This window comes from Scyliorhinus torazame, chromosome 13 (assembly GCF_047496885.1).
Source record: "Scyliorhinus torazame isolate Kashiwa2021f chromosome 13, sScyTor2.1, whole genome shotgun sequence".
Classification (NCBI taxonomy): Eukaryota; Metazoa; Chordata; class Chondrichthyes; order Carcharhiniformes; family Scyliorhinidae; genus Scyliorhinus; species Scyliorhinus torazame.
The window spans coordinates 209,140,422-209,258,007 of NC_092719.1; the positions used below are offsets into that span (position 1 = coordinate 209,140,422).

Below are 117,586 nucleotides of genomic sequence, written 5' to 3' on the forward strand. Positions count from 1 at the left end.
ATATTCATCACTTAATTCACCAAAACAGATTCTCAAACTTTGCTGAAGGTCACGGTACCAACCAGGGCAGACAAAGTGGCTTTTGTGCCATTTTTATATTCCTGCAGCAGCTCTGCGCCACTTTCCCGAGGGCAATTAGGGATGGGCAATCGATGCTGGCCTTGGCAATGACACCCACCTCTCATCAATGAATTAAAGCATAATAAACAGCCCACTCGCCAGCAGCAGTCATCGAGCTAATTCCCCATTTATGTAAGTGGCAACAGACCACTTGATATCGCCACAAAATTGTTCTACTTCAGTGGATAATAACATTTCCCCTGATGAAGGAGCTGCGCTCCGAAAACTAGTGATTCCAAATAAACCTGTTGGATTTTAACCTGGTGTGGTAAGGCTTCTTACTGTAACATTTTCCCAGACAAATACCACAGCTAGCCCCTATAGGGAAAGGGGGGAGGTCACCGTCAGGGGTTAGAGATTTCACTGTCATGATGGTATTTCTGTGGTCAGAATATTTGAAGTGCATTTAGGGATAGGTTCCTAGGCATTGAAGCTGCGAGGTTTTCCAGCGAATCCGAGTGATCCTCTGGAGATATTTCATGGTAACTTATGGTTCACTATTTAGGTCCAGACACTGGAGAATTGAACGGAAGGAAAGCTTCTGCTAATGGAGCTGCTTCGTCCTCCAAGGTCAATAAAGCATAAATGGAAGCGTGGGAAATGTTCAAAAAATGCCCACATGGACTACTCTCTCTCTAAACTTTGGGAGTCACTGCGTCCCGACAGCATAACACAAAGGGGTTAAACACATTTCATTTCCACGCTATCTGCTGGCCCAGGAGTAAGCAGCTCCAACACTGATCCGCATTATGTTCCCCTTCTACAAGGCCGCAGGGCTGGATTATTACAAACTAATCTTCTTGTTGTTCAGAATGCTACCCAGAGATCCTGTGTGCTAATAACATTTACTGGTGTGTGTGTGCGCTTGTGCAAGGCACAAATCTGCGATGAACTTTGCGCTGCATTTGACGCCCCCTCCCTCGATGCTTCAATAAAAGTCTAGCATTGGCACTGCGGAATCCTGGCAGTGCCCATTCTCCTTGGCTCCAATATTGTGCTGCCAATTAAGGAGGGTAGATTTAGCAAATTAAATGTCAAGCAACCCGGAATCTAAATGGAAGCAACGTTAGGAGACTAAGGATTTTTTTTTTTAAAATTGCAATTGGCAGATTTTCGATTCTCTAGCGGCGCTTATTATTATTTCTCCAGGACTGTGTGTGTGTGCTCCAATACAGATGGTCCCTTTAAATACTCAGCATGCCCATCGGGCTGCCAGTCATGGACAATCCAATTGCAAAAGGCAGGAGGCAGGACACACACACACACACACATCACAACAATCAGCAACACATCTCCGAATGTAGACAGAACACTGCACCTCTCACTTCTTTTCAACTTGTAGGTGGACGGGTTTGCAAAACGAAAAAGGAAAGATTGGGATTGAGTATTTTCTGTAGTGCACGGTTCTGTGATTAGGATACAAGATGACAGAGAACAAAAACACACACACACAAAAACCCTGATGATGCAAAGGAGGTCGGATCATACTCTTTGCGGCCAAAGCGCCTCCTCACCTTTCCACGCGATTTGGTGGACCTGGAATAATCTCCTGTAGCAGCTCCAACACTGATCCGCATTATCCCCCCCCCTCCTGCTCTCATACATACACACACACACTGCTGGATTATTATAAACTCACTAATGTGTATTGGTTGGAAATGCCACAAGGGGTTGTATGTGCTCCAAGCCACAGACACAACTCAACAGCTCTGATTAAGGGACCCGGCCATCAATTCTATTCTATTCTAAAAAGCAGCCATGAGGGGCAGCTGTTTGGCGCAAAGATACTAAAAACGTTCACCCTCGGTGAACCCTTGGGGGGGCCCTGGTTGTTCCACCGCCCCTCCCCTCCCCAAATTCACCCGCAGAACACTCAAGTTATTTAGATAGGGAAAGGCGGCAAGAACAAGATAATGAGGATAAAACATGTCTTTGGCTCTCAAACACCTCTCTTCGAAGGTCAATAAGAGCAGTACTCAAGATTATCTAGTAACATTATCAAAGGGATGGTGCAGAACACAATAAAGACAAGGTAAGCAGTCACTGGCTGCTTGAAGGGGGAATGCAAGCAGATTCAATAACTTTCCAAAGGGAATTGGATACATAATTGAAAATATAAATTTAGAGCTTTCATAGGAAACCTAGTGCAGCGAGGCGCCATTTGACCCCTCGAGTCTGCACCGGGCCTCTGAAAGAACACCCTACCTAGGGTCACGCCCTCATCTCAATAACCCCACCTACCCGGCACATCCTTGGAAATTAAGGGGAACTAAAGAGCAATTAGCATGCCAATCCACCTAACCTTTGGACAGAGAGCCACATCTTTGGTCTGTGGGAGGAAACCGGAGCACCCAGGGAAAACCCACGCAGACACAGGGAGAACGTGCAAACTATATATACACACACACACACACAGTTACCCAAGGCCGGAATTGAACCCGGTTCCCTGGTGCTGAGACAGCAGTGCTAACCACTGTGCCACCCCCTAAAAGGAGGGAGTGGGACTAATTGGATATCTCTACCAACGAGCCAACCTAAGCACAATGGGTGAACGGTATCCTTCTCTGATTCTCTACTCAATTTGGGCCAACACTCCCCTGCAGCTCAGCATTACAGCTTGGGCCAGTATTGAGTATGCCAGGACAAAGAACGGGGAACGTTTATTTGAACGTTTCTCTGACAACTTCACCTTGGAGAAATCATTTGCGCAAATTGGTGTCCAATTAGTGGGCAGCACAGAAAACAAAACATTTTAATGTTTTTGGATCACCCATGTTATCTTTAATAGGTCATTAAATCTAAATACTTGGCTTTGGAAGGTAGAGTCAAAAATACTGTTAATTCCCACAGTAACCAACATTCAAATGTCGATCAACTTGCAGTAGGGTTGCCAATAGATTGCATTGGAGCTTCCAGGAATTAAAGATTAATCTTGGGGACACCGCTGCAAGCAAGCAAACCAAAGAGAAAAAATCATTAGGGCCTTAAAAAAGCGGAAGGCTTCCTTTTTCAATTTCTTGGAACACTCACATTTATTAGTTATAATAAAGAATGGAGAAAAGGCAATTTCACAGTTAAGAATCATCCCATCAGGTAGTGAAAAGTCCATTTCGCTTCTAATAGTAGTGGTGGCGGTGGTGGTATAAGGGGCGGATGATCGTCTCAGGTAATCAATGGTGGAGGCTGGGTGATCGGAGATAGGAGGTCATGCGATGAAACCTTCAGGAAATCCTCCAACCTGCGCCGGCAACTGTAACTTAGTCAGACACTTCCTGATCTTATTACAGTTTTTATTGAAACAGTTTCCTCTACTCCAGCACATAACCTGAAATCAAAATGGAAACAGGAAGCAGAAGGGCTGAGCTTTAATCTGCATAGCTATCAAATTTACTCAACGTGAGCTGAGCCATTTGGGTAACTTAAGGGACAAGAGGGCAGGCAACAGCTACAAGGTAATAATAATTCAATCAAGTTGCTTCAATAACATTGCAAACCTGGAGCGGGCACATTAACAAGCTCAAGATTAAATCATTGCCAAAAACCTCCAACTGGTTATACTGCAGAATAGCAAACTTGGTTATATTGCTTTGGTTAAAAAGTGGGGTCCCTTGCCACTGAGGAAATGAGTACAAGGAAAGAAAAAACACAGGTCTGACCCCCCAGCTACTGCGCTGCCAATCTCCAAGCTCAAAGAATTAAAATCAGAGGGATAATAGTCAACACCAAGTAGCAGCTACTTCAATCCTCGACGACACTGGTGCCAGTCTCGCTGATTAAAAATGTGGGCTAAAGACGCGCAGATTAGGTGGATTGGCCATGATAAAGATTACCCCTCGTGTTCAAACAGGTGAGGTTATGGGGATAGGGCGGGGACGTGGGCCTAGGTGGGATGCTCTTTCAGAGGGTTGGTGCAGACTCAATGGGCTTGATGGCCCCCTTCTGCATTGTTGGGGTTCTATGATTATGGGTGATATGTGACAGCTCAGCCACCAGTAACCAGGAGCTAGCTGACCTTCTCAGGGCCCAAGGACAAAGAACCATAGGAGGAACGCAAATCAAAAAGAATAAAAAGACAGAACAAATTCAGCTCAGCTCAGATGCAGAGCGTTGCCACTCGAGATGGAAGGAAAGGGAGTCTGGTAAGGTTTCAGACAATGGCAAGCAAGTGGAATTAAATAACTTTTATATCAGTAATGAACGATACAGTGGTTCTATTGCTGCAGAAAGCACAAATAGTTGAAAACATTACAGAAGTTACATAACCTTTCAGCTGCAACATCTGGGAAATAAAAAAAGATTCACATCATAAATACCCCCAAAAAAACAAAATGTTTTCACTCTTACCATTGTGGGTCAGAGTGCTGAGTGCACTCGAGGTAGCATGACAAATTTGAAATGTATAAAAATGTATTTATTATATATCCTAAAACACAACTGGGGCCCCATCTCACCAGCAGAAAGTACATCAAATAAATCATTATAAGTGGGTGGGGACAAAAGCTCAAATCACTATTTATTTATCTTTTATTTAAAAAAAAAAGTATAAACTATTAAAAAAATTGTTTTTGCAGATTGGATCATGGGGTTTTACAACAAACAGGAGGATAGTGGGGAGGGGGGAGGGCACACAAGTCAGGTACTTCATGAACCTTTTAAACATTCATGAACCTCACTGCCTTGCAATGCAGTGCAAGACAGCTGTTAGTCTATTCATAGTAGAGGTAGTAACAATGGGTACTTCTTTTAACTATTGCTTTCCTGTCTCACCCATGCGTTCTCCAGGGGGCATTAGGAAGCACCCTACACTACAGAAAACAGGCACCTCATGCAGACAGATCACCTCCTTCAAATCGCTGTCACCACCACCCCCGCTTTTTAAAAAAAATGCTCCCAGACAAAGCTGGCAAATAATGCGCATTAACACAAGTACCGGAAAACCAAATAATTCCCAAATGACTTCTTTCTAAGCAATCTGCATTTCCCAGTTTTCACCTAAGCCCCTCGGTGCCAGTACGCACTATAATTAGGTTGTGCCACGAATGCCCCAAATAGTTTTGTTCGAGTGAAAATACACATAAAAGTCTGTGGGAAGCTGAGCCTTCTGCAATCCTTCCAGTCTCTATGAAAGTATTTGTAAAAGCTCTGGCTTCTTAAAAGGTTTAAAGAATCTCCGTTTTCAATGTTAGCGCATATTATTTCCTCTCTTTTTTTTTTTTAAAAAAGAAAAAAGAAATGCATCTCTTTTTTTTCTAAAAATAAGTCTAACACTATTGCAGCTCATGAATGGAATCATCCTTGAGCACTGCTGACTATTCCAGCAAAAAAAAATGAAAGAAAACCAAAGGAACGGCAGATGAAAAGAAACAAGGAACTAAAACAATATTTTGTCTTCTTCCCCAGCCAATGCCTTTTTCATTGCGGCAAATCATCCACAGGGCTCCTTTAGTCTGATGTGTCATGAAAATCCTTAAGCAGTGTTCTACGCCTCTGTTCTGCTATATGCATCTGATTCTCTAGATCCTGAAATGCAAAGCAGAGGAAAAGTGGTCACAGTACAGCCAAGCTCCTCCAAACAGATGCACAAGACTAAAATAAAATGTATGCTGGACTTCTTCCCCCGGATTCTGTTATTTAAATAGAACAGAGTAACAAGGAGTTTAGAATTACATGCCTCTTTCGCATCCTTGAGATCACCCGAAACATTGCTTTTGAAATATAGTCTGTTCTATTGGCAAAAGCATAAAGACACATCAAGGTCTGACAAATAGTAAATGAGGTTCAGTGACCAATTGTCTCTTTTGGTGGCACTTGTTGAGGCACAATTGTTGGCCAGAATACTGGGATGACTCTCGCCGCCGCCTTGGAATTTACGGCCAGGCTGATCAAGCCCCAAGGTGGACCTTTCTGATGCTGGAGTGTGCTACTGATAAAGCAAATGAGGATAGGGCAAGGACAAGAGACTAGTTAACCTCCCTGTGGCTCAAGCTGCAGCATTGGCACGATGGGCTGACAGGCCGATTATCTGAAATGTTCATGTTTTACTGAAACTCAGTAAAACATCCACAATGCAATATTGTTGAGTTCAATGAAAGTTAAGGATTTGGGGTTATATCCACATATTGCTTATTTCAATTCTTCACTCTTATTATTTCAATACTTCATCAACATCTGATTATTCTATCGGAAAGATATGGTCAAACCTTATCACTGTGACAATTTTGGGGTTGGGTGGAAGCACTATACTAACACTGCTGGAACAGAATAATTACAATAATAATCTTTATTAATGTCACAAGTAGGCTTACATTAACACTGCAATGAAGTTGCTGTGAAAATCTCCAAGTCGCCACACTACGGTGCCTGTTCAGGTACACTGAGGGAGAATTCAGAATGTCCAATTCACCTAACAAGCTAGTCTTTCGGGACTTGTGGGAGGAAACCGGAGCAAACCCACGGCGGGGGAATTGGAGAAAGGGGTGGTGTCGCCGATTTATGGGGTTATTCTGGGAGAATATACGCGATCACTGGATGGGATTAAGGTAAAGTGGGAGGAAGAGTTAGGGAAGGCATGGAGGAGGTGTTGTGGTGTGAGGTCCTCCAGAGGGTGAATGTAGAACCCTTCATGCACGAGGTTGGGGCTGATACAGCTGAAGGTGGTGTATAGAGCACCCCTCACAAGGGCGAGGATGAGCTTCTCCGCCCTGTGCCTCGGCGTAGCGGGGGAGGGAACCTGCTGGAGTTCCTAACGCTCGAGAAAGAAAAGTTTGAGCTGAGGGGGGAGGATGGAAGGGTTTTGCAACTCATGGGCCTTGTTCATCATGCTTTTTCATGAACTGGATGACATTGAACATTAGGTGGGGTTGGGGGTTCGGAATGTATAAATTAATGATGATTCTTTTCCATTGGTGTTTTGTATTGAAAATGTTGGGAGCTGTTTGAGGGTGGGTGGGATGCGGGGATTGTTGGCTGGGGGATTGCCATTGTATTTGTTGTTATTGTTAATTATCTGTTGTTGTAAATATGATAAATGTGAAAAAGGAGAATAAAAATATTTAAAAGGGAGTCGAGTGAAATATTTAATTGCAAGGATGCGAAATGCAATAAATCGCTGACCTGCTCTTCTCTCACCCCATGTTCAAAGAGCTAACCGTTATCCATGGCCACCAATTCTAGGATTTATTTCAGATACATTATTATTCTGCTTTTCCTGTCGGGAAGGTCTAGAACCGGGGATCAAAGTCACAGGGTAAGGGGCAGCCATGTAGGGCTGAGAAGAAACCTCTGTACTCAAGAGAGTAGTGAAACTTTGGAATTCGTCACCACAAGAGTTCTGTCAATGCCCAGTCATCGAGTATGTTCACAGCTGGAATTGACCGACTACAGGACACTGAGGGAATCATGGAATATGGGGCTAGGTCAGGAAAGCGGAGTTGCATGAAACATAACCAGAAAATGCTGGGAAAACTCAGCAGATCAGGCAGCATGTGGCGAGAGAAACGAGAGTTAACGCCTTGAGTCGTATGACTGTTCTTCAGCGCATTGCATGGCCTGTTTCTGTGCTGTAGATTGTAGTTGAGTAGATGATCAGCTATGATCTTACTGAGTGGTGGAGAAGGCTTGAGGGGCCACTCCTACTCACTTATGAAAGTCAGTAGTTCTGTATAATGTACACTTGGCACAAAACATCTGATTTTTCTGGGGGTTGTGGGGAGAAAAGTGTAGATTATAGTCCCACGATTTACAGGTTTAGCAAATACAATTGCATACACTACATTTAAAAACAGTTGGTTAGAACAGCCTTTGCACATTACATTTTCTTATTACATTCAAGTACATATTTGGAAATGTTCGAAGTGCCTTTCCCTCGTCTATGAGTTACCAGAGAAACCACATCTCAGCTTACCTTCATTAACACTGCATTTTTCAAATATAAATTATTTGCACCAGCCCTGTTCAACCCACTTATTTCAAACCACACCAATTTCCAGCACAGATCTCACACATGGCCGTCGATTAATTTTGCATCTTTCCCCTAATTTATTCTCACGATTAAACGTTGAATAACTATTGTTTTTCTCTACAAACACAGGTCTCAACAGCTATTAGATGGACAAATCCGCCTCAGGGCACTGCTTACCCCTCGGTCATAACTGTCTGCTCGTTCCACCTTCCAGGACAGGTTCTCAATCTCTGCTTCCAGCTGGGCTTGTTGGTACTCAAACTGAAATGGACAATGTTTGAAGTCAGTAAGGATACAAGGCACGCAGCACAGAAAACCAATGCACTTTGGAAGGAGGAATTTCGGCTTAGACTATTTTCTAAATGGGCAAATGCTTAGGAAATTAGAAGCACAAAGGGACTTGGGAGTCCTTGTTCACAATTCTCTTAAGGTTAACATGCAGGTTCAGTCGGAAGGCAAATGCAATGTTAGCATTCATGTCGAGAGGGCTAGAATACAACAGCAGGGATGTACTTCTGAGGCTATACAAGGCTCTGGTCAGACCCCATTTGGAGTATTTGGAGCAGTTTTGGGTGCCGTATCGAAGGAAGGATTTGCAGGCCTTGGAGAGGGCCAGAGGAGGTTCAGAAGAATGATCCCTGGAATGAAGAACTTGGGCGTATGAGGAACAGTTGAGGACTCTGGGTCTGTATCACTGGAGTTTAGAAGGATGAGGGGGAGATCTTATTGAAACTTACAGGATACCGCGAGAGCTGGATGGAATGGACATGGGAGAGGACGTTTCCACTTGTAGGAAAAACAAGAACCCAAGGACACTATCTCAGACTAAAGGGACGATCCTTTAAAACAGAGATGAGGAGGAATTTCTTCAGCCAGAGGGTGGTGAATCTGTGCAACTCTTTGCCGCAGAAGGCTGCGGAGGCCAAATCACAGAGTATCTTTAAGACAGAGATAGTTTGGTTCTTGATTAATAAGGGGATCAGGAGTTATGGGGAGAAGGCAGAAGAATGAGGATGAGAAAAATATCAGCCATGATTCAATGGCGGAGCAGATCCGATGGGCCGAGTGACTTAATGCTGCTCCAATGTCTTATGGTTTTAAAGCCAATTGCTTTCCTGGACTTGCAGCTTTTATTGAATCACAGATGGCGGTAATTCAGCCTACTGCCCCTGTACTGGGTCTTTGAAAGCACTTAGTCCCATAACCACACTTTTTCTCTGTAACCCTGAAGGAGGCCACTTGACCCATCGTCTCTGCACCAGCTCTCCGAATGAGCAACTCACCCAGTGCCATTTCCCCACCTTCTCCCCGTAACCCTGCACATTCTTCCTTTTCAGATAACAGTTCCATTCCCTTTTAAATGCTTCGATTGAACCTGCCTGCACCACACCAGGCAGTGCATTTCCAGACCATAAGCAGTCACTGTGTGAAATCATTTTTCCTCATATCATAGAATTTACAGTGCAGAAGGAGGCCCATCGAGCCTGCACCGGCTCTTGGAAAGAGCACCCTACCCAAGGTCAACACCTCCACCCTATCCCCATAACCCAGTAACCCCACCCAACACTAATGCTATCACTTATGCTTCTTTTACTAACTGCTTTAAAATGTGCCTCAATCCTTTCACGAGTGGGAACAATTTCTCTCTTATCCATTGAGACAGTTTTTGGAATTGCATCCAAAACTGCAAAGTGTCTGTGCTCCACACCGAATTGCTAAATTACATTTTGAACAGAGAAGGCAGCACAATTCACAATGTGTCTGTGCAAAGCTCTTACCAGTTTCTTCCTAGGCCCAGATTCCATATAGTATGCATATGGATATGTGTACTGCAAAGTGTAACGACACTACAGGAAGGAAAAACAAAAAGAATTACTGTAGAAGGTACATATTAAAAGGCTATTTTAATTTGATCTTAAAGAAAAAAACAATTCAAGTTGTTTTTGGTGGGAGGGAATGGAGAAAAAGAGAGAGATAAATTACTTCTTTTCCTCACAGTACCAGTGGTGTGGCATGATGGGTGAAAGGCCTCTTTGCTGTAAAATGCCACGATTCTAAGTTAAATTAATATCTCCGGAGAATGCCTACAAGTGAATTATTGTGTGTGTCAATGAAGCCCAGTCTAATTAATTTCCTTTCTGACGGGCAGCACGGTGGCGCAGTGGTTAGCACTGCTGCCTACAGCGCTGAGGACCCGGGTTCAATCCTGGCCCCGGGTCACTGTCTGTGTGGGGTTTGCCCATTCTCCCTGTGTCTGCGTGGGTTTATCCCCCACAACCCAAAGATGTGCAAGTTAGGTGGATTGACCACACTAAATTGGAAAAAAAATAACTTGCTGGAAGTGAATAGCACGTTTTGCCAGCAAGGTCAACCAAGAGTCCATGGTTGTAAGTACTGGAAGACAAAATGTACTCTAGATATAATTCAGTGAAGGTCAAGCCCAGTTAAAGCATATTCAGTCTCTGACACAACGTTTAGCCTGTGTCTATTTTAAAGTCAATATCCTCACTGAGCCCCCACTGCTCTGCATCAATGAATGACAGACATGGATTTAATGCAGCATTTTTATATAAGCTGCGCCCCTGATGGGAGGAGATACCAGACACTCTCGACACAGTGACGGCAGACTGGAAGGAGAGTCAACCCCAAGGCTCCCGGTTACACACCTCGTAGGGGCTACTTCAAAGAGGCTCTGGAAATGAAAAAAAAAGAAGCTCACCCAGTCAGAAAACGCATGCAAGGACAGAGGGAGAGTAACTTTGGAAAGAAAGCTTATTCTCAACAGAACATTTCTGCCATTCTTGCACAGCAGAACAACTTCCAGGAGGAGGAATTATATTTTTACAAGGACATATAAAAGTCATCTAAAATAGGTATAGTTAGTTGCACATCCAAATTTGGCACTTTTGAAAAAATAATGGAAAAGAAAGAAATCACAAGTCTAACCAGTTTCTGCTAGGTTTCCCTGATCTTGGGGCAGTTGAGTCAATCCATTATGAAATTGCTCCAACAACCTTAAATAACCATGAACTGATTTCAGTCTCTACACAGAGCTGACCACCAGATGCCCATCAACAACAATTAGATCCGTGGCCTTAAAGGGGCATGGGTTACAGGCCGCTTTGGCGAAGTAGCAGTATAATCAATCCCCTAGTTAAATGGCATAACGTTCCTGCCCTTCTGATCCACCATGGTAAATCCATCAGCGAACTCAAATTCATTTTGCTGACTGAACGACCAGTCAAATATGTTGGAAACCAGTGTGGAAGAGATCTAACTGGTCACATTTTATTCTCACCACTAGAGGGGTGGGTTGGCTTGGGGTGGGGGGAGGGGGATGGGGGCCGTGAGGTTGCTGCCAGCTGGAAATCTTGTTGATGTGCTCATTAAAAATAAACCTTCTGAGCAGCATCAGCCAATGAACAAAGTCAAAACTGCCAAGTCACAGAGGTTTCAAAAGGTTGAGGATGACGAGCAAACCACAATTACATCAGCATTCCCAAAACAGATGGCATACAATGACTTCCTCGCCTTCATCCACCTCCTAAGACAAGAGTGTAGGGTAGCACTGGTTGCAATTCTTTTAAACACTGGTACAGAGCAATGTCCTAAAAAAAAAAAACTTTCCCGCCAACATTAACAAAACACTTAATTTTGTCGCACAGCCCAGGTTCACTGAAGTGCTTCATTTTCCCTCTCCCACCCACTGAGCTCCCCGTCTCCTCCCCTGGAGTCAGTGACTCGAGACAGTACTTATCAGCAAGCTGTTTAGCCACGAGTACTCCAGCCAAACTTAATCCTGTCCACGCCCAAAGCCCACACATACTTTCCATTCGGGGTTACTGGAAGTGAGCAGGAGCTGTCTGTTATTAACTCTGCGCAGTGAAGAAAAGTCCGAACCAACCAACCACAGCAATAAGCAATGATATATCTAGCAAGAACCCTTTCATATCGAGCAAGCCTTCAGCTTTCGCCATACTTAAAACACCACCATACAGCACAGTAACTTCGAAACCAAACTAGTGGCATCTATTGGTAGGAATTGTGTCCCCTTCCACCGCTTAATTTTACAGTAATGAACAGTCAAGAAATCATAACGACAGGGGCAGCACGGTGGCACAGTGGTTAGCACTGCTGCCTCACGGCGCCGAGATCCCAGGTTTGATCCCGGCTCTGGGTCACTGTCCGTGTGGAGTTTGCACATTCTCTCCGTGTTTGCGTGGGTTTCACCCCCACAACCCAAAGATGTGCAGGGTAGGTGGATTGGCCATAATAAATTGCCCCTTAATTGGAAAAAATTAATTGGGTACTCTCAGAACGACGAATCCAAATATATCTGCAACCATCTAAAAGATAGTTATGGCTATGTAATACCATGTAAGTAGCAGAGTAGTATATTCACAAATTACATGGTATAATGCCCTATCCTTGTAAGACAGGATATGCTCAGACCCACTGAGAGCAGTGCCATTACAAATATGACTCAACGCAGATCTCTGTGGAAGGATGAGCTAAATGAGCAAAACAGCCTCGGCATCTGCACTTATTTTTGCAATCCATTCCCAGCAGGCCAAGACCCAACTGCAATTAGAAGTGCCTTTGTTCATACCTTGGGTCTAAACTGCAATCCAGCCAAAAATACAGGGTTAGGGTCTCCTTAGCTACTTTCCTTGAGGTCATAATCTAATTTCATAGTTATTTGCTGTTAATTCTGTGGTCACCAGCTGCCTGCACACAGGAACTTCCAGCAGAGGTCACAAGATAACCAATCGGATCCTTGGGCAAGGTCAATTCAGAATATGCTAGGAATAAAATCTGGGATAACCGTGCTCGTGTCTGATCAAGCACAGACTAAGCAGTGCATTAACCCACTGGACAACGAAATAAAGGAGTGCAACAACTTTCATTTATGCAGCACCTTCAATGTAATCAACATTCCCACGGCGCATCAAAGAGTGTTATCAAATAAAATTTGACACCGAGCTAACCAAAGCTTAGTCAAAGATGTAGGTTTTAAGGAACACTCTACAGGAGGAGAGGGCAGTAAACAGGAGGAATTCCAGAGCTTAGTTGGATGCACCACCACCAATGGTAGAGAGATGAAATTCAGAGATGTGCATGAGGCTAGAATTGGAGGGCAGGCAGACATTTGAGGATTGTAGCGCTGAAGGGTTAAAGCCTCTCTAATTCTTATTTGCTTGGGTGATTTCAACAGCAGACAGCATAGTTTGAGATTGAAATTGCAGGGATCAACGGCAGCGCATTGAAGCCAGCGCAGCAACCTCTAACTCAGGATTGATTTGTAATTTCATGGGCGCTGAGGAGATCCATTTTGTATTATGGCCATCTCAGAACTAGTCTGCACATCCTCATTTTACTAACCTGTGGACACATGACTCAGTGAGTACTAAATACCTTGGCAAGGAGCTTGGCAGCATTCTGTAAATACTGCCAATCAATCCACGTTCCCAGATTGTTCATAACTCGTTCCTGGATTTTCTCTTGAATCCTCTGGTATGTCTGTGCTTCGAGCTGCAAGCTCTTGTTGTGGTTTTCCCACTACAAGGATAAAAGAGAAAGAAAAAAAGGAAGGTAAAACTCATTTATACCTCTTAAAACCCCAACCTCCGCAACTAAGAGAGAAACTCCCAGTAAAATGCCAGGAGCCCAGAACGTCATCACTGAGTTACTACTCCTGCCTTCCAGAGCAACACAGGCAAAAATGAGGAAATTCAGCACTCAACACCACCTCATCTTCAGGACTGAGATTCAAATGGCTGCCTCTTCAATCACCAGCACACATGCTTTATAATGACAAAAAGCAGAAGTGAGCAGGCGAGAGTGAGCACAGAAACAAATGGGTCAGACGTGACCGCAAGGTTCCCCAAGTGAAACAGCCAACACTCAACCCGAGACGACATGAATCAACGGCCATCAGCGGCTGCTGGCACCCTTGGGACCTTAGCCAGTAAGTTCAGGCCAGGGGTGGGTAAAACCGCTACAGTTTCTAACATCCATTCAGCCAATACAACGCTTACCCTTTCAAAGTAGAATAAGTATTTCTTTAAGGCTTCCCTAGCCTGTGCCTGCTGGCTCTGATTCACAATATCGGGATTCTCCTTGTACCGACTGCACTCATAGTACTCGCTGCCATGGGTTTTCCAATCCCCCAGGCACATCCAGCAGAAATCTGAAAAGATATGAACACAATTTTAAAATGGAGAGCTTGGTGTGGTAAATTTCAATAACACACAAGTGGCTAGCCCTGAATTTTATTTTCCCTCCTGTAAAGGAAAAATAAGTTTACATTTTTAGCATCATATTCTCACACTGGAAAACAAGCTAGCAGGGGTGTGACTGGTTTACATGACCTAGCGCTAGAAAGAGTGCAACGATCAGTACGTTGATAAGAAAGAGATGAAGGCGGAGGGTTTGACGTGGTGATGGACAGAGGGAACAAGGGGAAATGGAATAAAAATTTAGGTGAGGTAAAGAAGCATTTTGAAGTTGGCTGTTGCATTTCGAAAGGGAACATACACAATTGAAAGATTACAAATAGATGAGACAGAATAGTGTAAGTTCACTTTTAAAACAGTAACCATCGAGTTGACAAAAAAAGGGGGGAGGTTGATCAATTCTGGGAAACGGGAACTTCTATAGAACTGTAGGAAACAATAGAAGGTAAGAAAAAAGGGGAAAAACAAAATTGGGAAAACATTGGTGTGCGCGCAAGAATTTGCATGTGTGCTCACACACATGCATGGTGACCGGCAAGGTCTCAAATAAGACAGTGGGGGGGGGGGGGGGGGGGGGGGGCTTGAGCTCGAGTTCATTTTAAGCCAAGGTCGTTTTAGAAGTTAAGTGTATAAAGGTATTCTTGTGTTTCAAGTGTAAATCTTAGCTCTGCAAACTCAATACACTGACCGTCAACCTTTTCCCACACTGTACGTCAATATTTCAGTCTAAGTCCACATTTAAAATAGAAACTGCCAACGTCCCATCACCGTAACAGGGTGGAATCACAGGGCGACTAATTTACATTGGCAGCCTAGATTATAAATGCGGAGAACCACTTTAACAGTGGAACTGAATTACATAAACCCAGCCTAATTATCTAACCTCTACATCATCTGAAGAGACTATACTTGCTCTTGATTTCCTGTGTAAAGGAGGGATACACAAAAGTATTTCCATTTACTTTTTTAAAAATGTGAACACCCATTTCATTGTGGAGCCATGAACCTCCAATCAACCCATTCAGTATCCATATACTTGTATTCATAAACTAAGTCACTTTGAGACAGTTCCTTGCGTGACAAGTGCTACATCAACGCAACTTGATTTTGTAACCCCAAGAACATGACTCACACCAATTCAGAGTGGCACAGTATAAATAATGGTGGATTTCACTATAGCAGCTCTGGGTCCATCCCTTGACCTGCGCTTTTTTTTAATGATTAACTCTTTGAAACTTTGAACTAACCACATTATACTTTTTCACCGTATCTATAAAATGATGTAGTGCAAGATTGTGTGAGCTCGCTGTGATGAATGTAGGAATTTCAGATATATATAGTATTATACATATTTGGTGCAGTAAGCGTTAAACGCCTGGGTTAGTGTGTGTATGACTGCTGCAGTGATGTTTTTAAAAAAAATATTGGTTTAAAAGACCAGCAGACACCTTGGCTGCTGAGGTGCAATTAAAGGATCGTCAAAATGAAATTGTCATTCATTCCAACCATGTATATTGTTTACCTGAGGAAGGGCAAATGGAATTAGATAATTAGAGACATTGTGTTTAGCTTTAGTAAGATCATGTAGTAAATTGTAAGCTGACGCAGTTAGGTGTTGAGTTTGGGTGTTCGGTTTTGATCTGTCTGTGTATAGGCTAAACAGTTTCTCTCAGCAGCTTTATTAAAAAGAGTTTTGCATGTGAACAGAACAGCAGTTTCTGAAAATAGGTAGGTTAAACAGTAGTTTGACACAGGCAAGAATCTGCAAGCTGGTTTCCTGAAGAATCTCTCTCAAGTTGTTTTATCCAAGACATCGCTTTACAGCAAGTATTCCTGGGTTGGCTAACTGTGGATTTTGACCTGAGATGCATTTTGCTTGAGTGGAGTTAAAAGATAGCAGTTAGGAGGATTTATTCCATTGTTAAGCATTGTTTAACAGTTAATTGTAAGCTATTTTCTTTATGATGTTGAAATTAGTAACACTGTGTTAGTAATAAAGTTTGTTTTAATATACCATATCCCTATTTGTGTGTGGAATCACTCCTGGTGCGAAGTATCCTTTCCTCTCAGTATTACAAATTAAAATATTGGGGTTTCTGTCCAGTATCCTAGCAATTGTTAGCATATTGTCCGGGATCATTATATGGTCTAAATTTTAGATCTTATTTTAGTAGGGCTTAAGTTGCCTGTTTAACTTGACCATTTTAGAAGCTTTTACAAACACATGTATTCTACAAATAGGCTAACAAATCAACGGTAGCACGGTGATTAGCACTGTTGCTTCACAGCTACAGGTTCCCAAGTTCAATTCCCGACTTGGGCCACTGGCTGTGCGGAGTCTGCATGTTCTCCGTGTCTGCGTGGGTTTCTTCCGGGTGCTCCGGTTTCCTCCCACAGTCCAAAGATGTGCAGGTTAGGTGGATTGGCCATGCGAAGTTTCCCCGAGTGTTAAAAAGGTTGGGTGGGGTAAGGTGCTCTTTCCAAGGGCCGGTGCAGCCTCGATTGGCCGAATGGCCTTCTTCTGCACTGTAAATTCTATGAAAAACCCACAATTGTGTACTAAAACTTTATCTCAAAGAAGCAATTTTGTGATCTGAAAACCTGCTACCAAACTGTGCAACTTAGACAAATTGAATGAAGTTAGCCCATACAACACTATTATTTTTTTAAATCAATTTAGAGTACCCAATTATTTTTCTTTCACCACTGTGCCACCATGCCGCCCTCTTTACAACATCAGCAAGAAGGATTGAGGATATCTTCCACATCTTCTGGACTGGCCATCCATTTCAAGTTGTGAAGTCTGCAAGAACCTTTTGTTCTTTTACTTAATTTTCTTAGGGCATTGTGGTTTTATTTGATCCTTTATTCAATAAACTAGTGTATTATTTGTTCATTCAGTATTTGAGTCTGTGTGTGATGGTTAAATCTCTGTCGAACTACAAGTTTAAAAGGGTTAATTTGTGATTTGGCAATCTGCATGCAACTAAATTAAATCAGTCTAAATTTATCAAAATGCCCTTTTTTAAATGTACAAATGTTGAAACACAAAGTGTATCGAGGGAACATACACTGCAGCAATAGTAAATGCAATAAAGTACGACTGTATCACGTCCTTTGGTACATGCTCAGGAATGAATGCTGGTCAGGATGCCGGAATCTACCTCGTCTTCAACTAATGCCATGCAATCTTTTACATCTGCCAGATTACGGTCTCATTAGAAAAATGGCAATTCCAATAATTGCACCAGGCCATCCATTCATAAAAAATATATTTTTCTCATGAAAAAAGAATGTTGTAGGTATTAAGAAGCAGGTTTCGGTTTCTGACTTCCCAAAGCACTTTGAAGCATTTCAAAAACACCTCAGTTCATCATCCAAGAAAAAGCATTGAACAACAAAGAACAAGAACAAAGAAATGTACAGCACAGGAACAGGCCCTTCGGCCCTCCAAGCCCGTGCCGACCATGCTGCCCGAGATTGACCTGGGGGTGTATTGTTTCTAGATATGCACTCCCAGGACAGAGTGTGTAAAATTTAACCTTCAATATCATCTTCAGCTTTCTCTACTCACCATGTTTGCATTTTGAGCATTGCTGAAACAGAGGAACAGAAATAGATGATCAGTGATAAGCCAGGACCTTCAAAACATTGGAAGATGAATGCTATGAAAACGTAGTGAATTATGCATCATTATCTCACCATGTGATTGCACCCTCCATTTTTCTCAATGCAAATATTGCACTTAGGACACTGCAAGGTTAAAAAGATAAGCAATTAGATTAATAATCGCTGTAGAAAATAGGCTGGACAGTTTTACCATCAACACAATAATTTCAGAATCTTTATTATTGTCACAAGTAGACTGACATTAACACTGCAATGAAGTAACTGTGAAAATCCCCTAGTTGCCACATTCCGGCGCCTGTTCGGGTACACCGAGGGAGAATTCAGAAATGTCCAATTCACCTAATAGCACATCTTTCGGGACTTGAGGAAATGGGAGCACCCGGAGGAAACCCACGCAGACACGGGGAGAACGTGCAGACACGGCACAGACAGTGACTCAAGCCGGGAATCGAACCTGGGACCCTGGCGCTGTGAAGCCACAGTGCTAACCATTGTGCTGCCGTGCTGCCCGCCAATACCTTTCCAGCTTCGGACGCATGATTTGCGGGGCTTATAACAGTGTTAAACAGCAGCACTCTTACTTTGGTTTTCCAGTTGTTGATTAGTCTGATAATTTGAACTTGAGGCAGGTTTGATGATCAGGTTTGATAGTGCCAAGAGATTGGACTAACATTAGACACTAGTCGCCACTAACCCACATATTTCAGCTTATTTCAGGTACCTCCTTATCATTTGTTGCATTTCATCAGTAGCTAATCTGTTGTGGTTAAATTTATGACTACATTTACTGCAGCTTGACATGAACCAAAAAACTATTACTGTAATAGGTTTCCAATGGAAATAGCATACAATGATTTGTTACAAATATATTTTTTCTGAATTTCTGCCCATCTCTTCCTGCAGTGCACCTTCTGGGACAGACACCCATTTTGAAGAGGGGCAAGGGAGTTCACCCTGGCGTCTTGGCTAGTGTTTATCCCTCAACCAATGTAACTAAAACAGATTATCTGGACCTTGTTTCATTGTTGCTTGTGGAAGCTTGCTGTGCAAAATTGGTTGCCATGTTTCCTACAATGATTATACTTGAAGAAGTACTTCATTGACTGTAAAGTTCTTTGGGGCTATGCCAAGGTGATGAGAAAAGTGCTATAACAATATGCATTAAAACACTTTATCTGTGCAAGCTTGGTATGTCGCTATACAAAACCTCACATGAGGAAAGGAGAAGAAAGTGAATAGAAATTAAGAAGCATTTTGGTGGAAACTGGAACAAAAAAATCCTATCAGTGAGTGTGAGAGAGAGTGTGAGTGTGTGAGAGAGTGCGAGAGTGCGAGAGTGAGTATGAGAGTGAGAGACTGTGAGTGTGAGAGTGAGAATGAGTGTGAGTCAGTGAAACACACACATCCTACCCTCCTCAAAATAGCAGCAATGATAGGCATCAATAAAAGTTCTCATTAAATGCATTTGCATCTGTGAGAATAGATTGCAACCAACCTCAAACTTGATTAAGTTGAGCCCACTGAAATTATGGAATATCAAAACCTCCATTAGCAGAAAACAAGCAGCAATTTTGCTAATGGAGTGAGATACCAGTCACATGATTATCTGTTAGGGTATCTTAAAAAACACCTGGACAGAATATGGTGGCATGGCACCTTTTGTCTAGGACTAAGACCAAGTGAATTACATAACGGAGACAAATGTTAATAAAATTGCTGCACATAGGTCGTCCCGATTCAAAAAAATTATTGTCCAATGAAATCTCTCCCCCACCACTTTACAAGGTATGGAGATGCCGGTGTTGGACTGGGGTGGCACACTAAGAAGTCTTACAACACCAGGTTAAAGTCCAACAGGTTTATTTGGAGTCACTTGTTCTCTGGATGTGGGAGACATATTTATTACCCCGAGAATGTGGTAATGGGCCTTCTTTCATAGCGACTGTTGCACAACTGAGTCACAAGTTGCAAAACCACTCTAGAGGGCATTAAGACGCCAGCACATGGTGGGGAATTAGAGTCATGCTAGATCACAGAGGTCAACGGGTTCCTTTCGCTGATGAATATCAGTGAATGAGATCAGCTTTTTTAAAAAAACAATTACTTCCTTTGTTGACCAGTTTAAGTGAAATCAATTTCAATAACTTGTCACGGTACAAGTTATGGTGGTGCGGTGATTATGTTTCTGGGTCAGTAATCCAGATGCCTGGGCTAATAATTCAGGTAATTTAGAAATCTGGAAATAAAAAGCTGGTATCCACAAAGGTGATAGTGAAGCGTTTGTGTTGTAATGACCTACACATGAGCTCACAAAAATGAAGTAACTCTTCCCTGCTCTCTGACCAAGAAAGCCACTCAGTTGTATCAAACCATGGTCCGATGGGGGAGACCATCCCCTTCCCCTTGGCAGAGCAACAATGAATAATTACCAGTCTTGCCTGTGATGCCAAATCCCAAGAATGAATAAAATAAAAATCTCTGCGTCTTTAGACCTGTACCACAGCCAATACATGGGTGCACTATATTGATACCTCCTTACATCTTTCGTATGTGCACTAATGTAATTTGCCGTCTCGGAGTCGTCAGCACATTTGGTGAGCCACTTTTTAATAGTCGTACAGTCAGTAGGAGCGTGGTACATCTGGCGACACTTGAAGCTGCAAGACAAGAAATGTTGCTTAGGATTCAAGTAATAGCATTGCTCCCAGGTTAAATTTGGATAGCAACCACCAACAAAATGGAGACATTTTCAATATTGTCCTTTTCAGGGGCTATGGTTCAAGTCCCACTCCAGAAATCGAGGATATTAGTCATGCTGAGACATCAGTGCAGTCCAAATAGACTGTTTCACTGTTGGGGTGGTGTCTTTCAAATGTAATGTTTAGTCAAGGTCCCACGTGCTTGGCCTGAAAGGGGAAAGATCCTTTTCCATGAGTCAAACCAGAACACCATTTTGAAGACCTCTGCCCGATTCTCAATCTTAGAAGAAAAGGAAGATTTAAGAATTGAGTAAAGATAGCCATTCATCGACTTCAAGAAGACTTAGGCTGTCAGCGGGGGAATCGAACCTGGGACCCTGGCGCTGTGAAGCCACAGTGCTGACCACTTGTGCTACCGTGCTGCCCTGACCATGGTGGTTGGGGTTTGTTACTGGGGTGGGGTATTGGTTATATTATTTTATTACTGTTGAAACCGGATGTTTAAAATTGTTAAAATTATAAATGCCTCAATATTTTCTTTAAAAAATTGAGCAAAAATTAAAAATAAGATTTAGACACAATAAAGTGAAGAATGGAATTGATAAGAGTGCATCTGTTTGAAGGGAGGTTTTGATATACAAATTTGCTTAACAAGTGCTTATCCCCATGACTGGGTGGTGGTGTGGGGGGAACGTGGTGTACAGAAATAGGTGTTAGAACTGAAGAGGCGGAGACTTCCGGGTGCGGCGATGACCAGCTAAGTCGCACGTTTCGGCAGCTCCCGGTGGAACGGACTTTTGGGCTCTTGATGGGAGCCCCAACGGCAATTTTAACGGCTAAAAACACCGTGCGGTAAACCAGAAGGGTGTTCCCCCTGGACACGGATGGAAAAAGGAGAGGAAAGTGGCCGGATTGCAGCGGATCCTTTGGAACAACGGCAAGGAAGGCAAGCAGAAACCAAGATGGCGTCGGAAGGTGGCAGTTTCATATGGGGCCCTGAACAACAAGAGTTCTTGAAACGCTGCGTGGAGGAGATAAAAAAGGAAATGAAGAAAGAGTTGTTGGCCCCGATATTACAGGCGATTGAAGGGCTGAAAGAGGAACAAAAGACCCAGGAGCAGGAGCTTCGGGTCGTGAAGGCGAAAGCAGCAGAGAATGAGAACGATATACAGGGCCTGGTGGTGAAGTCGGAGATACAGGAGGCACACCAGAAACGATCTGTGGAGAGGTTGGAGGCACTGGAAAACAACGCAAGGAGGAACAACTTGAGGATTCTTGGCCTTCCTGAAGGTGTGGAAGGGGCGGACGTCGGGGCATATGTGAGCACGATGCTGCACTCGTTAATGGGAGCGGAGGCCCCGGCGGGTCCGTTGGAGGTGGAGGGAGCATACCGAGTTATGGTGCGAGGATCGAGAGCAGGAGAAACTCCCAGAGCCATAGTGGTGAGATTCCTCCGTTTTAAGGATAGAGAAATGGTCCTTAGATGGGCGAAGAAAACTCGGTGCAGTAAATGGGAGAACGCGGTGATCCGCGTTTATCAAGATTGGAGTGCGGAGGTGGCGAGAAGGAGGGCGAGCTTTAATCGGGCCAAAGCGGTACTTCACAAAAAGAAGATAAAATTTGGAATGCTGCAACCGGCAAGACTGTGGGTCACATATCAAGGGAGGCACCACTACTTTGAGACGGCGGATGAAGCGTGGACTTTTATTGTAGAAGAAAAATTGGAATGAGTGGATTATGAAAATGAACGTTTGGACAAAGTGGTGGGGCGAATGGGGGGGGGGGGCGAAGAGGGGTTTTATGTTTTAATCCTGCGGTATGATAACTTTTCTTTCTCCCACAGGTGGTGATGGGGGGAGGTGGGGAGGGAGAGGAGATGAGGCGTTGGCCATGGGAGGCGGGGCCAAGGGAGAAGCGCGGGCTTGGTTCCCGCGCTATGATAATTATGGCGGGAATAGAGAAGCAGGAAGGAGGGGGCGTCGCACGGTGCGAGCCGTGATCACGGGGGGAAGCCGAGGTCTGCCAGAGTTTGCTGACCTCTGGGAGCAACATGGGGGGAGTAATTACGCTAGCGGGGGGGGGGGGGGGGGGGATTACTGGGTTGCTGCTGCTGGGGAAAGGGGGGAGTGGGTACGGGAAAGGATGGGCGGGGGGGCACCGTCTGGGAGAGATACAGCTGTGTGGGAACTGGGTGAGAAGCTGGAAAAAGATGATGGCTAACCGGCAAGGGGGGGGGGGGGGGAAGCCCCCCAACTCGGCTGATCACGTGGAACGTGAGGGGGCTTAACGGGCCGATAAAGAGGGCACGAGTACTCGCACACCTTAAGAAACTTAAAGCAGATGTGGTTATGTTACAGGAAACGCACCTGAAACTGATAGACCAGGTTAGGCTGCGCAAAGGATGGGTGGGGCAGGTGTTCCATTCGGGGCTGGATGCGAAAAACAGGGGGGTGGCTATATTAGTGGGGAAGCGGGTAATGTTTGAGGCAAAGACTATAGTGGCGGATAACGGGGGCAGATACGTGATGGTGAGTGGCAAATTACAGGGAGAGATGGTGGTTTTGATAAACGTGTATGCCCCGAACTGGGACGATGCCAACTTTATGAGGCGAATGCTAGGACGCATCACGGACCTAGAGACGGGAAAGCTGATAATGGGGGGAGACTTTAACACGGTGTTGGAACCAAGGCTTGATAGGTCGAAGTCCAGGACTAGTAGGAGGCCGGCAGCAGCCAAGGTGCTTAAGGATTTTATGGAGCAGATGGGAGGGGTGGACCCGTGGAGATTCAGTAGACCGAGGAGTAAGGAGTTCTCGTTTTTCTCCTATGTCCATAAAGTCTATTCACGCATAGACTTTTTTGTGTTGGGGAGGGCATTGATCCCGAGGGTGAGGGGAACGGAATATACGGCTATAGCCATTTCGGATCATGCCCCACACTGGGTAGACTTGGAGAAAGGGGAGGAAACAAGAGGGCGCCCACCCTGGAGAATGGACATGGGACTAATGGCAGATGAGGGGGTGCGCCTAAGGGTGAGGGGATGCATTGAAAAGTACTTGGAACTCAATGACAATGGGGAGGTTCAGGTGGGAGTGGTCTGGGAGGCGTTGAAGGCGGTGGTGAGGGGGGAGCTGATATCAATAAGGACACATAAAGGGAAGCAGGAGAGTAAGGAACGGGAGCGGTTGCTGCAAGAACTTTTGAGGGTGGACAGACAATATGCGGAAGCACCGGAGGAGGGACTGTACAGGGAAAGGCAAAGGCTGCATGTGGAATTTGACTTGCTGACTACAGGCACTGCAGAGGCACAATGGAGGAAGGCGCAGGGTGTACAGTATGAATATGGAGAGAAGGCGAGCAGATTGCTGGCACACCAATTGAGGAAAAGGGGAGCAGCGAGGGAAATAGGGGGGGGTAAGGGACGAGGAAGGAGAGACGGAGCGGGGAGCGGAGAGAGTGAATGAAGTGTTCAAGACATTTTATAAAAAATTGTATGAAGCTCAACCCCCGGATGGGAGGGAGAGAATGATGGAGTTTTTGGATCGGCTGGAAATTCCCAAGGTGGAAGAGCAGGAAAGGGTGGGACTGGGAGCACAGATCACGGTAGAAGAAGTGGTGAAAGGAATTAGGAACATGCAGACGGGAAAGGCCCTGGGACCGGACGGATTCCCAGTTGAATTTTACAGAAAATATTTGGACTTGCTCGCCCCGCTACTGACGAGGACCTTTAACGAGGCAAAGGAAAGGGGACAACTGCCCCCGACTATGTCAGAAGCAACGATATCGCTTCTCTTAAAGAAGGAAAAGGATCCGCTACAATGCGGGTCCTACAGACCAATTTCCCTCCTAAATGTGGATGCCAAGGTCCTGGCCAAGGTAATGGCAATGAGAATAGAGGAATGTGTCCCGGGGGTGGTTCATGAGGACCAAACTGGGTTTGTGAAGGGGAGACAGCTGAACACGAATATACGGAGGCTGTTAGGGGTAATGATGATGGCCCCACCGGAGGGTGAAACGGAGATAGTAGTGGCGATGGATGCCGAGAAATCATTTGATAGAGTGGAATGGGATTTTCTGTGGGAGGTGTTGAGGAGATTTGGTTTTGGAGAGGGGTATGTTAGATGGGTGCAGCTGTTGTATAGGGCCCCAGTGGCGAGTGTGGTCACGAATGGATGGGGATCGGCATATTTTCGGCTCCATAGAGGGACAAGGCAGGGATGTCCTTTGTCCCCATTACTGTTTGCACTGGCGATTGAGCCCCTGGCGATAGTGCGGAGAGGTTCCCAGAGATGGAGGGGAATACGTAGGGGAGGAGAACACCGGGTATCTTTATATGCGGATGATCTGCTACTATATGTGGCGGATCCAGCGGAGGGGATGCCAGAAATAATGCGGATACTTGGGGAGTTTGGGGATTTTTCAGGGTATAAATTGAACATGGGGAAGAGTGAGCTGTTTGTGGTGCATCCAGGGGAGCAGAGTAGAGAAATAGAAGACCTACCGTTGAGGAAGGTAACAAGAGACTTTCGTTACCTGGGGATCCAGATAGCTAAGAATTGGGGCACATTGCACAGGCTAAATTTGACGCGGTTGGTGGAACAGATGGAGGAAGATTTCAAGAGATGGGATATGGTAGCATTGTCAATGGCAGGGAGGGTGCAGGCGGTTAAGATGGTGGTCCTCCCGAGATTCCTCTTTGTGTTTCAGTGCCTCCCGGTGGTGATCACAAAGGCTTTTTTCAAAAGGATAGAAAAGTATCATGGGTTTTGTTTGGGCCGGGAAGACTCCGAGAGTGAGGAAGGGATTCTTACAGCGTAGTAGGGATAGGGGGGGGCTGGCACTACCGAGCCTAAGTGAGTATTATTGGGCCGCTAATATTTCAATGGTGAGTAAGTGGATGGGAGAGGAGGAAGGAGCGGCGTGGAAGAGATTAGAGAGGGCGTCCTGTAGGGGGACCAGCTTGCAGGCTATGGTGACAGCCCCATTGCCGTTCTCACCAAGGAACTATACCACGAGTCAGGTGGTGGTAGCTACACTGAAGATTTGGGGACAGTGGAGACGACATAGGGGAAAGACCGGAGCATTGGGGGGGTCCCCGATAAGAAACAACCATAGGTTTGCCCCGGGGGGAATGGATGGGGGATATGGAATGTGGCAAAGAGCAGGAATAACGCAATTGAAAGATCTATTTGTGGATGGGAAGTTCGCGAGTCTGGGAGCGCTGACCGAGAAATATGGGTTGCCCCAAGGGAATGCATTCAGGTACATGCAATTGAGGGCTTTTGGGAGGCAACAGGTGAGGGAATTCCCGCAGCTCCCGACACAAGAGGTGCAGGACAGAGTCATCTCAAAGAAATGGGTGGGGGATGGTAAGGTGTCGGATATATATAGGGAAATGAGGGACGAAGGGGAGACTATGGTGGACGAACTAAAAGGGAAATGGGAAGAAGAGCTTGGGGAGGAGATCGAGGAGGGGCTGTGGGCAGATGCCCTAAACAGGGTAAACTCGTCGTCCTCGTACGCCAGGCTAAGCCTGATTCAGTTTAAGGTATTACACAGGGCACATATGACTGGAACACGGCTCAGTAAATTTTTTGGGGTGGAGGATAGGTGTGCGAGGTGCTCGAGAAGCCCAGCGAATCATACCCATATGTTTTACCCATACCCATACCCGGTCATGCCCGGCACTACAGGGGTTTTGGATGGGGGTGACAAAGGTGCTTTCGAAAGTAGTAGGAGTCCGGGTCGAACCAAGCTGGGGGTTGGCTATATTTGGGGTTGCACAAGAGCCGGGAGTGCAGGAGGCGAGAGAGGCCGATGTTTTGGCCTTTGCGTCCCTAGTAGCCCGGCGCAGGATATTGCTAATGTGGAAAGAAGCCAAGCCCCCGGGGGTGGAGACCTGGATAAATGATATGGCGGGGTTCATAAAGTTAGAGCGGATTAAGTTCGTCCTAAGGGGGTCGGCTCAAGGGTTCACCAGGCGGTGGCAACCGTTCGTCGAATATCTTGCGGAAAGATAGATGGGGGAAAAAGAAGGCAGCAGCAGCAGCCCAGGACTTGGGGGGGGGGGGGGGGGGGGGGGGGGGGGAGTGGCCTGAGACAAGGCAGTTGCCAATTAGGGCTAGTTTTTATTTTTGTTATTTAATATTTATTTATTTGTTGTTGTTTTTTTTTTTTTTTTTTGTTCTTGTTTAAATAAAAAAGGTCATTATTATCTGTATTGTTATAATGTTGTGTAAAGGATACACAATGTACTGTGTTGGTTGACCAAAAATTTTCAATAAAATATTTATTTAAAAAAAAAAGAACTGAAGAGGCAAGTTCAAATTGGAGAGAGAAGAATACAATTTACACCTACATGCTAAAAGCCTGGTCCAAGGGGCTATCAATATCACCAAAGGGAAAAAAACAAAATACCGGGAGCAGGGTTAACTGGAGACCGGGGTGGGGGTTGGGGGTGATTCTTGTCAACAGCGCATGCCCGCTGTGGCCTTCCTGTAAGCGAGAGGTCCATTCAAAGGGAAACCCCGTTGACAAAGGCACAACCAGGCGATCCCGCTTCCAGCCAACGGCAGACCGCCTCTGCTGCCACAAAACATATGGCAGCTTGCGTGGAAAATCACGGCCACTCTATGGGATACTGTTTTGGAACGAGGGACAATTCTCAGAGTTCAGGAACATAGATAAACAGGAACATGATTAACTTCATGAGATAACATGTGTGTGTAGCCATTATTGCAGTTAAGGTTATTGTTGTCTTGTATCGTAGTCTTTCTTTAGTGTGCTTATTTTAAGTTAATAAATATTCTTTTATGATTAATCACAACGAGACTGGACTTTTCCTCACTGGTTTGCATATCTTTCCTTGCATTATACCAAATTGAAAGTATACCACACCAAGAACCAGTGTTCCAAGTTACCCTTCTGGGGATTTTTAAACACTTAATGCATTTAACATCGACGAGGTTCACAACACAACATTCTTCTATCAACTCACAGCACTAAAATGTATAACTCGTTATTTTCAGGTATGTGAAGTTGCACTGTCCATCAGCAGCAAGTGTCCTTACAATAATTGTACAGAAGGATTTAAATTGTGATACATCAAGCCACTACATCGAAACAACTTCTTAACTCTGCCCAATACTTTCTCCAACGAATTGAAACAGTGCACTTCCAAGATTTTGATTCGAATATAACCCATTCCAGCTAACCAAAAGAATGTTCCTGATGTTGTGTTTGAACCTAGGAATTGCTACACTACGAGGAACAATACTTCACTCCTGTTATCCAACTAACTTATTTCCCTTAAACAGAATGCAGATATTACATTGTATTTACAGCACAGAAACATTCAGCCCTGCCAAATTTTATGGATGACAGGAGCCTCCTCCTATTAACCTCCGTCCTCTAGCAGCATCAGCACATCCTTCTGCTTCTTTCTTCCTAGCGTGCTGACCTAACTCCCCCATAAATGCATGCGTTATCCATCTCAATTGCTGCTCGTGTTAGTGAGGCCCACAATCTGGGTGAAAAGGTTTATCCTGAATTTCATCTCTGGTTTATTCGTGACTATCTAGTACTTAAGGTCCCTAGTTCTAGTCTCACCTGCAAGGCGATATATATTCTTCACGTCTCCCCTATCAAACCCTTTCATTGATTCAAGTCTCCCCTCAATCTTCTGGAAACAACCACAACCTTAATGGAGGTATAAAACTGACCAAAGACAACTTATTCAGAGCACCGAATAGTTTGCAGAATTCATGAAGGTAAGCTACAGCTCCATATGTGGAGTTTTAAAAAAATATTCATACATCGGTATCACACAAGGATCAAAAATAAATACACAGGAGGAACTTTGAATAGTGATGGGTATTCTCTTCTTTTTTTTAAAAACGCATTTTATTCAAACTTGTATCAAAGTAGGTTACAGCAAATAAACACTCCGGGAAACATTCTTCCCAACAATCAACTATACAGTTTCTACAGATTTTTCTTTTTCACCCCCCACCCCCCTTCCCATCACCCACCCCCCCACCAACGAACAGCTCCTCAAACACGGTCACAAACATCCCCCACCTTTTCTCAAACTCCCCTGCTGAGCCCCTTAACTCATACTTTATCTTCTCTAACCGCAGGAAGTCATACAGGTCACCCAACCATGCTGCTACCCCCGGTGGCGATGCCGACCGCCACTCCAGCAAAATTCGTTGCCGTGCAATCAGAGAGGCGAAGGCCAAGACATCGGCCTTCCTCCTCTCCATGAGCTCGGGCTTCTCGGAAACCCCAAATATCGCCACCAAAGGGTCCGGGTCCACTCCCTCCTCCACTATCCTGGCTAAGACTGCGAACATTCCCGCCCAGAATTTTCCCAATTTTTCACAACCCCAAAACATGTGCTAAACTGGGGCTGTTTAGCACAGGGCTAAATCGCTGGCTTTGAAAACAGACCAAGGCAGGCCAGCAGCATGGTTCAATTCCCGTAACAGCCTCCCAGAACAGACGCCGGAATGTGGCGACTAGGGGCTTTTCACAGTAACTTCATTGAAGCCTACTTGTGACAATAAGTGATTTTCATTTTTTTTTTCATTTCATTCATGTGCGCATGATTCGTTGGCCCCCACCCACACCTCTCACACTCATCTGCTACGCCCTGAAAGAACCCACTCATTCTCGCCCAAGTCATATGCACCCTGTGCACCACCTTAAACTGTATCAGGCTCATCCTTGCACAAGAGGAGGTCCCGTATACCCTTCGCAGTGCCTCACTCCATACTCCCCAATTGATCTCCATTCCAAACTCCACTTCCCATTTCTCCTTGATCTTCACCACCCACCCACCTCCCTGCTCCCCCAGCCACTTATATATATTCCCAATTCTTCCCTCCCCTTCCATATCCGGAAGCAGCAGTCGCTTCAGCAGGGTGTATCCCGGCAATCTAGGGAACCCCTTCCAGACCTTTTGTGCAAAGTTCCTAACCTGCAGATACCTGAACTCACTACCCCTCGGCAGCTTGACCCTCTCCCTTAGCTCGTCCAGACTGCAAACCCTTCCTCCAAATACAAATCCCTCACCTTGACCAGCCCCACTTCCCTCCACCTCCTGTATACACTATCCACCGCCCCCCCCCCCCCCCGCCCCCCCGGCTCAAACCCATGATTCTGTCACAGTGGCGTCAGCACCGACATCCCTTCCACCCTAAAATGCCTCCACAGCCGATTCCATATCTTCACCGTGGATTGTACCACTGGGCTCCCTGAATACCTACTCGGAGCAATTGGCAATGCTGCCGTCACCATAGCCCTCAAACTAGACCCCTTACAAGATTCCTCCTCCATCCTAACCCACTCTACCCCTTCTCCTTTCCACCACCGCCGCACCTTGTCCACATTCGCCGCCCAATAATAATGAAGCAAGTTTGGCAACGCCAAACCCCCTGCTGCCTCTGTAGCGGGGTGATGGGTATTCTCATGTGAAATTAATTATTGCCAAGCACATTCAAAGGATTGAGTGCATTATATTTGTTTTACCACTTATTCAAACATCGCAAAGTGATTCACATTTGGTAAACAACTTTTGAAGTACATTGATTTATCGGGACAAGTGCAAAATACTTTTTCTACATAGTTCCAACAAACAGCAATAAATTGAATGCATTTTGACACTATTGGTTTGGGGTGGAAATATTACCAGAAACACCTGGAAAATTCTCGACTACTCTTTAAATCATGCATTGAGACTTTCAACATCAACCCACACGTGAAGCAGGCAACAGGGCCTTGGTTTCATGTTTATCGGGGACATCAATCTTTGTTCAAGGGTTAAATTTCAACATCAGACACTTACCAGAAGACCTCATTACAGCGGCTGCACTGCACACGCCGAGCCTTGGGTTCCTGCACCTGAATCACCATGGGACAGTCAGCACCGGGACACAGCTGCAATTGATAGTGGCTCTAGTTTAAGAACAACCAAAGCAACAGTTAGCAAAGAGAAAGATATGCCTTTTGAATTTCACAACAGCATCTTGCATTTTTAACACAGGAAAGTGACCCAGGACACTTCTCATGAATGTAATCGGCGCAAGTGGTGTCGCTTTGATAAATCAGATCCAAACCAGATCTAGCGGAGTTCACTGAAGGGAAGAAAGGAGCAACTTATATTAATGCAGCACCTCAGCACATCTTTCAAACATCTCAAAGGGCTTTCTATGCAATTTGTAACCTTCAAGTTCAGTGACTTCCTGTAGAGGGAAATGCAGCAATCATTTTGTAATGAACAATTGCCAAAGAAACAAATTTAACATAGATGTTGGCAGAACTCCATGACGTGCGATAAATCCTTAACCTTTACTTAGCTATGGCAATGGCATCCAAGAGAAAAGCATGAACCAGGCCATCTTACCTATCTCTTGCAAACACAAAACCTCCAGAAGTCAAACCTCAAGGAGCACAACATTGCTCACCAGTCAGATGCAGAAGGAAGACATTCTGATCATGCACGGTTTCCCATTGTACACCACTGACAGCCCTCTCCAAACTGAAAAACATTTGTGCAGCCATTCTAAATAGCCAACCATAGCAGCATAATTTGCATTTTTTAAAACACCTACAATGTGTCTTGCAGGAAAGTTTAATATTGAAAATCATTTACAATTAGTTTGCAGTTCAGTTATGGGCATTAATCAAATAATCGAAGTACATCAACCCAATATGGTTTAATGCTGAATTCTGTGACACTCGCTCATCACATGACTTGGTCTTAGCACCACACTCAAAATTGACAAAGGAGAAGAAAAACATGTGGTCCTTAAGCCAGTGATGTAGTAATAATAATAATAATAATAATAATAATAATAATAATAATAATAATAATAATAATAATAATAATAATAATAATCGCTTGTCACAAGTAGGCTTCAATTAAGTTACTGTGAAAAGCCCCTAGTCGCCACATTCCAGCGCCTGTTCGGGGAGGCCGGTACGGGAATTGAACCCACGCTGCTGCCTTGTTCTGCATTACAAGCCAGCTGTTTAGCCCACCGTGCTAAACCAGCCCCTCATCAAGCAAGGCATCAGGGTGCCACAATTGCTGGTGTGGAACCATCCAGCTACCTCACAATTAAAATTATCAGCTGTGTTCTCAAAATACAAAGACCCACTGTGCAAAGAAAACCCAAGTGTTCAAACATTCAGCCTAAATTAGTGCAGTTTAATTTGCGATGTTTAGGAATAGTCGCTTTCTTTTACAGTACGCAGCCATTTTTAAATTTGTAGGTTTAGAATTAAATTCCGTAATTATCTTTTGCAACTCTAGTTCTATCAAATTTTAATATGTGTTAGTTGAATGTGTTGTTATATTTAGCACACCAGTCATTTTCTTTTTTTTTGTTATTTAGAGTACCCAATTCATTTTTTCCAATTAAGGGGCAATTTAGTGTGGCCAATCCACCTGCCCTGCACATCTTTGGGTTGTGGGGGTGAAACCCACGCAGACACGGGGAGAATGTGCAAACTCCACACGGACAGTGACACAGAGCTTGGAGGGCCGAAGGGCCTGTTCTTGTGCTGACCTATAGATCACCTGGGTCAATAAATCTATATGCCCAAATATCGCACATTGTTTTATCTCAAATAAAGAACAAAGAAAAGTACAGCACAAGAACAGGCCCTTCGGCCCTCCAAGCCTGCGCCGAACACGTTGCCCGTCTCCAACTAAAATCTCCTACACTTCCGGGGTCCGTATCCCTCTATTCCCATCCTCTTCACGCATTTGTCAAGATGCCCCTTAAACGTCACTATTGTACCTGCTTCCACCAGCTCCTCCGGCAGCGAGTTCCAGGCACCCACTACCCTCTGTGTAAAAAAACTTGCATCTCCTATAAACCTTGCCCCTCGCACCTCAAAGCTATGCCCCCTAGTAATTGACCCCTCTACCCTGGGAAAAAGTCTCTGACTATCCACTCTGTCTATGCCCCTCATAATTTTGTAGACCTCTATCAGGTCGCCCCTCAACCTTCTTCGTTCCAATGAGAACAAACCAAGTTTATTCAACCGCTCCTCATAGCTAATGCCCTCCATACCAGGCAACATCCTGGTAAATCTCTTCTGCACCCTCTCTAAAGCCTCCACGTCCTTCTGGTAGTGTGGCGACCAGAATTGAACACTATACTCCAAGTGTGGCCTAACTAAGGTTCTATACAGCTGCAACATGACATGCCAATTCTTATACTCAATGCCCCGGCCAATGAAGGCAAGCATGCCGTATGCCTTCTTGACTACCTTCTCCACCTGTGTTGCCCCTTTCAGTGACCTGTGGGCCTGTACTCCTAGATCTCTCTGACGGGCAATACTCTTGAGGGTTTACCATTCACTGTATATTCCCAACCTGTATTAGACGTTCCAAAATGCATTACCTCACATTTGTCCGAATTAAACTCCATCAGCCATCTCGCCGCCCAAGTCGCCAAACGATCTAAAACCTGCTGTATCCTCTGACAGTCCTCATTGCTATCCACAATTCCACCAACTTTTGTGTAGGCCGCAAACTTACTAATCAGACCAGTTACATTTTCCTCCAAATCATTTATATATACTACGAACAGCAAAGGTCCCAGCACTGATCCCTGCGGAACACCACTAGTCACAGCCCTCCAATCAGAAAAGCACTCTTCCATTGCTACTCTCTGCCTTCTATGACCTAGCCAGTTCTATATCCACCTTGCCAGCTCACCCCTGATCCCGTGTGACTTCACCTTTTGTACTAGTCTACCATGAGGGACCTTGTCAAAGGCCTTACTGAAGTCCATATAGACAACATCCACTGCCCTACCTGCATCAATCATCTTATGATTCCGCAGTAAGCTGTGATATTCTCCCTAACCAGTAGCACAACTCCTCCGCCCCTTTTACCTCCCCCTCTATCCCGCCTTAAAAACATCTAAATCCTGGAATGTTTAGCTGCCAATTCTGTCCCTCCCTCAACCAGGTCTCTGTAATGGCAATATCATAGTTCCAAGTACTAATCCAAGCTCTAAGTTCATCTGCCTTACCTGTTATACTTCTTGCATTAAAACATGTGCACTTCAGGCCACCAGTCCCGCTGTTTTCAGCAACATCTCCCTGCCTGCTCTTCCTCAGAGCCATAGTGGCCCTATTTCCTAGTTCTCCCACAACTTTTTCACCTTCTGACCTATGCTCCGGTGCCCACCCCCCTGCCATGTGACACTAGCAAACCTCGCGGCCAGGATATTTATGCCTCTCCAGTTTAGATGCAACCCGTCCTTCTTATACAGGTCACACCTCCCCCGGAAGAGCTCCCACTGGTCCGGATAACTGGAACCCACCATCCTACACCAGCTGTTTAGCCACGTGTTTAGCTGCTCTACCTTCCTATTTCTAGCCTCACTGGCACGTGGCACAGGGCGTAATCCCGAGATTACAACCCTTGAGGTCCTGTCTTTTAACCTTCTGCCTAGCTCCCTGAACCCCTGCTGTAGGACCTCATCCCCCTTGCTGCCTATGTCGTTAGTACCAATATGTACCACGACCTCAGTCTGTTTGCCTTCCCCTTCAGGATGCCCACTACCCGTTCAGAGACATCCTGAACTGTGGCACCAGGGAGGCAACATACCATCCTGAAGTCTCTTTCACATCCACAGAAGTGCCTATCTGTGCCACTGACTACAGAGTCCCCTATGACCATTGCTCTTCTGCGCTTTGACCCTCCCTGCTGAACATCAGAGCCAGCCATGCTGCCACTGCTCTGGCTGCTGCTGTTTTCCCCTGATAGGCTATTCCCCCCCGACAGTATCCAAAGGGGTATATCCGTTCGAGAGGGGGACAACCACAGGGGATTCCTGCACTGACTGCCTGCCCCTTCTGGTGGTCACCTATTTCTCTGCCTGCACCTTGGGTGAGACCACATTTATATAACTGCTATCTATGACGCTTTCCGCCACCTGCATGCGCCTAAGTGTATCCAACTGCTGCTCCAACCGAACCATGCGGTCTGTGAGGAGCCCCAGTTGGGTGCACGTTCTGCAGATGAAGCCATCCGGGACGCTGGAAGCCTCCCGGACCTGCCACATCTCACAATCAGAGCATTGCACCCCTCTAATTGACATTGCATTAGTTAATTAGTAAATTAAATTTAAAATTTTAAGTTACTGTTCACTATGTTTCCAAGCACTAGATTTCTACTATAAATGTAAAAGCTAAATACTGTACTCTCCGATCTCTGGCTTAGATACCCCTCTAAATTATGATTACGTAATTAATTATGTTTAATTAGTTTAACAATGTTTAATTTTTAAATTGTGTGTAGATTCCTATCAGCCAATCAGGTCACAGCTTTCCTGTAACGTCACTTTTCATCTTTTCCCCCTCCCCCAGTCGGATCACTCAGAATAGCAGAATATCTGTCACTTACCTGTTCCCAAGCTGCTCCCCGGCTCTCCATCACTTATCTGTTCCCAAGCTGCTCCCCGGCTCTCCATCACTTATCTGTTCCCAAGCTGCTCCCCGGCTCTCTATCACTTATCTGTTCCCAAGCTGCTCCCCGGCTCTCTATCACTTAACTGTTCCCAAGCTGCTCCCCGGCTCTCCATCACTTATCTGTTCCCAAGCTGCTCCCCGGCTCTCTATCACTTAACTGTTCCCAAGCTGCTCCCCGGCTCTCTCTCTCTTGCTCCCGAAAATGAAGGCTCCTGGAACCTGGGGGTAAGACTTTAAAGCACCTACCTTCCCAGGGTGCTCCCTGGTTTTCTCTCTGCTTCCCGGAATGCACTCTGGATCTATCCCTGCTGATTACCAGTTACAAAGCCAAACGAAGGAAACAGAACAAAAAGGGAACCAGCACCTCCTCCTACTCCGCGCCGAATTACCACACTGCCCAAATTACCAAGTTCCAATTCCCACTCTGGCTGTGTCTCCTTCACCTGCGCAAAGCTTACTGAGTGCGCTTTCTGTCTGTCTTTTATACAGAACCCAGCTAAACAAGATGAGTCACATTATTTAAGCTTCAAACAGAAGAATACAATGTACACCCTTGTGCCACTAAACAGGCCTCAGGTGACTGGCAGATAACTGCCTCTCAGCAATTAGGGTGGGGCAGCTTCAGCCAATCAGACACTGAGCTAGACACTGACCTTTTAACGGAAAAACTGAAAAACAGTTTTGAAGATTTGAATTCACCACTTACCTCTTCAATTACCACACTGCCCAAATTACCAAGTTCCAATTCCCACTCTGGCTGTGTCTCACTCAATCAGGCTGGGTCTCCTTCACCTGCGCAAAGCTTTCTCCTTCACCTGCGCAAAGCTTCAAAAGCCGACATAAAAACCATTTTCACTTATATTTTATATTTACATGATATAACCCAGTAATCATCTTTATAAGCAACTTTACCACTCTATCCGTTACTTCAAAAGTAAAGTAATTAATTCCAAGTAACCATAGAGGAAGTAACACCAATGACCTGTACAAAACAGAGTCGGATCTGATTTAATGCCAATTAAATGAAGTTGGAAATGATGAGCTCAAGATAGCGATCATGAACAGCACAGTTCCCCATCTTATATACAAATGGGCAAGGAATACGTCATAAAATATTATTTTATCTTGGCAAGAAGCAGTAAGCATCCTTTAATGAGGGGGATAATCCCATCAGTAATTTGCACCTTAGGGGGCGAGTTGGGGGGCAGTGGGAAATTACATCAAGTAGATGACCATACCCCTCACGAAACCAATCAGAAATTGATCACACACCCACAGATTGGTCACATTTCTCAAGTCAATTAGGAAATAGCCTCACCTCATTTATACCACTCAGAATGTGATACCATTGGTCACGCTGTGGGTTGTGGAAAGAGTTAACACGCAGCGGTTTTCACTCAGCAAATTGCACGGCAAGAGTCTGCTGTCCACAGGGAAGCAGAAGTTACGGTAAAGGAAGAGACCTTGTGTCAAACCGGGCCCAAGGCTGAACTGGAAAGGCTGAACCTATTGCCTTTATGGGTAAAGTCTCAGATGAACATACCCAAAATTGAAGTTCAAATAATACCTAGAATTCAGGTAACACATCTCAAATGTTTTTCACAGGAGTATTGACTAACAAAACAATACACCAAATCAAATAGGTAGATTGGAAACAGTTCAAAATTCAAAAGGCGGACCAAGGAATTGATTAAGAAGGGAAAAATACAATATGAAAGAAAGCGAGGGGGGGGGGGGGGAAACATGAAAACTGACTGTAAACATTTCTATATGGATGTAAAGAGAAAAAGATTGAAAAAAAACTAATGTAGGCCCCTTACAGTCAGAAACGGGGGAATTTAAAACGGGGAGAAAGAAATGGCCGAGGAACTAAATTCGTACTTTGCTTCTGTCTTCACAGAGGAAGACATGAAAAATGTACCGGAAGTTCTGAGAAACACAAGTTTCAGTGAGGAGCTGAAGGAAATCAGTATTAGTAGAGAAATAGTTTGGGGCAAATTAATGAGATTGAAGGCGGATAAACTTATGATTGGCAGGCAGTGACTAACACAGGGATCTGTGTTAGGACCCCAACTGTTCATATTATATATTAGTGATTTGGACAAGGGAACTAAATGCATTATCTCCAAATTTGCAGCTGATATAAAGTTGGGTGGGAGGGTGAGCTGTAAGGAGAATGCAGAGATGCTTCATCAGGATGTGGACAGGCTGAGTAAGTGGGCATATGCATGGCAGATGCAGTATAATATGGGTAAATGTGAGGTTATCCGCTTCGGTAGCAAAAATAGGAAAGCAGATCATTTAAATGAGTGTAAATTGAGAGAGGTGGATACTCATCGAGACATTCATGTCCTCGTGCTTCAGTCGCTGAAAGTAAGTGCGTAGGTACAGAAGGCAGTAAAGAAGGCAAATGGTATGTTGGCCTTCATAGCAAGAGGATTTGAGAATAGGAATAGGGATTTTTTTTTTTTTTTTTAAAACGCATTTTATTCAAACTTGTATCAAAGTAGGTTACAGCAAATAAACACCCCGGGAAACATTCTTCCCAACAATCAACTATACAGTTTGCACAGATTTTTCTCCTTTTTCACCCTCCCCCTGCCCATCACCCCCCCCCACCCCCGCGCAACGAACAGCTCCTCAAACATGGTCACAAACATCCCCCACCTTTTCTCAAACTCCCCTGCTGAGCCTCTTAACTCATACTTTATCTTCTCTAACCGCAGGAAGTCATACAGATCACCCAACCATGCTGCTACCCCCAGTGGCGACGCCGACCGCCACTCCAGCAAAATTCGTCGCCATGCAATGAGAGGCAAAGGCCACGACATCGGCCTTCCTCCTCTCCATGAGCTCCGGCTTCTCTGAAACCCCAAATATCGCCACCAAAGGGTCCGGGTCCACTCCCTCCTCCACAATCCTGGCTAAGACCGCGAACACTCAGGGATAGGGATGTTTTACTGCAATTGTGTAGGACATTGGTGAGGCTACATCTGGAGTATTTTGTGCAGTTTTGGTCTCCTTATCTGAGGAAGGATGTTCTTGCTATGGAGGGAGTGCAGCGAAGGATTACCAGCCTGGTTCCTGGGATGCCGGGACTGCCATATGAGGTGTTACCAAGTCAGTTAGGATTATATTCATTGGAGTTTAGAAGAGTGAGAGGGGATCTCATAGAAACTGATCAAATTCTAACAGGATTTGACAGGGTAGATTCAGAAACAATGTTCCCGATGGTGGGGAGTCCAGAACTAGGGGTCATAGTTTGAGGATATGTAAACCTTTTAGGACAGAGGCAAGGAGAAGTTTCTTCACCCAGAGGATGGTGAATCTATGGAATTCATTACTACAGAAAGTTGTTGAGGCCAAAACATTGTATTATTTCAAGAAGGAATTCGATATAGTTCTTGGGGCTTGTCACATGAGAGTACCTTTAAGAAATGGATGTTTAAGCAATGTACCTTTAAGGAATGGAGCTGATCATATTACTGAAGTGATGTCAGAGGTTTTGGGAGGGGGGGGGGCTGAGCTCACTTCTGCTTTCAGTTTGAGAGAGCAGCTTGGGCGAGTCTGTGTGTTTTGCAGAGAGCATCTGAAAAGTGCCTGGCTGGTTTGCTGAGAGCTGCTTGAAAGCAGAAAGCCAGTTTGAGAGAGCAGCTTGGGTGTGTCTGTGTGTTTCCAGTGAGCTGCAAGAAGAAAACACAGAACTGGTCTGTTGATGTCTGCAAATCCAAAGACTGTAAGTATATTGAATGTAACCTCATGTCTGTTGTTAAAGGGGAAGTCTTTTGGGTGTTTGAAGGAACATTTTGAGGGATTATTTAGAGTTGCATTATTTTTGGGGTTATCTTTGAAGTAAGGGGTGTTGAGGGATCCAATGTTTATTTAAAAGGTTAAGTTGAGTTCACGGAATAAACATTGCTTTGCGTTAAAAACCACGTGTCCATAATTGTAATACCACACCTGGGGAACAAGCCGTGTGTTTCAAAAGCTAACAATTCATTAAAGGGGGAGGTTGGTTGAACTCCATGATACATTTTGGGATTCTGAAAACACCTCGCCCATAACAGGGCTAAAGGAATCAAGGGATATGGGGGAAGGCAGGATCAAGGTATTGAACTTGATGATCAACTATTTTTAAAAATAAATTTAGAGCACCCAATTATTATTTTTTCCAATTAAGGGGCAATTTAGTGTGGCCAATCCACCTAACCTGCACATCTTTGGGTTGTGGGGGTGAAACCCACGCAGACACGGGGAGAATGCGCAAACTCCACATGGACAGTGGCCCAGGGCCGGGATTCAAACCCGGGTCCTCAGCGACGCAGTCCCAGTGCTAACCACTGTGTCAGGTGCCGCCCTTCGAACTTGATGATCAATCATGATCATAATGAATGGCGGGGTAAGCTCGAAGGGCCGAATGACCTTCTCCTGGTTCTATTTTCGATGTATGTGATGTGCTCCCTTCTTAAACTGCTGCAGTCCGTGTGCTGCAGATACACCCATTGTGCTGTTAGGAAGGGAGCTCCAGGATTTTGACCCGGTGACGATGAAGGAACAGAGAGATAGTTCCACGTCAGGATGGTGTGTGGCTCAAGAGGGGAACTTACAGGTGGGCAAGCTCCCATGCAGTTGCTTCCCATGTCCTTCTAGGTGGTAGAGGTCATGGGTTTGGTAGGTGCTGTTGAAGGAACCTGCTGAGTTGCTGCAGTGCATCTTGTACATGGCACACTGTTTCATCGTACGTCACTGGTGGAAGAGGTGAATGTTGAAGGTGGTGGAGGGGTTGCCAATCAAGCGGACTGCTTTATCCTGGATGACTTCAAGCTCAATTATTGTTGGAGCTGTATTCATCCGGCAAATGGACAGTATTCCATCACACTCCTGGCTTCTGCCTTGTAGACGGAGGACAGGCTTTGGAGAATCAGGAATGTGAGTTACTCTCTGCAGAAGTCCAAACCTCTAACCTGCTGTTGCATCGACCATATTTAGAAGACTGGTCAGTTTCTGATCAATGTTAACTCTCATTTGGTAATGGAGGATACAGCAATGGTAATGTCACAATGTCATGGTGAGATGGTCACATTCTCTGATGATGGGAGTTAGCCGCTGCTGAAACTTGGGTGGTGCAAATATTACTTGCCACTTATCAACCAAGCTGAAATATTGTCCAGATCTTGTCACATATGGAAACTGGCTGACTCGCGAATGGTGCTGAATATTGTGCAATGAATAGCAAACATCACCCCTTTCAACCTTATGATGAACAGCTGAAGATGGTTGGGCCGAGGACACTACCCTGAGGAACTCTTGCAGCGATGTCCTGGAGCGGAGATGATTCAATATTCAATCAATAAAGGAAAATGTGGAATTAGAAGTCTAACAATGATCGTGAAATCATTGCCGATTAGAACATAAACCCGCCTGGTTCACCAATTCCCTACAGGGAAGGAAATCGACCATCCATCCCTGGACTCCAGATCCACAGCAATGCAGTTGACACTCTGAAATGGCATCCCAAGCGACTCAATTGTATCAAACCACTAGAAGGACTTACAGGAATGAAACTAGGCAGACTAACAGGCATCGATAACAGCAAACTGCTTACTAACATCTGGAGCTTGGGCCAAAATTGGCTGAGCTGGCCCGAAGACTAGTCAAGCAAGAGTCTGACAGTCAGACTGACTGAATCACAACAATGCCCCAGACACCAGCAACACCATCCCTGGGTATGTCCTGTAGAATAGCCAGGAGGGAGTTGCCCTGTGAGTCCTCACCATCGACTCTGGACTCCATGGACAAGGATTACCAGGTACCCCACGCTCCTCCTCAGCTGATGAATCGGTATCCCTCTATGTTGAACACTGGTTAGGGGAGGTAGAGGGTTGCAAGGCAACAGACTGTACTCTGGGTGGCAGACTTCAATGTCCATCAACAAGAGTGACTCAGTAGCACCACTAGAGACTGCGGTGACCAAGTCCCAAAGAACAGATCTGATAAACTGGGTCTACGACAAGTGGCGAGGGTACCAACAAGGGGAAAAAAAACATACTTGACCTCATTCTCACCAATTTGCCTGACACAGATGCATCTGCCCACGTCAACAGCATTAGGAGTGACAAAGTGCCATCTTCGCATTGAGGATACCCACCATCATGTTCTGTGGCACCACCGCCATGCTAAATGGGATAGATTCAGAACAGATCTAGCAATTCAAGACTGCGCCTCCATGAGGCGTTGTGGGCCATCAGCAGCAGCAGAATTGTTCCCAACCATAATCAGTAACCTTATAGTCCGGCATTTCCCTCGTTTTACCACTACCACCAAGCCAGAAGCACCAGATATAACGAAAAAGGTGTCAACCCGATGAAGCTACAACAGGGGACATACTTGTGTGCCAAACAGTGTAAGTAGCAAGTGAATAGACAAAGCTAAGCATTCCCACAACCAACGGATCAGATTCACGTTCTGCAGTCCTGTCACATTCAGTCGTGAACGGTGGTGGCAATTAAACAACTCACTGGAGGAGGTGGCTCCATAAATATTCCCATCCTCAATGATGGGGTAGCCCAGCTCATCGGTGCAATACAGATGAAGCATTTGCAATAATCTTCCGCCGGAAGTGTTGAATGGATGATCCATCTCAGCCTCCTCTGGAGGTCTCCAGTATCAGAGATGTCAGTCTTCAGCCAATTCAATTCACTCCACATGATATAAAGAAACGGCTGAAGGCACTGGATACTGCAAAGGCTATGGGCCCTGACAATATTCCGGCAATAGCACTGAAGACTTGAGCTCCAGAATTTGCCAGGCACCTGACCAAGCTGATCCAATACAGCTACAACATTGGCATCTATCCGGTAATGTGGAAATTGCCCAGGTATGTCCTGTACATAAAAAATAGGAGAAATTTCCAAGTCAGGGTGGTGCGCGCCTTGGGGCGAACGTCCAGGTAGTGGTGTTCCCATGCATCTGCTGCCCTTGTCCTTCTCGAGGGTATGGGTTTGGAAGGTACTCTCTTTTACAAAGTTAATTAATAAAGCATAACGTCTGCCTAGTCGTCACGTCGAGAGGCTGCCAGTGATTGAAAACTGATCTGTGGTTAGCACTGCAGCCTCACGGCGTCGAGAAACCCGGATTCAATCCCAGCCCCGGGTCACTGTCCGTGTAGTTTGCACATTCTCCCCTGCGTGGGTCTCACCCCCACAACCCAAAAGATGTGTAGGTGACCAGGCCAACTAATTGGGGGGAAAAGAATTGGGTACTCTAAATTTATTCTTAAGAAATAAAAATCTGTGGGAGATGATTGGCTGCTGTTAATCAACACAAACCACTGTAAACTGCTAGGCAAAGGTGGTTATCCACTGAAAAGTACACTGACTAAAAAAACATCTGCATTAACAATTGGAACAACAAAAGCTGAAATCAATGAGTGCGACAGCTAACTAACTGGCAGCCAAACTGTTGCTGCCGAGTCAGGAAAAGTTGCAGAACTAAGAGGGAGTGTTAAACTGTACTAAGCAAGCTTCAGGACTTGAGGTCTTTGGGAACACGACAGATTGCTAACTGCCTCAAGCCGATATTTTTTCCCTCTACTACTTCTCAAGTGTTTATGCTATCAACTGTACTTCTTAAATTCGTACCTATTAGTTTACTGACTGAGAAAATGCAGAAAGCAAATTAAACTGGTGAAGTGCCAGCAATTTTCTGGTTCTTCATCAAGAGTTTTGAAACCCTGTTTGAGTTTCCTCTGATGTCAGAGACTATTGTCCAGTGGACAATGCAAAAGTAGCACTCATAACCAAAAGATTTTTAACACCCAGTCCTGAATCATGCAATTCCTTCTTCATGCTAATTTAAGGTTTGTACATCTTAAGTCTTCCATGAGTCAGTTAACTAATACCCTATTACTCATAAGCCATTAACAATACAATTCAGTGAACACATATTTAGTCATTTAAAACCGGAAAAAAACATCTGCTCTTTTATGGGTATTATAAAGGTTGAAATCTTCAAAGTGTTGTTAACACAAAACTGGCCAACAACTGAAAAAAATCAGTGCAGCCAACTCTTACTAATGCTACCACAATCAAATTCTTCCCGCAGTGATGTTGCTATTTTATCTCACACCATTCTAATAAATCTTGTCATAAAGCTGGATATAATCACCACCTCTCAGTTAGCTAACAATTGTTAAATTAGAATGAATATTGCTTTCAAGAGCTGAGTGAAATGAAATGAAAATCGCTTGTCACAAGTAGGCTTCAAATGAAGTTACTGTGAAAAGCCCCTAGTTGCCACATTCCTGCGCCTGTTCGGGGAGGCTGGTACGGGAATTGAACCGTGCTGCTGGCCTGCATTGGTCTGCTTTAAAAGCCAGCTCTTTAGCTCTGTGCTAAACCAGCCCCCATGGGCAACATTGCATAAGTGATTCTTCTAACTATCAAAGCATATAGCAAAAGAGGAGGGAGGGGGCATTGAAACAGAGGAAGATGCACACGAGAGGGTAGTAGAATCCTCTTCGGATTGTTTTGAGAGTCAGCAACGGCATGGTGTCTGCACAACCCCTTTTAGGCTGCTGATCCGTGTCAAAATTACTTGGTCCTTTTTTATTGTATTCCATAGAGCCTGTATTTCAGAAAAAACATTGGGAGGAATTGAAGGCTATAATGAAGCGGCAGTTCTCACAATATGGGCCTGAGATCATCTGCAATTCGCCTCCATCGTGTACCTAGTCCGACACGGCGTTGCAGCTTCATCCATCTGGGAGCAATGAAGTTGTCACTGGACTGGTAATACAGAGATCCAGGATAACGCTCTGGGGTCCCGGGTTCGAATCCCACCATGAAAGATGGCAAAATTTGAATTCAATAAAAATCTTGAATTAAAAGTCTAATGATGACCATGAAACCATTGCAGATTGTCCCAAAAGAACCCCATCTAGTTCACTAATGTCCTTCAGGGGAGGAAATCTGCCATCCTTATCCAGTCTGGCCTACATGTGGCTCCAGACCCACAGCAGTGGTTGACGCTTAAACCCCACCCCAGTGTGATTTTCATTAATGACTTGGATGAAGGAGTTGAAGGGTGGGTCAGTAAATTTGCAGACGATACGAAGATTGGTGGAGTTGTGGATAGTAAGGAGGGCTGTTGTCGGCTGCAAAGAGACATAGATAGGATGCAGAGCTGGGCTGAGAAGTGGCAGATGGAGTTTAACCCTGAAAAGTGTGAGGTTGTCCATTTTGGAAGGACAAATATGAATGCGGAATACAGGGTTAACGGTAGAGTTCTTGGCAATGTGGAGGAGCAGAGAGATCTTGGGGTCTATGTTCATACATCTTTGAAAGTTGCCACTCAAGTGGATAGAGCTGTGAAGAAGGCCTATGGTGTGCTCGCGTTCATTAACAGAGGGATTGAATTTAAGAGCCGTGAGGTGATGATGCAGCTGTACAAAACTTTGGTAAGGCCACATTTGGAGTACTGTGTACAGTTTTGGTCGCCTCATTTTAGGAAGGATGTGGAAGCTTTGGAAAAGGTGCAAAGAAGATTTACCAGGATGTTGCCTGGAATGGAGAGTAGGTCTTACGAGGAAAGGCTGAGGGTGCTAGGCCTTTTCTCATTGGAACGGAGAAGGATGAGGGGCGACTTGATAGAGGTTTATAAGATGATCAGGGGAATAGATAGAGTAGACAGTCAGAGACTTTTTCCCCGGGTGGAACAAACCATTACAAGGGGACATAAATTTAAGGTGAAAGGTGGAAGATATAGGAGGGATATCAGAGGTAGGTTCTTTACCCAGAGAGTAGTGGCGGCATGGAATGCACTGCCTGTGGAAGTAGTTGAGTCGGAAACATTAGGGACCTTCAAGCAGCTATTGGATAGGTACATGGATTACGGTAAAATTATATAGTGTAGATTTATTTATTCTCAAGGGCAGCACGTAACATTGTGGATAGCACAATTGCTTCACAGCTCCAGGGTCCCAGGTTCGATTCCGGCTTGGGTCACTGTCTGTGCGGAGTCTGCACGTCCTCCCCGTGTCTGCGTGGGTTTCCTCCGGGTGCTCCGGTTTCCTCCCACAGTCCAAAGATGTGCGAGTTGGGTGAATTGGCCAATGATAAATTGCCCTTAATGTCCAAATTGCCCTTGGTGTTGGGTGGAGGTGTCGAGTTTGGGTGGGGTGCTCTTTCCAGGAGCCGGTGCAGGCTCAAGGGGCCGAATGGCCTCCTTCTGCACTGTAAATTCAATGATAATCTATGATTAATCTAGGACAAAGGTTCGGCACAACATCGTGGGCCGAAGGGCCTGTTCTGTGCTGTATTTTCTATGTTCTATGTTCACACCGAAATGGCCTAGCAAGCCATTCGTCCGAGGGCAATTAGAGATGGCCCAGCCAGCGACGCCCACAACCTAAGATTTAAAGTGCCTTTGTGGCAAACAATTCCCTCGGCGGAAACGTATTTTATTCTTCAGGATTCAGTTTCCTCAGCTAATTTTCAAGTCGCGATTTAGCATGAAGCTACCGAACAGAGTGGGAGGGAAACACTCTTCTACTAACTGAAATTGCTTGGGCCATACTTTTGAGAGCACTTCTATTTCTGGCCTCTGACAAATACATGAGATAATTAGCAAGTTCAGTATCATTTTCATCTCGGGTCTCAATGCAGTATCCAGGACTGCAATATGTGATGGTCACCAATTAGAAGGCAGAGAATCAAATACAGTCAATTCCTGCTGAGGAAATAGCTTTTTTAAAATTCATTTACAGGATGTGGGTATTGCTGATTAGCCTAGCGTTTCTTGCCTTTGTTGCCCTTCAGAAGGAATTGGCGAGTTGTCCTCTTGAACAGCTGCAGTCCCCGAAGTGTAGGTACACCCACAGTGTTGTTGGGAGGAAGTTAATCCAGGATTTTGACCCACGACAGTGAAGAAATGTCAATATATTTCCAAGTCGGGGTGGTGAGTGACTTGGAGGGGAACCTCCAGGTGGTGGGGTTCCCAGGTATCTGCTGCTCTCGTCCTTCTAGATGGTAGTGGTCGTGGGTTTGGAAGGTGCTGCCGAAGCAACCTTGGCGAGTTACTATTTTTATTTGTTCATGGAACATGGGCGTCGCTGGCTGTGCCAGCATTTATTGCCCATCCCTAATTGCCCGTGAGGGGGCAGTTCAGAGTCTACAACATTGCTGTGGATCTGGAGTCACATGTAGGCCACACCAGGTAAGGACAGCAGATTTCCTTCCCTAAAGGACATTAATAAACCAGATGGTTTTTTGCGACAATCGACAATGGTTTCATAGTCATCATTAGACTTTTAATTCCAGATATTTTATTGAGTTTAAATTCCACCATCTCAGGTAATCTAGCCTCCCACCCCACTCAGGACCAAGGGCTCGGAGATTAGCCGAGGCAGTCGTCACATCTTTACACTTAGAGTCCAAGTAAAGAAAAAAATCCAATTTTTGATTCAAAAGCCAGAGTATTTTGATTCAGAATTGAATTTAATTAATATTAATGAGGGTAGTCACCTTCCCCTGTTTCGTGTCAACAGGCTTTTAACAGATACATTTCTTGTCAATTATTGCATCCCCATTCCACCAACAAAAGTTTCAAATGTATTGAAAATCACCCACCTCTACATAATCTCTGAAGAGGTAGCGCCTGTATTTTTCTCTCAGTTCTTCGTTAGAAATCAAAGGAAAAGCAAAATCTTCAGGTGTTCGGAGCAAGCAGTCTTGAGCCATACAGGATATGCCTAGCAAGAGACACAGGCTGGTTACTGTCAATCCTTCAAACAAAATCTGGCCAATATTTTAGAACAGAACCTCGTTCTGAAAAATAAATCTTTGCAAACCACCCAGAGATCGAGTCACCAGACCCTTAATGGAGCTCAGCTACGTATGCCACAACCTAGCCGAGGAATCAGGGCTAGTGGTCACAACGCGCCTGAGCACTCATCAGTTCCTGACCTCGGTTCTACTCCGTGTGGAAGTGTCAAGTACAGGGACCGAGATGTCCAATTTAACCAGTGGTGCTGTTCCGCTCAGTTCACGACAATATTAGTAGATACCTCGGAGAAAGTTCTTTAGCCCTATTGCATGTTAGAAGTAAAGGAGACGGGAGGCATTATTGCCCTTCAATTCACCTAAATTAAAACATACAAAAGCTCCTTGGGGCTGAAAAGTGGAGGTGCCGGCGTTGGACTGGGGTGGGCATAATAAGAAGTCTTACAACACCATGTTAAAGTCCAGGTTTGTTTAGAATCATCTATCTTGCATCATTGACTGTGTCTATATATGTGTTTGTGGAACCCACCTCTTCACTCACCTGATGAAGGAGCTGCGCTCCGAAAGCTAGTGATTCCAAACAGACCTGTTGGACTATAACCTGGTAAACTAAGACTTCTTATAGGGCCGACAAGGTCGAGTGACAACCGTGGTTATCAGATTAATTATCAGATTTCAGCTACTGGCAGAAGTGGGTCCCAGTGCATTTTGGAGCATCACTCAGTTGCAATGCTCATCACGGTTTAGGTCCTCATGGCACACATGGTCAAACACCACTTATGAATAATAACCACGTGGACCAGAGTCCACAGAGTACACAACATCTTTGGCAAAGAGTCATCCAGACTCGAAACGTTAGCTCCCTTCTCGCTCCACAGATGCTGTCAGACCTCCCGAGATTGTCCAGCATTTTCTGTTTTTGTTTCAGATTCCAGCATCCGCAGTAATTTGCCTTTATCTTGTGTAACCAACATCTGTAGGCCTGCATCCCAGCCAAGAATCAGTACGAGAGAAAGAGGGACAAATAATTCAAAAAATACTCAAATAATTTTCTAATAGTCATTATAATATGAAGTGGACATTATAGAGCTTCTAGTGCCCATGGATAACGGCCCAAGGGTATTCGCCTTCAAAATACTACTTGTTAAGTAAGAGAATTCCATGTGAATTAACAGAAAATTCTGGAAATACTTAGCAGGTCATGCAGCACCTGTTGAGAGAAACAAAGTTAAGGATTCAAGTCAATGTCTATTTATCAAAATTGGAAAAAACCTGGAGATTTCACAGTTTTAAGCAAGTACAGATGCAGGGAAGTCGAGCAGAGGTGAAAAGATAGACTTGCATTTATATGGTACCTTTCAAGACCTCGGGCTGTTCCAAACTGCTCTACAATAATGATGTACTTTTGAAGTGTAGTCACTGTGCGAATGCAGGAAACAGAGTAGCCAGTATGTGGACAGCAAGCTCCCACAAACAGCAATCTGATAATGTCCAGATCATCTGCTTTATGGTGTCAATTGAGAGATAAATATTGGCCAGGACAGCAGGCGTGACCCCTGCTCTTCTTTGAAATAATGTCTTGGGATTTTCTACACGCCTGACAAGGCAGACTCGGCTCCAGTTTAATATTTCGGCTGAAAGATTACACATTTGACAGTGCAGCTCTTCCTCATGTACTGCATTGAAGTGTCAGCCTAGAGGGCCTTTGAGAGGGCGGAAGGCAGGAGTTTTTAAAATGATAAAAGGGATGACAGTGAAAAGCAAAAGCAAATGGTAATGGGACACGTCAAGAAACAAAAGGTGGATCGAGAAGAGGTGGTGTCCTTTTCAAGATTAGCAAGACCGGAAACATTACCAGCATCTGCTGTGTTTTTATTTTTTTTATAAAGTATGCGATCAGTAGTTCAGATCTGAAATTGTTGAACTTATATTCAATCCTCTTGATCTTCCATTGAGCTTTGTTAAAAGAAGGTAGCCGGCGACAGAGTGAGACTTGCAAGTATTCAGAAGCTCAGGGTCACAAAGCAACCACCCAATCTAAGTTGATCTGATCAAATGTTGGCCATTGAGACATAACCCCTTCATCAGAACTGCAAGATATCACAAATGAGCAGCTTGGGGTAGAAGAATATAATCATAGAAGGAAACGGATGAGCTACAATGTAGTGCGGTGGAGAACAGCAGATGGTTAAATGGAAGGCACAGTGGCACAGTGGGTAGCACTGCTGCCTCACAGCGCCAGGGACCCAGGTTCAACTCCAGCATGAGTGACTGTCTCTCACCCCCATGTCTGCGTGGCTTTCATCCAGGTCTCCTCTCACCATCCAAAGATTTGCGGGTTAGGTGGATTGGCCATGATCAATTGCCGTTCGTGTCCATGGATGTGTAGGTTAGATTACGGGAGATAGATGGGGGAGTGGACATGGGTAGGGTGCTCTTTCGGAGGGCCGGTGCAGACTTGATGGGCCGAATGGCCTCCTTCTGCACCGTCGGGATTCTATGAAATACTTGAGGTGGTGAGTGGAGGGATAAATGAATACTCTAAATCAAGATTCAAATACAGCTAGACCATTGTGCCAAAACTCCCATTTAACTCACTCTCAGTTAGCAATAAGTTTGAAGCAAAATAATGAGTTAGAAGCAACCGTGGTGAGAACAAATTTCGGCCCATACGGAAAGCAGCAACAGCAGGCAGACAGCCTAAGCAATAACAGAGAAGCAGACAGCCAAAAATAGCCACAGCTTGTGTATTACAACACTCAATCAAAGTGAGATTCACAGGAACCATTTCAGAACAATTAATTTCTGGATAACATACATGAGGCTAGCAGCTCACAAGAGTAAGAGGCACACTTCAACGTAACTCAATTAAAGGGAATAGATCAGCTTTCAAGGCTTTATAAGAAAACAGACCATAAAATGCAACATAATTTAGACATCGTAAAACGTTTATGAATAAATGTTTTTAATTTAAAAGAGTGCATCAGTTAGCCATGTAGTTCATGCTTGGTTAAAATTAAAATCTTTGGAGAGAAGCTTCTGATGGAATCATGCTGACATTAGGAAGCCAATATTAGGAAACCACTAAAACAAACGCTGATCTGTAAAATGTCTCCTGACAGTTCCCGAAGATGGTCATTAGACAGCATTTTCTGTACCGCCGCAGATTATCCATTCACTTGGAAACAGCAAGGATTTCTTTCGATATTGAATTGCTTTACAGCAAATTTTCTACAATCATGGACGATATCAAAGGTCTGCAGTACAACATGCAATCATGTAACCTGATAAAATAAAGCGTTAAAAGCACAGCAAGAAACATAATTGGAGGCTTAAAAGAAAAAGATGCAAAATCTAATTTTAAACTGGTTTAGTTTCCACTGGATCAGAATATAGAAATCATACTACTTATTCCAACAGCTTTTTATCCACCTCCCCAGCTAGCATTAGGGAACAGTAAAATGCCAGTCTCTTAATAATCGGAGGGAAAAAAGGTTCAAACATCGTGCATCTCCAGTCCAGTTAATCTAAGAGGGTTTTCCCTCAATATTTCCAACAGAGCTTCAATATCAAAACAGCAATCTTTTATTCTTTTCACCCAACCTGTATTTTAAGCATGAATTTTTTCTGCAACCTCAAAATACTGTGCTATCATTTCTTGAGACGAGGTAGTACATTCAGTGAAATAATTTCTTCGTCATCCAACCAATGCCTTCCTGGTCAGCCTTCTATACCTCTCCATGTTTGGCAGTATTTATGGAGAGTTTTCTTCAGTATCTTGTTTGGACACCATTCTCGGGGAGTGGTAAGCAACTGGTCCAAGGCCCATTCACTCACTTTCTGGAAAGCACTGTCCCACCTCAACTTTATCTTTCAAAACAAACATGATATTTCCACTGCACATCTCCCTGCTGCATGGCTGGAATCGGAAACCCACCACGAGAGCCAGAAACCTACCTCACCCTATCATTAAACGACAGATTGACAACACCTCATTCACCTGCAACTCATTACTCTGATCCATTCATATGTTGTTACAAGCTGGAACGGGAGACTTTGATATTGTGACTCATCATTTGGAAAACATGAGGAAAAGAATGACACTTGTTGCCTTCCACTACCCAGGATGAGAATCTGGTCCGAAATAATCATGTTCAGGATGCTGCCGATAGTTTTTAAGAATAATTTTAACAGCTCTTTATTTGCCATTTTGGGTTGGTAGAGATCTTTAAATCAGCGCTCAGCGATAATATTAACTACCTGGCTATCATCAAACTTCTCATTAAATAGACCCATTAATGACTACTTAAGAACACATCCTTGGTCAGTATTTGGGATAGATTGATAGCTTTGAAAATATTTTTAGCCCTCACCCCCAAAGTAAGCCTAGACCAAAATAAACACCAAGGTCTCTGCCAATGTTAGAAGCAGAGTCAGCCAGTAATAGATAGTACAAGAGCCCCCAGGGCTCTTTAGGGCAGCACGGTGGCACAGTGGTTAGCACTGCCACCTCACAGCTCCGGGGACCCAGGTTTAATTCCGGCCTTGGGTCACTGTTTGTGTGGAGTTTGCATTTTCTCCCCGTGTCTGCGTGGGTTTCCTCCGGGTGCTCCAGTTTCCTCCCACAGTCCAAAGATGTGCAGGTTAGGTGGATTGGCCATGCTAAATTGCCCCTTCTGTCTTGGGATTTGCAGGTTAGGGGGGGTTATGGGGATAGGGCGGGTGAGTGGGCCTAGGTAGGGTGCTCCTTCAGAGGGTCGGTGCAGACTCGATGGGTCAAATTCTGCACTGTAGGGATTCTATGGTTCTGTGGTTAAGAGCGCAGAATAGCTGACCTCGTCTCAGGCACACAAAAAACAATTGTTTCTATTTGCCAGCTCGATGCTATAAACAAGGTCAGATACTTGGGGAATCTTAGGTATGAACCCAAGTTCTGCCATCCTGCTGCCAAAAGGAATGCCTTGACTAGCTGGCTGTGTAACTGGGGGCAGATGAAGTTTCCAAAGACACATGTTGTTGCTAAATTTAAAAAGGCATTTTGGACAGAAACCCATTTGAGCTACAGACAGAAAAACTCTTGCAACATCCAAAAGCTGTGAGCTGACACCAGGAATAATGACGCCCATAAATATTATCTTTACTGCAACATCAAGTCCTTGACTCACCCACTCCGATGCCATCTTTCACCAGCACAGTGCTGTGCTGCTCCCAGCAACTGCGGCAGAATGGATGGTGGCAGGGCAAGGACAGCAAATTCTCTTTCCGAACTGACTGCAGGCATACACCACAATGATGAGAAGAATGGATAAACGTCTGGGAAACAAATGAAATACAAAAGCTGCATTGAACACGAACATCACTTTACACCAACAGTGCTTTCCGTCTCTTGAAACGGCTGAAAACTAAATCCAGTTGTGCGCTCCAAGCACTTACGTTTTTTGCTGTTTTCGGCTGAACTCTGGCTTCCACCAGAAGCTGAGTCGGGTTAGATTTGTGCCTGAGAGAAAGAGAACAACATTCAAATGGCTTCATTGCCCAATTCACGTTTAATTAACATATTTTCCTGGAGAGTGAGAACATGGAGTAACTGAGGCAAATAGCAAAACCACATAAAAGGTCGTGAGCAAAATTGAGGCGAATAGGAAAGTCAGTGTCAGCTTGGATTAAAACATGGCTTCAGAACAGAAAAGAGCAAGTCATGGTAAATGTGTGTTTTTTATTCTGAGGGTGGTTTCCTCAAGGGACAATGCTAATATCACTGCTTTTTAAAATATGTAAATGACTTGTATATTGGAAAGAGGATAACAGAATCACAGAAGAATACAGTGCAGAAAACGCTGCATGAAAGGCACCTAATTTGCTAATCCCAATCGCCCGCGCTTGGCCCATAGCCTCGACAGGCCGAGTGCTCATCCGGGTACTTCTTAAAGGATGTGAGGCAACCCGCCTCTACCACCCTCCCAGGCAGTGCGTGCCAGACCCTCACAACCCTCTGGGTTAAAATGTTTTTCCTCAAATCCCCCTTGAATATCCCACCTCTCAACTTGAACTTGTGTCCCCTCGTAACCGACCGTTCAACTAAGGGGAACAGCTGTACCCTGTCCATGCCCCTCATAATCTTGTACACCTCGATCAGTCGCCCCTCAGTCTTCTCTGCTCCAGAGAAAACAACCCAAGTCTACCCAACCTCTCTTCATAACTTAAATGTGCCATCCCAGGCAACATCCTGGTGAATCTCCTCTGCACCCCCTCCAGTGCAATCACATCCTTCCTATAATGTGACGACCAGAACTGCACACATTACTCCAGCTGTGGCCTCACCAATGTTCTAGATAACTCCAACATGACTTCCTTGCTTTTGTAATCCATGTCATGATTGATAAAGGCAAGTATACCACATGCCTTTTTCACCACCCGATTAACCTGCCCTTCTGCCTTCAGAGATCGATTTACAAACCCGCCACGGTCTCTTTGTTACTCAGGACTTCCCAGTGTGATGGCATTCATTGAATATTTCCTTGTCAAATTGCACCTTCGAAAGTGTAACACCTCACATTTTCAGGATTAAATCCATCTGCCATTTATCTGCCCATTTGAGCATCCCGTCTATATTTTCCTGTAACCCAAGACTCTCAGCCTCACTGTTAACTACCCGGCCAATCTTTGTGTCATTCACAAACTTACTGGTCCTTTTTCCCTAAAATTCCAAGATATTCTAGAAGTACATCAATGGGAAGAGAGCAACTAGGGGAAAATTGGGCCCAAGGGGGGAAATCTGTGGGTGGAGCCAGAGGGCAGTGGTAGGGTGTTAAATGAATATTTCACATCTGTCTTCAAAACATAACATTTCAAAAAATGAAATGAAATGAAAATCGCTTATTGTCACAAGTAGGCTTCAAATGAAGTTACTGTGAAAAGCCCCTAGTCGCCACATTCCGGCGCCTGTTCGGGGAGGCTGTTACGGGAATTGAACCGTGCTGCTGGCCTGCCTCGGTCTGCTTTCAAAGCCAGCGATTTAGCCCTGTGCTAAACAGCCCTGTGCTAAAATGTGATGATAACAAATTTAGAACTGTGATAGGCAGTGAGGATCATACAGACTGACTGCAAAATGAGTTAGATAGTGGGCAGACAAGTGGCAGGTGCAATTTTATGCAGTGAAATGGGAGGTCATGCACTTTACATTAAGGGATAGGGAGAGACAATATAGACTAAATGGCACAGTTCTAAAGACTGCAGAGAAAGAGGGACCTGGGAGTGCAGGTGCAAAGGCCTTTGAAGGTAGCAGGACATATTGACAGGGCAGTTAGGAAAGCATGTGGGGTCTTGGACTTCAGAAATAGAAGCATTGAGTGAAAAAGCAGGGAAGTCAGGCTGAATTTTTACAAAGTTCTGGTTACACACCATTAGTATATTGCGTCGAGGAGGTGGATAAAGAAAAACTGTTCCCATTAGTTAATGGTGCAAGAATAAGCCGATGGCCTCCTTCTGCACTGTAAATTCGATGATTCTATGATTCCAAGACTTGGGGACACAGATTTAAGGCTTATGGCAAGAGATGTGGGTGTGGCAGTATTGAGAACAACAACATTTTTACACAGTGAGAAATAATGACCTGGAGATTGATGTCTACGAGGCTGGTGGAAGTAGATACGATGAACAATTTGAAAGGGAATTGTATGGGCATTGGAGGGAAATAAAGTTGCAGGGTGATAGGGATAAGTGGGGGAAATTTACAGTGCAGAAGGAGACCATTTGGCCCATTGAGTCTGCACTGGCCCTCGGAAAGAGCACCCCACCTAAGCCCCATACCTCCACTATCGTCATAACCCAGTAACCCCACCCAACATTTTTGGACACTAAGGGCAATTTAGCATGGCCAATCCATCTAACCTGCTCATCTTTGGACTGCGGGAGGAAACCGGAGCACCTAGAGGAAACCCACGCAGACACGGGGAGAACGTGTAGACTCCACACAGACAGTGACCCAGCGGGGAATCGAACCTGGGATCCTGGCCCTGTGAAGTAACCATGCTAACCACTGAGCTATCGTGCTGCCCCACCTGCAATGGGGCTGACTGAATTGCTGTACAGAAAGCCAGCATGGACTCATGGGCCAAAGGGCCTCCTTTCTGTGCCGTAATGAATTTAGGACTCCAAATTCAATGAAGAGAGAGTTTAATAAAAACACAAGGACAAAAGATGGCACTGTGGCAAGCACTGATGCCTCACAGCACCAGAGACCCGGATTCAATTCCAACTTTGGATGACTGTCTGTGTGGAGGTTACACACTCTCCCCATGTCTGGGTGCGTTTCCTCCCACAGTCCTGCAGGGTAGGTTGGGTTACGGGGATTGGTCGGGGAGTGGGCCTATATAGGATGTTCTTTCAGAGGGCTGGAGGAGACCTGATGGGCCGAATGTCCTCCTTCTGCATTGTAGGGATTCTATGGATTTTATGAAAGGAATTGAAGGATATGCCAATAGGTGATTAGATGAAACGTGGTTGGAGGAGACTAGTGGCAGCATAAATACTGGTGCAAACCAGTCAGGTCAAATGAGCTGTCTCTTTGATGAAAATGCCACACAGGAACAAAAGAAACACATGCTACCTAATTCTATATAACCTTCCTATAGCCAGGTCAACCCTGCAATTTGTAGCAGATGACATGGACTGTCAACTGCCAAGTATGCTGCCCACAAAAGACCACTCACTGCTTACATGTGTGACAGACATTACCTTCAATCACAGAGTGATTCCATTCAATAGCATATCCAAGGACTAATATAATTCTCCCTAAGAGATAGGCCTAACTCGTCTTCTCATTATAGATGCTAACTTGGCCTGCGTATTTTATACCAGAGAAACAAAACTAGCTGTCATAGGGTAACAGATCAAATTTTAAACAAACCCTCTGAAGCAGAACCATTGGTCGACAATAATCAGACCACCTAGGTCACTGCTCTTAAAACTGAGTGCAGTTGGCAGATACAAAAGCTAATAACATTTGCATTGTTCTAAAGGGACCTAAAGAATATCGCGGCCAAATGGATACACGCCTGTTACCTGCAGCAATAAAAAGACCTCCTTCAACAGTGAAAATTCAAAGCAGGAACAGCCTCTGTCGTTTCATCAGCTTAATAGATGAGCTCAGGCTGAAATGATCCATGTGCAAAAGGAGGGGAACTGGTAGGGGCTTAGATCAAGAGGGGCGCATGTCCCATTCCAACTCACATTCCCAAAACTTGAACTACAATGCTTTCTACCTTTCTTTTTTTTCTCCGATGTTCTACATCTGCCATCCCCACGGTTTGATTCACCAAATTTCGAGACCTCCTCGCTCTTATGGAGCTCTACATACATACTTATGGCCTCCCCAATCTTCTCAAATCGCCTCATCGACCAACAACCCATCCAGCCTCCATTGCGGCGGCTGACGAACCTCCCTTCTCCATACACGTGTCCACGAGATGGAAAGCGTGGTCCGATACCACAATCGCAAAGTGGGTTTCTCCCTCACAATACGCCTTGATCTTTCACCCCAGTTTCTTAAGTTATAAATAAATTCTTCCCTCTGTTGGTGATTTCCCCGCCCACGGTTAACAAAAAAAAAACAGCTCACTAAAAAAAATGTGCTGGAGAGAGATGGGTTTAGAAATTTACAGTCACTCAAGTTAAACTTGCTGCAGGTAATTAATGGTATATTCCACTGACTTTTTCCTGTATATAAAACATTTTCAGAGATGCAAATATAATCAGGCAATGGTCAGGATAGTTTATATAAAGCCAAGTGTTATCAGCAAAAATAAAAATCGGGGTTATATTAAGAGACAGAGTCAGGCAACTGTGCAAACAAACCAGGATGGACATACAAAGTAAGCTTGAAAAAAAGGAGAGACATTCCTTACCGTTCTGAAATATCAGAGGTTTTCCAATGGAAGTTAACTAAAATAAGCTTGGCCACAGATGGTTGAACCTGAAAATAAACAGAAGTGAATGAGACAAACCAGTATATTTGATAGACTAAGTCGCAAATAAGTCAATGTGTATCAGGTCCAATGCTACTTTGAGGTTCTCATGCAACAATCATCCCTTCCACACAAATAAAGCTTGACTGGATGCCAACCTTGCACAGTTAACTTGAGAACTCTTCCTTAACTCCATACTGCAATGGCAGCGTATGACATGAATACCATTACCCCAATTACAGCTCATGTTAACACTACTCAGCTCACTGGGGTGGCACAGTGGTTAGCACTGCTGCCTCACAGCACCAGGGACCTGGGTTCGATTCTGACCTTGGGTAACTGTGTGTGGGATTTGTATATTGTCCCCGTGTCTGCATGGGTTTCCTCCGGGTGCTCCGGTTTCGTCCCACAGTCCAAAGATGTGCAGGTTAGGTGGATTCTAAACTTCCCCTTAGGGTGGAGTTGCAGGAATAGGGTGGGGGATTGAGCCTAGGTAGGGTGCTCTTTCAAAGCATTGGTGTAGACTCGATGGGCTGAATGGCCTCCTTCTGCACAGTAGGGATTTTATGATTCACTCAACCTTTTAAATCTTTCCCCATTCAGACCGAAAATTGTTTTTCGGTCATTCGTTAACTGCGGGTACAGATGGAGAGGAGGTTGGTTTTTTTTGAGGGGGGGGGGGGGTGTGACTTGGCACAGCCATTTAGCGGATGTTCTACCCAGCAGCAGTCCACGATGTAATTGAATGGAATGAAAGTCCCGTTGTGTTTGCTATCATGGTGCTGCTGGGTGAAACATGCATTGCAGTTCCAACTGCATTTCCAACAGAAACCAAACAAAAAAACACCCACACCACAATCTGACACCTGATTGAAGAATCTCATCCAGAGGGGTCATTGAAAACCCGCGGGAGGAACATTTACTGTGCACGGGCTTGGAGATGGAGGCTTGAGAACGGGCTATCTGAAGTTTTGCTCGACATCAAGCATGATTTTCCTCAACTCTGAAGAGTGCTCGGATTTGATATCAGGTACCCAAAATACCAACATGTTAGTATTACCAGTGACTTCATAAGGCAGACCCAGGAGGAGAGGAGGGGGACAAGGGGTGGTTTCTGGACGAGCTGGAATTTCCCCAGGTGGAGGAAGCAAAGTGGCAGGTGTTGGAGGAGCAACTGGGGCTGAGGGAGGTGCTGGATAGTATCAGGGGTATGAAGTCGGGGAAGGCCCCTGGGCCGGATGGGTACCCGACAGAATTTTATAAGGAATTTGCGGCGGACCTGGCACCACATCTGTTGGGGGCGTTTAATGAAGCACTGGAGAAGGGGGAGTTGCCGGAGACGATGAAGCAGGCAGTAATCACACTAATCCCCCAAAAAAGGGAAGGATCCGGTGGAATGTGGGTAGTATAGAACCATATCTCTATTGAACACGGAGGTGAAAGTATTGGCTAAGTTGTTGGCGGGACGGATGGAGGATTGTGTCCCGGGGGTGGTTGCAGAAGATCATACAGGCTTCGTGAAGGGCAGGCAGCTCGTGAGTAATATAAGACGGCTGTTGAATGTGGTGATGAATCCGTTGAGAGCTCTGGTACCGGAGGTGGTGGTGTCCATGGATGCGGAGAAAGCACTTGATCGGGTGGAGTGGCGATACTTGTTCGAAATTTTGGGAAGGTTTGGGTTGAGATTTGTGGTATGGGTGCGGTTGCTGTGTGTGGCGCCAAGAGCGAGGGTGAGGACGAATGATATGAGCTCACGAAGCTTTGACTTACACAGGGGTACGAGGCAGGGGTGCCTGCTGTCGCCGCTGCTGTTTGCGCTGGCCATAGAGCCATTGGCGATGGCTCTCAGGGGGTCGGCAGAGTGGCAGGGGATAATGAGATGTCAGAGGGAGCATCGGGTGTCGCTCTATGCCGATGACCACTTGCTGTATGTTTCAGATCCGTTGGAGAGTATGGGAAGAATTATGGGCCTGTTGGGGAGGTTTGGAGGGTTCTCAGGATAAAAGCTGAATGTAGGGAAAAGCGAGGTATTCCCGGTGAATGAGCTGGCACAGTGGGCTAATATAGGGGGGTGCCATTTACGGTAGCGAGGGATAGGTTTAGGTACTTGGGGATTTGGTAGCGAGGGAATGGACGGGGCTCCATAAGTGGAACTTAACAAAGCCGGTGGAGGAGGCCAGGGAGGATTTTAAGAGGTGGGATACACTGCACTTAACATTGGCGGGGAGGGTTCAAGTGGTGAAAATGAATATTCTGCCGAGGTTCTTGTTGCGGCGGTGGTGGGAAGGAGAAGGGGTAGAGTGGGTTAGGATGCAGGAGGAATATTGTAAGGGGTCTAGTTTGAGGGCTATGGTGACAGCAGGGTAGAGCTGCCGAGGGGCAGTGAGTTCAGGTATCTACACGTTGGGGACATTGCACGAAAGGTCTGGAAGTAGTTCCCTAGATTGCCGGGATACACCCTGCTGGAGCGACGGTTGCTTCCAGATGTGGATGGGGAGGGAAGAATTGGGGATATATATAAGTGGCTGGGGGAGCAGGGAGGCGAGCGGGTGGTGAAGATCAAGGAGAAATGGAAAGCGGAGTTGGGAACGGGGATCAATTGGGGAATATGGAGTGAGGCACTGCGAAAGGTAAACGGGACCTCATCTTGTGCAAGGATGAGCCTGATACAGTTTAAGGTGGTGCACAAGGTGCATATGACTCAGGCGAGAATGAGTGGGTTCTTTCAGGGGTCGCAGATGAGTGTGAGAGGTGTGGACGGGGGCCAGCGAATCATACGCACATGTTTTGGGGTTGTGAAAAATTGGGAAGATTCTGGGCGGGACTGTTCGCGGTCTTAACCAGGATAGTGGAGAAGGGAGTGGAGAGTGAAACAGGAGAAAAATCTGTACAAACTGGATAGTTGATTGTTGGGAAGAATGTTTCCCGGGGTGTTTATTTGCTGTAACCCACTTTGATACAAGTTTGAATAAATTGCGTTTGAAAAAAAAATATCAACACAGTCATCTCGATAGGCAGAAAATTCAATAAAAATCAACTGAGACAGACGAGCAATAACTGAAATGCTTTATACACACGGTAAGGAGTCTGAGTACAAAGCTATTGAAGACTTGAGTAAAAGCACAATGGGAGATGTGAGTGAGTGAAGGGCCATGCATTCTGCAGGTACAGACTTCTCTCAGAACTGGAACCTTGCTTTCCAAATAAAGTGAGTGGCTGGACTATGCAAACATCTACTGCTTCATCTAATTAAAAATACTGAGGGCAGCCTCCTCTGGGCAATCCAAAAACTATTTTGTTGACAAGTTAAAATAGATGCACCGTGCGTTTGATTGGTATGTTCCAAAGAGCTACTGTAGTCTCGTTGCAACTTGCTCAACAGATTAAAAATCAGTGCAGCTTCAAAATGCAAAGAAAACGAAATCCAGGAAAAGCAGAGCATGTTTGTTACTGTGCCAAAGAGTCACTTGTGGAGGTTAATGATTGACAGAGGTTCTTAATCTAAGGAGCCGGTACTTAAAAAGCACCTTCCAATGTCGGTGGCCATGCTGCCTTTGTCCAGAACCTGTTTCAATGAAAATCGATGAACATTGCAAGCTGGTTAAACATCTTAGAACTGCAGCCAAGGTGTCATTTCATTCTTCTGGCAAAAGGGACGAAAGTAACCTTGCGACTGAATATAACTTTATACCCATACACAAACACGTAAACACACTCTGGTACATCCAGCTTGTTCCACACACACATCATAATATATACACCTTCTACCCCTCACCATGATCTCCTGGGTGACCAAAAGTTATAAAAATCCAGACCAACTCAAGGAAACACACCTGGAAAATTCCTCTATGACCACGAGGTGATTAAAACTAGTCCAGACCAATGCATTTTTTTTTTAAGCTTGCCTGGACTAGTTGTTATTTTGCCATTTGCACTTGTGGTAAAATGGACAAGCTGAATTTTAGGCCAGATGTAAAATTGGACACTTTAAATTAAGAATTGGACATTTTAAATGAATCCACGGCCAGCCCACAGATAGGCCTGATGAGAATTTGAACAGCCAAGTTTGAAACCACTGAGCAGAGACAGACAGCCGGGCCTGCCCTGTCAACAATCATTAGGAGGTAATCGGTCCCATTCGAATGGATCAATTGTTGTGGATTGCCCAGATGAAGCGAGACTTTCTGACACCCAGTTTTCCTGCCCTTAACATATATGGAGCAAGGTTACATGCGAACAATAAACCTGGAGATGAACCCCTGAGTCAACAGCATAGGATGTTGCAACTGTCCCGTCCTGTGTTCCCCCGCCCCCCCCCCCCCCCCCCCCCCCCCCAAATACCTAATTGGATGACGGCCTGAGAACTTTCTGGAAAGGCAAGAAGATGGGTATAAGAATCGACCACCAGGACCCTTCCCAGCGAAAATTCGTACAGAGGTAAGAGAAGATTCTAAAAGCTGGATTCTCTAAAGGTATTCTTCCAGGATTCTCTAAAGGTAAACTTGCAGGTTGAGTCCGTAATTAAGAAAGCAAATGCAATGTTGTCATTCATCTCAAGAGGCTTGGAATATAAAAGCAGGGATGTACTTCTGAAGCTTTATAAAGCATTAGTTAGGCCCCATTTAGAATACTGTGACCAATTTTGGGCCCCACACCTCAGGAAGGACATACTGGCACTGGAGCGGGTCCAGCGGAGATTCACACGGATGATCCCAGGAATGGTAGGCCTAACATACGATGAACGTCTGAGGATCCTGGGATTATATTCATTGGAGTTTAGGAGGTTGAGGGGAGATCTAATAGAAACTTACAAGATAATGAATGGCTTAGATAGGGTGGACGTAGGGAAGTTGTTTCCATTAGCAGGGGAGACTAGGACCCGGAGGCACAGCCTTAGAATAAAAGGGAGTCACTTTAGAACAGAGATGAGGAGAAATTTCTTTTGCCAGAGAGTGGTGGGTCTGTGGAATTCATTGCCACAGAGGGCGGTGGAGGCCGGGACGTTGAGTGTCTTTAAGACAGAAGTTGATAAATTCTTGATTTCTCGAGGAATTAAGGGCTATGGAGAGAGAGCGGGTAAATGGAGTTGAAATCAGCCATGATTGAATGGTGGAGTGGACTCGATGGGCCGAATGGCCTTACTTCCGCTCCTATGTCTTATGGTCTTATGGTAAGATTCGGCGATAGACCAGAGGATGGAAGAAAGCAGCATGCGAGACCCACCTTCGCAGACAGAGGGCCTGAGATAATCGAGGCTCAGAGAATTGGAACCACAGCTCCACTGAGTTCATTGGCATGGGTAGTATTACAAATCTTGGGATTATTGGAGTTGGGATAATTTGCCTTAGTTAGCTCCAGACTTCCCTAATACCAACACACCCCTGGCTGGTCTCCCATATTCTCCCCTCCATTACCGTAAGGGCATCCAAAATTCTTTTGTCTCAACTGCACCTACCACAAACTTCTCATCTTTGTTTTCAAATCCCTCCACGGCCACACTCCTCCACATCTCTGCAATGCCATCTAGCCCCACAACCATCCGAGATGTCTGCACTCCAGAGTTTAATTGCTCCATCATTGGTGGCCCTCAATTCTAGAATTCCCTCCTACATCCCTCTACTTCACTTTCCTCCTTCAAGACACTCCTCAAAATCTTCCTCTTTGACCAAGCTTTTAGACCAAATATCTATTTTATATGGATCGGTGTCATATTTTGCTTTATAATGGAGCACAGTGATTATCACTGTTGCTTCACAGCTCCAAGGTCCCAGGTCGGGTCACTGTCTGTGCGGAGTCTGCACGTTCTCCCAGTGTCTGCATGGGTTTCCTCCGGGTGCTCCGGTTTCCTCCCACAAGTCCTGAAAGACATGCTTGTTAGGTGAATTGGACATTCTGAATTCTCCCTCCGAGTCCCTGAACAGGTGCCGGAATGTGGCAACTACGGGCTTTTCACAGTAACTTCATTGCAGTGTTAATGTAAGTCTACTTGTGACAATAAAGATTATTATAATATTCCTGTACACGTACAAGTGACTTTTTTTTTTACACTAAAGGCACTATATAAATACAAGTTGTTGTTAGCATTATTTCTGATATACACATTCCCAAACACTGATAAAGAAAGGAGGCTTTGTCTGTCTAATTCTTTAAGTATGCTTTAAGTATGTGCAAATGCTTGAAGTATGTGCCATCTTGGTTCAATTAGTACCACTACTTCTAGAGTCAGGAGTTTGTGTCTTTAAGGCCCATTTTAGGAACTAATTATATAATCTAGGCAGCACTTCAGTGCAGTGCAGAGGGAGTGCTGGACTGTCAGAAGTGTTGTCCCTGACTTCCGGGTGCGGCGATGACCAGCTGAGTCGCACGTTTCGGCAGCTCCCTGTGAAACGGACTTTTGGGCTCTTGATAGGAGCCCCAACGGCAATTTTGACGGCTAAAAACACTGTGCGGTAAACCAGAAGGGAATCCCCCCTGGATACGGATGGAAAGAGGAGGAGAGAGTGGCCAGATTGCAGTGGATCCTTTAGAACAGCGGCAAGGAAGGCAAGCAAAAACCAAGATGGCGTCGGAAGGTGGCAGTTTAACATGGGGCCCTGAACAACAAGAGTTCTTGAAATGCTGTGTGGAAGAGATCAAAAAGGAAATGAAGAAAGAGCTGTTGGCCCCGATACTACAGGCGATCGAAGGGCTAAAGGAGGAACAAAAGACCCAGGAGCGGGAGCTTCGGGTCGTGAAGGCAAAGGCAGCCGAGAATGAGGACGATATACAGGGCCTGGTGGTGAAGACGGAGACGCAGGAGGCACATCAGAAACGATGTGTGGAAAGGTTGGAGGCACTGGAAAACAACGCAAGGAGGAACAACCTGAGGATTCTTGGTCTTCCTGAAGGTGTGGAGGGAGCGGACGTCGGGGCATAGGTGAGCACGATGCTGCACTCGTTAATGGGAGCGGAGGCCCCGGCGGGTCCGTTGGAGGTGGAGGGAGCATACCGAGTGATGGCGCGAGGACCGAGAGCAGGAGAAATTCCCAGAGCCATAGTGGTGAGATTCCTCCGTTTTAAGGATAGAGAAATGGTCCTTAGATGGGCGAAGAAAACTCGGAGCAGTAAATGGGAGAACGCGGTGATCCGCGTTTATCAAGACTGGAGTGCGGAGGTGGCGAGAAGGAGGGCGAGCTTTAATCGGGCCAAGGCGGTGCTTCATAAAAAGAAGATAAAATTTGGAATGCTGCAACCGGTAAGACTGTGGGTCACATATCGAGGGAGGCACCACTACTTTGAGACGGCGGATGAAGCGTGGACTTTAATTGTGGAAGAAAAACTGGAATGAGCGGGTTATTAAAAAGAACGTTCGAACAAAGTGGTGGGGCGAATGTGGGGGGCAAAGAGGGGTTTTATGTACTAATCCTGCGATGTGGTAACTTTTCTCTCTCCCACAGGTGGTGATGGGGGGAGGAGGGGAGGTGGAGGCGATGGGGCGTTGGCCATTGGGGGCGGGGCCAAGGGAGAAGCGCGGGCTTGGTTCCCGCGCTATGATAATCATGGCGGGAATAGAGAAGCAGGAAGGAGGGGGCGTCGCACGGTGCGAGCCGAGGTCACGGGGGGGAAGCCGAGGTCAGCCAGAGTTTGCTGACTTCTGGGAGCAACATGGGGGGAGTAATTACGCTAGCGGGGGATCTAGCGGGGGGGGGTGGGAGGGGGGGAATTACTGGGTTGCTGCTGCTGGGGAGAGGGGGGAGCTGGTATGGGAGAGGATGGGCGGGGGGGCACCGCCTCGGGGAGATACAGCTGCGTGGGAACCGGGTGAGGAGCTGGAAAAAGGTGATGGCTAATCGACAAGGGGGGGGGGGGGGGGTGGGTAGGAAGCCCCCCAACTCGGCTGATCACGTGGAACGAGAGGGCTGAACGGGCCGATAAAGAGGGCACGGGTACTCGCACACCTTAAGAAACTTAAGGCAGATGTGGTTATGTTACAGGAAACGCACCTGAAACTGATAGACCAGGTTAGGCTACGCAAAGGATGGGTGGGGCAGGTGTTCCATTCGGGGCTAGATGCGAAAAACAGGGGGGTGGCTATATTAGTGGGGAAGCGGGTAATGTTCGAGGCAAAGACTATAGTGGCGGATAACGGGGGCAGATACGTGATGGTGAGTGGCAAACTACAGGGGGAGACGGTGGTTTTGGTAAACGTATATGCCCCGAACTGGGATGATGCCAATTTTATGCGGCGGATGCTAGGACGCATTCCGGACCTAGAGATGGGAAAGCTGATAATGGGGGGAGATTTTAATACGGTGTTGGAACCAGGGCTGGATAGGTCGAAGTCCAGGACTGGAAGGAGGCCGGCAGCAGCCAAGGTACTTAAAGATTTTATGGAGCAGATGGGAGGTGTAGACCCGTGGAGATTTAGCAGACCTAGGAGTAAGGAGTTCTCGTTTTTCTCCTATGTCCATAAAGTCTACTCGCGAATAGACTTTTTTGTGCTGGGTAGGGCATTGATCCCGAAGGTGAGGGGAACGGAGTATACGGCTATAGCCATTTCGGATCACGCTCCACACTGGGTGGACTTGGAGATAGGGGAGGAAACAGGAGGGCGCCCACCCTGGAGAATGGACATGGGACTAATGGCAGATGAGGGGGTGTGTCTAAGGGTGAGGGGGTGCATTGAAAAGTACTTGGAACTCAATGATAATGGGGAGGTCCAGGTGGGAGTGATCTGGGAGGCGTTGAAGGCGGTGGTTAGAGGGGAGCTGATATCAATAAGGGCACATAAAGGGAAGCAGGAGAGTAAGGAACGGGAGCGGTTGCTGCAAGAACTTTTGAGGGTGGACAGACAATATGCGGAAGCACCGGAGGAGGGACTGTACAGGGAAAGGCAAAGGCTACATGTAGAATTTGACTTGCTGACTACAGGCACTGCAGAGGCACAATGGAGGAAGGCACAGGGTGTACAGTACGAATATGGGGAGAAGGCGAGCAGGTTGCTGGCACACCAATTGAGGAAAAGGGGAGCAGCGAGGGAAATAGGGGGAGTGAGGGATGAGGAAGGAGAGATGGAGCGGGGAGCGGAGAGAGTGAATGGAGTGTTCAAGACATTTTATAAAAAATTATATGAAGCTCAACCCCCGGATGGGAGGGAGAGAATGATGGGCTTCTTGGATCGGCTGGAATTTCCCAAGGTGGAAGAGCAGGAAAGGGTGGGACTGGGAGCACAGATCGAGGTAGAAGAAGTGGTGAAAGGAATTAGGAGCATGCAGGCGGGAAAGGCCCCGGGACCGGATGGATTCCCAGTCGAATTCTATAGAAAATATGTGGACTTGCTCGCCCCGGTACTGACGAGGACCTTTAATGAGGCAAAGGAAAGGGGACAACTGCCCCCGACTATGTCTGAAGCAACGATATCGCTTCTCTTAAAGAAGGAAAAGGACCCGCTACAATGCGGGTCCTATAGACCTATTTCCCTCCTAAATGTAGATGCCAAGGTCCTGGCCAAGGTAATGGCAATGAGAATAGAGGAATGTGTCCCGGGGGTGGTCCACGAGGACCAAACTGGGTTTGTGAAGGGGAGACAGCTGAACACGAATATACGGAGGTTGTTAGGGGTAATGATGATGGCCCCACCAGAGGGAGAAACGGAGATAGTAGTGGCGATGGATGCCGAGAAAGCATTTGATCGAGTGGAGTGGGATTATTTGTGGGAGGTGTTGAGGAGATTTGGTTTTGGAGAGGGGTATGTTAGATGGGTGCAGCTGTTGTATAGGGCCCCAGTGGCGAGCGTGGTCACGAATGGACGGGGATCTGCATATTTTCGGCTCTATAGAGGGACAAGGCAGGGATGCCCTATGTCCCCATTATTGTTTGCACTGGCGATTGAGCCCCTGGCGATAGCGTTGAGGGGTTCCAAGAAGTGGAGGGGAGTACTTAGGGGAGGAGAAGAGCACCGGGTATCTTTGTATGCAGACGATTTGCTACTATACGTGGCGGACCCGGCGGAGGGGATGCCAGAAATAATGCGGATACTTGGGGAGTTTGGGGATTTTTCAGGGTATAAATTGAACATGGGGAAAAGTGAGTTGTTTGTGGTGCATCCAGGGGAGCAGAGTAGACAAATAGAGGACCTACCGTTGAGGAAGGTAACAAGGGACTTTCGTTACCTGGGGATCCAGATAGCTAAGAATTGGGGCACATTGCATAGGTTAAATTTAACGCGGTTGGTGGAACAGATGGAGGAGGATTTCAAGAGATGGGATATGGTATCCCTGTCAATGGCAGGGAGGGTGCAGGCGGTTAAGATGGTGGTCCTCCCGAGATTCCTCTTTGTGTTTCAGTGCCTCCCGGTGGTGATCACGAAGGCTTTTTTTAAAAGGATTGAAAAGAGCATCATGGGTTTTGTGTGGGCCGGGAAGACCTCGAGAGTGAGGAAGGGATTCTTACAGCGTAGCAGGGATAGGGGGGGGCTGGCACTACCGAGCCTAAGTGAGTATTATTGGGCCGCTAATATTTCAATGGTGAGTAAGTGGATGGGAGAGGAGGAGGGAGCGGCGTGGAAGAGATTAGAGAGGGCGTCCTGTAGGGGGACTAGCCTACAGGCTATGGTGACAGCCCCATTGCCGTTCTCACCGAGGAACTACACCACAAGCCCGGTGGTGGTGGCTACACTGAAGATTTGGGGACAGTGGAGACGGCATAGGGGAAAGACTGGAGCCTTGGGGGGGTCCCCGATAAGAAACAACCATAGGTTTGCCCCGGGGGGAATGGATGGGGGATATGGAATGTGGCAAAGAGCAGGAATAACGCAACTGAAAGATCTGTTTGTGGATGGGAAGTTCGCGAGTCTGGGAGCGCTGACCGAGAAATATGGGTTGCCCCAAGGGAATGCATTCAGGTATATGCAACTGAGGGCTTTTGCGAGGCAACAGGTGAGGGAATTCCCGCAGCTCCCGACACAAGAGGTGCAGGACAGAGTGATCTCAAAGACATGGGTGGGGGATGGTAAGGTGTCAGATATATATAGGGAAATGAGGGACGAAGGGGAGACTATGGTAGATGAACTAAAAGGGAAATGGGAAGAAGAGCTGGGGGAGGAGATCGAGGAGGGGCTGTGGGCAGATGCCCTAAGCAGGGTAAACTCGTCGTCCTCGTGTGCCAGGCTAAGCCTGATTCAGTTTATGGTATTACACAGGGCACATATGACTGGAGCACGGCTCAGTAAATTTTTTGGGGTGGAGGATAGGTGTGCGAGGTGCTCGAGAAGCCCAGCGAATCATACCCATATGTTTTGGTCATGCCCGGCACTACAGGGGTTTTGGATGGGGGTGACAAAGGTGCTTTCAAAAGTAGTGGGAGTCCGGGTCGAACCAAGCTGGGGGTTGGCTATATTTGGGGTTGCACAAGAGTCGGGAGTGCAGGAGGCGAGAGAGGCCGATGTTTTGGCCTTTGCGTCCCTAGTAGCCCGGCGCAGGATATTGCTAATGTGGAAAGAAGCCAAGCCCCCGGGGGTGGAGACCTGGATAAATGACATGGCGGGGTTTATAAAGCTAGAGCCGATTAAGTTCGTCCTAAGGGGGTCGGCTCAAGGGTTCACCAGGCGGTGGCAACCGTTCGTCGAATACCTCGCAGAAAGATAGACGGAATGGGAAAAAGAAGGCAGCAGCAGCAGCCCAGGATCGGGGGGGGGGGGGGGGGGGGGGGGGGGGGGGGGAGGAGGAACCAGAAGGACTCTCAGGGTTGTTAATATATACTGTATAGTATGTATAGGTCGTTGCTACAGATAATTATATATTGGACTGTTAAATTATATTTTTGGAGAGTGTTACTTGTGACAAGGCAGTTGCCAATTAGGGCTAGTTTTCATTTTTGTTATTTATTATTTATTCATTTTTTGTTTATAAAATAGGTCATTGTTATTTGCGTTGTTATAATATTGTGTAAAGGATGCACAATGTACTGTGTTGGTTGACCAAAAATTTTCAATAAAATATTTAATAAAAAAAAAAGTAGTGTTGTCCTACAGTTGAGATGATAAACAGAAGACACATTGTCCGTTCAGGCAGATATAAAATATCTGAAGGCCAACACTCCTCCCTCAGCCATCACCAAAAAAGATAGTCAAATTACCCGTTCTGCTGTAATAAGGAAGTTCTTGTGCTTAAATTGACTACACAACAGTGACTGGACATCAAGACAAACTCACTACCCCAATTTTTGCTGCAGCAGGATATTAAACAGCAGCTACCATTGGTTAAACCTGCCCTTGCACATGGAGGCTTTTAAATTTTGTTTTGCGTGGTTGTTGCTGAAAATACAAGCTATGTTGCAACGAGGGATAACGGCATCCAGGACCAGTCAACAAATTGTGAAATTAATATCGTAAAGAGTTTTTAAAAAATTCAATATTAACTCAGTTGCACGGAGAGAGGAGGAAAGCGGAGTGGATTATGAGAAAGAGAATAAGCTCTCGTGGATATAAAGTGCTTCCTAAAAACCCATAGATCTCTTAACACGGTTCTGGTTAATAGTTCTTCAATCATTTCCATCTAGTTTCTATCTACCCTATCCTTTCCCTTTACCATGTCAAGAACTTTGATCAAATCAACCTTAATCTTCTCAATTCCAGAGAACCCAATCGCAGCCTGTGTTACCTCGAGCGAGGACTGTAACAGAGCTGGGCGAAGAGGGCAAAGGTTTCCACGGTTTTGAGGATCCTGGAATGAATGAATTAGTTATAATGGAATAAGCCTGCATGTCAAAAAATATAAAGAGATATAAAGTTGGAAATGGATAGGACAGAAAATGACAGGCCCAGCAACCATTTGCAGACATCAGGTCGTACAATTCTAATAAACAAATTCAGAATTAACTCGACAGAGGAGGCAGTGGCGTAATGGACTAGTAATCCAGAGACCCAGGCTATATCTTGGGACCCGGGTTCAAATCCCACCAGGTGGCTGGTGAAATTTGAATTTAATTTAAAAATCTTTTAATTTAATTTTAAAAGTCGAATAATGACCACGAAACCATCGTCGATTGTCATAAAAAACCATCTGTTTCATTATTGTCTTGCAGAGAAATCTGCCATCCTTACCTGGTCTGGCCTACATGTGTCTCGCAAATGCCCTCTGAAATGGAGAGCAGTTAGATGGGCAAGGAGTGCTGGCCCAGCCAGCAATGCCCACATCCCAAAAATGATTTTTTTTAAAAAGTAACTAGATCTCAAAATGAATCTACTGCAAATGACTCAATTGAACATCCTGTTCACATTTGCCAACTCGCATCAGAATCTTCAGCTTCACGGGATTAAAGTATCTGACTTCTTTCGAAATGTCGTCATTTATTTCAACTGATGACTGATTATATAAACGCCCTTGATTCCTCAAGAACTTACATATGTCTTTCATGCCTTCAGGACATCACCAAAATACTTTAAAGCCAATGAATTGCTTTTCCAAACTATTACATAACATTTACAGAATAAGCCTCTTTCCTCACCACTCCTGCTCCACCCATCGTCATCTAATATCATCAACATAACCTTCTGTTCCTTTGTCCCTCATGTGTTCACCCACTTTTCCTTTAAATACACACTTCTCAACACAACTGCACCTTGTTGTAGCAAATTCCAGTATGTTCAATGCTCTACACACAATTACTCATAGGCAGCGAATAAATGACCAGACAATGTGTTGCACCAGTTGAGGGATAAATTACAACTCAGGAAAAATTCAAATATCTTGTTACCGAAAGGAAAGACTGGGACAGGAGAAGAGGGCGAAGATTGCCACAGGATAATTTATGTCCATTTCAGCAGTCAGCTTAACATCTGTGCCAATAGACAGCACCTATGAGCAAAGGAGTAATCATAGAAACGCAGGGCAGAAGGAGGCCATTCGAGTCTGCACCTACCCTCAGAAAGATCACCTACCGAGGCTCACTACCCCACCCTATCCCCTTAATCCCACCTAGCCTGAACAACTTTGGACACTTAGGGGCAATTTCAGCATGGCCAATCCACCTAACCTACACATCTTTATAGACTATATACCACATTATTGAATCTCTGCAGTCCATCTGGTATACACTCACAGTACTTTTAGTAATTACAGGATTTTGACACAGCTAGTGAAGGAATTGTGATATAGTCCCAAATTAGAATTGTGAGCGACTTGGAGTGGTGGCATTCCCAAGCAGCTGCTGCTGTCCTTGCCCGCTAGTTTATAACGATGATGGAAGGTGCTGTCAAAGGAGGCTTGCTGAGTTGCACAATGCATCTTGTCGATGGCCCATGGTACTGTTATTGTAGGCCAGTTGTGGGGGGAGTGAATTCTTTAAAAAGGCAATGGATAATGTTGAGCTTCTTGAGTGTTGTTGGAGTTGCATTCATTCAGGCAAGTAGAGTTTTTCATTACATTTATGACTTGTGTCTTGTAGATGGTGGACAGGCTTTGGGGAGTCAGGAGGCGAGTTGCTCACCTCAGGATACTTAGCTGCCGACCTGCTCTAATAACCACCACTATATATTATATATGGCTAATCCAGTTCAGGTTCTGGTCAATGGTAACCCCCAGGATGCCGATAAATGGCGGATTCAATTATGGTAATGCCGTTAAGTGTCACGGGGAGATGGTTTGATTCTCTCTTGCTGCAGATAGTCATTGCCTGGAACTTGTGGCATGTACCACTTATCAGTCCAATCCTGAATGTTATCCAGGTCCTGCTGCATATGGACACGTAGAGCTTCAGTATCCGAGGAGTTGCAAATGGTACTGAAATACGAGCAGTGAACACCCTACTCCTGACCTTATGATGGGTGGAAGATCATTGATGAAGCAGCTGAAAAGATTGAACTTGGGACACTACTCTGAAAAACTCCTACAGCAATGTCCTGGGACCGAGATGATTGACCTCCAATACCACAACTGGTTGTGCTGAATACCATTCCAGGTTTCCCCATTGAATCCTACTCTGTTCAATTTTGCTCATCAGGCTCCTTGATGCCACATTCAGTCAAATTCATCTTGATGTCCAATGCTGCCCCTCTCACCTCACCTCTGACATTCAGCTCTTTTGTCCATGTTTGGTCCAAGGCTGTAATGGGGGCTGGAGCGGAGTGGCCTTGGCTGAACCCAAATGAGTGTCTATAAGCAATCAGCTGAATAAATGCCATTTGAAGGCACTGGCGATGACAGAACAACAAAGAACAAAGAAATGTACAGCACAGGAACAGGCCCTTCAGCCCTCCAAGCCCGTGCCGACCATGCTGCCCGACTAAACTACAATCTTCTACACTTCCTGGGTCCGTATCCCTCTATTCCCATCCTATTCATGTATTTGTCAAGATGCCCCTTAAATGTCACTATCGTCCCTGCTTCCAGCACCTCCTCCGGTAGCGAGTTCCAGGCACCCACTACCCTCTGTGTAAAAAAACTTGCCTCGTACATCTACTCTAAACCTTGCCCCTCTCACCTTAAACCTATGCCCCCTAGTAATTGACCCCTCTATCCTGGGGAAAAGTCTGACTATCCACTCTGTCTATGCCCCTCATAATTTTGTAGACCTCTATCAGGTCGCCCCTCAACCCCCGTCGTTCCAGTGAGAACAAACCGAGTTTATTCTTTTTTTTAAAAATAATTTTTATTAAAGATTTTCATAAAATATCAATAACAAAATGAGAAAGAAAAAAGAACCCAACAGGGTCAAGTACAAAACACAATCTAAAAAAGCAACCCCCCAAACCCCTCCCCCCTGTACCTAAATAATAAATTAACATTAACACCCCGACTTAAGACAACAGGTGTATACACCCCTTCAGACCCTTCCAGTGTAAATAACATCAACAAAAATAAAGTAAACCCCCCCCACCCCCACCCCCCGAGCTGCTGCCGCCATTGACCAATGTCTATCGTTCTGTCAGAAAGTCTAAGAACGGTTGCCACCGCCTAAAGAACCCTTGTACCGACCCTCTCAAGGCGAATTTCACCATCTCCAATTTCAAACCGAGTTTATTCAACCGCTCCTCATAGCTAATGCCCGCCATACCAGGCAACATTCTGGTAAATCTCTTCTGCACCCTCTCGAAAGCCTCCACATCCGTCTGGTAGTGTGGCGACCAGAATTGAACACGATACTCCAAGTGTGGCCTAACTAAGGTTCTATACAGCTGCAACATGACATGCCAATTCTTATACTCAATGCCCCGGCCAATGAAGGCAAACATGCCGTATGCCTTCTTGACTTCCTTCTCCACCTGTGTTGCCCCTTTCAGTGACCTGTGGACCTGTACTCCTAGATCTCTTTGATTTTCAATACTCTTGAGGGTTCTACCATTCACTGTATATTCCCTACCTGCATTAGACCTTCCAAAATGCATTATCTCACATTTGTCCGGATTAAACTCCATCTGCCATCTCTCCAAACAATCTAAATCCTGCTGTATCCTATCACTGTCCTCATCGCAATTCCACTAACCTTTGTGTCGTCTGCAAACTTACGAATCAGACCAGTTACATTTTCCTCCAAATCATTTATATATACTACAAACAGCAAAGGTCCCAGCACTGATCCCTGCAGAACACCACTGGTCACAGCCCTCCAATCAGAAAAGCACCCTCCCATGGCTACTCTCTGCCTTCTATGACCTAGCCAGTTCTGTATCCACCTTGCCAGCTCACCCCTGATCCCGTGTGACTTCACCTTTTGTACGAGTCTACCATGAGGGACCTTGTCAAAGACCTTACTTAAGTCCATACAGACAACATCCACTGCCCTACCTGCATCAATCATCTTTGTGACCTCCTCGAAAAACTCTATCAAGTTAGTGAGACACGACCTCCCCTTCACAAAACCATGCTGCCTCTCACTAATACGTCCATTTGCTTCCAAATGGGAGTAGATCCTGTCTCGAAGAATTCTCTCCAGTAATTTCCCTACCACTGAAGTAAGGCTCACCGGCCTGTAGTACCTGGATTATCCTTGCTGCCCTTCTTAAACAGAGGAACAACATTGGCTATTCTCCAGTCCTCCGGGACATCACCTGAAGAGAGTGAGGATCCAAAGATTTCTGTCAAGGCCTCAGCAATTTCCTCTCCAGCGTCCTTCAGTATTCTGGGGTAGATCCCATCAGGCCCTGGGGACTTATCTACCTTAATGTTTTTAAAGACGCCCAACACCTCGTCTTTTTGGATCTCAATGTGACCCAGGCTATCTACACACCCTTCTCCAGACTCAACATCTACCAACTCCTTCTCTTTGGTGAATACTGATGCAAAGTATTCATTTAGTACCTCGCCCATTTCCTCTGGCTCCACACATAGATTCCCTTGCCTATCCTTCAGTGGGCCAACCCTTTCCCTGGCTACCCTCTTGCTTTTTATGTACGTGTAAAAAGCCTTGGGATTTTCCTTAACCCTATTTGCCAATGATTTTTCATGACCCTTTCTAGCGCTCCTGACTTCTTGCTTAAGTTCCTTCCTACTTTCCTTATATTCCACACAGGCTTCGTCTGTTCCCAGCCTTTTAGCCCTGACAAATGCCTCCTTTTTCTTTTTGACGAGGCCTACAATATCTCTCGTTATCCAAGGTTCCCGAAAATTGCCGAATTTATCCTTCTTCCTCACAGGAACATGCCGGTCCTGAATTCCTTTCAACTGACACTTGAAAGCCCCCCACATGTCAGGTGTTGATTTGCCCTCAAACATCCGCCCCCAATCTAGGTTCTTCAGTTCCCGTCTAATATTGTTATAATTAGCCTTCCCCCAATTTAGCACATTCACCCTGGGACCACTCTTATCCTTGCCCACCAGCACTTTAAAACTTACTGAATTGTGGTGACTGTTCCCGAAATGCTCCCCTACTGAAACTTGTACTACCTGGCCGGGCTCATTCCCCAATACCAGGTCCAGTACCGCCCCTTCCCTAGTTGGACTGTCTACATATTGTTTTAAGAAGCCCTCCTGGATGCTCCTTACAAACTCTGCCCCGTCTAAGCCCCTGGTACTAAGTGAGTCCCAGTCAATATTGGGGAAGTTGAAGTCTCCCATCACCACAACCCTGTTGTTTTTACTCTTTTCCAAAATCTGTCTACCTATCTGCCCGCTGGCTGTTGGGAGGCCTGTAGTAAACCCCCAACATTGTGACTGCTACCCTTCTTATTCCTGATCTCTACCCATATAGCCTCACTGCCCTCTGAGGCGTCCTCCCGTAGTACAGCTGTGATATCCTCCCTAATCAGTAGCGCAACTCCGCCGCCCCTTTTACATCCCCCTCTATCCCGCCTGAAACATCTAAATCCTGGAACGTTTAGCTGCCAATCCTGCCCTTCCCTCAACCAGGTCTCAGTAATGGCAACAACATCATAGTTTCAAGTACTAATCCAAGCTCTACGTTCATCTGCCTTACCCATAATACTTCTTGCATTAAAACTTATGCAGTTCAGGCCACTGGACCCGCTGTGTTCAGCAACTTCTCCCTGTCTGCTCTGCCTCAGAGCCACACTGTCCCTATTCCCTAGTTCTCCCTCAGTGTTTTCACCTTCTGACCTATTGCTACCGCGCCCACCCCCCTGCCATACTAGCTTAAACCCTCCCGTGTGACACTAGTGAACCTCGCGGCCAGGATATTTATGCCTCTCCAGTTTAGATGCCGTCCTTCTTATATAGGTCACACCTGCCCCGGAAGAGCTCCCCGTGGTCCAGATAACGGAAACCCTCCCTCCTACACCAGCTGTTTAGCCACGTGTTTAGCTGCTCTATCTTCCTATTTCTAGCCTCACTGGCACGTGGCACAGGGAGTAATCCCAAGGTTACAACCCAAGAGGTCCTGACTTTTAACTTTCTGCCTAGCTCCCTGAACTCCTGCTGCAGGACCTCGTGCTCCTTCCTGCCTATGTCGTTACTACCAATATGTACAACGACCTCTGCCTGTTTGCCCTCCCCCTTCAGGATGCCCTCTACCCGTTCAGAGACATCCTGGACCCTGGCACCAGGGAGGCAACATACCATCCTGGAGTCTCTTTCACGTCCACAGAAGCGCCTATCTGTGCCCCTGACTATAGAGTCCCCTATTACTATTGCTCTTCTGTGCTTTGACCCTCTCTTCTGAACATCAGAGCCAGCCGTGGTGCCACTGCTCTGGCTGCTGCTGTTTTCCCCTGATAGGCTATCCCCCCCGACAGTATCCAAAGGGGTATACATGTTCGAAGGGGGGACAACCACAGGGGATTCCTGCACTGACTGGCTGCCCCTTCTGGTGGTCACCCATTTCCCTGCTGCACCTTGGGTGTGACCACATTTATATAACTGCTATCTATGACGCTTTCCGCCACCAGCATGCTCCTAAGTGCATCCAATTGCCGCTCCAACTGAACCATGCGGTCTGTGAGGAGCTCCAGTTGGGTGCACTTTCTGCAGATGAAGCCATCCGGGACACTGGAAGCATCCTGGACCTGCCACATCTCACAGTCCGAGCACTGCACCCCTCTAACTGACATTGCGTCAATTAATTAGTAAATTAAAGTTAAAAGTTTTTTTAAATTTTACAAAGTTACTGTTAACTATCTGTTTCCTAGCACTAGATTTCTACTATAAATGTGAAAGCTAAATATAGTACTCTCCGATCTCTGGCTTAGATACCCCTCTAAATTATAATTCAGTAATTATGTTTAATTAGTTGCCAATGCTTAATTTTTAAATTTAGTGTAGATTTCCAACCAGCCGCTCAGGTCACAGCTTTTCTGTGATGTCACTTCAGTTCCCCCCACCCACCCACACACACAATTTGAAAAGGTAATAAAAGTAAAAATGAGTAAAAATCACTTACTTACCTTCTGAGGGTCTTAGATGTTCTCAGGTTCTCTCCCTGACAGAGACTGGTCCTCCTCCTCCGAACGGCTCCCGAAGCTAGGCCGCGATCTTTTTAAATCTCCGCTCCGACTCGCAGCTCCCGCGCTTTTTAAATCTCCGCTCCGACTCGCAGCTCCCGTGCTTTTTAAATCTCCGCTCCGACTCGCAGCTCCTGCGCTTTTTAAATCTCCGCTCCGACTCGCAGCTCCTGCGCTTTTTAAATCTCCGCTCCGACTCGCAGCTCCCGCGCTTTTTAAATCTCATTTTTAATTTTGCTGGGTGGTCATTGGCCAGATTGAATTCGTTCTACTTTTCGTGGCCAGGGCATACCTGGGATGTCGTGGTTCTACTTGAACAGTTTGGCAATGGGCACTACTGGTTCTGCAGCACAAGTCTCCAGTAGTACAGTCGAAATGTTGTCAGTGCCCACAGCCTTTGCTATATCTAGAGTAGTTTCTTGATATCACGTGAGTCAATCAAATTGACTGAAGACTGGCATCTGTGATGGTGGCGACATCAAAAGGGAGCCAAGGTGGATCATCCGCTCAGCCTGAAGATGGTTGCAAATGCTTCAATCTTGTCCTTTGCACAGAGTTGTTGGGCTCCACCATCATCGGGATGCAGACATTTTTGAAGCCTCAAGTTAATTGTTTATCGCCCACCACCATTCATGACTCAATGTTGCAGGACTGTTTTGATATCATCCACTGGTTGAGGGATCACTTAACTCGGTCTAGCTATTTAGTGTGCATATAGAACTGTGTTGCAGCTTCACCAGATTGGCATCCCATTCTGGGGCGCAGATATGCTGCTCACCCTGTGCTTCACTTTACCTGTGAGAGTTGTTTGTTTGGTTTCTGTTAAATTGTTAAACTATCTATTTTGTTGGGAGTTTTTAAAGCAGGTGGCAAGTATGAAAGTGGACTTTACATTTCCACGTATTACCTTTTTGACCGTGTAATATGTGGAAATTTCGCAACTTTAACTAGAGATTATGGAGTCAGTGAATACCACTCTAACCCTCTGATTATTATCACATTCTCTGGAGTTCCTGCTCTCCATACGAGACAAGGTACACATTTCTGAGAATATTCAGGCAGGGCAATATCGTTTTCGTAGGAAATGAAACAGCGAAAGGAAAACTAAGATTAAGAGGCGAAGCGTGAGGGTGAGCAGTCAGGAACAGACTGCGGAGGCAGGGGAAACGACACCCACTCCCAATGATTATCAATATGCGGTCATTAAATAACAAATTGGACAAAGTTGCAGCAAGAGTTAAATTTGAAGAGGATTTTAAATGGAACAACCGAGACATGGTTCATAACGACATGTTACAGCTTGATAGAACCTTAGTTAGGCAATACTTGGGAGAATAGTGTTCAATTCTGGTCGCCACACTACCAGAAGGATGTGGAGGCTTTAGAGCGGGTGAAGAGATTTACCAGAATGTTGCCTGGTATGGAGGGCATTAGCTATGAGGAGCGGTTGAATAAACTCGGTTTGTTCTCACTGGAACGACGGAGGTTGAGGGGCGACCTGATAGAGGTCTACAAAATTATGAGGGGCATAGACAGAGTGGATAGTCAGAGGCTTTTCCCCAGGGTAGAGGGGTCAATTACAAGGGGGCATAGGTTTAAGGTGCGAGGGGCAAGGTTTAGAACAGATGTACGAGGCAAGTCTTTTACATAGAGGGTAGTGGATACGGACCCAGGAAGTGTAGAAGATTGTAGTTTAGTCGGACAGCATGGTCGGCACGGGCTTGGAAGGCCGAAGGGCCTGTTCCTGTGCTGTACTTTTCTTTGTTCTTTGTCAGTAATGTTGACATTGAAGGGTACACTGTTATTAGAGCAGACCGAGATAAAGCAACGTCACAGAAATTAGTTGGGGGTGGGCTGTGTATTTGGATTGATGATGCCGACACAATTTCAGGTGCATGAACAAGTGTTCACTCCCGGAGACTGTAAGATCCTCACCTTATCATTCGGCCCGTTTATTTATCACGCAAATTTGGTTAAATTACTGTTGTGTGTGTCTGGACTGAACAATAAAAAAGCTGTTGAAAGGATTGTAAATAGTTTTAACGGTGCGCTTTCACGATCGGCTGACCAGCCAGTGCTTGTACTTGGGGGTTTGAATATACTTTCCCTCTTGCCGCACCTTCCCATCTCTGCAGCAGTATGTCACCTATTCCATCCACTCCGCAGCAGTATGTCACCTAGTCCACCCACTCCGCAGCAGTGTCACCTATTCCACCCACTCCGCAGCAGTATGTCACCTAGTCCATCCACTCCCCAGCAGTATGTCACCTATTCCATCTATTCGACTCGCATTCTAGATCAATGCTATGGCAATATAGTGGGCACATACAAAGCAGTGTGAAGGCCACCTCTTGGGAAATCGGATCATAACGTTACCAGTCTCTTACCAACATGCAGACAGCATATGAAACGCAAAAGACCTGTCCAAAGATAGTTCAGGTGTAGACAAAGGAAAGTAGGGAGGAGCTTCTGGTCTGTTTTGATGCTGCTTGCTGGCAGGTGTTTTTTGATTGGTGTGGTGATCCACATGAGTTGACAAGACACTTTAACATCATATTTACAGTTTTGTGAGGACACAGTTATTGATACCAAAACAGTTATACCCAAACAATAAACCTTGGCTGTCAAGGGATTTTTTAAATGTGCCCGAATTAGAAGCTGGAATTTCTTTTTTTTTTTAAATATAATTTAGAGTACCCAATTCATTTTTCCAATTACAGGGCAATTTGGCGTGGCCAATCCACCTAACCTGCACATCTTTGGGGTGTGGGGGTGAAACCCACGCAGACACGGGGAGAATGTGCAAACTCCACAGGGACAGTGACCCAGAGCCGGGATCGAACCTGGGTCCTCAGCGCCGCAGTCCCAATGCTAACCACTGCACCACATGTCTCCCCCAGCTGGCATTTCTTAAAGGAGAAATTGATCTCGTCAAGGAAAAAAACAAAAGGAATTCAAATCCAAAATGAGGGAAGTTAATATTGATTTAAAAAATAAAGTATAACATGGGTTTTGCACAGTCATGACTATCCAACTCATCTCGTCTGTTTCAGATTATCTCGATTCCCTACAGTTTGCTTGTGGAGCACATAGGGAAACTGAGGATGCTACCCATTCTCTCGTTAACTCGATAACTAATCACCGCCAACAGCCAACATCTTTTGTGCGTGTCTTATTTATTGATTTCAGTTCAGCATTCAACAGTGCAAATTCACATCCTGTTACAAAGGTTGATCACTTTGAACCCAAATGGAGGCCTAATTCATTGAATCAGGGATTCTCTTACTGATCGCGCTCGGCATGTTTTTGTGAATGGCTTTTTATCTGATGCAGGTGCTCCTCAGGGTTGTGTCCAGTCACCTCTTTTATTTTCCATATACACCAAAGACATGAGAATCATAGAATTTACAGTGCAGGAAGCCATTCGGCCCATCGAGTCTGCACCGGCTCTTGGAAAGAGCACCCTACCCAAGCACACACCTCCACCCTATCCCCATAACCCAGTAACCCCACCCAACACGAAGGGCAATTTTGGACACAAAGGGCAATTTAACATGGCCAATCCACCTAACCCGCACATCTTTGGACTGTGGGAGGAAACCGGAGCACCCGGAGGAAACCCACGCACACACGGGAAGAATGTGCAGACTCCACACAGACAGTGACCCAAGCTGGGAATCGAACCTGGGACCCTGGAGCTGTGAAGCAATTGTGCTAACCACAATGCAACCGTGCTGCCCTGAAACTAATACTTAGTATGTAAATGAAGTGGCTTTGGTGAGATTATTTTTAGAAAATAACATGAAGGGAATTACTTTGAACGCATTGCCAACCTTCAGAAATGGTGTCAACTGAGCGATCAATGTAGACAGGTCTAAACAGCAACTTATAGATAGCAATAGGCTGAATATGTGTGAACTTCTGCATCTTAATGCTCAACTGGCAAAGGTTGTAGTGTTTCAAGTATCTGGAAAAATATATAGACCAGAAGCTAAGCTTCACAGAGAATACCAACTGTATCCTTAAAAAGGCTAGTCAAGGGCAGCATGGTGGCGCGGTGGTTAGCATTGCTGCCTCATGGCGCCGAGGTCCCAGGTTCGATCCCAGCTCTGGGTCACTGTCCGTGTGGAGTTTGCACATTCTTCCAGTGTTTGCGTGGGTTTCACCCCCACAACCCAAACGACAATATAATAATAATCTTTGTCACAAGTGGTTTTACATTAACACCGCAACTTAGTTACTGTGAAAAGCCCTTAGTCGTAACATTCCGGCGCCTGTTCAGGTACACAGAGGGAGAATTCAGAATATCGAAATTACCTCACGGCACGTCTTTCGGGACTTGTGGGAGGAAACACACGCAGACACGGGGAGAACGTGCAGACTCCGCACAGACAGTGACCCAAGCCTGGAATCGAACCTGGGACCCTGGAGCTGTGAAGCAATAGTGCTAGCCAGCTGCTGTGCAGGGCAGATGGATTGGCCACGCTAAATTGCCCTTAATTGGAAAAAAATGAATTGGGTACAGCTAATAAATTTTTTAAAAGGCTAGTTTTTATTAGAAAACTGAAAGGGTATGGTGTGTCAAAATATTTTAGAGAAGGTTCCAGAAGTCTGGGAGAGAGCATTTTCTTTTTTTAATTTTTAGAGTACCCAATTCATTTTTTCCAATTAAGGGGCAATTTAGAGTGGCCATCCACCTAGCCTGCACATCTTTGGGTTGTGGGGGCGAAACCCACGCTAACACGGGGAGAATGTGCAAACTCCACACGGATAGTGACCCAGTGCCAGGATCGAACCTGGGACCTCGGCGCCGTGCGGCAGCAGGGCTAACCCACTGCGCCACCGTGCTGCCCTGGTAGAGAGCATTTTAACATTCAACATGACAGTCTGGTATGGCAACCAGAGTGTGAAATGCAAATGTAAGCTGGCGCGAATGGTCAACACGGCAGGTAAAATCATCGGTAGACAGTAGACACAGCTCAATAATTTATTTAACAACACAGTTAAGGGGGAAGCTCAGGCCATCCTCGGTGATCCTTCTCGCTCTTCAATCTGAAAGGCTCCCTTCAGGCTGGTGCTTTAGAATGCCTCTTGCTGAGAAAAATCTATTCAAGAGGTCTTATGTTCCCAGTGGCACAAGCTTACTTACAATAACAATGTAAATTTAAGTTGCTGTTTTTATTTATTTTAACTGCAGAAAACGGTTTAATGGCAGAGTGCAATGTGCTATGTTTGTATGTTATGGATATATGTTATATAGGCATTAATGTAGGTGTACCAGAAATATTTACTGTTTTTAAGTAATGACTGTACAAGTAAATGTTATACTGGGGGTGAAGCCAAAGACAAATTTCCACTTTGGCACGGTCAATAAAGTTCTATTCTGTTCCTCAGTATGCCTTGATCTACTCCTGGCATCTCTCCTGGAATCTTCATTGAGCCCGAGTTGATCCCTTAGCTTGATGCCAGACCATGTTATTACAGATCATGGTTGGACACAATTCTGCTGCTGGTAATCATAGAACATTACAGCGCAGTACAGGGCCTTCGGCCCTCAATGTTGCGCCAACCTGTGAAACCACTCTAAAGCCCATCTACACTATTCCCTTATCGTCCATATGTCTATCCAATGACCATTTGAATGCCCTTAGTGTTGGCAAGTCCACTACTGTTGCAGGCAGGGCATTCCACACCCTTACTACTCTCCGAGTAAAGAACCTACCTCTGACATCTGTCCTATATCTATCTCCCCTCAATTTAAAGCTATGCCCCCTCGTGCTAGACATCACCATCCGAGGAAAAAGGCTCTCACTGTCCACCCTATCCAATCCTCTGATCATCTTGTATGCCTCAATTAAGTCACCTCTTAACCTTCTTCTCTCTAACGAAAACAGCCTCAAGTCCCTCAGCCTTTCCTCAGAAGATCTTCCCTCCATACCAGGCAACATTCTGGTAAATCCCCTCTGCACCCTTTCCAATGCTTCCACATCCTTCCTATAATGCGGCGACCACAATTGCATGCAATACTCCAAATGGGCCGCACCAGAGTTTTGTACAGCTGCAACATGACCTCATGGCTCCAAAACTCAATCCCTCTACCAATAAAAGCTAACACACCGTACGTCTTCTTAACAACCCTCTCAACCTGGGTGGCAACTTTCAGGGATCTATGTACATGGACACCGAGATCTCTCTGCTCATCCACACTGCCAAGAATCTTACCATTAGCCCAGTACTCTGTCTTCCTGTTATTCCTTCCAAAATGAATCACCTCACACTTTTCTGCATTAAACTCCATTTGCCACCTCTCAGCCCAGTGCTGCAGCTTATCTATGTCCCTCTGTAACTTGTAACATCCTTCCGCACTGTCCACAACTCCACCAACATTAGTGTCATCTGCAAATTTACTCACCCATCCTTCTACGCCCTCCTCCAGGTCATTTATAAAAATAACAAACAGCAGTGGCCCCAAAACAGATTCTTGTGGTACACCACTAGTAACTGGACTCCAGTCTGAACATTTCCCATCAACCACCACCCTTTGTCTTCTTCCAGCTAGCCAATTTCTGATCCAAACTGCTAAATCACCCTGAATCCCATGCCTCCGTATTTTCTGCAGTAGCCTACCATGGGGAACCTTATCAAACGCATTACTGAAATCCATATACACCACATCAACTGCTTTACCCTCATCCACCTGTTTGGTCACCTTCTCAAAGAACTCAATAAGGTTTGTGAGGCACGACCTACCCTTCACAAAACCGTGTTGACCATCTCTAATCAAATTATTCCTTTCAGATGATTATACATCCTATCTCTTGTAAACCTTTCCAAGATTTTGTCCACAACAGAAGTAAGGCTCACTGGTCTATAGTTACCGGGGGTTGTTTCTACTCTCCTTCTTGAACAAGGGGACAACATTTGCTATCGTACAGTCTTCTGGCACTATTCCTGTAGACAATGATGATTTAAAGATCAAAGCCAAAGGCTCAGCAATCTCCTCCCGAGCTTCCCAGAGAATCCTAGGATAAATCCCATCCGGCCCAGGGGACTCACAATTTCCAGAATTGCTCACACCTCCTCCTTATGAACCTCAAGCCCTTCTAGTCTAGTAGCCTGAATCTCAGTATTCTCCTCGACAACATCGTATTTTTCCAGTGTGAATACTGACGAAAAATATTCATTTAGCACCTCTCCTATATCCTCGGACTCCACGCACAACTTCCCACGACTGTCCTTGACTGGCCCTACTCTTACCCTAGTCGTTCGTTTATTCCTGTCATATCTATAGAAAGCTTTAGGGTTATCCTTGATCCTACCTGCCAAAGACTTCTCATGTCCCCTCCTTGCTCTTCTTAGCTCTCTCTTTAGGTCCTTCCTAGCTAACTTGTAACTCTCGAATGCCCTAACTGAACCTTCATGTCTCATCTTTACATAAGCCTCCTTCTTCCTCTTGACAAGTGTTTCGACTGCTTTAGGAAACCACGGTTCCCTTGCTCGACCACTTCCTCCCTGCCTGACAGGTACATACTTATCAAGGACACGCAGTAGCTGTTCCTTGAACAAGCTCCACATTTCCATTGTGTCCATCCCCTGCAGTTTTCCTCTTCATCCGATGCATCCCAAGTCTTGCCTCATCGCATCATAATTACCTTTCCCCCAGATATAATTCTTGCCCTGCGGTATATACCTATCCCTTTCCATTACTAAAGTAAACTTAATCGAATTGTGGTCACTATCACCAAAGTGCTCACCTACCTCCAAATCTAACACCTGTCCTGGTTCATTACCCAGTATCAAATCCAATATGGCCTCGCCTCTCGTTGGCCCATCTCACATACTGTGTCAGGAAACCCTCCTGCACACATTGGACAAAAACGGACCCATCTAAAGTATTCTAACTATAGCGTTTCCAGTCAATATTTGGAAAGTTAAAGTCCATCATAACAACTACCCTGTTGCTTTCGCTCCTATCCAGAATCATCTTTGCAATCCTTTCCTCTACATCTCTAGAACTTTTCAGAGGCCGAGAGAGAACCCCTAACAGGGTGACCTCTCCTTTCCTGTTTGTAACCTCAGCCCATACTACCTCAGTAGACGAGTCCTCATCAAACGTCCTTTCTGCCAACGTAATAGTGTCCTTGACTAACAATGCCACCCCTCCCCTCTTTTACCACCTTCCCCCATTCCTGTCCCTTCTCTATCCATGTCTCCAAAATGGCCACAACATCAAAGTCCCAGGTACCAACCCATCTGCAACACCTCTTGGATGCTCTTGTTTTGAACTGCTAGATCGGTTCGGAGTCTGTCCCGTTTAGCATGGTGGCCGCGCCATACAACAAGTCGGCATTCTCAGGCGTGAAGTTGAGAATTCACCTCCACAAGGAATGTGCGGTGGTCACTCCTACAATACTGTCATGAACGACGCATCTTTCATAGGTAGACTGGTGAGAACCAGGTCGAGTCTGTTTTTCCTCCTTGTTGGTTCCCTTATCACTTGCTGCAGGCCCAGTATGGTAGACAGTCCTTAAGGAATCAGCCATCAGTTAGTAGTGGGGTGACTGAGCCATTATTGATAATGGACATTGACATTCCCTGTCCAGAGTGCATCCGTGCTCTTGTTACCCTCAGTGCCTCGTCCAAGTGGTGTTCAACATAGAGGAGTATGGATTCATCAGCCGAGGGAAGGCGGTAGGAAGTAACTAACAGATGGTTTCCTTGCCCCTGTTTGACCTAATGCCATGGGACTTCATGGCATCCACAATCAAAACGCTGAGGGCAAAGGTTGAGGAGCAGGAGAATACCTCGAGAAGACAGAACCTGCGAATAGTGGGCCTGCCTGAAGGAGTGGAAGGTGTGAGTGCCACGAGGTCCGTCTCGAGGATGCTGGCGGGACTGGTGGCAGAAGGGGTGCTAGATAATGCACCTGAAGTGGACAAAGCGTATAGGTCTCTGAGGTAAAAGCCTAGAGCTGGGGAGCCGCCGTGGGCGGTGATCGTGAGACTCCATAAATTTGTGGAGAAAGAGAAAATTCTACGGTGGGCCAGGGAGAAGCGTAGCTGCGACTGGGAGGGAAATGTCAGGATTTATCAGGACATCGGAGCCGAGTCGGCAAAACGACAGGCAGGTTTCAACAAGGCCAAGGCGGTGCTGTACCGGCAGCAGATCAGGTTTGGGGTGCTCTACCCTGCGAAATTATGGGTGACGTTCGGAGGCCGGGTGTATTATTTTGAGACCCCAGAAGCGGTCGAAGACTTCATTAAGGAGCATAAACTGGGGGAGAACTGAGTGGACAATGCTTGGGAACGGGGGTGCTGGCACTATGTAATGGTCAGGAGCATTTTTGAAGTGGGTGGGGGAGTGGGTGATGGGGAGGGAGGGGTGAAAAAGGAGAAAAATCTGTACAAACTGTGTAGTTGATTGTTGGGAAGAATGTTTCCCGGGGTGTTTATTTACTGTAACCTACTTTGATACAAGTTTGAATAAAATGCGTTTTTTTTTTAATTAGGCCCCCAGTCATCCCAATCGCACTGTTTCCCTATGTACAAGATATTAAAATATACCAGGGGTTCATTTGAGGTTACCCTCTTGTTGTTGTTGTGGTCACCCACCTGGGTTCTCCCCACTTCAGTGTCCTTTGGTCCCCGTGTCCTGCTTCCCCTGTGCTCTGGGTGGTGTTTCCCCCATCCTTTCTCTGGTTACCCCACCCTGCATCACTTCACCTTTCGTCTGTTTCGGTTCTTCCCCCCACCCCCCCCCCCACCCTTATTGGTTGCTGGTCACCATAAGTTGGTAAATTGCTTCCATGTATTGCAGAAGTCCTCCCCCGATCCTCTGATGTTGAATTCAATCTTTTCCAATTTGAGGAATTTTGCTCAGTCGGACAGCCAGTCTGCGGCCTTGAGTGGCACTGCTGATCTCCAGCCGAGCAGGAGTCTCCGGCGGGCGATCAGGCATCTGCTACTCTCCCCGTAAAGAGTTCCGGTTGTTTTGATACCCTGAAAATCGCCACTACTGGGCATGGCTCCACCCTCACCCTCACCACCTTGGGCATGGTCTTGAAAAAGGCAGTCCAGAACCTGACCAAGTCAGGGACATGGTTGGCCAGGCCTCCCTGGCATGGTTCACATTTGTCCTCCCACTTCCAGAAAGAACCCGTTCATGCGTGTTCTGGTCAAGTGTGCCCTGTGCACTACCTTTAGCTGCATTAGGCTCAGCCTGTGCATGAGGAGGTGAAGTTCACTCTATGCGGAACTTCGCTCCAGAGTCCTCCCCCGATCTCCATGCCTCGTTCTTCCTCCCACTTTTCCCTCGTCTTGTCCAGTGGTGACCGTATCTCCTCCAGTACATGTCGGCGCAGTTACCGTCCCCTAATCGCCCTCGGATAGCGATCTGTCCAGGAGGGAGAGTCCCTGGAGCTGGGGGAACAATGCTGTCTCCTTGCGGAGGAAGTTAGTCAGTTGTATATATCGCGACTTGTTTCCTTTTGGGATCTATAGCTTGTCCGTCAGTTCCCCCAGGGTTGCTGTCCTGTCTATGCATAGGTCCCCGACCGCAATGCCCCCTCGTCCTGTCTCCGCCACTTAAATGAGGCGTCCAATGTCGCTGGGGTGAATTTATGGTTTTTGCAGATGGGGGCCATGGCGGACATTGCTACTAGTTTGTCGTGGTACCCGAGTTGGTTCCACACTTTAAGCGTGGCAGCGATCACCGGGTTTTTTTCAGTACCTGGCTGGGAGGAATGGGAGTGGGGCCGTTGCCAGTGCCCAGAGGGACGTCCCCATATAGGAGCAAGATCGGGAGGGATCTGAAGAGGAATCTGGGCAGCACGTTCATCTCCATCGTCTGCACTCTCCCCGCCAGGGGTCCAAACTCCCTTGGGAGATCCATTATTCGTCCCATGCCGGCCAGGGGGTTCGAAACATAGAGAAGGTCATCTGCACAGAGCGAGACTCTGTGCTCTCCGTCTCCCCTCTGGTTGCCCCTCCACCCCATCGCTGATCTGAGAGCAATGGCCAGTGGCTTAATTGCCATTCCCCTGCCTCTATACTTGCTTCTACCTCTTGCATCCCGAATAAAAAGTCATCAACCCGAACAGGGTTTTTTTCTCTTTCTCCGCAGATGCTGTTTTCTGAGTATTTGCAATATGTTGGTGTTTTTATTCCAGGTTTCCAGCATTTTTGTTGTTGTTCTCACACATGGAATGCGGCAACTGTCAAAATGTTCCAAGTCGGTATTTAAATATTTCTTAGAAATTGTGAGGGAAGCGTTACAGTTGGACACACTTACTCCACACAGATCCAATTCAGTCAATAAAGTTTTTGCACGTAATATATCAGGATTGGCAGATTGAAAAATAAGTCCACAATCATAACGGACGACTGGTGTATCGGAGTAACCAGCCAATGTAAAATAGAAACAGATCAGTCACATTTATGTAGCACATATCAATTTCCATGCCCTGGAACGGGAGATTCTAGCTTAGACTTGTTCATCATTACATAGACATTCCCTGTCTCAACAAGCTAACTTGGAAAGACATGGTTCTGTGGTATGGCAATTCCCCACAAATGGGAAACAAAAAATAAGAGGGCAATTGGCCACGGCTCAAGAAAATATCAAAGTGGATACAATTACGTTAGACAACGAAACACATGCATATATATTTTAATTTGGGTTTCATGTCATAAGGATATTCCTCAAATATAGACTCTCAATAAATTGACTATTATATTTCACCATTGACAATGAGGAATCTGCTTATGTCAAAAGTTTGTTGCCGAAGTATTAAAAACTTTATAAAAGTAAATAAAATAAAATTTAAATGTGCAAAATTCTGAAGGGGCTTGACAGAGGAGACGTCGAGAGGCTGGATTATCTACAACCCGGGTTGGTTGGTGTGGAGGGGGGAGATGAGAGGGTGGAGGTGCACAGACTCGGAATACGGAGTGGAGGCAATCATTTAGGATTGAGAGGAGATTACATCAATTCAGAGAGCTGTGAATTGTTTGGAATTCTCTACTCAAGGGATATGTGAGTATATTCCTGGTTGAGATGGACAAATATTTGATCTTACTGGGAATCAAGGGATTATGGGGTGCAGTCAGGAAAGTGGAACTGAGGCAGAAGAGCAGTACTGAATGGAGAAGCGGTTCCTAGCCTGCATGTTTATTGTGCAGCATTTATGCAAACGTGAATTTGAAAAAGAAAACAGGGAAGGGTTGAAATACTTCAATTAAACTTTTGCGATCAAGGAAAAGCTGTTTGGTGTCACTGTAATGATGAGGCAACCACTTTTCTCTATTTTCGGCATAAATGACATAGAAATCGCAATGTACAATCCTGAAAATATTGATAGAAAACCACAGGTTCCAGAATTACCACAGTCCTGTAAATGGTACCATAATTTGGTCCTGTCAGATATGAAATGATCTCAAACTGGAAGGAATAAATATAAACGGATCGTAAATAACAATCCGAATTAATTTTGTCCTGTGCTGCCCCTCAGCTTCAAGGGAGACTCAACATGACCGGGAATGTATCCACAGGGCGACGAGGTTTTGTGGCACAGGCAGCATCATCTCTGGTTGTGAGCCAGAAGCTCCGGGTTCAAGTCCCACTCAAGGATTTGAATGGCTGAGGAAGGTGCATTTATAATGTGGCCAAACAGGTTGAACCTTTAAATCTTTCCAACATGTAACGGAACTAGTCACCATTGTATTGGGAAGAAAATTGGAGCCGCTCCCACTACTATACATAGCTCGTTCTACAACATGCATGAAGAAGTATATTCTCCTACAGCAAAGCTGACTCCTTTGGGAGCTGGTTTGCTCAGTTGGCTGGACAGCTGGTGAGGATGAGATTCTCACCAACAGCAGGAGGTTCGATCTCTGTCCAGGCTGGGGCAGATTCACGACCAGCCCCTTTTTAGTGTCGCACCCCTAGAGGAGATCATGGCACTGTGGGTTGAACCTGCCTTCGGGCAGAGAACTGAAGAAGATGATGATCTACAAGGCAGCAACAGTTTTTTTAAAACTGACCGAATAAGTTATAATCCACATTGCCTACAATAACTTCATTATATACTACATTAAATTTTATCAGCCTTTTTACCAGACCATTGAGATTTTGGCCAATTTTTAATGCAAAATCTGAAGCCTAACAAAAATAGATATATATTTTGAGATGAAAGCACATTATTGCGGATGCTGGAATCTGAAACAAAAAACGAAAATGTTGGGAGAATCTCAGGTCTGACAGCATCTGCGGAGAGAGAACCGAGCTAACCTCGAGTCTGGGTGACTCTGTCAAAACTGGTGAGAACTGGAAGAGGAAGATGGACAGGGCAAAACAGACAAACGGAAATCCTGTCGGAGAGAAGAGCAGCACCCTTTTTTTACTTCCTCCCCATCCCAAACCATGCTTAGATAGGGTGGACGTAGGGAAGTTGTTTCCATTAGCAGGGGAGACTAGGACCCGGAGGCACAGCCTTAGAATAAAAGGGAGTCACTTTAGAACAGAGATGAGGAGAAATTTCTTCAGCCAGAGAGTGGTGGGTCTGTGGAATTCATTGCCACAGAGGGCGGTGGAGGCCGGGACGTTGAGTGTCTTTAAGACAGAAGTTGATAAATTCTTGATTTCTCGAGGAATTAAGGGCTATGGAGAGAGAGCGGGTAAATGGAGTTGCAATCAGCCATGATTGAATGGTGGAGTGGACTCGATGGGCCGAATGGCCTTACTTCCGCTCCTATGTCTTATGGTCTTACGCGTGACAGAACTAAAGCATTCTGATATTATCAACCACTTAAAAATTAAAACATAACTTTGGCAACACCCCTGATCACAACGGCCCAAATTTTGTGGTAGTGACGATGGTGAAATTATTAAGCATTCACCAGAGACACTCCTCCAAAAACTGACAGCAACATCCAGAGTCCACATGTTCCCAGTTAAACGTGAAAATCCAGCAATTGCTGTCACTGATTCTTTGTTGAAGACCCGGGTTTGATCCCCGTCCTGGGTCACTGTCCGTGTGGAGTCTGTGTGGGTCTCACCCCCATAATAATAATAATAATAGCTTGTCACATTTAACCCAAACATGTGCAGGATAGGTGGATTGGCCACGCTAAATTGCTCCTTAATTAGAATTTTTTTTTAAAAAGATTTAAAAAGAGACTCTTTTAAAATTCATTCTCAGGGTGTGGTTGTTGCTGGCAAATCTTGATTTTGCACCCACACCTCAACAACAGCGTGAAAGGATTGCTCGGGCACCTCAGGGGGCTGTGAAGATTCAAATGTGTTGTTGTGGCACCAGAGATGCACGTGGGCCAAACTGAACAAGAATGACAGGTTTCCTTCCCCAAAGTATATTAGTGAACGATTTAGGTTTTTATGGCCATTGCGATCTCTCTCGTCGATAGCACCCCTTTCTCAGGCTGTTTCCTCCAAAACTGAATTCAAATTTGCCAACTCTCATGATGGGATTTGAACCCTCCATTCTCCAGATTACTTGTCCAATAACATAACCAGTAAACAGCTGAGCCTGTTACCGCAGCATTCAATTTTAACAATATAAGTGTCCACTTGTACCAAATGCAAACATATACCATTATTTACAGTGTTCATAAACTAGTTTAATCTGATTTTCCAGTTCTGAGCATCCTAATGGTAATTGATGTAATTTGAACACAGGTCCAGAATAAGCACTCAAAAAACAAAATATATAAATTTTTAAAACATTTCAAAAGCAAAAAGTGAGCAAACAGAAATAGACTGGGGATTAGATATGTGGTATTATACTGAAAGGGGGAACTCTTTCATAGCGCTGGGACAGGCATGAGGGACTGAATGGCTTCATTCTATGCTGTAGGATTGTAATTTTTTTTTTTTTTTTTTTTAAATGTAATTACCCAATTCCTTTTTTCCCCCCCAACTCAGGGGCAATTTAGCGTGGTCAGTCCATCTACCCTGCACATCTTTGGGTTGTGAGTGAGACCCACACAGACACGGGGAGGATGTGCAAACTCCACATGGACAGTGACCCAGGACTAGGAGCAAACCTGGGCCCTCAGTGGCGTGAGGCAGCAGTGCTAGCCACCGTGCCACCCCGCCCCCATAGGATTGTAATCTTACGCAAGGTTACCACTTGAGACATGGTGAGGGCACAAAGTAGTTCTGCCAGCTTTCCCATTGCTGGCTGTCTTCTAGTCACCTACTACAAAGGATGAGTGTGTGGGCGTCCCAAAAAGGCAGGAATCAACTTGAACAATGGGCGATCAAATACCCTGCCAACACAGACTTAGTCCATACATGAATAAGTGAGAGTTGGGCTGCTGCCCATCCAAGAAATTAGTGAAGGGAAGAAAAATTACTAAAAGATGGAAAGTGGACTGGAATAACTTTTCTCAAATTAAAAATAAAATCAGTCCCTGTAACATGTTGCGTTAAAGCTCTGCTACTTTTTTTATTCAGTCCTGAAGTGTTTTAAACATTTGAAACGGTCAAGGTTGCATCATTTGACAGAAAAATGTCCTAAACTTCTTGCAAAGGCTCACCTTCAGAGTATCTGCCATGGTGTCAACTTGTTCGTTGAGTACATTCTCCGACTCCTTGTATGACAGACATGTAAACTGATATTCCTCTGGATCAAAAGAGTCTGCACCTTGCTGCTCCACGTCACTCTCCACCCCTTCATAATAGGCACTCATATCACCCTGATCGTCCTCCTCAGAGTCACCATTATATTCGTCATCACTGTCAGAACTCTGACTATTCATATCCACCGACATGGTCACAGGTGTGAGAATTCAGCCAAAACTTAACGAAACCCAACAACTGTAGTCTTTATGAAGTGTCAGCGGTCACTTCCACACTTCATCTGTCTTTGAATGACTGGGGGGAAAAAAATCAAAAACAATTAAAATTAGAATTTAAAAAAAAACATTTTATTAAGGTATTTAAAATAATAATAACAGCAGAAAAGAAAGCAAATCCAAATATAAACACGGTACATACATCATTTTCATCCCTTACAAGTTCTCCTACCCTTAACAGAAAATAGCCTCACCTCTCCCCCCGCCCACTCCTCTCTTTAGATTATTGCCTCTGCTGACAGTTAATTTTCCCCGAAGAAGTCGACAAATGACTGCCACCTCCGGACGAACCAGAGCGTTGACCATCTTAGGGTGAACTTTATTTTCTCAAGACTGAGAAACCCAGCCGTGACGCCAACCCAGGACTCTGATTTTGGGGGATTTGAGTCCCTCCATGCTAACAGCATCCGTCTCCAGGCTACCAGGGAGGCAAAGACGTCATTCTCTCTCGCCCTCTGGACTCCCGGATCTTCCGACACTCCAAAGATCGGCACCTCTGGACTCGGCACCACCCGTGTTTTTAGTACCGTGCGACATGACATCTGCAAAACCCTGCCAAAATCCCTTAAGCTTTGGGCATTCCCAAAACATATGGACATGATTTGCTCCCCCCCCCGCCCCCCCCGTACACCTCGCACACCTGTCCTCTACCCCAAAGAAACATGCTCATCCGGGGCACCGTCATGTGTGCCCTGTGAACTACCTTAAATTGTATCAGGCTAACCCTGGCACATGATGAGGATGTGCTAACTCTGCTCAAAGCATCCGCCCACAGACCCGCCTTTATCTCTCCCCCAAGCTCATCTTCCCACTTGCCCTTCAACTCCTCTATCTGAGTTTCCTCCGACTCCATAAGCTCTTTGTGGATGTCCGATACATTCCCCTCTCCCACCCCGTTCTGGAAACTACCCTGTCCTGTATCCCTCATGGCAGTAGGAGCGGAAAGGTCGCAACCTACCTTCGCAAAAAATCCCATACCTGCAGGTACCTGAATCCATTTCCTGCTGGCAGTTCAAACTTCTCTGCTAAATCCTTCAAACAAGGGAGGATTCCCATCAATGAACAGATCCCCCATCCTCTCAGTCCCTGCTCTCTGCCATCTCTGAAACCCCCCATCCAGCCTTACTGGTACAAACCGATGGTTATTGCAAATCGGGGCCCAGACCGATGCTCCCTCCACTCTCATGTTTCCTCCACTGCCCCCAGACTCTCAGGGCCGCCACTACCACCTGGCTTGCGGAGTACCCGGCCGGCGAGAACGGCAGAGGTGCCGTTATCAATGCCCCCTGCCCTCCTAAGTGCAACGTTGACTTATCCAAAATTGCTCTTCAAAAATTAATTTGTGGAAGCACTTTCCTGAGGACGCAATAGTGCTCTTTTAAATTCAAGTTCTGAATAGCCCAGCTGCATTTAAGGGGAATTTGGTTAAGGGCATAAGGGAGAAAGGAAGGATACAAAGATATGTTGATAGGGGTGAAATGTGGTAAGGTGGGAGGAGGTTAAACATAAACACGGACATAAACCAACTGAGCCAATGGCCTTTGTGAATGATCAGCATTAATGACAAAAATTCCAATCTTGCTGTCGAAATCCTGGTAGAATAATCAGAGGCTTTAATCCTGATTTATTAGAACATAGAACATTACAGCGCAGTACAGGCCCTTCGGCCCTCAATGTTGCGCCGACCTGTGAAACCACTTTAAAGCCCACCTACACTATTTCCTTATTGTCCATATGTCTATCCAATGACCATTTGAATGCCCTTAGTGTTGGCGAGTCCACTACTGTTGCAGGCAGGGCATTCCACGCCCTTACTACTCTCTGAGTAAAGAAACTACCTGACATCTGTCTTATATCTATCTCCCCTCAATTTAAAGTTATGTCCCCTCGTGCTAGACATCACCATCCGAGGAAAAAGGCTCTCACTGTCCACCCTATCCAATCCTCTGATCCATCTTGTATGCCTCAATTAAGTCACCTCTTAACCTTCTTCTCTCTAACGAAAACAGCCTCAAGTCCCTCAGCCTTTCCTCATAAGATCTTCCCTCCATACCAGGTAACATTCTGGTAAATCTCCTCTGCACCCTTTCCAATGCTTCCACATCCTTCCTATAATGCGGCGACCACAATTGCATGCAATACTCCAAATGCGGCCCCGCACCAGAGCGTTGTGTAGCTGCAACATGACCTCATGGCTCCTAAACTCAATCCCTCTACCAATAAAAGCTAACACACCGTACGCCTTAACAACCCTCTCAACCTGGGTGGCAACTTTCAGGGATCTATGTACATGGACACCGAGATCTCTCTGCTCATCCACACTGCCAAGAATCTTACCATTAGCCCAGTACTCAGTCTTCCTGTTATTCCTTCCAAATGAATCACCTCACACTTTTCTGCATTAAACTCCAATTGCCACCTCTCAGCCCAGCGCTGCAGCTTATCTATATCCCTCTGTAACTTGTAACATCCTTCCGCACTGTCCACAACTCCACCGACTTTAGTGTCATCTGCAAATTTACTCACCCATCCTTCTACGCCCTCCTCCAGGTCATTTATAAAAATGACAAAAATGACATTAGCTCTCTGAAGATTAACACACTGCTTGGTGTAATTGAAAGTCATCTATACCATATTGCCTCATGGTATATGCTGACTTCAACGATCTCATGGCACAGCAGTTTGGAATTCGACAACCGGACTGACTGCTTTTAGATTAAGAGAGGGTGAGGGAAAATAAAATTGGCGAGACATCCTGTTCCTGATCACCATCCGGCCTGCTAAGGCAGTATCAAAACAAAGATCGAGCTTTGATTGAACATCCCAAAATCATTTGGATATAATTATGTCATAACTTATTTTAAAAGTTTAAGAAACACGATGGGAAAACACTAGAAAGAAAGACGCTTGCAAATTCAAATATCAAAGATTAATTAAGTCATACATTAGCTGAGCATGCAAGATAGTGACAGGTTGTGACTGGAATTTCTATGGAGATTAATGGTAGCTTTGTGAAATTTATGCTCATCTGTACTGGTCAGCTTTCTTCCTCTACTGGGATTTCGAGACGAGAACATAATGCTGATAGTGTAGAATTTCTACTCATTTGAAACTTGGTGAGAATATCTGTACAATAGCTTGAAGGCTGAATCTGCAGAGAGCACCGTCACATATTTAACACTATCAGGACAAGGGCAGCAGATAAATGGGCACACCATCACCTGCACGTTCCCCTCCAAACCACACACAATCCCGATTTGCAACTACATGTCCATCCCTTCACTAATGTTAGATCAAATTGCTGGGAATCTGTTCCGAACAGCACTGTTTGTTCACCTACACCACGTGGACCAAAGTGGTTCACTCCAAGGCAGCATGGTAGCACAGTGGTTAGCACAGTTGCTTCTCAGCGCCAGGGTCCCAGGTTCGATTCCCGGTTTGGGTCACTGTCCGTGCGGAGTCTGCACGTTCTCCCAGTGTCTGCGTGGGTTTCCTCCGGGTATTCCGGTTTCCTCCCACAAGTCCCGAAAGACTGTCAGGTGAATTGGACATTCTGAATTCTCCTTCAGTGTACCCGAACAGGAGGCGGATGTGGCGACGAGGGGATTTTCACAGTAACCTCATTGCAGTGTTAATGCAAGCCTACTAGTGACAATAAAGATGATTATTATTATTCAAGGCAGCAGCTCACCACCACCTTCTTGAGGATGTTGCCAGCGACACTCACAGACCGGGAACAAACCAAAAAAAAAATCTTCACCTTGTACAAGTTGACTGTAGCCACCTGGATTGGCCACTTCCCGACTTAAAATGGAGAACCGCAAAGACTAAAGGGAAATTCAGCCAACACAGGCAAAAACGAGCAAGTGCAGAAATCCTGTGTGTTGGAACTTGCAAAAACCAGACAGCACTGAGACCAGCAGCCATCTGCATTGTAATGAGCGATTCCCAGGCACAATTGATACACTTCAGGTGAATAAGGCCAAGCCAGACTCCTCGGCGCCAGCAGGAGCCAAGACAAAGGAAGGCCAACGGACAGTCAGGGACCGCCCAGTGATCAGGGAACTCCAGTATTGGAGAAATCGATCCAAGTGATCGGAACGCAGTCCAATCATTTGGAACCAGGTACGGGGTCCGCCCCGAACGGCGGGAAGCCCCTGGGGACTATAAAGTAAAGCCCCCAAGTTCAAATCGTCCTTCTTGGCAGGGTCACTCAACAACGCGAATTAATACGAGAGTGAACTGCCCAGCTGCCGCACCAACGCAGGGGCTGTTTAGCACAGGGCTAAATCGCTGGCTTTGAAAGCAGACCAAGGCAGGCCAGCAGCACGGTTCACTTCCCTTATCAGCCTCCCCGAACAGGCGCCGGAATATGGCGACTAGGGGCTTTTCACAGTAACTTAATTTGAAGCCTACTTGTGACAATAAGCGATTTTCATTTTCACTTCAACGAAGTCTCCAGTCAACGCTCACTACAAGATAGGCGCTCCTAGCTACAAGTCCATACCAGCTTTTGAATCCTGCAGACTCTTCAGGATCTGAACGAAAGGCCATTTGTTCCCCTGAGCTGGTGGGCCAATTCCAAAGCTAAGTATAGGCCTTTTAGTGATAGAAATAGTCTAGAAAGTAGAGTTTATGCATAAGTAGTGACTTACTGTATATAATAAATGTGTTTTGATTTGAATCTTACTAATTGGTGTGTTGAGTTATTGATCAGTACTTGAACTTGAACCTCGTGGCGGTATCATAAAGATACCTGGCAACTAGAGAGCAAAGGTCAAACAAATAGAGCAAATTAAGTAAAGATACAATGGGCAACATTTAAGAGCCAACCAAAAGTTAGCAACATTTCACATTGCCTCACAGGAAAATGCAAAGATGACATTTTGTTTTTCATGTAAGCCAAGGACTACTACTAAGCAGTACTAGTACTATTTTCATACGATGAGAAAAAACTACAATGGGATGGGTAAGTTGGTTATGCATACCGAAGCCTGAGATGCCAATGAGATGATGGCGAAGCAAGGTGCCTCCCACAGTGATGGAAGTCACAGAGGTCCACAGCACAGAAAAGGCCCTTCGGCCCATTGCACCTGCGCTGGTCAGAAACAACCACCAAAGTATTCTAGTCACCTTCTGTGGAAGGAGACATTGTGTTCTTTTCTGGCAACATTATTGTTTGGATGGAACAGTTATCTTTTCTGGATTGGGGCAGAGGCACCAGGTTCATAGGTTCCAGTAGGATCAAGTCACAGATCAGCACTCTACCCAGCTCCTCTGGCATTGATACCCGTGTCGTCATTGGTAAAGATGAATCATAGAATACCTGCAGTGCAGAAGGAGGCCATACAGCCCATTGAGTCTTCCCGACCCTCTGAAAGAGCACTCCACCCAACTCACTCCTCACCCTATCCCAATAACTCCTTAACGGTAATCTACATATCTTTGTAAGACACTAATGGGCAATTTAGCATTGTCAATCCACCTAACCTGCACATCTTTGGATGGGAGGAAACCGGAGCCCCTGGAGGAAACCCACGCAGACTCGGGGAGAAAGTGCAAACTCCACACAGAGTCACCCAAGGCCAGAAATGAACCCGGGTCCCTGTCACTGTGAAGCAGCAGTGCTAACCACCTTGCCGCCTTCAGGGATTTTGTGCAGGACGTATCTGCCAAGTAGATAAAGGTCAGTGCTATAGGAGCACAGTAAGTAGTCTTACAATACTAGGTTAAAGTCCAACAGGTTTGTTTTGAATCACTAGCTTTCGGGGCACTGCTCCTTCTTCAGGTGAATGAAGAGGTAGGTTCCAGAAACGTATATATACGGACAAAGTCAAAGTATTGTCTTGCATATTTGACTTTGTCTATATATATATGCTTCTGGAACCCACCTCTTCATTCACCTGAGGAAGGCCTGATGTGGAGATGCCGGCGTTGGACTGGGGTGAGCAGAGTAAGAAGTCTTACAACACCAGGTTAAAGTCCAACAGGTTTGTTTCAAATCACTTTCTTTTGGAGCACTGCTCCTTCCTCAGGAAAGCTAGTGATTTGAAACAAATTCCATGTTCAGCAGGTCCCAGCACCAAGGTAAACTCTGAACCCACGGTCACTGGTTATGATGCTGGGAAGTACAAGTATTTTGGGACACAAAATGACTGCTGAAAGCAGTCGCAGGCTTTTGCACCAGACAGTGGTATAGGTCGATGGCAAGTCTATAAAGGCAGCTCTGCGCTGCAGCTGCTTCTTGAACCCTGCCCTAACATTTGCAGTGAGTACAATGAATGTCGTGATCAGAGCAGCTCATTCTCTGAAGTCGACTTGCTGGTTTGTGAGAGTAGCTTCTAAAAACAGTTTAATCTGATTAAGGACAAGTCATTCAACCACCTTCTAGACCAGAGACAGAAGGGTGACAGCTTTTCAGTTCATGGGCTGGTTTTCCTGGCTTTACTGTGGCAATGACATTGGAATAGCACCAACATTCTGGAAATACTCCAGTGTCAAGGACAGTGGAGACGTGCCAATGACAAACTACACATGGTCTCCCTGCATGGGTTTGTTCAATAACTTGCTAGCTCATGTCGCCAAGACCATGACTGAATGCTAAAAAGCAGCGACTTCATTCCAAAGTGAAAATGGCTCAAAATTCCCAGTCCATTCACAATTTTTGTCACAACCGTCTCCCCTCAACAACACCACTTGCAATTTCCAGTGAGCTGAAATGAAGTTGTTTGCGGGACCCATTAAAGTTTGCTCAATTCAGTTACCCTTCGTTTTCCCGCACAAAATGAGACATCCTTGGGTCACGTGACCTGGCCTAAGAATCATCTTGTGATACAAGAGAAAGTAAAAACTCAGTGCCAAAGTCTCCCGGCCTTTACAGCTGTGGCTCAATATTTGCCAGAAATCCTATTGAGTTTGAATTTCACGCTGGCCCTTTACACAAGGAGAGGCTTCCATCCAATTGGCCACGGTTTAATCTGAATTCTGCTCTCAAGATGGCGAAAGGTCACTGCACCAATCATATAATTTTGGGGCAAATGAAATATTCGACCAAGTGTAAGAGAAAGGATTAAGATTCTGGGGCTCTTTCCTTGAGAGAATGATAGCTTGAACAGTGCTTTTTAAGATTATTAAAGGGTTTGACAGAGTAAACGTAGAGGACGGATGAGATCAGGAGCGGAGTCATGAATACAAGATAATTACTCATAAACCCAACAGCAATTCAGGAGAAACTTCTTCACCCAGAGAGTGGTTAGAATGCAGAACTCACTACCGCAAGATGTTGAGGCGACTAGCACAGTCACGTTTAAGGGGAAGCCAGATACACACATGCGAGGAAAAAAGAACAGAAGGACATGTCAATGTGGGTGAATGAAGAGGGGTGGGACGAGATATGCATGCAGCATAAACTTCAGACTGAACCTGATTAATCAAATAGCATGTTTCTGGACAGGTAATACTTTCTAATAAATACTTCCCAATGCTTTGAATACAGGTATCAAGAGGAGAAGCATAAAATCTGGCAGGGTTAAGAGGTCATTTAACCATCCCAGCTTTCATTGTTTAGGTCCATGTACAAGATCCACATCTTCCTTCCTGCCTTGGTGTGAAAAGTCAAGTACTAACAGTGTACCAAACATATTCAACATGCCACAGACAGAAAACATGCCTTCAGGGGTTAAATTCAACTCACAAATGACAACTGCTTTTTAGTATTCATAATTCTTGTCCATCTGTGAAGACATTTCACTGAACCACATAGGATAGCACAATTTCCAGTTTAATCCCGAACTGAACTAAATCGGACCATTGGTAGGGGCCTGTAACTCGGTACTGGATTTGAACAAAATGGCCTTGGGGATCTTCCTCCTAGTTGTCACCCAGTCGCAAGTGCTTGTGGGTGGATGCAGGATCGGACTTAACTGTGATGCTCATCCGGTTGAAAAGATGGCCAATGGTCACTGTTTGGCCTTCTGCTCACCACAGTCCCAGAGGACCATCGGGCTACTTTCTCCTTTGAGGGGGAAAGCTGACTGGTGGGTGATTTGACCGGAGGATCACCACACCTTAGGCGATGGACGAGGTTGAGAAAACAGGGCCTTCACGGTAACCTCAGCCGATTCAGGAATTGAGCCCGGCTGCTGGCATCGCTCTGCTTCACTAACCAGCCATCCAGCCAACTGAGCTAACCAACCTTCCTAACATAGAGGATGCAAGTCACAACCCAGATCAGAGTCAATCTCCAGGGGAAGATGAAGGAGAATAACACTGGGACAAAATTAAAGCATATTAAAGCAATGTGTGAAAATTTCAGAGTGTGAAAGATGGGACATAACAACTAACATTCAGCTAGGTTAATAATGATTAAAAATTGAAATTGCATTTATAAGCCTCTTTCCATCTTGCACTAATTAATACATTCACACCAACTGCACTACTTTATCTTGAAATATATAGAGGAATTAACAAATTACTGGCAGTTAAACATTGAGTTTAAAATATAACCCTGGAATTATTAAAAAATACCTGCACTACCACTGTTTACTGTCTGTCTCATCAAACTATACGCAGCCCCAGAATAGAGGTAATCATTCTCATGTCCGGCTCCCAACACTACAACACAAATTCATTTATTTAATCAGCACCGCCTGTTCATCCACTGGAGAATTGCTTTGATGAAAAGGAGTGCTATATCTTTGTGCAGTAAGCAGCATAAAAGACACATGACTTTAGCACAACCTACATTTTTTTTCTAGTGATAACCCCACCCTGCAATGGCAGTCGGGATCAAGAATCCAACTCGAGTGGTAATTTTTATTTCCTTTTAAGGGAGACACGGTGACCCATGGTGGTTAGCACTGCTGTCTACGGTGCTGAGGACCCGGGTTCGATCCCAACCCCGGGCCACTGTCTGTGTGGAGTCTGCACATTCTCCCCGTGTCTGTGTGGGTTTCACCCCACAACCCAAAGATGTGCAGGGTAGGTGGATTGGCCATGCTAAATTGCCCCTTAATTGAAAATAAATAGTTGGGTAATTTTTTTTAAAAGAAAAAAATTTTTTTATCTCCTTTTAAGCTCCAACGAGAAACCAATCAAAGTTAGGACAGAAATCCCTCTTTATTTTAAACCGCCATTCAATTTTGTCTGGCAAGTTTTCAGTCTCCTCTCAAGTCATGATTCATGCTGGCATAGGCCATATGGTGAGAGCCATATGGTGCAGGGTTTGTGGATACCATTTGCTGCTGATAAGAACTTCTCATACCCCTGTAACATCCTTCACACTGAAATATTTTTGAAGTGTACTAATGATTGCAATAGAGGAGTACGGCAACCAGTTTGCGTGCAGCTAGTTCCCACAATGAGCAATGTGAAAATCATTAGGTAACCTGTTTCAGCGAGATAGCTTGAGGGATAAATATCGGCCCAGGACAGCTTGGGGAACTCTCCTATTCTTGTTCAAACTGATACTGCGGAATCTGAGAGGACAGGCTGGTTCAATACCTCATGACATCTCCAACAGTGCAGCACTTCATCAGTACTATACTGAGGTGACAGCCTGAATTCTGTACTCCGATTCTGGAGTGAGACTTGAACTCACAACCTTCTGACTCGGGAGCGGAGTGCTACTGTGCAAAACCATGGCTGCTAACGTGTTTGAGTGACCAGACTTTTTTTAAAATGCATTTTATTACAAACATGGATCAAAACAGGTTACAGCGAATAAACACCCCGGGAAACATACTTCCCAACGATCAACTATACAGTCTGTACAAATTTTTCCCCTTTTTCACCCCCCCCTCCCCCGCGACAAACAGCCCCTCAAACACGATCACAAACATCCCCCACCTTTCCTCAAACCCCCTGAAGGGCCCCTTAAATCATACTTTATCTTCTCTAATTGCAGGGATCGTACAGGTCACCCAACCAAGCCGCTAGCCCCGGTGGTGATGCCGACCGCCACTCCAGCAAAATTTGTCGCCGTGCAATCAGAGAGGCGAAGGCCAAGACATCGGCCTTCCTCCTCTCCATGAGCTCCGGTTTGAGTGACCAGCCTTAACCTGAGAGGTTTAAACAGCACGATCTGCCAGGGTCACTTAATTCTGGAGGAACATTCTAATCGAGCCTGCCCTGGCTCTCCATGTCACAGTAGGCTGCTTGCCAGCGTGGATCATTGGACTTCAATCAGAACTGTGGTTTCTCCCATCCCGATCGCAGAATTCTGAGGCCAAACGTACTGCCGCCTTGGCTGACATCTGGCAGTTGTAGAGATCAGGGATTTAACCATGAACTTGATTAGTGGTAACCTAGCTAAACAATTCCAAATGCACAATTAAAACTTTAGTTAAAAGTATGTAAAACTGCATGATCCTATTGGATAATGCAGCATTTAAGAAAAACAAAAATTTAAAAACTTCACATGAATATGGTCAGAAGTGAGATTACATTGCCTTTCTCAGCATACAGAATGCCAAACGCTTTGTAGGAACACTGCCAAGTAGAGGATAAGAACTTATCCTTATATAGAAAAAAGGGGAGAAAGCGAAACACACAAGTGACCAAAGATTGACACCATCTTAACAGCTGATTAGGCAGTCATATGGACACAAGTGCTGGGAACATAGCACCTCGACAGAGGGAAGCGAATAAGCAATTTAAGGAATGTAGCAAGGACAACTGGTCCATGTGTTCCAGACTAACTCACCCCCCCCCCCCCCCCCAACTCCCTCTCTTCACGTCACCCTGTCAGCATTACGTTCTGTTCCCCTCACCCTCATTTATCTAACTTCCCTTAAAATGCCTCTCTGCCATTTGTCTCAACAAGCGTGTGCGATAGTGATCTGTGCAGACCACCCACTCTGAGTGAAGATATTTCCCCGAGTTCCCTCTTGGATTGATCAGTGACTTATTTATATTTATAGCCCGTAGTTTTGGTCTTCCCTACAAGTTGAACATCTCTATCATTACCCTATAAAACCCTTCATATAACATCAAGACCCCTCAAATCGGGTCACTGCTCAGCCTTCCCGCTTTTAGGCTCTTACATCCAGGAGAGAACAGAAATGGAAAGGGAAAATTGTATGGAATTAAACAAAATTGTGTTTAATTTCAAGATATAAAATATGACCAATATTTGAGACCACAGAGTGACGTGTACTTTGGTTCCCTTATTAGATAAGGGATATAATAATTGTGATAGCAGTTCAGAGACCTGTCGCCCGACTTATTCCTGGGGTGAAGGGGTCATTTTAAGAGGAAAGTTTGAACAGGTTGAGCCTATACCCAACAGAGTTTAGAAGAATGAGGTGTGATCCCAGTGAAAGATACAAGATCTTTTGTCTGAGGGGGATTTCATAGTGGTCGATACCAGGAGGATGTTTCCTCTTGTGGGAGAGACTAGAACTAGGGGACACAGTTTAAGAATATGAGATCTCCCCTTAAGACAGAGATGAGGATAATTTTTCTCTCTCTCGAGTTATTAGTTATGTGGGATTCCCTTCCCCAGAAAGCAGGGGAGGCTGGCTCATTGAACTATTTCAAGTTTGTCCACAATTGCCATGGTACCAGCACCCTGAAGGAAACGTATTTATAAGCAGAGAAATAGCCGAGTCTGGTTCCCAGCATCTCAGGTGAAAACAGGACTCAACTAGTATCTGACAGTTGTACACTACAGGGTGAAAAAACAAGTGTTCTTTTGATGTTGCTTACATGGCTATCAGCAACGTCCAAATAACCTACAATGTAAAGAACAATGAAAACTGAAATGGAAGTATGGCAACATTTATGTGTTGCAATAAGCAAGAAAAACTAGATATTGAAACAGCCACAAATTAAAAATCTAGTGGTTGTATTAAACTCGCCATTCAGCAAGTCAAAGCACAGTGGGTCAACAGTCAACAAACCAACAGAATAAGTGTAAAAACTCACAGCTGAGTGCAAGAGTGGAAAAGTTACACTCAGGCTGTATAATACTCTGGTCAGGCTATATTAAATGGTATTTATAAGCAGAGAAATACCCGAGTTTATGTTTTCTTGCGAAAAACGTCCCAAGCCCATGTCATATTCAAAATATTTTCTTTCTCCCATCACCTCAATATACGTCACTTCGAGGGTCCAATACTCTCCCAGCTAGGCTCCAATCATTGATAACCTGCCCCATTCCACTCATTCATCACCTACATCAGGCCCAAGTTGTGGAATGCCTCACAGTTAACTAACACTTATCCATGTGTTTAAATCCCCCACGAACCCCCCCCCCCAGGTTGTGACCCCTCTCAACTTCGAACTTGCTACAAACCCCCCCCCCCCCCCCCCCACCCACCCATTTCCAAACCCACTACTGTTGTGTCTTCAACACATCCCACTCCTTCAACTCATCCTTGGCAACAGTGTCTTCAGTTGCTTTGAAAAGCCTTCTCTATCAAGCACGTATTAAGTTATCTGATATCAGCAACTGACCTGTGCCAGAGACGGGGAAGAGGAGGAAGGTGGGAGTTTATAAAACTCCAGTCTCACTGGGTGAAGTGCAACAGCAGCAGAGATCTGCAATGCTGCAAGTCGAGAAATCCGATATCACTCGCTATCGTGGCTCACACACAAAGAGCGGCCATTTGGGGGGTGGAATTGGGTTACCATCTGAATCTGTGGTGTTGTACCCCAGTGACCAAGAAAACTGGCAGGAGGATAGTGGAGCAAAGTGGGAAGGAGGGGAGGGGGGAAAACAATTGCTCAACGCATGCTTACATTCTTCACAAACTAATCATGTCGTACTGCATTCAGGAATTAACTTGGAAAACAGCCAATCAAAAAAACAGGAACCAAAATCAATTACCAAAGCAAAATTAGTTTCCACGAAATTCTTACAAAGCATCGCCAATCAACGCTGGTGAAGGATCCATCTGCACATGAACCCATCTGGCCTCTTTTCAGATGCTCCGTGTCGGGCAAGTCTGCAACCTACTACTGACTTCCTGCCCTGATGCAATGGCAAAGTAAACATGAAAACATCACATTGTTGGGCAGCACACAAGAGGCCAGTGGTAGAGACAGCAGGTCTTCTAGCAACAAAGCACTTTGACTGTCACCCAGCTGATATTATGCTGAGTTAGATGAATTAATGCTGTTGATATTGCCATCATAAATACTTCCTGACAATGCTTGGTGGCATTTACTGCTGTTTATATCACTGCTGCTGCGGACATGGTGGGTATTCATGGTATTCTGATCACCAACTGTTAGTGGTATCACTGATGACGAATGCTCCTGCCACTGAACAATACCCAGAGTACTTTAACACACTTTCAGGCATCAGTGCTGTTTGTTACTCTAGTTAATACTGCTAGTTGATACCATCCCTTTGTTTAATATTGTCATCATTCATCTAACTGCAATACAGTGATCAATGTCAATAATTGATGTTAATCTCAATAACACTGCCATGTTACTCAATAATTGATGTTAATCTCAATAACACTGCCATGTTAGTACTACTGTGCTAGTACTACTGGCACTGTTACTCAACTAGTTAATGCTGGTTATTATTGGTGCCTTTTTTAGTAAACATTTTAATGTTTGCTACTTTGGTTAATTCTAGTTACAAATGTTCCTGGTGTTCTGTTGTTCTAGTTAGTGCTGGTTATTAATGCTATCTTTCTTACCACATATTAACTATATTAACTGGCACCAACAAAGTTAATAATGAATACATTAGTTACTGGTCTGGTTAAAGCTGGAACAGTTTATTCCTTTGGCTGCCGGTTTGGCTCCTCGTTATGCTAGTTAATGTTGGTTATTAATGATATGGTATCACTAATCAACGCAGTAGGTGTTCACTACCCTAGTTAGTGATGGTACGCTGGTTAAAGGCAGAAGCAGTTACTGGTATTGGCGGTTGGGTCGTGGATTATTCTAGTTAACACTAGTTAGGGGTAGGTCGCTCCCTTTGGTGTCTCTCCCCCGCCGCGGGGTCTCCGGTTCCCCGGCTCCCCGCACTCACCTGCTGGCTCTGCCCGGGGACTGAGGCGGCGACCTGGCAGCGACAAGGTTCCCGCCGGCTCGCTGCGGCCCAAGGCCTCCGGAGCTCCGATTCTATCCCGGGTTCCGCGGGTCCGCCGCTGGGGAAACGCAGCGCGAGCGGAACTGGCAGGACCCCTACCGTCACTTCCGGGGCACTACAAACCGGAAGCAGAATGGTGCATGCAGCCCGGTGACAACCCAGAGCGATGCATGCAGCCCTGTGACAACCCAGAGTGATGCATGCAGCCCGGTGGCAAACTAGAGTGATGCATGCAGCCCGGTGATAAACCAGAGTGATGCATGCAGCCCGGAAGCAATTTAGAGCGATGCATGTCACCTTGTGACAAACCAGAGTGATGCATGCAGCCTAGTGACAATTTAGAGTTGCATGCAGTCCCGTGGCAATTTGGACAGATGCAGCCCGGTGACAATTTTGACATGCATACAGCTCTGTGACAAACCACAGTGATGCATGCAGTTCGGTGGCAAACCAGAGTGATACATGCAGCCCAGTGACAATCTTAGACAGATGCATACAGCTCTGTGACAAACCAGAGTGATGCATGCAGCCCGGTGACAAACCAGATTGATGAATGTAGCCCGGTGACAATCCAGAGTGATGCATGGAGTGCGTGACAATACAGAGTGGTGCATGCAGCCTGGTGGCAATTTAGACAGATGCATACAGCTCTGTGACAAACCAGAGTGATGCATGCATTCGGTGGCAAACCAGAGTGATGCATGCAGCCTGGTGACAATCCAGAGTCTTGCATGCAACCCGGTGACAATCCAGAGTAGTGCATGCAGCCCGGTGACTATCCAGAGTGATGCATGCAGCTCTGTGACAAGTTAGAGCGACACATGCAACCCAGTGGCAATCCAGAGTGATGCATGCAGCCCTGTGACAATTTAGAGCAACACATGCAGCCTAGTGACAATCCAGAGTGATGCATGCAGCCCAGTGGCAATTTAGAGCGATGCATGTCGCCTTGTGACAAACCAGAGTGATGCATGCAGCCCGGTGGCAATTTAGAGCGATACATGCTGCCCAGTGACAATCTGGAGTGATGCATGCTGTCCAGTGACAATCCAGAGTGATGCATGCACCCAGTGACAATCCAGAATGATGCATGCGGCCCAAGTGACAATTTAGACAGATGCATACAGCTCTGTGACAAACCAGAGTGATGCATGCATTCGGTGGCAAACCAGAGTGTTGCATGCAGCCCGGTGACAATCCAGAGTACTGCATGCAGCCCGGTGACTATCCAGAGTGATGCATGCAGCTCTGACAATTTAGAGCGACACATGCAGCCCAGTGGCAATCCAGAGTGATGCATGCAGCCCTGTGACAATTTAGAGTGACATATGCAGCCCAGTGGCAATTCAGAGTGATGCATGCAGCCCATGACAATCCAGAGTGATGCATGCAGCCCTGTGACAATTTAGAGCAACACATGCAGCCTAGTGACAATTCAGAGTGATGCATGCAGCCCAGTGGCAATTTAGAGCGATGCATGTCGCCTAGTGACAATTCAGAGTGCTGCATGCAGCCCGGTGGCAATTTAGAGCGATGCGTGCAGTCCGGTGACAATCCAGTGTTGCATGCAGCCCAGTGGCAATTTAGAGCGATGCATGCTGCCCAGTGACAATCTGGAGTGATGCATGCTGTCCAATGACAATCCAGAGTGATGCATGCACGCAGTGACAATCCAGAATGATGCATGCGGCCCAAGTGGCAATTTAGACGGATGCATACAGCTCTGCACAAACCAGAGTGATGCATGCATTCGGTGGCAAACCAGAGTGATGCATACAGCCCGGTGACAATCCAGAATGATGCATGCAGCCCGTGACAATCCAAAATGATGCATGCGGCCCAAGTGGCAATTTAGGCGGATGCGTGCAGCCCAATGACAATTCAGAGAGGTGCATGCAGACCTGTATGCAGCCCAATGGCAATCCAGAGAGTAATTAATGCAGCCCAGTCTCAATCAGAGTGATGCATGCAGCCCGGCATCAGCAAGGATGTATTTGACGGAGTGTGGCATCAAGGAGCCCTGGCAAAACTAGAGCCAGGGTGATTCAGCCAAAACCTCTCCACTGGTTGGAGTCATTCCTGGCACACAGGAAGATGGTTGTTCTGGTTGGATGTCAGTCATCTCAGTTCCAGGACATCACTGCAGGATTTCTTCAGGGTCGTGTCCTGGGCCCAACGATCTCCAGTTGCTTCATCAATGACCATCATCAGGTCAGAAGTAGGAACACTTGTGCTCCAGAACTTAACACCCCTCAAGCTGTTTCAGTACAGATGCAACATTAGCATCTGCTGGGCAGAGTGGGAAATTTCCCAAGCCTGTCCTCTCCACACAAAGCAGGACAAGTCCAACCCAGCCAATTACCGCCCCATCAATCTACTCTTCATCATCAACAAAGTGATGGAAGGGGTCATCAACAGTCAACAGTGCTGTCAAGTAATAAGAATCTGCTCACTGACACTAAGTTTGGGTTCCGCCAGGGCCACTCAGCTCCTGACCTCATTACAGCCTTGGTTCAAACATGGACAATAAAGCTGAACTCCAGAGGTGAAGTGAGAATGACTGTGGAGCCATCTGGGTTGGTCACGTCCCGATTACAAAGTGGACACTTGCAAAGACTGCAGGGAAAATTGGACAATGCTAAGAAACAAGTAGGTGCAAGCTCTGTCTGTTGATTAGAACCTTAAACGCTCAGACAGGACAGAAACTACCAAACGATTTACATACTAATGAGCCATCTCCATGGACAAAAGGGAAACATTTAGAAACACCATGTTAAGGCAGACTCCCCGGCGCCAGAAGAAGCTAAGACAAAGCAGACTGACAGTCACCAGGACACGCCCAGCGATTGGGGAACCACCCCTCTATTGGAGGAAAATCGATACCGATGATTGGGAAAGACCCAATTAGTTGAGGCCAAGTTCAAGGCCCGCCCAAAAGAGCGCGAAGCCCTTTGCAGTATAAAAGGGATCTCCCAAGGGAGAATCTTTCTCCTTTGGCTTTGGTTCTCAGCGAAGAGAGAGACCAGCCTAACAGCCGCACCAGACCAAGTAAGTCCCGAGTCAACGCACGCTCCGAGATAGACGCCCCTAGTTGCTACCCTGTAAACAGCTCAACCCAGCAGCCTCAGAACCGAGCAATGGCCATTGTTCCTCTGGCTGAGTGAGCGCCCGAAGCTAAGTATAGGCTTTAGTAATAGTGGTAGTTTAGTTTGTAGAGTTTATGCATGAGTAGATTTGACTGTGTGTAAATAAATGAGCATTGCGTTTGAACTTACTAACTGGTGTATCGTGTCATTGATCAGTATTCGGTTCTGAACCTTGTGGCGGTGTCGAAAGATACCTGGCGACTCTTGAGCAAACGTGATTAAATAGAACCAAATTAAGAGCCAACCAAAAGTTAGCAACAACTGCCCTTGACATCAAGATAGCATTTGACTAAGTGTGGCATCAAGGAGCTCCAGCAAAATCAATGGATATCAGGGGAAAACCCTCTGCTAGTTGGAGTTATACTTGGCACAAGTATTGAGTAGAGGAATAGGGATGTTTTACTGCAATTGTACAGGGCATTGGTGAGGCTACACTGGAGTATTGTGTGCAATTTTGGTGTCCTTATCTGAGGAAGGATGTTCTTGCTAAGGAGGAAGTGCAGTGAAGGTTTACCAGGCTGATTCCTGGGATGCAGGACTGTCATATAGAATATAGAACATACAGTTCAGAAGGAGGCCATGCGGCCCATCGAGTCTGCAGCGACCCACATTAAGCCTCATTTCCACCCTATCCCCGTAATCCCAGAACCCCTCCTAACCTTTTTGGACACTAAGGGTAATTTAGCATGGCCAATCCACCTAACCAACACGTCTTTGGACTGTGGGAGGAAATAGGTGCACCCGGAGGAAACCCACGCAGACACGCAGTGGCCCAGCGGGGAATCGAACCTGGGACCTCGGCGCTGCAAAGACACACTGCTAGCCACGTGTGCTACCGTGCTGCCCAAATGAGGAGACTAAATCGGTTAGGATTATATTCATTGGAGTTTAAAAGAGTGAAAGGGAATCTCACAGAAACTTACAAAATTCTCACAGGATTAAACAGGGTAGATTCAAAAACTCAAAGGAGACCTTGGGCCAGTGCTGTTCAGCACTGGTCTCGACAAGTGGGGATCAGACATAACGGCACTCATGGAGGTCTCTGAGGTCCCCATGAGTATGCTCTTTGGGCAGGGTAGTACCCTGGCAATGCCACCTGGATGCCAGCCTTACACTACCAAGATGCCCAGGTGGCACTGCCAAGCTGGCATTTCTTTCATTGGTGCAATCAGACTGGGGGTGTCTTGTGGGGGCTCGGGGATCCTACCATGGGGCTTTGGGGGGTGGGGATTGCGTCGGGGGCATTGGAGATTGGGACGCCATTTAAAAATGCCGCCCCTCACCACACTGAGAAGGTCCGGCGCGTGGAGCCCCTCAGTGTACAAAGCGGGGCTATGTGCAGCCTCAACCGCATGTTCCCCACTGAGGCCCCTTATCGAATGTGAGTGACGTTTTATAGCCCTGAAACACTTGGCTAAACGCGTTCGCTATTGGACTTTTTTTTAAAAGGCAGCAGGGTAGCACAGTGGTTAGCATGATTGCTTCACAGCTCCAGGGTCCCAGGTTCGATTCCCGGCTTGGGTCACTGTCGGTCCACCACCGACGAACAGTGTCAGCCGTGTGTACCATCTACAAGATGCACTCCAGTAACTCACCAAGTTCCTTAGGCAGCACCTTCCAAACCCACGACCACTACCATTTAGAAGAAAGGGCAGCAGACACATTGGCACACCACCACCTCAAACTTCCCCTCCAAGTCACTCACTATCCCGACTTGCAATTATATCACCGTCACGAGGTCAAAATCCTGGAACTCCCTCCCTAAGCGCACTCTGGGTGCAGCTAAGTGTGGTGATCCTCAGGTTAAATCGCCAGCAGTCAGCTATCCCCTTCAAAGGGGACTATGAGACATCTGGGACTATGGCGACAGCGGTTCAAGAAGGCAGCTCACCACCACCTTCTCAAGGACAATTAAGGATGGCCAATAAATAAACACCCACATCCCAGAAATGAATTTTCAAAATGCTACATACATCAAAGGCAAGTAGATTGTGGGAGGCCAAGTCTGAAGTTTCCGCACATTGGTTCTCTCAACCCGAATGCAGGTGTAGTCTTCAGGAGTCCATCAGTTCCATCAATGCTGAAGCTACCGAGCTGCTCTTGGTGATGGACATTGCGGTTCCTCCAATCAGGGTACATTCTGTGTCTTTACTGCCTGCAGTGCTCTCCAAATGGAGGAGGACTAATTGTCAACTGAGCGAGGATAGTAGGTGGTAATTTACAGGTTTTCTTGTCCATCACATTTCACCTGATGTCATGTGACTTTGTGTGATCTAGAGTGAATGTTGAGGGCTGCCAGGGTACACTCCCTGCTGACTACAAACCACTGTGCCGCTACCTATGCTAGGCCTGTCCTGTTGGTGGGACAGGATGTGCTCAGGGATGGTGTTAGGGGAGTCGGGGACATTGGTTGAAAAATCTAACATTCTTTGGCTGTTGCTTACCGAGCCCTTGCGACCACTTCTCCAATTTTGCTACAATTGCCTAGATTTTCCTGAGAGCCACATTGCAGGGTCGATTGGGCAGGGTGTGCCTTTTTTGGGTTGATTCGGATATCCAGGATGACGCTGGGCTGTCAGCCCTTATTATACATTGACATAGCAGTTTAATGCTCCCAAGTGGCTTGCTCAGCCATTTCAAAGGGCAGTAAAAAGCTGTGCGTTTGGAGTCACATGCAGGCCAGACCGAGTAAGTGCAGCAGATTTCCTTCCCTAAATGATAATAGCGAACCAGATAGCTTTTATAACAATTCATTCCTCACGTGATCACTCTCTCGAACTTTTCTTTTAAATTCCAGATTTATTTCATTAACTGAAAGTAAATTCTTTATTTTTAATTGTAAATTCTTTATTTTTATTTGTATAAATTTAGAGTACCAAATTCTTTTTATTCCAATTAAGGGGCAATTTAGTGTGGTCAATCCACCTACCCTGCACATCCTTTTGAGTTGTGGGAGTGAGACCCACGCCGTCATGTGCAAACTCCACTTGGACAGTGACCCGGGGCCGGGATTGAACCCGGGTCCTCGGCGCCATGAGGCAGCACTGCTAGGGCTGCATGGCACCACAGTGGTTAGCACTGTTGCTTCACAGCGCCAGGGTCCCAGGTTCGATTCCCGGCTTGGGTCACTGCCTGTGCGGAGTCTGCACGTTCTCCCCGTGTCTGCGTGGGTTTCCTCCAGGTGCTCTGGGTTCTTCCCATAAGTCCTGAAAGACGTGCTGTTAGGTAATTTGGGCATTCTGAATTCTCCCTCTGTGTACCCGAACAGGCGCCGGAATGTGGCGACTAGGGGATTTTCACAGTAACTTTGTTGCAGTGTTAATGTAAGCCTCCTTGTGACAATAATAAAGATTATTATTATAACCACTGCACCACCGTGCTGCCCCTGAATGTAAATTCTTCAAAGTATTTATTGGTTGTAAACTGTTTTGGGACTTCCTGAAGTTGTGAATAATGGTACATACATACACACAAGTTATTTCTTCAATTCTTTCCTCATGTTGAAAATTAACCAAACGCTGCAGCAAATTAACATTACAAGCCCTGAAGTTATTGTTGCACCAAAGCAGGGCTAGCGAGCTGGGCATGTTGGCCACAAACCGGAGGCCAGGGAGGATCTTAAGAGGTGGGATACTCTGCACTTAATGTTGGCTGGGAAGGTCCAAGTGGTGAAAATGAATATTCTGCCGAGATTCTTGTTTATCTTTCAGGCTCTCCCGATCTTTATACCAAAGGCCTTTTTTCGGAAAGTGGACACAATCATCTCTGACTTTGTATGGGCGGGGAAGGTGCCGAGGGTGGGGAGGACCCTGCTACAGAAGCAGAGGCAGCAGGGGGGGTTGGCGTTGCCAAACTTGCTTCATTATTATTGGGCGGCGAATGTGGACAAGGTGCGGCGGTGGTGGGAAGGAGAAGGGGTAGAGAGGGTTAGAATGGAGGGCAAAACTTGTGAGGGGTCTAGTTTGATGGCTGTGGTGACGGCAGCATTGCCAATGGCTCCGAGTAGGTATTCAGGGAGCCCAGTGGTGCAGTCCACGGTGAAGATATGGAATCAGCTGAGGAGGCATTTTAGGGTGGAAGGGATGTCGGTGCTAACGCCGCTGTGCGAGAATCATGGGTTTGAGCCGGGGGGGATGAATAGTGTATACAGGAGGTGGAGGGAAGTGGGGCTGGTCAAGGTGAGGGATTTGTAGTTGGAGGAAGGGTTCGCCAATCTGGAGGAGCTAACGGAGTGGGTAGACCTGCCGAAGGGTAGTGAGTTCAGGTGTCTACAGGTTAGGGACTTTGGACGAAACGTCTGGAAGGGGTCCCCTAGATTGCCGGGATACACCCTGCTGGAGCAACTGCTGCTTCCAGATGTGGAAGGGGAGAGAAGAATTGGGGATATATATAAGTGGCTGGGGGAGCAGGGAGGCGAGCGGGTGGTGAAGATCAAGGAGAAATGGGAAGCGGAGTTGGAAATGGAGATCAATTGGGGAATAGGGGGCGCGATTCTCCACTCCCGCACCGGTTGGGAGAATCGCCTGGGCCGCCAGAATTTCCCGCGATGCCGGTCCGACGCCCTCCCGCGATTCTCCCAAGCGGCGGGAACGGCCCCATCGAGTTCCGGGGGCTGCAGGCCGGAGAATCGCCTGAGACACCCAAAATGGCGATTCTCCGGCACCCCTGCTATTCTCAGGCCCGGGTGGGCCGAGCGGCCAGTGCAAAACGGCGGGTTCCCCCTGGCGTCGTCCACACCTGGTCGCTGCCGTCGGGAACAGCGCGGGAACGCTGGGGGGGGCCTGCGGGGGGTACCTCAAATGTGGGGTGGCCCGCGATCGGTACCCACCGATCGTCGGGCCGTCCTCTCTGAAGGAGGACCTTCATTCTTCCGCAGCCCCGCAAGATCCGTCTGCCATCTTCTTGCGGGGCGGACTCAGAGAGGACGGCAACCACGCATGCGTGGGTTGGCGCCGGCTAACCCGTGCATGCGCGGGTGATGGCAGTTATGCGGCGCCGGCCGCGTCATGTATGCGCCGTCGCCTTTACGCGGCGTCATGGCCTGGCGCGTGTAAATTACGCGGCCCCGCTCCTAGCCCATTATCGGGCCCTGAATCGGTCGGGATAGGTGCCGTTTCGCACCGTCGTGAACCTCAACGGCGTTCACGGCGGTGTGGGCACTTCAGCGCGGGAGTGTAGAATCCCGCCCATGGAGTGAGGCACTGCAAAGGGCAAACATGATATCCTCTTGTGCAAGGATGAGCCTGAGACAGTTTAAGGTGGTGCACAGGGTGCATATGACTCGGGCAAGAATGAGTGGGTTCTTTCAGTGGGTAGCAGGTGAGTGAGAGAGGTGTGGGCGGGGGCCAGCGAATCATGATTTGGGGTTGTGAAAAATTGGGAAGATTCTGTGCGGGAGTGTTCGCGGTCTTAGCCAGGATAGTGGAGGGGGGGAGTGGATATCGCTTTGGTGGCGATATTTGGGGTTTCAGAGAAGCCGGAGCTCATGGAGAGGAGGAAGGCCGATGTCGTGGCCTTCGCCTCTCTGATTGCACGGCGGCGAATTTTGCTGGTGTGGCGGTCGGCATCGCCACCGGGGGTAATTGGGTGATCTGTATGACTTCCTGCGGTTAGAGAAGATAAAGTATGAATTAAGGGGCTCAGCAAGGGAGTTTGAGAAAAGGTGGGGGATGTTTGTGCACCGTGTTTGAGGAGCTGTTCGTCGCAGGGTGGTGGGGGATGGGTGGGGGGGTGAAAAAGGAGAAAAATCTGTACAAACTGTATAGTTGATTGTTGGGAAGAATGTTTCCCGGGGTGTTTATTTGCTGTAACCTACTTTGATACAAGTTTGAATAAAATGCGTTTTTTTTAAAACACAAACCAAAAGCAAACAGCTTCTCATAGCTGTATTCCAGACTTGAGAGTGTGGTGTTAAACTGGTCCAATGCAGTCCAGTGACCATGGTGCCAGACTATATCAAAGTAATGTATTTACTTACTTGTCAGACGCACACCAGAAGCCCAGCATTCCACGAGAGTCAAACTGGAGTGGTGAATTCCAATTAGCTCAGTGCATTTTGCCGAGCAGTGCCACATCACTGTCAGTGTCAGGCTGGGCAATAGAACCAGCTATCAGGCTGGAGCAATGACGTATGCTGCAACAATTGAATGTAACGTTGTCCTTCAGCTCGGGCCAGGCAATCAAGTCAGGCTGATGACATGCAATGTAGCTCATACAGCAGTAATGTTGTTCTACAGGTTGAATAATGCGGGTTGCCTGTCAGGCCACTAAGTTGTATTGCCACCGAGTATTGGGTTAACCTGGAGTAATAAGTAACCAAAGGTTGAATGCTTGCATCCAAAGATTGGACATCCAAATCACAAAGTGGCGTCACAAGGAAGTTTCATTTGATCATTTTGGATGACAAAACTGCTTGAACAAATGTATACTCTGGGTATGTCCCCTCTCACCGGCAGGACAGGCCCAGCAGAGGTGGTGGCACAGTGGTATACAGTCGGGAGGGACTTGCCCTGGAAGTCCTCAACATCGACTCTGGACCGCGTGAAGTCCAATGACTTCAGGTTAAACATGGGCAAGGAAACCTCCTGCTGATTACCATGCACCAGGCACCGTTAGCTGATGAATCAGGACCCCTCCATTTGAACACCACTTGGAGGAAGCACTGAGGGTGGCAAGGGTGCAGAATATGCTCCGGGTGGGGCACTTCAATACACATCACCAAGAGTGGCTCGGTAGTACCACCACAGACCGAGCTGCCCGGGCCCTGAACGACAAAGGACACAGCTGCTAGACTGGGACTGCAGCAGCTGGTGAGGGGATCAATGAGAGGGAAAAACATACTTGACCTCATCCTCACCAACCAGCCTGCTGCAGAAGCATTTGTCCATGACAGTAATGGTAGAAGTGACCACTGCACAGTCCTTGTGGAGACAAAGCCCCATCTTCCCATGGAGGATGTCCTCCATCGTGTTGTGTGGCACTACCACCGTGCTAAATGGGATAGACTTCAAACAGATTGTAGCCACCTAAATTGGCCAACTCCCGATTTAAAATGGCGAACGGCAAAGGCTGAAGGGAAATTCAGCCAACACAGGCAGAAACCAGCAGGTGCAGGTTTGCTGTGTAGTAAAACTCTGCAAAAGCCCAGACAGCATCGATACCAGCGACCATCAGCATAATAATGTAGCAGCCATCTACATACTAATGAGCAATCCCCGGGAACAATAGCAACATTTGGGACACACAAAACTAAGCCAGCCTCCCCGGCGCCAGCAGGAGCCAACACAAAAGACGTTAACCTCAAGACTGCCCATCGATCAGGGAACCGCTCCAGTATTGGAGAAATCGAACCAAGCGATTGGAACGAAGTCCAATCACCTAGAACCAGGTACAGGGTCCGCCCCGAAAGGCGGGAAGCCCCTGGGGACTATAAAGTTAAGCCCCCAAGTTCAACTCGCTCTCTTCTTCCTGCCCGGGTCACCCAGCAACACGAACCAACCTTGACCGTGACCGGTGCAGTGACCGCCGAGAGACCGTAAGTCTTAATTCAACGCTCGCTACGAGATAGGCGCTCCTAGCTGCCAATCCGTACCAACTTCGAATCCCGCAGACTCAGAACCCGAACAAAAGGTCATTTGTTCCCCTGACCTGGTGGGCCAGTCCGAAGTTAAGTATACCTGGCGACTCGAGAGCAAAGGTAATAAAACAGAGCAATTGAACCAACCGGAAAGTTAGCAACAAGATCTAGCAACTCAAGACT

General features: G+C 46.0%; 1 protein-coding gene across 1 annotated transcript; it reads right to left on the reverse strand.

The window, feature by feature from the left end:
- Window positions 1-3,125: 3,125 nt before the first annotated feature.
- On the reverse strand, window positions 3,126-106,799 carry arih2 (ariadne homolog 2 (Drosophila)). Its single transcript, XM_072472999.1, has 15 exons — window positions 106,622-106,799; window positions 92,311-92,647; window positions 56,827-56,894; window positions 52,355-52,418; window positions 52,087-52,234; window positions 46,769-46,890; window positions 30,493-30,602; window positions 20,486-20,603; window positions 18,019-18,069; window positions 17,891-17,912; window positions 14,119-14,270; window positions 13,496-13,639; window positions 9,859-9,927; window positions 8,258-8,341; window positions 3,126-5,640 (listed from the first exon to the last, which is right to left on the reverse strand). The coding sequence occupies exons 2-15, from the start codon at window positions 92,542-92,544 to the stop codon at window positions 5,563-5,565; spliced, it is 1,464 nt and encodes a 487-aa protein (XP_072329100.1). The 5' UTR covers window positions 92,545-92,647; window positions 106,622-106,799; the 3' UTR covers window positions 3,126-5,562.
- Window positions 106,800-117,586: the final 10,787 nt, after the last annotated feature.

What these genes read in the sequence shown, in the direction of transcription:
- arih2 (XM_072472999.1), bottom strand. Translation starts at nt 92,544, where the DNA reads ATGTCGGTGGATATGAATAGTCAGAGTTCTGACAGTGATGACGAATAT. An exon ending in ACTTATTCTACTTTGAAAGG is followed by an intron (nt 13,640 to 14,118) that starts GTAAGCGTTGTA and finishes TTATCCTTGTAG; the next exon opens with TGGGAAAACCACAACAAGAG. An exon ending in CTGGGCCTAGGAAGAAACTG is followed by an intron (nt 8,342 to 9,858) that starts GTAAGAGCTTTG and finishes TGTCCATTTCAG; the next exon opens with TTTGAGTACCAACAAGCCCA.